Genomic DNA, 122,438 nt, shown 5'->3' with positions numbered 1-122,438 from the left:
AATAACATGTTAAATACTATTGCTGAAAAATAATCTGCCATCGAAATTCACAACAACAAACCGTGAGTGAGCAGAAGATTTTTTAAAGATCAACAGATACTTTCAAAGAACTGAAAAATTGCCTAGAATTGGTAATAACATGTTAAATACTATTGCTGAAAAATAATCTGCCATCGAAATTCACAACAAACCGTGAGTGAGCAGAAGATTTTTTAAAGATCAACAGATACTTTCAAAGAACTGAAAAATTGCCTAGAATTGGTAATAACATGTTAAATACTATTGCTGAAAAATAATCTGCCATCGAAATTCACAACAAACCGTGAGTGAGCAGAAGATTTTTTAAAGATCAACAGATACTTTCAAAGAACTGAAAAATTGCCTAGAATTGGTAATAACATGTTAAATACTATTGCTGAAAAATAATCTGCCATCGAAATTCACAACAAACCGTGAGTGAGCAGAAGATTTTTTAAAGATCAACAGATACTTTCAAAGAACTGAAAAATTGCCTAGAATTGGTAATAACATGTTAAATACTATTGCTGAAAAATAATCTGCCATCGAAATTCACAACAACAAACTGTGAGTGAACGGAAGATTTCTCAAAGATCAACTGACATCTTCGTAGACCAGCGATTTTACTGGAAATTCCTTGGAGCAGTACCATGACAAGTATCGATAATAAAAAATAATCGGAGCGACCAACGACAAACCTTGTTTGCGAGTGACAGAAGATTCGTCGAAGATCAGTCGTCTACGATGTCCGGTTGTTCGCGCAAAGAATACGAGTCTCGGAGAGAGAGAGTCTCAGAGTGGTGGAGCGGAGAAGCGTAAATTAGGTACGTACAGCGTGGTTGAAGGTAGAAATTCGTGAATAAGATCAAAGGCAAGACCGAGGCTCTTTTTTCTCTGCTGAGCGTGCCGCGGATGGACGTGCTCCTGCACAGGGGAATGAATTTTCAAGAACGTTGCAATCGTACGAGCGAATTCCCGTAGTTCTCGTACTGTTGAGGACGGGGTGAGTTTCTTTTTTTTATTTTTTATTTTATTTTATTTTTTTTTTTTTCGTTTGTTTCACGGTCGGTGGCACTTCGGGACGAAAAAAAAGTCGGCCCGGCGATGGAGCATTATACTGGCATTGTTGTCGGAAGTCCGCAACACACGGATGCCGACAGACAAAGAGGGAGGGCCGATGCGATGTGGTAAATCCGCGATCGATACGTTTTAATCTCTACACTCGAAGGTGTGATACGTTTCGGATGTTCGTTTCCTCTGAATATTCTGCAGATGTTCGGTTCCCCGTCGCCTACTCGGTTACAACAGCTGGCACAAAACGAAGTCATTAGTTTATTAATTAATGAAATTCGTACACTTGCCGATTTTACGTGAAATTGTTCTTTACCGGTGTGTACAATATGAAATTGTAAAATAGCTTGCACATTTGTAGATTTCGCGTAGAAGCTTGCGTATATAAATATAACTTTAGATTTTCTTCTCTTTTTTTCTACGTGTATTCTTGTCAAAATTAATATTGACTTCTGTTCTGACAGAAACATAATTGCATGAATCTATTTGTTTTAATTATTATCGTAAATGATAATGATTTGTGATAATTTATGTGCAGAATATTCTGACACATATCAAAGATCGGTTATTCTGTTAAGTCTTTCAATTCCAGTCTTTAACCAAAAATTAATTTAACATATTTCATACTTACAAAATGTCATACTATATATAGGTATTTCTGATATATACACAGATTTCTGTAGTTGTATGAAAAACAATATTTAGAATCAAACTACATAACTACAGTAACTATATCAAGTATTCGCACGTAATGTATTTATTACAGCATTTATATACTATTTAATTAGATCTAAGTATATTAATATTAAATATTCGTTCAATATCACACTATATATAAAATTTATACTATATTAATTTATAATATGAAGTTTTTTATGTATTTTATATACAATATAATATTAATTATTAATATTAAACAGTGCAACATTTAATATATTTAAACCTAATTGCGCAATCGTAAATGCATTAATAAATATAATACGATGATATGCAAATATATTTCGTAATTGCTGTAGTTCCGTAACTAGCGACGCGTTTTCTACCTGTCTGACTCCAAATACTGTTTTTCCACTGCGAAATGAGGGCTGCGCAAGCATTTTTTAATGGCCCCGATCGTTCGATTTAAATGACGAATGTTGTATAACTGCAGCGAATGTTACTACCTTTATAACTCTAATTCGTTTTTCAAATTTATTTTCAACGATGTCTAGAACAGCGTTTCTCAACCTGATCCAATATTAAATCGCGTTAAAACTTTCTACGGGCCGCAAATTTTAATAATGGTTGTTACAAGAAAGAAATTCAATATTCTAATTCGTTATAATGCTAAATAATATAAAAGAAATGTAATTCACTGCACTTTTCCGAGGTTATTCAAACATTCCTCGTATCATTAAAGATGAAAAAGATATTTACAGATACACGATATAACGAAATACACACGTGTAGACACGATACAATGAGAAATATAAATTTTGAAAATAAAATATGAATGCTGAACAAAACTTGAAATGAAATGAAATGCAATTAAATTTAACATCTTCTTTCAAACACTTCGTATTTAATATCTACTTCATTTTAGCACCAATTGGGAATAACTTCCACAAGTTGAAGGTCTTGAACATGAATAATATTTAAGAGGGTGTGTAACAGAGAGTTAGTCTTAAACAAGTTACTCTATGTATACTCGTGGGATCTATCACTTTGGTACATTTATAATAAATCACAACCTTTATCTTGGGGTTTTGGTACTCGAGCATGAAGGAAATTTCTAGATCGGCGACACATGCTACAAGAGAAACCACTTGCTCCGCGCTCTGACATATTATATTAAATGGGGTAGTTTCAGTGGAATATTTTTTAAATAAAAGAATATACAAATTTCGTTTCAAAATTCTTAAATAACACAAATTACAAATTAAAAGCATTAAACATTAAACTGTGTAATAATTTCACTCGTATTAAAAATCATTATTTTTATTGTTTTATGTAACATGTATGTAATATTTTATTCTGTCACTCTTTGCAAATGAATTAAATGACTCGTTTGCTTTGTAACTTCAGACGCCTTGCCTTCATTTTGAAGTGTGTGCTTTTGTACTCTTTGCGTGCGCATACACGCTGTTTAATGTTTGAGTTGTAAAAAAGTTCCAAATAATAAAACAGTTTACATTCCAATAATAATTCTTAAATAACAGAAAGTTTTAAATTGTTTAATAACTTCGATCGTATTTCTTGAAACAAAGTGTTTCACGAATATATTAAAAGATCATTTATTTGTATATAATATCTATTTAATCAATAATGTATGTATCATTTTATTAATTCATTAATCTCCAAACTCTTTATTTCTTTATAAAAAAATTTCAAAATGTTTTCTTTTCATTTCTTATGCTATTTAATGATTTGCTCGTTTATTGTTTAACTATTGAAACATTTAGTATTGTAACATTAGTAAATACTACAGTAAATATTTGAATAATATGTATATATCACGATTTTTCTATTATATCTATCATATCGTAACAAATATTTCTAATATTTGTCTATTAGTGCATAGTTGGATACTTACGTACTATTTGTACATTTGTTAATGTAAGTAAAATGTTTTATTATATTGTTAAATTTAACAATAAACGTAATTAATAAAACGTAACACGATAAACACAATAAAAACGAATAGAGTTAAATTAATATATCAACATATTTCATTATTAATTTAAAACAATAAATATTTAATTAATATTAATTTAATATTAATTTAATATTAATTTAAAACAATAAATATTTAATTATTTATTAATTTAAAACAATAAATAGGAAATGTATCGTTTGATTCCTTTCATTCTCTTTATTACTCAACATGGAAGTTTAATTTCTATTTGACTGAAGTTTTCGAAAGCTCACTGGAAACGATAGCCAAATTTAAAAATAAGAGAGACCAAAGTCACATAAACGTCTCTCGCAAATGTTTAGTTACAAATAAAATATTTTATCCACTTCGCTTTATCGGTCTTGTATATCACAAGGAAAATGCCGTTGGTTTCATATTTCTTCTACCTCGTTTTATTATACATAAATTTAATAATACGTTTTATTAAACATAAAGTAAATCGCGCGTGTAGTTACAGCAATTTACTCATTTCGCTACAAATGACAGATATAAAATGAACTTTAATATTTCCTGAATTGTGAACGTGAATTCGTTTCGTTTTTAGATTTATTACAATATGCGCAATTTTTTTTATGTTTATTATATTACAATGCGTGCAAAAGGATTGAGCAAGCTGTAGTAAATTGACAATAATTTTGAATATCCGTGTCGTTTATATTGTACACTTAATTGTTCGTTATCCCAATTTTCTGCAATTTTAAATTTCGCAATTAACTTACATAATTTACTGTTCCTTACATGAGAGAAAGTTATATGCAGCAAATAAATTTTGTAGTTTTATTGAATAATTAATATAAATTAAGTAGTTTTATTGAACAATTAATTAACTGCTACTATAAACAAGTAATCTCTCAAACACTGAATATTAATAAGCGTCACTGTATCTCACAAAAGGCAATCTGCGTCACAAAAAGTATTACTATTTCTACATTATTTTCAAGCTTCTCGTTCTTAAATGTTTATGTGAGTATATCGTCATGAAAAGATAGAATTTTTTTGTTTAACGTCGACTATACTCATCATGTAGAAAAAAATTCCCTTTCTCTATTTATGGTGAAATTTAGGAGAAAAAATCATATATATTTTAGTACATTTTAGAACATTTTGAAGGCAACGAAACAAACAAATATTAAATCTACCTCTGATCATTTTAATTTTGCAAATATCTGATTTTTCACTTCTTTTTATGAACTGATGAAAATTCAAGTTCTTTTCTCCATTTTGGTTTTTTAAATGGAATAATTAGAAAAAAAAAGTTAAGTTCTGTAAATATCGTAAGTACCAATGAAATTAAAAATTTTTCAAAAGAAACAACAAAGAAATTTGTCATTTTACTGTGCTTTCGTCATCGCCTAGAAATCATTCGGTACACCAATTTAACAGATTCTCAAAATAAAACAAAACGCTCAAGGAGTTAACTAGCCTTTTAAATTAATTATCCCTCGAATCCAGAGACACTCGATCTCTAAAAGTTACCTCGTTACCTTCGTTCAAATATGAGAACACCTTTACAGCGTTACAGCAATCGTCGAGAAGATCGTTCGGGTGTCACGAGGACAACCGAAATCATTGAAAATTCACTGGAATTCGACAGCGAGGCTGGCGAATCCAGCTGTAATCGCCGTGCTTACGGCTACAGTTTCGAGGAAAAATTACGACACTGCGGGAAATCGCCCGTTAACCGTGTATCGTTAGTAACGACAACGATCGCGCGTGTCGTTTCCCCGGATAGTTCTGTCGGCGAAGCGAGGCGAAAGCTAGGTAACAGAGGATTTCTCTCGACTCGAGACGCGGTCTCACTGACGAGAAAGCGTCCACTGTTCAATGATATTGCTTCATCTTGATAACAGCGGGATTTCTTCTATCAGCGCGATTTCAGGCGAGTGTCACTGGCGTCTCGCCAGAAAACCATACTTTCCGATTGCCTCGTTGAATTCGCCCCGTGAATAGTTATTGTCAGCGAGCCTACTAAGAGATTCGCCAGGAACTATAACAGGCTGACTGCCACGTTCAGTATTTTATGCACAGAGTGTCTCATTTTCATCCATCCGTGCAATTGTTTTGTGACCTGTCTATTGCTCGAGAAGATGTTTCGAATGAGGCTTGTTCTATCTCGAGGTAGACATTTTATTAATGATTTTGTTATTGGATTTGTTTATTTATTAATGTCTACAAGTTGACCATGATATTTTTGTGTTAATTAAGTTACTTTTGAATATAGAGAAATAGTTTTACGTACAATAGAGAGCCACCCTTATTCGAATCTATTATCAAAGTATTTGAATGTTACTATCACCAAAATAGAATGTTTAGTAGCTAGTAACAGATGAGCTTCTGGACATTTTGTTCTAACAACGTAATACTTATTTATATATATATATATATATATAATATATTTATATTAATATTAAAATACGCGAGATTAAAATATGAAAATATTTAATATTAATATTGATTAAAAATTGAATAAATTGAATATTTAATTTAATATTAATATTAAAATCCAGAGATTCGCAAATGTTCAATTTAAATTTCGTTTTATTAAATGATATTAGCAATAATATTATTAAGTGTTTCAACGAAAGGTAATTATTGTATAAAGTGATCCTGAGATTTAATGTTCAAACTTTGCCAACGTGTAACAGGCAAAAATAAGACTAAAGTATCATATAGCAAAAAGTTTATAAATGTTCTATTAAAGAGTTCTAACAAAAATATAAAATGTGATAAATATATACATTATGTTGAAAATATTGACCTTGCACACATTTCTTCATTTTTTAAAATAAAGTTTTTAGATAAATGAAAAATAATTATCAATGTCACATCTTTCGAAATTTTTTTTTAAAATAAGTGATATTAATTATCATAGGTTCTCTACCATGCAATAATATAACATAAACATTCTATTCTTTAGACTAAAATCAAGAAACACTGGCGACGTGACATCGATTAGTTTTATTTAAACGTTGACGCAAATTCGCGTTCTTGAATGCCGTCCAAATTATTGCTTTTACCTTTAATCTTTGGCAAATATTTTTCACAAGTGTGTAGTTTCAATTCGTACCAATTGGAAAACTGATTCTCTATGTGTTTGCATTTGTTACCTAAACTCCATAATTCGGAGTCACTTGGCAAATCAAGTGAAAAATAATTGCAGATGAATATAAAAAGTATTCGCATAACAGTCAATTTCCATAAAAACTTTATAAAACTTTATATAAAATTGTATTAAACAGAAAATGTGTGTGCAAATCTTAAAAGTGAATTTCATAAAAAGAAATATTATTTATTCTTATATGTAAAAAAATATACGCATATATTATATTGTACTAAAAATAGAAAAATTATGTTATATATACATACACACATACACTTTTTATTGTCGCTAAAATTAAAATTTAATACGATTTCAGATGAAGTTTTAATAATGGCCGTTGTTTCATTTACCGATTAATAATTAATTAAAATCTTTCAAGCAAACGATACACAACGCCGATGTTTAACGATCAAAATTTCAATTAATTTTCCTTGTTTGTGACTGAAGTATAAAAATGATTAAACAAAACTTATTGAAAGCGTTTATCGATAGCCAATATGCATAATCGCAAATTTTATAGTAAATTATTTTGCCCAGAGAGAACGCGTAAACAGATTTGTGTAAAATTTGAAAAATTATTTATATAAAATTTAGAAAATTGCAGACTGTCTTAAGTATACTACAAATTTATTTCAATTTATTAAAATTATTATTATAATTTCTCGAAGAGGATTCACTTTTGTTTGAAAGTCTTAGATATACTTTTTATTGTTAATATTTAAAATCTAAAGTAGTTAATAAAACTTTTTATTGTATAAAATTTTTTTTATTGTATAAAATTTATACTCTTTATTGTATAAAATACAATAAATTCTTTATTTAATTCTTTTAGTTTTTAAATATTTCTCTACTTGTCCTAAGACTCCTGAGCAACAGCTCTGATTTTCTTGCCACAATAACAGACAGTTAAAAAATTTTGAAAATAACATTTAAATATTACTAACACATCTAATTTTTGTCGCGCACAAAAAATAATCAATAAACGATGAATTCGTAAAAAAGAAGAATGATAGTGCCAAAAATATGAATAAATGAATATAAACGAACTTATAACATATTTTTCAATGGTCTCTGACTCGTTAAAAATTGCACCAATCCATCAATGTACTTTTAATACTTTTAATATATCCATCAACTTTTAACGACATTTTCAATAAAAATTTTCTCTCTTTTCAAAAATGCGTAACTTTTATTAAAGGACTGCGTATCATAAAATATGGAAATGGAGTTGTGAAACTTCATATCTATTTTAATTAATGCTGTATTTTACTTATCTGCGATCCAATATCAGCTTGGAATTAAATTACGAAAAACATGGCGGTAATAATATAATTTGGACGTGATAATTGATATTAATTATGACATTTAATTATTAATACAATTTTGTCGTGAAGCTAATATTAAGCTGATATTTATGAAATTGCAACGACACGAAGTTCATTGTCAGAATAAAAATATTGACAATAATGTGTCACAAATTGAAACAGGTATTATTTGCAAAAATCATTCATTTGAATAAATTGTATCTACAGAATATACTATGCAAAATGTACAAAGTATAATGCTTTCAATAGTGTTTGACAAATAAAACAATTTCATACCAAGACTTTATTTTTTTAGTTATATTTCCAAAAATATAAATTTCTAAACATAAAGCTCTGCAGTCTGTTTATGATTTAAACACACAAGTGTATATTTTGAATGTAAAATCATTTTTCTCTCATTGTTGCATTTCCTAAAAATAACAATGGCCCCTAAGATAAAGAAAAATTTATTTATTAATTAAGAAAATTAATGTTTTATACCGCCAAAGTACTATTAAACGTGGAAATGATCTATATTTTATTCTTTACATTATTCAACATCTATTTTTATTTATCTGCAATATAGAATCTAGGTGAGGAGAAACATTTATATAATTTGTATATATAATTTGTTATAATAAAATATAAATTATATAAGTATATATAATTTACTAATAAAATTTATTAACAAATGAATGCCACCTTATTAAAAAAAGACATGACAAATATTCCAAGAGGAAGTAATCGGTAGAGAAAATGAAGTAAAAAGTGGTTATGATATCTTATCTCTGACAATGGAGAGTATTCGAAGAATTTAGCGAAAATTTATTAGGCGCCGGAAAATTCGAGCGGTGCGTTTTTAGTAACACCTATGCCCCAATTCATTCTAAGTGTGTTTCCTTTTCTGCTTTGTTTCCTCGCAATTTAATCCCATTGTCGTTACTCATCTGGAACCACCTTTATTTCTGAAAGTCCAATTCGGAGCTCGTTGGCAAATCTTCTTCTCGAATACTTATCTCGACGACGATTAAGAAACTGCAACTTTCTTTCCCGGCCGATAAATCAGAGACATTGGAGCCTAAGTTTCCTAATCGTTTGGAATGATTCACCAAGTTACAAACTTTTATTGAGATCTAACAGTCTGCATGTTCAATGGGAATAGTTAACACTGGGACTATCGACGATTAGAAAAGAAAACAATTTGTATCAAAGATATTGAAGTAAAAAGAAAATAGAAAAGCTTTATAATACGATGGTGTACATGAACTTTTATTTATATGTTTCACATCTGAGAAATTATTCAAATTTTTCAAAATACACTGTTTCACATCTACGAAATTACTAATATCTAACAAAAATTACAAATTGGTCATTTATTAACCATTTTGGTAGCTAAAAATCGCTATTAACTTAATTAAAAAATTTACAACATGTTTAAATGTTCAATTTCGTATGTGATCCTTCAGTTTTGTTCAACTGTCCATGATCATTTTCTTTGGACTTTCACTTGTTACAACTACGTTTAAGGCTATCAGTAATTGAATTTATTAAATTTCGTAACAAGTTGAAAAAGATTTATTGAAATATCTACATTTTGTTAATTCTTTAATTTTAGTTTTAGCCAATCGGTTTACACCGTGTGTCTACTTCATTTATTTGTAAAATTATACTTTAGTTTCAAACTTCTTAATTATTTTGCGTTTCTTCCACTACAGTTAACATAATTTCATTTCGTCGTGGTGACAATGCTATGTAAATAGTTCCACTGTTAAATTTGCATATACCGTTAGTCCAGAAAGTCTTCTTACGCCGCATCAAAATTTGTATAATTTTGAGTAAGAAATTTTATAGTAACAGAATTTTAATGGAGATTTAATAGAAACGCGATGCAATAGAATTTAATAATTTAATAATTTTAATATCTATGTAATAGAATATTAATATTAATATTTTAGAAATGTATTTATTATCAGTATAAAAAAGAAGCAATTTAATAAATATTCTGCCAAGAACAATCTATTCATCTAGTACAAGATCCAAATAAAGAATAATTCCTCCAATATTGTAGTTTTTACAATATATATATATATATGGTAATTACGATTTAATCAATGAAAAATTTTTAATTTTTCTTTAAAAAAATAATAGTGGCATAGTCGACGAAAGGCAAAACAAACGCAGTGTTTGAAAACATTGTGACATTTAATGTATAAACTATTACTTACTCGAAATACATTCCAAATTAAAATTGGCGATTTTAATTTAATTCAATGAACACAAAAAAATTGTTTTTAAATATTTTCGAGTTCTTCCGTCTGATTGATAAATTTTAATAGTAAGAGAAAAGGAAGGGAAGAAAAAAATCAAAAGATATGTCGAAAATGTAGAACATTTTACCTTGAGAAAATTGAGTTTGAAAATTTATCGACATACATGGCTAATTTGCAATTGAACGAAAGTGGACAGTCGATTTTACTTTCTTGTTTGATAATTTCATTTCCAAAAGGAAGATAAACGGACGATGAACGAATGCAGTTCATTCTGAAAATGTTACTACAATTTTTGCAAAAAAGATAGAAATTGTACAGAGTAAAATCCATATGTATGAAAAATAAAAGTTGAACTTCCCTCGTGTAATCTATGCAATCTCCTATGCAAACTAAACATTGAATGTTTAGACCAGTTGAAATATATGCAATCCGCTAACGCAAACTAAACGCTGAATGTTTGGATCGTAGTATGCTAAGAATAGTTGTATATGTATGTACATGTATATTTCTAGGCATTATATAAACTAACACGACGATAAATATAAGTACAACAACCTAAAAGAGTTAAACTTGACATATGTTTTAATTATTATTAACTTTTATTATATCTATATTTTATTATTATATTCTTTAATCATAACTACATGCGTTTCATGGAAAATTATAAGTTGTAGAAATGCATATCCAATGCATATGATCAAACAAAGTAAATTATTATATATAGTGAATGAAAAATATTCTTTCAAGTTACAACATATAAATAAGAGTTTTAATCATCAATCAATCGTCAAAAAAAAAAAAAAACAAAAAACAAAAAAAAAATAAAAGAACAGAGCAAGATTAATGATATTCTGATCGAAGCGAACGTCATAAAACAAGATAGAATGCCATAGAATGCCATAAGTTCGCGAGTTGTATTGTCAGATGTAATAAGCGAGTAAACAAATCGCAGGGAGTCAAACTAGTAGGTGTTAACAGTTGCTTTAAGTTGCCAGGCACAAAGGAAACCGTAGCGCAGCTCTATCATTTACTTGGAATTGAGGCATGAATCGATTTATCTCCTTTTGTCTCGCCTCTCGCGTCTTTGCGGCAACTGCACGCCTTTAGGTAATATGCTTTTAGATTATTCGAGATTATATCCGAGGACGGAGGGAAACGGAGCGGAAATTAGTGGAAAGTGATAGTGACATAATGAATCCAGTGGTTCAATCTTAGTAACAAGTTCTATTTATTCTGCATTAAGAATTGGAAGGATGTATCTACAGTCAACTATCTGGAACTACCCACGACCGAGGCGTAAAATTTCTGTCACAAAGACATTAAGGTGAGAAGATCCGGCACTGCATAATATAATACGGACAAGGGAATAAGAAAAATTGGTTGGAAAATATGCTGTATGTGGCGAAACAAGATTTTAGTACAAGCGCAAATAGAATGCATTATTTTGTTACAAAATAGAGAAGCGTTTGCGTTCAAAATAATTATTCGAAACGAATAAATGATCTGAGCTCAGATTTAATTTACAATATATTTTTTGTTCTTAAGAAATGTTCCTTTTTTACACGACGAACCACCAAGAAATGCAGAGTTATGAACTGTGAAGAAAAGGAAATTTTTATATTAATATTATTATAATTATATATTATAAATTATTATATTAAAATGAATGATAGTAATTAATATATTAAAACAAATAATTATTACATTAAAATCTGAGTATTAATATTATTGTAAATTATTATATTATATATATTATATACGGAATGTTATTATAATGAGTATTCTACTTCGAATGCCTTATAGTTTTCCAAATCACGACCACTTTGCACATTTTGCGGTTTTGGATTCTCTGTAAATATATGAACAGTCACGGTGGCATAGAAACAACATCAATATTTATCTCGACAGGTAAAAAGAAATAATACAATATATTTTTCTACATTTGATATTATACATAAAATAACGGATTAAAATATTTCAAAATTTTAATTTTACGCTTTGAAATTATAAAATAGCGAAATATAGAGGTTTGAAGGGAAGTGAAGAATGGAGAAAACGAAATATGAAAAAAATCTCTAATGCAGGTATGTACATTCTCTGATGCATGTATAATGTATCTTTATGTACAGCGTAATATATAAAACCCAGTGAAGGTTGCCAAACTTGCTATTTTGCGGCTTTTACAGGGCACATCATCTATTATCTCGTCATGTATACTCTGTTCCACATTATCGTGAAAATAATATCGCGCAAAGTACGGGATATTTTTCAACTTGAAAAATTAGTATGTGTTTAATACTTGACATTAATTAACATGTTGTATTAAATATTTTAAAGTTAATTAATTTGAATATTTTCAAATGTTTTAACAAACATATTATTTTAATATTAAAATTTATTAAAACATTAAAATCATCATAACATTTTTTATTTATTTACTATTTTTATACATTTTTTAAACTTTTTTTTTATTTATTATGAATATATCACATGATTGCACAAAGTTGGACAAATTGAAAGAATATATATACCAAATGAAATGAAAATGGTTATTAAAAATGCAGAACTCTATTATTAAAATATTTCTTATTTACAACAATACATATTTATTAATATGTCTATTTATAATTACTTTCTTTATTAATTAAATTACTCATATTTGTTTCTTCTAAGTAAAAAAGTTGTGATTTTGATAATAATTGTTTAGAGACGAAGTTTTGAGTCATATTCTTCGATTTTTCTCAATTTGCATGGTTTTTTAGATTTGCTTGAGCGAGACTACCTATTCAGTTTGAATCTGTTATTTAGATCACGTGCCAAATGTCAACTTTTTTGTCTGGAAATCCGAATGAAGACCGTGGTAAGATAGAATTGACATAATTTAAAAAATACATTCGATAGGCGAAAAGGGCATGAGATATTACACTCAAATATTTACTGTTTGTACGTGATTTTGGAGAACATTATTTATTCAGGGGTTTAAAATTCAATTATCCAGGAATTGAATGAAACTCCGTGAAATTTTCTGTATTGGGAAAGGAGTTAAAATTCAATTTTTCGATAAAAGTGAAAATGATTGAAAATTTAGTCCACTGTAATTTGAACTTTCACATTATTATTTAATAGCTTCTTAGAATTATAAATAAATGTGACTAAATGTTATTAATACGACTGAGATTAATTAAAATATTGTTGAATGTCATACATTTTTTAACATTAGAAAATAATATAGTTATATGTAATTAATTAATTCCACGTTATAAATATTATTTTTTAATTGATAGTGGGACACATTTTTCATGAATATACCATGATCAGTATTAATTTTTGAGAAAACCTATCAAATATCAACTAAAGATTTCAAGTACATTAATCATAATTTTATTTTATAATAAACAAAACACATCGAATCTAACGAATCACAAAATTGATTATTCTCGTTAAATAATTATTCTCAAGAAATGTACAGAGTGAATGAAAACTAAAAGTTTTATCAATAACATCATTCTTTCGTCCATAAATCTTTTTTTGTATTTTAATTCTCTGTAAACAGAATTTCTTTTATTTATACTATATTATAACTAAATATATTATAACTATTATATATACTAAGTAATGGTAAAATATAGTAATGAAATATTAAGAGTATTCAAAGTGCGAATATAAGTAATATAAAATATTACTTCCTTTCGAACACTAACTGTAAGTGATGTAAAAGTCAGAAAATTAACAAAAATAAATCTATAAATATTCTCGTATGATCTTCGATTGAAATTTAAAGAAGAAAGAAACAAGAGAAGAAAAAAAATATTGTTCACATGTGAGTAAAATGTCAGTCTTTTCTCTAACAATATTTTAATATCTATTCCATTCCATTAAGAAACTACTGCGTTTTCATAGTCACTGTCATTATTTCGAAACAGTTCACTCGGTACAGTCATCGTACGAATCATTTCTTCCCTTTTTCCTGCTGTTTTTCCACTGCTTCTTCTTTACTTCGGCTTCGAATGTGATTTCTCTCGTCTGTGTTACTAGACGAGAGGAACGAGTGCATTTTGTCGTCGAGAATTTGATGACTCTGTTTCTATCCTTTCATTTAACAAATTGCAAGATGTCAGAATTCTGCAACTCCTTCTTCTCAATTTGATCGCAAGTAGAATGCTCTCGGAAATTATAGTTCGTTCTTTTTGGTCAAAACCTCATTCGTATTTATGCCTTCTCAGCAACTTCATTCGGTAAAATAAATGATTCGTACATAGAGATTATTTCGAAATTACAATTAAGCATGGAGTGATATACGATGATGGACGATCTTGCACAATTTTTTAGCGAAATTTTTATAATTTCAATTTTGTTCTAGCAAAATTCTATGTTTCAATTTTTTTCTAGCAAACGAAAATATTTCTCTGTCTTTCTAATATAATAAAAATATTTCTAATATTTTTAATAGGCGAAGAAAACAATTTTACAAAATTGAAACGAGAAATAAATCATTAATAAAAAAATATCTTTTACATTCTTCTTACATTTACGATCCCGCTAAATTGCCCCAGCAATTTTCTATAATGTTTAAGTTAGAAAACTTGGCTAACTATTCTAAAACACGAATATTTTTGTTTGTGAATCATGTTGAAGAAGTGTACTCATTTCCGACAATTCGTGTCGCATATGTATTAATTTGTTCGTCAATCGTTTCAACATACTTTTTACTATTTAGTTTTTCTGTAATAAATTTTACTTCTATCTTACTATACCACAGTAACCTTACTATCTCCTCAAATCATTATACCATTGATTCAACGGGTCGACAACTCAGAAGTTGCTGCTTCTTTCGTAAAGAATAATAAGGATGCCATCAGGTCCTTTTTTCATCGGTGAATATGACTCTTCGCCATTTCATTCATGCAATCATGTTTCTCTACAAATTGCAAACGACACAGCTTATGCTCTTGCCTTATCCAAGGTTTTTGTTGCAATTTTCGTCGTTTCAGACGTTCGCAATTCTTCGAAAGACGTCGAACGTTCCTAACATTTGTCGTAACTCTAGCTTTTTCTGCAATTCGTATCGCTTGAATTTGATACTATACGTAACTGCGATCGTCCACAACTTTTTCTTTTTCCATAATTATCGGGATCTTTGGTAAATGTATGAGCACTTTATGACTTTTATTAATTGTTTTGGCTATCTTTGTCACAGAGTAATGCTCTTCGTTTAATTTCAATGTCTCGTGTATTTCAGTAGGATTTTCCCGCGACTCATTTTTACAAATTTATTATGTTAATATGCACTCAAATGACTGTATTTCACACGAATGTTAATCGATAACTTCTGTCTTAAATATTCGCCTTGTGTGATCTCAGCCTCGCGACTGAACTCTCACGATATTTACATTTCCGTTTGTATCTCTTTGAGAAATTGCGTCTCGATAATGACACATGCCTAAGAATACTAATGTAACAATACTACTTCAGTAGTATAGTAGTTAGTTTCACTACTTTTCGATACATAATATAAGAAAATATAGAACGTGCTAGATTTTTCTCCCACAATGTACATAATGTCAAAGTAAAATACTCACAACGATATTTGATAGAATTCAACTGAAGTTCCAGTTATTTAGTTAGATTTGTAAAAGTATGAAATCCACAGTCCAATAATGAGAAAATTTCTGATACTTCTGTCGTATCTTTAGGAATATAATTAATGCGTATTTTACCAGTTAAATATAAAGTGCGCTTTGCTTCAGATAAAACTGAAAATACACATTTCTAAAGTTTCCACAATTGAATAGAATTTGATGATAATAGTCTAATCGTAATCAACACTGTTAATTATTGCTAAATCTCAAGTGTAGAATTTCGGTAACGAGCAGTATGCAATTTGTGTGCACACACATATCTGGAAACTTCACCGAAATCGCGTGAAAACGGTCGATGCTCGGCGGTTTGCTCGTTCGCAGGCTCGTAAAATTTGCATATTTAAATTCTCGTTATTGAAAAATAAAGCGAGATTGAACGCATATTTATTGTACAAAATAAAATGTTGCATCCGTTATCCTCTGTTATGTACGATTCAATAATGCAATACACACGATTTAATCTACATTTCCAAACATATTCTACAAATATTATTTTAACATTTATTGTAATTTTTGTTAGGGAATTTTAATATTTTAATATTCCTTCCTTTCCACGTATTGATAGATTCAAAAATAAATCATCTAAGCATCAAGAGATGCCAAAATTAATAAAAAATCTTATTTTTCAACACAACTCTCTTTTTTATTAGACTCCTCAAATTATAATGATCAAAAACTGTCTCATCGACCGATTTAATAGGAAAGAAGTATTTGTAAGGCATAAATTACTTTCAACGAGAAATAATTTATACTATTATAATTAATTTTTACACTTTCCACGTGTATAATATACATGTTAATTTTACGAGTAACACGAGAAAAATCGTTATACTTTTTTTTTTAACTATTAAAATCGTACAAGACACGAACCGTTGAGCGAGAACTAAAATGCCATTGAACACAAGAAAAATCCAGCATGCTCATTAAATGCCACTCATACTCTTCCGTGCTTCCGAGGCACGCTTTTAGCTTTTAAAGAGAAAGTCAGCTAGACGAACGAACACGAGGCTCGAAACGATTAGGCAATAGTCCCGGAAATTCCTCCGGCTGGTTCTCCACCGATCAAACAGTTATGTCAGTCGTTAAGGATCCTTTGGAAGTGACCGCGTTTATGACACGCTCGATTATCGAGATCATCACGATGGACTTGGGAAATAAAAAGGAAAGCAGCATTATGGCAATCGTTGGATGAAATTACCCTGAAGTTTGGGCTCGAAAATTAGCCCCGTCTGTTTGAATGTTTCCCTGGATGTTACTGTTCTTCTAATAAAATCATAATGGCTAGATTTGTTTGCAATTTCGTAGCTTTACCAATTTTTATACCAATTCACATTTTTTAGTACTTAGAATACTTAAAATAAAGATACTTAAAATAGTTACTTAAAAGAATACTTAAAATAAAGATACTTAAAATAGTTACTTAAAAGAATACTTAAAATAAAGATACTAAAATAGTTACTTAAAAGAATACTTAAAATAAAGATACTTAAAAGAAAAATATTTAAAATAGTTGGAATATTTTCATAAGTATATCCATCATGATCTTGAAGATTGAAGATCTCTTGAAATTACTTACTCCTGAGATACTTGAATTTTTTCTCGTTTAACTCTAATATTTATTGTTATATTTTTTTTTACGAAGTTGTAACAGTTAAGAGAATCGATAATTTTGTCGTGTATTCATTTATGTTCTTAATTGTATTACTAGGCGTTTGAATGTTCAGTTTAATCTAATGTCTGTAGCAAATAGAGTATCGAGAGTAATCATTTAAATAAAAATTTAGTCATTTAAAAATTATCCACTATATTTCACTTACTATGTAGACATATACGTAATAATCTTGTATGATATTCATAAATCTTCTGCCTAATACCATAACATTAATTTTTTGCTGTCAACTGTGGTAAGTTCTAAAATTGTTTGAAAATTACTTCGAAAAAATACCAAAAATTAAACTACACTCCAGCATAATTTCCATTCAACTATTACTAATGAAATTTTTCATAAAACATGCTCTTTGTCGTTATCATTTCAATTCAATTTCAACTTCGATAATCTCGTTACATGCACAGAATATCCTCCGCCCATCGGGAACCAGATACGAGAAAACGCTCGCCCGTTAAAGAGATAAAGCGACAAATATTCGATCGCGAAACGTACGTAAAGCAAATACCACTCGCAAGAGGTTAACCCGCTCTTTGGCAGCGAGTCGTTTAAATCAGTTTGGTCGGGCACGACCAGTCAAATACAGCGCTTGAAATTTTAAGGACAATAGCACCGCGGCCACCACGGCGAGAACTGTCCCTGCGAAACAGTAAGAAATAATTAAACGGCTAGAGCTACCCTTCAGGCAGTGGCGAATCTCCGCTGTCGAGTCTTTGAAATATTACTCCGTGACTCTCGGTTTCTGGGGTCTGTCATTTTATTTGACGGGACGCGCGGATACCAGACTTCTGGTTTCTTACTTTGATTTCGCTCCAGTTTTCCAGGGAAATGTCAAATGTCCTGGCCAAGATCCGTTTGTAGCAACGCCTGTGGATACTTATCGAACGTTACTTATCGATCTCTGGCCATCTCGAAATTTATCATTTCCCTTCCGGGTATCTTTGATGATTTATGGTTACTGTTGCATTGTTCGGGTTACGTGAAGTTAGGATCCTATCGCTCAATGGATACAGGGAAATCTTGCGATTTTCGATGCTGATTTATCATCAATTTGTATATGTTGCGATTTTTTGTATATGTAAATAATATCATATAATACATAAATATAGTATTGTAATAAAGTACTATAATGAATAATCGCGATAAAGGAGGAAAACTGTGAATATTTTGTATTGTTTATCAGTATTACTATCGATGGTATTAAAGCACTGTATACTGCTGTTTCTCGTCGTGAAGAAATTATGAATTATGCTACTCCGTATTCAAAGTTGTTATTTACACGGTCCATTAATCAAAGTTAATCGCACTATTACAAAGATGAAGCGTTGAACTTACGAATTAACCATATAAATTATTTAATTGAACTTTTAACTGGATATTTCAATTAAATATAAACAATTAAATATAGAATTTTAGAGAAATGTAATTACATACATCTATGTGTTCTGCATATAAAATGTAATTACATACATCTATGTGTTCTGCATATAAAATGTCGTATAAAAATAGCTGGATGTTTCATAAAAATTATTTATTACTATGTAGTATAATATAAACAACGAACATTCTATCTAAATCATGCTAATGTAACGTCGGACGTAACGTTCTTGCATACATTACTCATTGTTTTTGCATTCACTCATCACTGTTTTGTACATACATACAAACATAGGGGAACTTGGGATAAGATAACAACATTAAGGGGAAACAGCCCGTAACACCTGAAATGTAGGTTAATTGATGTGTATCTTGACGTAATGTATTAAAACAACGCTCATGTACATTGATAAAATCCTTTTGTAGTACACCCCAATTCTGCGAATTTCATTTTACTCTTGTCAATTGATTTTATTTTGACCACCTGGTATTTAAGATGTTATATGTTGACCGAAAAATAATTTAAAACGCACTAAATTATTTAAGAGATGTTTTAACGAATATTAAAGAATATTATATATAATATAATAATAATATAATATATTATATTAAAGAATATAATAATATAATATATTGTATTAAAGAATATTAAATAAAATATTACATACTAAATTAATTATAAGAACTATTAAATAAAATACTAGATATTAATTTTAATTTTATAACTTAACTTGTGCAAATATTTTAAAAATTTGTATTCTTTCGTCTTTTTTTTTCTTGAAATAAAACTGAAAAATTCACTATTTTTTAATTTATGGCATATTCTGTATTGTAACACGATACAATACATTTTCATAATTAGTTACACATTTTGGAAGACAAACTCGTAACTCAGTATTCCAATAATTTCGTGACTATGCATAAAATGGTGTACAGAAAATTATTATTATAATTGTAAATACAATATTATACAACTAACACTATATTATAGTAAGCATAAAAGTAACTAAGTTGTACTAAAAGTTGTTTTCTATCGATGCAACCACTTTAACAATAACACTACAATCATTACATTCCCATTTTTTATTCACATGATTCATTGTAATTGTTCGTCAACTCATTCAGAACAATAAGTTAATATATATATAATAATAATAAAAAATTCTACTTGTTAATTGTTAAAATATTATCAATTTATAATACTATTATAATATTAAATATTAAAATTTATAACAACGTTATAATATTATCTATATTATAATAATATTATATGATAAATATATAATTCATTGATTAAAATATCTATCGTATCACATAAACGCATGTTGAAATTTAGATGTGTTAAATTTAGATGTATTGTGCTATTTGGTATTGTAAGTACATCCAAAAAAATTAATTTCTACTTTCTATTAGGACAAATTAGAATAGGAATTGTCTTGCTTTCTCTATTAGGGTAATTTCGCTTGAACTAACATAGTCGCGATCAAGGAATATACCCCTCAGCTTGTCAACTCAATAAGTGCCGTCAACAGCTCAATAATTATATATAGCACCAAGTTTAGAAATTACGAACATCATTTAACTCCGAGTTTCTCTACAATCTGCAAGATATATAGCGACACTTATATATTAGTATACATTGATTACAATTGGAGGAATTCTTACTCTATATAAATTTGTTTATAGTTGTTACTATCGTTCACAGTTCAATTAATTATTTTTCAATGTATTAAAACTCTTCACATTTTACATTTGAAATAAATTTCCTTAATATTGCACTCAACATCACATAACAACGAAAATTTGACTGGCCGTGGAATAACAGACTGCAGACAATGTATACTATTTGATCACTTTTCTTTTGCACTTTTTGTTTTTTAAAGTTAACCGTAAATATAGTAAATTATTATAGTAAAAATAATAATAGTTATATTTACTATAATAATTTACTATATTTATAATATAATATAGTATAATAGTATATTTACAATATACTAATATAAATTAAAATATACTATTATAATTAAATATACTATTAATGTAAATGTAATATTAATTAATGTATAATATAATATAAAATTAATATAAAATTAATGTAAATGTAATGTTGTAAAATTAAAATATACTATTAGTATAATTTGAAATATACTATTATATTATAATATATAATATACTATTTATAATATAATATAGTATAATAGTAATTATAGTGAATATTATCAGTCTACACGCACAATAAATGTATAATTGCACCTACTGTTAAAAACGCGGATTTTTAATTCATTGACACAAATTACTATACATTAGTACACGTACATACGTACACACGTCCAAAATTTTGGTCTCTATTACGAAGTTCAAAAGTAGAATTTCATATAACCGTCAAACGCACGCACATCAGACGTATTTATACCGATACAAAGCAAAAGTATGTTTCTAGTTTGCTATGCGCAATTTTCAACTGTTGCATTTCACTCGAGTGAATGCTGCGTCCAGCTGAAAATCTCTGACGCACGCACGTGAGATGTTTATGGGAAATCCCACCTTAAAGCAGAGAGAATAGCCTGTTTGAATGCCATTTCATTAACAATGGAATTGGTCGTAATATTGCATGATCCCAACAAGACGTGATTTCGCTCGCCACAGGGAAAATAATGACGGCGTTGCGTGAATTGTTTCTTGGACATTTGGTTTAACGATACGGTGATATTTCCTTATCCTCCTCGTTTGTCTGATTTAACTTGATGTGATTAGTGATTATGGGATTACCTCAAGTAACCACAAACTGTACACTCCTTAATATAATATTGAGTCAAGGTTTGAAGCAACGATAAGAGATAAAATTTTCTGCGATTCTTGAAAGAAATAATTAAGAAGAGTGGTGCATGTCTAATTTCTTTTTTTTTTTTGGAATCTTTCTTATTTTTACGTATTAATACATAAAATTTTTGTATTGGTATATGCATAAAATTTATCCCAAATATTTTGTATTGATGTACAGAGCGACCGGTTTTGATCTATAAATTTAAAATAAATGTAAACTATGAGAAATAAATTATATAATCTGGTAATAGTTCTTCTTTGGATGAGCGCATAAAAATATACTCGCCTGTGTATGTTCAAAAATTAGATTTTATATCTATGAAAAACAAGAATAGTATGAATACAAGAATATCGTCCATGTTTTTTCTCGATTTTTATACAATATATGTTAGAAAATTAAAGTCAAAATAATTTTTCGATACATATGTATAAATTAATACGGTTTTATAAAGAGTGTCGAGCTGCGTCGATCAGAAAATATATCGATGAATATGGAAGAGTGAACCTTCATGCGCTAATCTACAAAAAACTGCCGACATAACAGATTGTGGTCTCCTCAAATTCATTTTTAATATGTTCAATAATTGTATTTAATATAACAATTAATATTTATATTTAAATTTATATTTAATTGATAATAATATCCACAATAGTTGTATTTTTTTATAATGCAGACAGTTTACGAGTTATATTTTTTTTATAATATAGATAGTTTACGAGTAAGTTATATTTATGGATTAAAATTGGTTATCCTATGTAGAACTAAATTAAAAAATTCGATATGAGATCTATTTTATTGTTGAATTCTAAACTAGAAAGAAATTAATATTCGATAGGAGGTTATTCTATATGCGAAAATGACTGAAAAATAGACCAACGTTTCGCATGTAATACCTTGTTTTCGAGAAAATAGACTTTGAACATGTTTAGTCTAGAATTGGCTTAGTCTAGAATGTGCACTTGGAATTGAATTTTCTTGAAAACGAAGGCTGTTACGAGGAAATTGTATTCTACACTTTTGACTCATTCGCACAGGTAGAAATTCGTGTCTTACTAATCGAGAATCAGCGAAATTTAAGTACACTTGATAAATTTCCAAATTTGATTCTTTCGAAAAAAATTTTATTTCTTCATTTTCACGTATTTTCGAATTTAAAATCATTTCCTTCCTGATTGCACCACCAGGTGCATTCGAAACACCCTCTATAGTTACAGATCGAGTGCTTTCGATTACAACGTGAAAGGGTATTACGTAGCCATCTGACCTTTTGAGTGGAATGTGTTCTAGGAATGCCTGTCTAGTGAATGACATCCTAAGATAGAAAAAGCAAGAATGGGTTTAGTTCTCGAATGTTTTCAAGTTGTACTCCAACATATATATATATATATATTTCAAAATTTATACAATATATTTGAAATGCATCGATTTACAGTTTTATTTTAACAACGAATGTTAAACTGTTTTAAATCTCAACTCAGATTTGTCACTTTTCGCTTCTACTCGATTACTTTTTCGCTTCTACAGAGATATCATAATGAATATTCCTATGTATACCCGTGTATATAGATAAATTTTATAATTTATAACTTTCCTTTTATAATTTTATAATTTAGTGAGATATCCTGTATAAATAAATCTCTTATGTCAATAACAAAGCATTTCGTTCAGTATTAAAACAATTATTACATGTATTATGTATTTCAATTTATCATATTGTTTTAATTCTTACAATCCTATTGAGACGTTTCCATCAAAAATTGATAAATGCACATATTTAATTCATTTATTGCTAATCAAATTCTATTTACCTACATTTCAAGAATTAAGTCTCATAGAAGATCTTTCTTGCAAAATTTTAAATGTATGTTTTATTTATGAAATATCATGAAAGGACTTTTCTAAACGTATCTCCTCAGCTAAAAAATTTCTTTAATTTATCTCCGCGTTTAAGTTGGTACCACATGCACGCACGAAAGAAAGCTACACGATGACTCTGAAAACACGTTATACATTGAACATGCTAAAGCTGAGAGCTGGTCAGCTGAAGAATTTCATCTAAATATTTCAAGAAATGTAGAAACAGAAGCTTACAATTTCTTCTTTCTCGGCATGTCTCACAATACTCGGACGTTTTATTCCAAGTGCAAGGGGCAAACATCACGTTTTCTTTGAATTTCAGCACGCTCATATACAGTGGGATGCAAAATTGAGTTAGTAACAAAAATTTTTTAAGAAAAATATTCTTTATTGTTAAATAAAGTATAAAAACATGAAAATAAACTTGACTATCTGATTCTTTATAGTTTTAGGAAACTGAAGCTATTTTTTAACTCTTAAGATTAGGTTTCTTCCTGGCTGAAGAAATTAAAAAACATAGAATCAATTTTGCACCAGAATTTTTTCATAGTCAGATTTACAAGCTTTATCATACCTTAATATCTTGTTCATAAGACATTTGTTTAGACAATAGCTTTAATACGTCTTGGCACACTTTCAAACAAGCAGAAATCAGGTGGCATTTGATTCCACTGTTCTATAATACGAGCATGTAGTTCCACTACTGAGCTAAAAGGAGATTTGTATGCGTCTAGAATTTTTTTTCAATATACCCCATAGATTCTCGATGGGGTTTAGAGTCAGCTAATTAGTTACATTTTTCGCTGTATGTTTCGGGTCCAGATCACATTGAAAAACAATTTCTTTTACAGCGAAGGGCATATCTTGCATACAATTTGGCAAATATTCTTTTAAAATGTCTTTATACATATATTGATTCATAATCACATCCACACAACATACGTGTATCAATATATGTATAAAGACATTTTAAAAGAACATTAGCCAAATTGTATGCAAGATATGTTGTTCGCTGTGGAATCAAATGCCACCTGATTTCTGCTCAAGACTGTTTGAAAGTGTGCCAAGACGTATTAGAGCTATTATCTAAGCAATTGTCTTATGGACAAAATATTAAGGTATGATAAAGCTGACTGTGAAAAAATTCTGGTGCAAAATTGATTTTATGTCTTTTAATTTTTTCAGCCAGGAAGAAACCTAATCTTAAGAGTTAAAAAATAGCTTCAGTTTCCTAAAACTATAAAGAATCAGATAGTCAAGTTTATTTTCATGTTTTTATATTCATACTTTATTTAACAATAAAGAATGTTTTTCTTAAAAAATTTTTGTTATTGACTCAATTTTGCATCCCACTGTATCTTGAAATTCGACAGAGAGCTTTAGTTTTCTGCGCGAGAACTGAAACGTATTTTTGCCAGCAGAAAGTTACGAAGTGTTTGAAAATGAAAGAACAGGAGGGTGTTCTAGTGATGTCGAATCCAGATGTATGCTGTTCATAATTTATAAAACACCTTAAGAACTTTTATAGAAAGTTGAAGTACTAGACACGCATTTGCAATTTCACGTTCCCGTCTTACATCCGAAACTTTTAAATTGGGTTCAGCAACTTTTCTCGCAGGATTTGATTAGCTTTCTACCGAATAAATGTGCTTTTATTCTTGTTTAATAATGTACACGAGCATGTATTCGTTCGTATTGGGACACTTTCTACTTCTAGTATATATATAATATTTGTGACAAATAATAAGATTTTTTAATAACATTTTTTTCAACACAGTTGTTAATATATTAATAATTCACAGAAAATACTGTCTTACGAAGATGTATATGTAATTACAATAATTATAGTAATTATAATTTATTTCGATTATAATTACAATAATGATAAAAACGTACTTTATACACTTTAATATATCTATGATGGTTGAATAGTAGATTTATTATTTTAATATTTATTATTCCGATTTATTTATATTAAACACTCTATGAAAATGATTTATTGGTCTTCTTACCCTATGTTTTAACAAAGCAAAATTGAATATACAAGGATATAATTTTTTGATTGATAAAAGGCAATGAACTCACATTGCAGGTTAATCGCGATATACCTAACTCCAGTGCGTTCAGAATGCTCTGGTCATTGAATGAAGGAAATATTAGTTAAAATGGAATACGTCCATTAATCTTACTTCGAATTTCCAATCGCATTTCAGTGGAGTTTAATAATCATGAGCCTGTGTAACTTTTTGCGAATGATATATCAATGCATGCAAAATACATGCGACGAACAAGTAGGAAGTTTGTTATATTTGCATCTGTAGAATATTAATCATTTACTTTATTCATCGTAATTTAAATCACGGTATAATTAGTTCTGAATATCGGTTATAAATCGATCTCTTTTATGCTTGTTAAAATTAATTTGCATGTTGAACAACATTGTATTCACGACGTTTGTTTATATTATAATATTATTTTTTACGTTTAATTTTAATATTATTTATACAATAATAAAGCGAACCGTTCGTTTCGAAGTTTATAATTTACATTTTTTTAATTTCAATCACCGTTGTAATACTATCATAATGCCATGTATTTATTGTACTAATAAAAATTGAAGACTTTACAATATCTAAAATCTTATTTTACCGTTATTTAGTGTACTTGCTCTGTCTAGGGACAAAACATAGAAAATGCATTTGGACTATTTTATCCATTAAATTTTTCAGTTCATTTTACAAAAATTCTAATTCTGATTAGTTCCAGAAAATTTTAATCAAATATTGTAACTTAATTAAAAATATAAAAATATAAAGAAACCAATGCTAAAAAATTATGAAACCTCACTAATAATTTCAATTTCATCGCTAGTACTTTATTACAGAGCTTGATACGACTTCCAACTAATTAATCAACAATATTTTTATTTTTCATTCCCCCAGTCTCTGTACTTTAGCATATTCTTTTTATGTAAAAATATATTTGATGTTGCATTCTTTCAATGTTATTTATACGAACATTTGGTCCCTTAGTTAACAAATGAATTGACATTTCTTTTCCTTAATGTGGTAAAAATTGTGATACTTTATAACAACTTAAGAACAGAGTGTAACATTATTGTAAGGAAATAAAGTGAAAGAATCATAATTATGATAATATAACTTAAAAGAAAAATTTCAATCAATGGTAAACTGACGATAATTTAATGAATAATCAACTGCCATTATTTATATTAAATTGTCTCTTATTTTTCATTAATATAAAACAAAATGTATACAAACTAAATGAAATCAGTGAGTTTTCAGGAATTTTACGATTTGAAAAATCTAGGAAATGCATGTAACATGTGAAAATATGAAAATATTATGAACGAAACAAATATCTATATAGAACTAGAATAAGTTTTTAATTATGTTCATCATTATATGAAAATATTCAGAATATGAAATTGCACAAATGTACGCAGTCTAGAAATGAGTATAATTGGTATTTACTATTTCCACGAACTGATTTTTTTCTGATTTTTCACTTTAATAATTATGACTCATTTAATAATTAGTGCATGCGAACATTCAGAAGGAACAATATTGAAACAAGTATAATCGAACTTCAACTATGTATTTATGGAGTTGGAGCAATTTAAGTACGAACCAATACATGCTGTAAAGCTTTTGTCGTTCCAACAATAAGCAATAGAGAAGATGTACAGTATTCTCTATTACTGCGCTACCAATATCCTGAACTCGCTTTTGTTATGTCAAAAGGACGATGGTTTCGCGTATATTTTGATTACTATTTTCCGTACTTACCGAGGAAGGTACACTACTCGAAACTGTGTTTAGCTTCGTAATTTATTTCCTGCTGTTTCTACCCTGTTTAAGTAGCACAAACAATTTTTACATCATTCAACAATATTAAACGAAACTGCCGTGACATTAAAAATATAATTCCAGAAGGAAAATGTATAACATAACCACGTTCGATTTCACAAATGGTTAAAATCATTCAGAATTTAATCATAAAAATTTTAAATATAATATTATTATTAATTTTAAATATAATATTATTTTAAAATAATATGTATTAAATAATAATTTAAAGTTTGAAGCTTGTCGAATCGAACATGATCGACTTGTCAATTGTTCGCAAAAAAGATTAGACTATGTATCCAAATGAAATATGGTATTCTAGTGCATTTTTTATAGAACTTAAAACTACGATTTAATGAAATAGAAGTTTCTCGTAATATAGGTACAAACAATTTATTATTTAATTTAGAATAGAAGATATAAATGTGAAATTGGGATTAAAAGGTAATCAGTAATGGTTGATCAAAGAATTTAATTGTAATAACAATGTTAAATTGTTATAATAACAAATTGTTGTTGTAATAACAAAATTCAAAATATATTAAATACAACGAATCCAAATATCATTAATTCATATCTATAAAAATGTATGATGAAATAATATTTTTTCAAAACAGCCACAAATGTTGAAACTTATATTGAAAATTTAATCATTTGCAACTTGTAAGTAGCACATTCAAATGTGAATAAAAATTATAATGTGTGTTTAATATTTTATTTGAATGTTTTATTAATCTCAAAGGAAATATTAAAATTTATGAAATATGTTACTACTAAATGAGAGAGTCGAATGTAATTAAATTGGATTCTAGAATTTTGAAGCGTAATTTTGATGAAAACAATCTGCATTGAAATAATAAAATAACCAGAGATTCAAAAAATTTGTAATTTTGGTAATTCTATGAAATAATGTAAGACTAATCAAAATGATTCACTTTAATTAATGTAAATTGTACAAAATTATAAAGTGCTACATTGTATTTTATGATATTATATTATATTATATTTTTACATACTATAATAATATACTTTATGAAATTATAAGCATAATTTTAATGATATGAACCATTTATATAAAAGAACAACATTATAAAAGTGATGTAAGTTATATATAAGTTTAATTGTGGTAATAGTACTATGAAATAGTAATAAAATAATATATAATAGCAATTATATATAATAAAAAGATGTAGACATAAAATAATTAAGCAATCAGAGATAAAAGAATTGTCATTTTCATTCAATAACTGACTCACTATATATATCTAACTAATTATATATGTATATCAATATGATAATAATACAATACAATTGGACAAAATAATTCACCACTTAATTTAAATTCTACAATTTTAAAGCAATTTTTATAACGCTCCCTTATACAGATAATATCTTTAAAATTATAGATCATTAACAACTCGAGTTTAATCAGGATAGTAGTGGTGATATCTACGATTAATAGCAGTGGTATTTCTAGGACAGATAAATTATTTCTCAGATGATTTATGAGTCGTTCATGAATAAACTCAAGCGGATGGTTTATTCTCCCCCTCCTCTTCCCGATAATCTGTTACTGATTATCGACTAAATATGAATATATTTTTCTGGATTGGGATGGATGGAACACATCAAGATTTCTAGGGCTCGTGGAGATCCGCCAAGTTTAATTTGGTTACACTCCAACTACAATTTTCTCTGAGAAAGTGATGATATTATCTTGTAAGACCTATCCTGATAAATTCATGCCTCGGTAAGAATAGGAACTTTAGTAGCAGTAGATTACTTCCGTTTCACCCTGTTGTTATCGTGAACTACTCTTTCTCAGAACATTAAACTAGTTCTCAATTAAAGTAATTCTGGATTCCAAGCTCTTCGGAGAAATAATAAAAATTTCTCTTCATGTACAGTGATATCTATTAATGTTCGAACATTTAAATGTTGAAACTGGAACTATATAAAAAGAAATAACACAATAATAAACTTTATGTTAATTAATTTTATGTAACAGAACTTCTCTTGTTAAAAATCCTATAAATTGTCATAGCACGTATTTCGCAACGACCCCTCAAAACTTGTTGCATGATTTCTTTCCCACCATTTTATTCAATTTTGAGTACCAGGCGAAAAACGAATATAACGACGAATTTTCATCATCTTCGAAGTTTAATTAAATGGCGAAAGAGGAAATCATCAGCAGCAAGTTTTGAGAGGTCAAGGGGGTGGCTTCAATCTTTCAGACTCGTTGCAATAGTCTCAGTAATGAAAACATTTTTTCAATATTATTGCACAATTTATAGAATTTTCGAGAAGAGAAATGTTTTCACTTCTAAAAACATCTCGAAATCTTAGAATTTATCTTGGAATAAAACGATTCATACATTTTGAAAGTAGATGCTTCACGCTTTAAAATGAGTCCGGGTTCATTGTTACATTATGCGATCTTTTTTTACAAAATCGTAACAGTTTCGATATTTAACGTCCAAATATTAATGTACACGCTTGAAAGAAAAAAATCCAGTTCATTCGTGGAAAATATAATTGAATGAATGAACGATGGATTTACGTAATTGGGCTCGCTTAATTGGGAATTGCTATCCTTTCAAAGAAGTGCAATATTAAATGACCAGCCAGAAATTTGTGGTCTATGTTGCATAAAATTACATCATGTCGGTACAAAGGAACAGATGTGTCGAAATGTCAACTGGAAAACGATTTTGACCAGCTCGGCTCAAATTTGATTCGGCTTTGTCTCGTCACATTGGACACAAAGCGTATTTTAAAGCGTTCCATCCTCACACATCCCGTTCGTTCTCGTACACGTAATATTCCTGCGTAATTGTATGATACGTAAAATAATTGATATATGTAATACATAATATATAATAATTAATAATAATTAATGTATAATACACTATAATATATAATATATTACATATTATATGTAATATATTATATATAATACTTAATAATAATTAATATATATATATATATAAAACATAATATATAATATATCACATATTATGTGTAATATATTATATATAATAATTAATAATAATTAATATATATAACATAATATATAATATATCACATATTATATATAATAATTAATAATAATTAATATATATAACGTAATATATAATATATTACATATATATGTTATATTAATATATAATATAATATAATATATAATATAATTTAGTAAAAGTATAGACAATTATTCGTCTATCCTTTCGTCCATCTCTGTAGACTTTCATGACACATATGCATGTGACTTTGAGCCACTACTAACTCTCTACTAACTCACCAAATATCATGATATTATTACTGACTGCGAGTTGTAGGTGAAACGTTTCAAGGATGTTGATCAAACTTTTCTTTTATTTGCAAACCGGGCCAGGAGTTGAAGTTTATCAAGCCACGCGAAACGTACAAAAACGTATGAGGTGTTTACCGGAAAAAACAAATTTTTGGCAAGGAATTTTTTTCGTTGGTATTGCCGCTCGGGTCAAGGAGAATTCGAAAGTTGGATCCTCGTTCGCGGATCGATCGAATGATGACGATGAAACAGAAGCAGAAATGCTTCTATCGGTATATGTATATACTTTTTAACGTTTTCTTCCGATGACTCGCCAGCGTTTCCGTTGAAAGTTCCGAACGCTTTCAATGCGATTGCCTGCATTCCCTTAAAACTTAGGTTTCATACTCGAATATGGGACCTTGTTGCGTGTTGCGAAGGCAGAAGGAACGTTGTTACGTTTCTAAGAACATTGAGAACATATATTTCTGATATATTTCAGTTTAATTTTTCAATTCTGTTACAAAAGAAATTTCACACCGTGTGTTGACAACAATCGTTTTATAATAGTGGCGCTGTAATGTGTATCATTTGCGACTATTACAAACAATAACTTATCTCTTCTTCATGTGGTATTGAATAACAATGAAGCGCTTAATTCTGGTTTCTGTTTAAATCTATTAATTTCAATTACATATCATTTTATTTTACTATTGTAATGTTTCTGTTATAATATAAGCATTAGTAATTTTTATGTTAATTAGTAATTTTTATAATTTCTAATACAATTCATTCTTTAATTTTATTAATACTACCACTGTAATGTACTTAATTATATAAATGAAAGATGTCTTTTTCCTCATTTACAAGATATTCAATATTATATTTAATACTATGTTAATACTAATATTATATTTAATACTATGTTAGTAATATTATATTTAATACTAATAATATTTAATGTAATAATACTATGTAATAATACTAATACTATGTAATACTATGTGACTAATATTATATTTAATACTATGTTAATACTATTTAATATTCAATATTATTCAATATAGAAGAAAAATTATTTTTTCTAAATAATGTTATTATAAAACCACTGATATTCTTACTAAAAAGTTATTGAAGTTATTATCGAGGGAAATAAATGCTTCATCGTTGTTCAAGTTCACAGAAAGAGTTAATAGTTGATTAATTACAGAAATGTAAAAAATGTCTTGATCGTGTATTTGAGATTCTATTTCAATATTACAACGGTCTAATTTACTCCTGCGTTAAATGTAGTGGAAACAGACACGAGCTGACTAATATGTATAAATATCGATGCAATTCATATTAGCGTCTAACGTGATTTCAAGTAAATAATTAACCGCTTCGAACCACGAAACGAGATATCCCGTGATACAATATCGCTCGTACTGCGTCACGGACGAGTTATCTCACGTGCTTGTTTATTAGGATCAGAATTCTAATTCGAAGGGAAATGAATTAACGAAACCTCGTGCTGGATATTAATATTAAACGTTAATGAAACAAATTCTCTGAATTGAAATAAAGCAATGAAAACACAATCGTAGACATAATTATTATTTCTTGCCATTTACTTATTATTAGAAAATATGCAATGCATATGATATACAAAAATATCTATATAAAATATCAAGACTAGAGTATATTATAATATATAATAGATAAAATAATTTCTTTATAGATTCTAATCTTTTAGTTTAATATTCATGCGAATTTCAAAATGCACAAAATTTGCATTCTGGTTATTAATCATTGTTACATAAAATATATGAAATTTTTTTGTAAACACATGAAATTCTGATAAAGCTAAAAAATAAAAATATCGTATACAAAGCGTTTAATTAGTAATTAGTAATTAGTAAGCTTTTAATTAGTATACATCGAAGGTTAATTAGTTATGAAGAACAATTAGAGAAAATATGGTCTGTAAACAAACGCAAATAAAAAAAAGTATGAATTCATCAGTTTTTAAATAAAAGCTTACATACTAAACAGAACTAACTTTTTTGTAATAAAGATTCTATTACATGAGGACATGTATTATATGCTTTTTAATTTAAACTTATGTCGTTTCTTACTTATATGCTTCTAGACCTCGCACACAACTTTGAAACAAATATAGTTATAGTAACATGCGTCACTTGACTAATTCATAATTTATTCAAAACGTTTAAGTGCCAGAGAGAGGTTCAAGTAGTCATATAAGATGCAAAAATATTACCGAAATTGCTCAGAAATTAATTGGAGAGGATACATTAATATGAAACTGAGTAACGAATATGAGAATTAATTAGCCAGTTACATATATTTTACATGGAAAGTTTTCAACTACTGTAAAATTAAGAAATCATATAAAACTTCTCTGAACAAGTGTAAAATAAAATCGTAAATTTAATGCCTTGAAGAAATATTTCTATATTAACGTTGAATTTATTGTTTTACAAGAAACAAATTTTCTTGAATTTTCTACACGAAATATTTCATTATAATGTGAAACTAAATTATAATTGGTATATTGGTTTGTATGGAAATTTTTTATGAATTAAATTTTATGAGATAAAAGACATTTCATTAGATATTATACTATTATATTTAACTGAATTCAATAATATTTGCGAAATATTTCAATAATAATCACTAAACTAAATTATCATAAGTAGATACATTGCTTTCACGAATTAGAAACAGTATCTTTACATTTTCTCTATTATATCTTTATGTTGCTTTTATTTATCTCTATTATGTGCTTTATCGAATATTTTTATGCTTCCATAAAAGTTTTATTTCACTTCAAACAATTACTTAAATGTCATCCTTTTGAAGCACAATTAATCAATGATTTTTACACGGTTCAAACAAATATGTACATATACACGAGCAGATTGTTTCTGAAAAAAAAGAGGCAAATAGGATGTGCAATGAGATTTTCAGATGTCGGAAATTTTAACGCACCTTTTGAATTTCCGGGATAGATCGAAACGTTCGCAATTCCATACGATAGCAGCACAAGTCCGTTTGATTGACGTGTTCTACTCACTCACTTTTTGATCGTTTAGAAAGGAACTACGAAAATGGTTTCTCTCTGTTTCTACTTCGTCGCGCTATTTCGTTAACAACGTAATTCCCTTGTGAAATACTGTTCCTTCAATGACTGATTTTGAAAACATAATGGGTATCGTTTAAGTGATTAAAGATCGTTAAAAAAAATGTTATACGTCTTTTACATGTGAATTTTGTATCAATTAATACTTTATATTAAATAAGTTTAGGTATTAGTTTACTGTCTGGACAAACCGAAATCTAAAATAATTTTATATATCAGGTCAATGAATTGTTCATTTATAAATTATAAAAATTTATATAATATTAAATTCATGAAATTATATTAATTTAACTCGTAATTTAAACAGTTGAATTTTGCTATCCTAATTCATCATAATGTAATGTAATACAAGTCCAGAATAATTTCTTTATAAATTAAGATTTATATAATATAAACTACAAGTAGACGAAAAGTCCACTTAAAATTTATTTAAAATATACAAATGATATAATAACTATCTAATTAATTGAATTTTGTTCTAACTCTTTATCTCGTGATTTTCGAATTTCCTGCTGCTTTTATTATTCTGGACTATTAGCTCATCGATATTCCAATTTTCTAGTTTCCCGGTTCCTATTCTTTGTCTTTCTTTGTTTCTTCAACATTCTGGCTTTGGCACTCCAATTCCCTCCTGTTACTGTTTTTCAATAGTGTGCTTTTTGCAACTTTCCAATATCCTAATTTTCTAAGAAGCTGTCTCTTCAGCCTTTTCATTCCCGTGCTATTTTACTTTTTCCATAGCATTTAATACTTTAAAACACTCGACACACATATAATTCATACCACGAAATCTTTTATGTTCGCATTTGTTTATTTATGGAGTTATCAAATTGTCAAGATAAATTATTTAGAAGGAAACATACATAACATAAAAAAATTTGTAATTTATAACATATGAAACTACAATTTATAACATAGGATTGACAATGTACTAAATTTTAAAACTGTTTCCCCGTCAAAAACACAAAATTCGATTTATCGTGTTCTTTTTCTGTTCGTATCTTTATTTTCTGTTCGTATTTTAATTTCCTGTCAAAATTGTATACTATTAAATTGAAATAATAATAAAAATTAAAAATTTAAATATACTATTAAATTAAGATAACAATAAAAATTAAAAATTAAATATACTATTAAATTAAAATAATAATAATAAATTAAAAATTAAATACTATTAAATTAAGATAATAAATTAAAAATTAAATACTATTAAATTAAGATAATAAATTAAAAATTAAATACTATTAAATTAAGATAATAATAAAAATTAAAAATTAAATATACTATTAAATTAAGATAATAATAAAAATTAAAAATTAAATATACTATTAAATTAAGATAATAATAAAAATTAAAAATTAAATATACTATTAAATTAAGATAATAATAAAAATTAAAAATTAAATATACTATTAAATTAAGATAATAATAAAAATTAAAAATTAAATAAACTATTAAATTAAAATTATAATAATAAATTAAGATTAAATTACTACAAAATAATGAAATCATATTGTTATTCATAAAACTTTTATAATGACAGCTCTAATAGTTTCTACGTAACTAACGCTAACTATCGTCGACAAAGTGTTAATGGTTTGTGCCAGTAAAAAGAATATCAGAAATAAAATTCAGTTTACTCTCGCATCGTCTGTTTTCTTGAAGTATAAACATTTTACGGAAAGTTCATTTCCATAATGTAAGATCATCGTTTCTGAAGCGGCTCCGAAGCTTAACGTCATTTGTGTTCCGCTACTTAAATCGTAAATTATACCTAACCCGCATCCCACAGCTGCAGCCACGGTGTTTACGATCGTAGGTTTGCAATAAATCTTGAAGCACGATTGAACCAATCTCAAGCTGGACAGCACCGGTGACGTTAAAGTCTTGAAAAATATTTGCTTTGCTCTGTTCTGCGTAGATGTAATAAAGAGTTCTGAAGTGATATTCAGCGTTTCTCAAGGTTGTTTTCCAACAATGTTACACGTATTTGTAGAATACTGCTTTTTTCAATTTGTTTAATATTAGTTTCAACTGTCATGTATTTTATATTTTTCATACATTCTCTTATTTCATGAATAAATTCGCAAATAATAGAAAGTAAAGGAAAATATGAATTCTTTGCTTCAATCTACAAAACTTTAAAAGGAATTTACAATTCTATTATTATAGATTAATTCTATTAATCTATAATAATTCTATATTAACTATATTAATATAACAATATTATTAACTATTTGCTCCACGTTTCAATTACTACAATGATTAGTACAAAAATTAACTCAAGAGATAATCGTATCTAGCGGTGAATATCGTGCGAAGAAAAATGAAAATCAAAAGAACTGTTATAAAAAAAGATAACACGTTTCAATCCAAAGGTGTGTTGCATCGGAATGAAATCGTACAGAAGATGTCGTGTATTTACCATCGAAATAAAAAAATTTCATTCAGAAAACGTGTATTTATCATTGAAATAAAAAAATTTCATTCAGAAAATGACGATATAGAATCTATATTTGTCTAGATAACATTGCTAGATATTTGCACCAAAATCGTTCAATATGCATTTCTATATACATATACACATATATTTATTTCTATTGGTTGACAGAGATCTGTCGTATATATACATGCATATAAATGTTGCAGCTTCCATAACGTTATCGCGGTTCACAGAGCATATTTGACTTCAACCGCATTTCATATTCACGAGAATCTCTTCTAGTAAAATACTTTGCGCCGTGTGATTTTCTAAAAATCAAACTAGTCCACATTACAAAATAAACATTTATCCAATTGGTTTGTGAATCACTGCAATGAATCATTAAGTTTAATAATTATTTCTCTACTTTTCAAAATGTTCTTTTTTTTTAAGAAATTTCAGTTTTCCTTTCTTTAGAAATTAAATTATTGATCGCGATTTAATATTTTAATTAAATTTAATATTATAATTAATTTAGCTAAAAACAAAAAAATAATTCTAAATAATTTTACTCTCGATGTTGATGATTTTTACACAAAATGCTTTCTATAAATATCTTCACTGGTGTATAAAAATTGTGATTCAAATTGTATTTACAAAATTCAATTATAATTGAAGTATTTATGTATTTTATTAACTGTATTTATAACTCCGTAAGATTCTAACTTATACGTTATTATTTGAAATTGAATAATTGGAAATAATTGACCTGATTTCATGGAAATATAAGAAGGATGCATAAAAATATGTACAGTATTTAAATTTATGTAAATATGTTGTATGTAAATAAATTTGTTGAAATTGAATAATTATAATACATACAATATTTTAACTTTATTATATATTTATGATAAAAGAAGTTTACTCATTATAGTAGGTCATACGCTTAACTTAAATTCAAAAGATGTATCAATGTCTGCATAATTACTTACTTACACTACTTGCTCCTATTAATTAGATACGTAAGACCTGTTATTCTAGGAAATATCACACTAAATTTATATGTTAGTGTTAGTGTAAATGTTTAAAATATTTTACACTATTTTATGACGAAGATGACAATAAAATAATGCAAGTTGAAATACACTTTTTCTTTTTTTTCCATACTGATAAAAAATAATTAAAAAAAAGAAAGGTAGAATCAATTTTAAAGCAGAATTATATATAACTTTAATAATCTATATTACTTGCGAATTAGTAAATATAAGTAAGAGCTACAAAATAAAATAAATTAAATAGTTTCATAAATTGTAAAATTTTTCATCATTTATGAACATGGAATACAAATTTATTTTCAACATATTGATTTTAAATTTGTATTTCAATTTAAAGTTTGATATTTATTAATCCACTCATTCCTCATATTTTATAATTGTCGATCTATGAAGCTGTACTTTACTATGATACATTAATACCGTTATTAAATTGCTTTAAATATAATATTGTACAATTATTTGTTTATTTAATAAATCTGAGTATGTTTTAAAATTGACTGTGCAGAAAAAAATTAAAAAAAAGAAGAATATTATATTTATACTTTTATAATTTTATTTCATAGTTTTCAAGTCATATTTCAATTATATCAATTACATCATTAACGACATTTATCTCAATATCAGGGATTTTTATCATATTGAAATATACCGTATTAAAAAGTAAGATATAGGTTATTATATTGTCATTCTGCTATTTCCAAAATTGATTAAATTTTCATTCAGTTTCATGTAATGAAATATGAAATTCTTCCTATTGTAAGAGAGAGCATTTTTCATTTTCACGATGAAAAATATGCTTTTTTGATACTAGAACTACTGACGACTGAATTATAAAATTGAGAAAGATTTAACTGTCTGAAATAAAAAAAAAATTTTCCTACGGAAAAAACACAACGAAAAGCAGAATAATACAAGATTTTATTTAAATTATTCAAATCTTTAAAAATGTATCGCTGAAAATTTACAAAATTTCGGGTAACCTTCAGTTTTAATGAGCCAGCAAGATCTCATAAGTGTTAATCTTCCTGCTGAATTTTTTGTTTAGAAATAGCACCAATATAGAAATGAAATTTAAACAAAAGTTTGTTTCGTATATTAAATATTATAATAAGTACTTTACTTTTGGTATCTTACACGTTTCAAATATATTTTTTATATTCTGTAGATTTCTGAATGTTTAAAAATGCACAATAAATATCCGCAACCTCATAACTTTCAATAGTATATTATAATAGCAAAAGACGTATAATAAAGTACACTTGACGATGATTTCGATTTAGCATTTTTCTGTTCATAGAGTGCCAAGGATTCTAAACTCGTAAGAATGCTTCGATTCAGAGACAATGAAGAGTGCTACGTTAAGAGTCAGTCTTGAAAAGCTGACTTAGCATATTGGAAGGAACTTTCTGAGAAGATCAAATATATACAGAATGTTGTAAAAAATGATTTTTAGAGATTTTTCTTGTAGAAAAGATAGACACCCTTCGACAAATAAATAAACATTCTTCATCAAAATGTGATTCTTACATAATATTGTATAATATTATTAAAAATAATATTATAAATTTTATTGTAAATTTATAATATAACATATTTATAATTTATAATTTATAATATGTTTTATTATAAGATAGATTATGCGTCAAAATGAACTATGAATCAATAATAGATTTGAATATATTTTTCAGAGAGTTTTGAACTTTGATTTAACACAATAAAACAACCTTGACACTAATTTCAAAGAAACTTTGAGAGGAAAGATAATTTATTATTAATGTCAAAAAGAGATCATGAAAAAGATCTACTGGCAATTGTAAAGACTGAACTAAAAATTGTAATTGTAATAATTATAACAATTTAGTTTTGCAATGATTAAAATGTATTGAATCTGATGAATTATAGTTTGATTAATATTATCTCTAAAAAAAGTATAAATTCTATGGAAACTAAAATTTTTATTAAAATAATTTTGACTAAATAACTACTTCTATGGAAACTAAATTTTTATTAAAAATTCTGCCACTCACTTGCTATGATTTAGTATGTTTACTTACTGTGAATAATTTCTTGAAAGAATCTAGATAAATTTTTTCAATTTAGTTTAGGTGTAATGGACAAAAATTTCAAATAATTAATGTCTTCCGAGTACTGTCGTAAAGATTATTAGAATTAAAAATACTCGTTACACTTTTTCTACTGCATTATTTACCTAGAAAATACGTGACTTCCGTCTATGTGGCAAATGATAATGCAAATTACGTGTCCTCGTGATATTATTAACAAAAGTTGAAATTTCGAAAAAATATAAAAAGATTGTTGCAAGGATAGTATCTCTAAAAAAGTATCTTTATGAATAAGATTTGGTATGAAATCATACAATAATGTGGAAATTACAATAATTATAATTTTGTTATAATAATTAAAATTAATTGAAAATGTAAAATAGTTTCTTAAAAGTAATTCAAAATAAATTTGCAAGTGTACGAATAAAATAGTTTGGATAATTTATATGTAATATTAATATGATATAACATGTATTATTATATATGTATAGATATACATATGTATGTACACATATATTTATGTAAATATTATTTATATATAATTTATGGATTTATACATTGATACATATACATGCATGAATATACCATTTGTTTACATATTATATATTCTCTTTAGTGTTCAAAAAGTTAAACTTTACCTATAAATCATTCTATTCTCTTCTTTATTGATTTATTTAGTAGAAAGACGATTAAAGAAGATTAACGAAGAGCAACTTCCTGAACTTCCACTTAATTATTCTTTCACTTAACTTGTTTATTTTCTTCTCAGCCTGTAAACGCTGTCAAATCCACTAAACGTTTTCTTGAGAAAATTGAATTAGATTTCCAATTAGTTTGAAAGAACAAAACTTATTTTGAATGTACCACATACATATACATGTATATTTAACATTCTCACTCTACAAATTAGGTAAAAATACTTTTATATGTTTACATAACTTTAATTATTCCAATACACTATTTTCCTTCTCCAATTTAATTCTAAAATTATATCACTGTATCATCCGATGAGTTATTAGTAAACAAGAATAACGAAAAATACTTATTCAATTATACAATATGTAAAAATATATAAAATATCACGGTACGTAAAACAACGTACGTAAATTTCTATTTAATTTTCTACGCCTGTAAAAATCTAATCTAATTATTAAAAGCAATAATATTGTGGTTACTATTATAACAAATCGAATTATATATTATGTATATTAGTACTTTTAATAAAAGCCAAAACAGCTTTATACAAAATTATATTTAAATTTCTGAAAATTTTATTAAAATGTCTATTCAAATTCTATTTAAATTTCTGAAAATTTTATTAAATTTCTCACATCTTTAAACTTCACACCAACAGTATATACGTATTTTGACGATATACAGATATCATGTATTTACTGTTAGTTTACTCGTTTACTCTAATCCTGACTGACGAATGATTGTCTATAGATATTGCCTTTTGTTTTCCACTTCAATGGGAAACCAAGTGCAAACCAAATATTTGTTCGAGGATTGTCTCTGGACTTGTATTTTTATTTCTCGTTACTTGTGAACTGTCTAAAACATATACAAGGGGGTCTAATTTTCGTTATTTTTGAAAATCTGAAAAAAGCATCATTAACAATTATTGTTCAGTATAGAAGGAGTTAAGGTAATTATTAATATTTATAATAGTATAACTGAATTTGGAGATTTTGGAGAGAAAATGGAAGTGAGTTTGCAATTTCCGAAACTGTAAGCTACAAAAAAATTATTATATCGTATTATAGTTAATATTACAAAAAAATTATTATATCGTATTATAGTCCTTTCTATTCTGAACAATTTTTGTTAACAAAATTCTTTTATATCTCTAAAAATAACGGAGATATTCAGGAGCTAAGTTTTATTACATCATGTTGTACGAATTGTCTGTAGACACATGTGAATAATTGTTTGTTAGTCTGCATTCAGCTTAATGACGTACTTACAAATGTTTGAGGTTTTTACGAGCAATTATAAGTCTTGTCAAAACGACTTGATCTCTGAATGGCTGTGCTAGATTTTTCTCAAAGGCATTGTTCTTGATGATTACATTGTTCCTGTATAGTGTTGAAAGTGTTAATTATTTTTAGTTTAGATTAGAGTAACTCTAAAAAAAAATCTTTAATGAGAATATTCTACAATGTAATTAAAAGTATATTCGCTTACATAACCAGAGATACCATGCATTTTATTGTTACGCTTTAAATGTCTATTGTTACATTTTAAAAGTCCTAAAAATAATTTCTTCTTATTTGATGATCGACATCTGATAGCATGTGTTTCTGTATTGTGTATAATTGATCGAAGAAACACTCATAGATTTAATTTTTAATTAACAATTAAAAAAATTTAATTAACATAGGAATATTCTTTAATACAATTAAAAAAATTGTTTAACGAAATTAATTAATTTTATTAAAATTAATTCTTTAACGAAATTAAAATTTGAAAAAAAAGTGATTTTACAATGCGATTGAGATACATTTATATATTCCTTTATGCAATTAAAAGAAACACACATTTTCCTCATTAAGGATCCTATACTTCAACTATTTAGTATCCCAAATATTTTAATTTCTTTCATAAAATTATCCAATCAAAATAAAAAATAGATAATGACGAAACAATACTAAATATAAATAAAAATAATATCAATATTAACTATATTAAGATATTAAAATAAACTCTTGGAATTTATTTTCGTACAACATTAAAAAGCCAGAATTTAGTAACAAAAATCGATTTTCAGGAAAGAATTTCAAATAACAACACGTTGGCCCATAATTTCATTATTGTTCAGACAACAAACGTCCCGAAAATAATCTCTTACATCATTTCCTTGATCAAACAACATCCAGTAGCACGTTACATATTTTCGCCAATGTACAATCGACAAAAGATTACGGAATGAAACAACGTTCAGAGACGTTTCTGCTGGAATCCAAGCGCAGTAGGGAGCGCGTCATTGAATCGAATTCCCACTAGAATTCTGTCAGTCTGCATTATCAACTGGTCGTAGAGAATACGTGACTTGTGAGGATTTGGCAAACGATAATGCTTGTTACGTGCTCTCGTGGAACGGACTTCGCGTCCAGTCACTTCGGAACTTGGGCAAGGATATCAAGCGAGTCTCTTTCGTTTCCGTCTAATCGGTCAATACTTGAATTCATTTGTAAAATTTCGCGTCGGATGCGTTTACGGCAATACGCTGCGCGTGAAATTTTTCTCGCGTACGCTTCTTTACTCTTTTACACGTTTTCGTGTTGTGGGAACTGAGCGTAAATAACAGAGTGAAACAATGTACGTAGAAAAACAATCCGTGTTCGCGAAAGAAACAAAGATCGAACGTGATCTTGAGAATATTTGTGAACCAGGTTGTGAAGTAGCTGTGTAACTAACTCGTTGCAAACGGGATATTTCACGATGAAAGGTAAAGTTATTTTATTAAAACGCGATGAACATACTACCGTTTAGAAGCTCGACACACCCTGTTTAAATATTAAAATTTTTTAACCAAATTAGTGTGACAATAAGTGATTTTTAACGACACACGCTAATAAATAGTAGAACCTTTCGACTTAGTCAAAATTCTTTCTAACACTAGACTTTTCCAGCAAAAATGTTTAATATAAAAGTTTCGAGGGAGAAGTGTCACGAGCAACTGCTTTTCATTTATTAAACGTCCTCGCGTTATTTGAAAATCTTATTTGACGATCCTTTTTCAAATGGAAAAGTATATTTTTCCTTACGAACGTTTATTCTGTGATAAAAAGAAGAAGAAACTTCTGCACGAAACACTTTTTTTATAGGATTTCTTCTTAAAAAAATATTTGATGAAATAAAGGAGAGGAAATTAAGCGATGCGAACGAAACTTGTTATTTTTTCGTTATACAATGAATCACAATGGTATTGCACAATCGCAGAAGAAATTTTCAAGATGTTCTTCATCTTATGTTTGATCTCTACGATCTCTGAAAATAAGAATAGAATTTGGACAGAGATTGTATTATTGCCCAGCATGGAGAATGAAACATATTTCGAAAATCTCTTCTGGCAGCAAAATCTTTTCCAATTACTAACAATATTAATTTTGAACGTAATGACAGTTGTAAGTGTTAATTTAAAAATTTCCTCTTCAAATTCACGATTATCTATGTTATTTTCTTTTGACAAACAACTCCATGAAAGTAAGTTTATTGATTTTTGAGATGATTAAACATCGTGTTAATCGCATACTTGAATAATATTAATTGAGAATTTCGTACAAAATAGTTTATTTATGCAATAAAAAAATGACATTTTTTAAATAAATAATTGATATTCAATTCTGTTTTTTAAATAAATAATTGATATTCAATTAAAATCATTGGTTATAATTTGGTCTATATACAAATAGATAGAAGTTATTTAGATAACAAAATCTCTGTTACCATGTTATTTAAAAATTTATGATCATTGTTTCAAAATTTAATTTTGAACTCTTTTTCATTAAATACATATATTACAATATACATGTACATTTGAAACGTGTGACTCGCAAACACTGTGTGGCGTTGTATACAATAATAACTTGTTCCTCTTCAAGAAGTGTCGATACTTGAAACTTACTATTGCCTGACACTGAGTTTACGACATGCTTTGTATCTGTTCCGCCAGTAGTAAAGGGACATACCGTGCTAAATAGAAATGAAGTTGCTATGCTTGTACAGAGAACTATTGTTTCGATTGTAAATATGAAATTAAGGAGAGAAAAATATCTACGAACTCATGTTGTAATTAGTTCACATTGTATTTTTATTTTCATATCGCTATATCAGACTTTTACACTTTAATGAAAATATACTTCTTTGAAATTTTGTTCGAATAAATAATATTATTGAAGATCCCTAGCTATAAACGAACGTGTTTAATTACTAACTTACAAATTTTTAAAATATTTATGACGGTGACTTTAGAAAGTTTTTACATATTCGACGACAAATTGTCGATATTTTAAATTCCTATTAATTTTATATAATGAAATCGTACGACAAATTTTAAAAGATCGAAAAATTAAAGTTTCCTCTTTACAATGATCCTTTAAAATTTGTCGTATGATTGACTTTTCTCACAAAGTTAATAAGAGTTCAAAATATCGATAATTTTTCATCGAATATACCGAAACATTTTGAAACTATTGTAACTAAGGAAACGAATCCTAAATAGAAATTTATTTCATCTATTATGTATACTGTAATAAATACTTTATATGTTTCTGCATATTTTATGTAAAATTTTCTATAAAAAGATACTACTATAAAATAAGAAACTACAGTTTATTAATCGTTTGAATGCTTCGATTTTATCAAATTAAATTGTAAATTATCGAAAGTCTAACAGTTTAATGTTGAACGAAAAGCATGTGAAAAATTAAGAATGCATTCACTTTTAAACATATAATTTTTTAATATATAATATATTGTTTAATATTTTATCCTGTTTGAACCTTTAACAACTAAACCAATTTTGTTATTGATTACATGATTAATACTTCATTATAGCTTAAACACCCAAAGGGTTAATTACTATGCAATTTGTAATAATTCATTTCGCTAATTGTAGATCTCTAGTGCTTTCATATCTACATGAATGGTGGTATTATAAATGTCTCTATCGACTGAGCTCTACAATATTGATCATTAGCTAGATAATGATCAGCTCACTGATAACATAACATTTTCCAATTAATAACTGATACAGTTCACAAACTATAATAACGTATTAAATTACGTTCACAAGTCACTTGTTAGAGACATATCCAGACTGCTAACGTGATATTTTAGCAATACAAGCTTGATAAATTTAATAAACTACGAATTTAGTAATTTCAGTAAATGACGAACATCTGTAAATGCTTTCTAAAATTCTGAATATATGAAAATTCTATATATTGTGATATGTATTATATTATCTACTGAGGTGAGAGTACAATTTAGTCTCTAAGTCCTATTATCGGAATACCTCACTATCCGAACACTCTGTTATTCGAACGTTCTATTATAGGGACGACGTATAAATGTACATAACTTAATTTAAATTTAATAGTACCATTTACACAGAAGTTCAACGTCGTCAGAATGGAAACGGTATATTAACTCTATTAACGTGATTAAAGATTTTGTAAATATTGTAGTATATGTGACGCTGGTTAATATAAAAATATTTACACGGAAATATATTTAAAAAAAATGTAAAACATTAAAATTACATAGAAAATTCTTATATAATTCTATTATTATAATTCCTACTATATTTTAGATAGCTTATGCATGTTTGAATATTATGTAAATATTGTGTATCTTTACGTATATTCTCCACAAATGCATAAAATTTAGATGAATTATAAATATTGAAAATCATTTATTAATTATAATAATACTCGTAATAATATTATGAAGTAATATTACGAATAAATGAAATAAAAAATAATTAAGTAGCTTGAACGTAGTGAGACTGTGTCTTGAATATTAATAATCTTTAGTATAAAACTAAAGTTTTAGGAAGCATGCTTTTAGGAACTTATTCCAATCCCAACCTGTTATAGGAGAATTTAATAAGCTTTCTCAAATTAAAAAGTGAAACTGTACATAATATCGTACGTGCTTCTAATAATGAGGCTAAATATGAAAGTAATAACGATATTGACGTAGCTCAGCAGTTTGAAGTATTTCAGGCTTTTGAAAAACGGCTGAGGTAGTCCTCTTGTGTTGAGGAGGCATAAAATGGTTACCACTTTATTCAATTGAATCTGCTAACACAAATTGCGTGATTCAGTTGCAAGAAAAATTTTATTATAAACGTGAGTTTCGTTTAATTTTGTTATAACGGTGTTGCAAATCTCATTGAAAATTATATTATTTCAATTTAAATCATATTTTAATAACTTGAAAATTAAAAGAAACTTGAAAAGCAAGAACTTCAAGAAAGTTCTCGATTTCAAAGGTAAATACCATGATTGAAAATAACAAAACCAATTAATTTAATTATCTTTAAAATTACATTTATCTCGCGTGAACTGAAATAAACTGAGAAAAGACATGAAACTAGAACTTCAAGAAAACTTTTGATTCCAAAAGTGATGTAAGAAAAAATATACTATAACTGAAAATAATAAATACCATCAGTTCTAACAGCTATCGAAGAAAAATGCAAACATATGTAGATCTATAAGAAAATTCCAAGGCTACTCTGATGAACAAAAATACTGTGATTACAAGTAATAAAAATCGTCAGTAAATTTTACTATATTTAAAAAAAGAAACATTACCCTTTTTTGTGAAAACTGAGTGAAGAAAATTCTTAATTCCGAAGTTGGAGCAAAGATTGAAAATAAGAAACAAAGACCCTGAATCAAATTAACTATATATATAATTTAAAGAAATAAAAAATATATACATATATATATAATCCTATAATTATAATGTCAAACATTGGAAATCAGTGGTTTCCAATTCATTTTACTTCGCATATTCTTCCCGTCATATGTTAGAATGTCGTTTCTTAAAATGTAGAAATCTTTTGCATTCCAGATAAAATCTTCTATTTCAAGATATCGATGCTAAAAATCCAATGGTTTTATTTAAATGCATTTAATTCCAACGAAGGTCACAGTTAATGAGAAACCCGTGATTGTCTTTCTTTTTCGTGCGTAAGTGCGTACCACGATCGACTCGCAATACCTAAATATAGTATACGATAAAACCGTGATTACTCTCTCTTGAAATTCCTGTCTTGGGAATTACCCGCTGATTGGGAATCCCCGACTCAAAAGGAACACGCAAAAGTAGAAATTCAAGAAAATTCTCGATTCCAGAGCTAACGAAACTATCGTTCTCCAATCAAAAGTTCGATTAACAGCTGTTGCTGCGAATGAAACGCGAACGACCTGTTGAACTAACATTGAACGCAGAATATTTTCCATCCGGGCACAATATTGTTCAACGAACCGCAATGATTTCATTTTTGTTGAAATAGACAGGACTCTGTGGCCTCGGTGCAACGTGGCGCCAAAATGTTGAGAAGGCCGTTTGACTTTCAGCCGTTTAATCGAAAACTAGATGGCTACACTTACATCCGCATATCCTCGAAGTTCGTAGCAAGTGGCCAAGTCGAATTGCCCATCCGCCGGAATCTCTGATAAAACCGGAAGTTGCGTCACCTGCGCCATCACAGTTACTACTTTCGACCCTTGAAAAACCGCGGCGCAACCTCGGATCACTTCGAACGAAGTCAAATAATATTCTCGGTAAAGGGAGCTTTGCCGCGAGGTTGTTTGCTATTCAAAAGAATCTGTAACAATTTTTCAAGACAGGAATATGCGAGAGGTGTTACGAATGATGATGGAAAGATAAAACTGACAAATTAGAAATGCAGATGAAATTGAATTTCGTGGGATGTTGTTTATTTTCTTTTTTCTTTTTTATTGTGAAATATTGTGCAGGGATTAATAATTCTGATGTCAAGCGATTTTAAAAATTCGTTTTTCATTGTTGCATGATGTTTCTTAACGTAATCTACAAGAAAATCATCTAGAATAAAATTGATTAATCTACAATAAAAACAAGAAGAAATATTAAATATGTATTGAGACAAATATCGACTATCTGTACATCAGGCACAATTGCTTACAAACGTTTAATGAGAGTCTGGAAATTTTGAACGACGAGAATTGTTGAAAATTTCTAAATAATTTCAAAATAATCACCTTCCATGACATCGGTGTAACATGAAATTTATTACATTTGGAATTTCTTGAAGATTTTGCTTTGAATGAATTCTTCGTGTGTACTTTTGTATTATATATAGAAGTTATTTGCAATTATATACTTGTAGACAGTTAAACTTTTCGTTTCATTCATAGTGTTCCTTATAAATAGAAATCAAGGAATGTAAGATGATTAAGCTTTGAATTAATTCAGGTATTCAATATTCGTCTACAATTTTGTCACAAAACATTTACAAACTTCTTATCTTCACTTGTAGATTATGCTTCCACAATTTTCCCGGAAAAGTAAGAGACATCCAGTATGTATTATTGTTAGGAGAATGCGAGTCACTTATGTCATATCCCTATTACGAAGAATCCATCGTATTTTTGTCCATCTGTTTCCTTCTAATTCAGGGATTCCCCAAGAGGAGAATTTCACGGTTTCAAGAGGGGGATCATACGTTTTATATCGCATATTTTATATCCTCCGGTTGATGCTCCGTATTGTATTCGTTCAAATAATTCATACTATCTTCTCGATAAATTAATCTTTCTCGTGAAGTCACGTTGATAAGAAATTCAAAATATCTGGCTGTTTACTTGTAACAGTGTTCTGTATTTTTGCGATAAAGAGAAGCTTATAAACTAACGATTTGAGAAAGAGTGAATTTTCTTTTTTTTTCTTTTTTATATTTTCTCAGTTTTCTATAGTGGACACCTGGATATATTCTATTATATAAAATATAATATCGAATAAAGTAAATTTCTATTACTAATTTCTATTTCAAGATTTTAACTTTTAATTAATATCGATACATTTTTAAGATTTTTTGATTTCGCATTTGGAACGCAAAGAGTTCAATTATTAAATTAAATTATTACTTTAATTTATAAAAAAATCTGCCAAGGAGGGAAAATTTGCATTCAAACGTGCTGTTACTTCCAGACGAACGATCAGTTGATTATCCACCTTGTCTAACATCATATTCGTTCGAATTCAACAAACAATTCGCTAACTGCAAAATATATACAATTTGTTCTCAAATACGTAGCATGCAAATTATTTTAATTGAAAATAGCGCAGTGCACGTGTGATATAGAAATGCAAAATAGTAGAAGGGAATGGATGAATTCTAGCAGAATCCGATGGTGCATCTTCGTCTCTGTCCTAACAAGCAGAAGTTGAGTGGATGACCCAAATTCTGAAACAGCTCGTTCGTAATTAGCAATAAAAATGAGGAAAAAAACTAGAACGACTGCTAAGGGACAGGAAGCTTGGATGCAACAAGAAACAAGAACGAGATTCTTCTGCTGAGAATGCTAAACGAGCAATGAGTAGTGTTGTTTACGAGGGGAAAGTAGGGTAGTCCAAATAAGAAAATTTCAGAATACGTTAGCCAAACCTCGAAGTAACTGCACGTCAAATTATTAAAATATTTTTTCCGATTATCAGATTTCGTTGAATCGAGTATTTATATAGTTTATCATTGGATCATTACATATAAAATTTCAAATGTAATCAGTCACAAAGGTCTACGTACATTTGTGAATCTCACGTATTTAAAATCACACTGATTTATTTATTAATTAATGTTGCAGATAGTCTGAAAAAATTATATTTGTTAAATTAAATTTCCTTGATTGAAAAACAAGTAAATTGAAATAAAAGATCACGAAGTCTACCGTATCATTACATAATTAAAGTGTACAAAATGCATTATTGTTATTTTTATTATTACTATTATAATTATAATCAGAATTAGTTTCAATTTCACTTTACATATTGTGATTATGCACTATAGATTTTCATAAGATTGCGTTTTCGATTTACTTATATGTCCTTTGAAATAAATGTAAAGAACATTGTCAACGTATTAGAAATTATTGAATTTCAATGAATAAATCAATTAATTAACATTATTATTCTTATAAATTTTCATGTCGTTATTTTGATTAATTGTTAATATTTTAGAAATGATTCCATTTTAATTAACTAACTAAGATTCATCAAATGTTCAAGAACTTTTCTTCTTTACTTTAAGTATTCGAAATATAACAGTGTGTTTGTTTCTAACTGTACAGGTATAATAATTAAGAATTTCATAATTAAAGGTATGTATATATATATATATATATATATATATATATATATATATATGACTATTTTATTGTATTATATATAATAATTGTTTTAGTGTAAAAAAGTAGATCGAACGAAAGGGTAAAACGAACGATGAATCATCATTAAATTTCAGTGAATTTTTTATAAAACTTGAAACTTCGATCTAACGAAGTAGATGTTGCTCACAAGGTTACCGAAAAGCTGCATTAACCCTTTCTGGCTTCGTGGTTTCATTTTGAAACCACGTTTTCATAGTATTTTTCCACACGATCTATCAGTTTCTCTTTGAAACAAACCTGCGAAATCAATTTGTGAAAACCTTTAGTGTTAATATTCAATATTCGTTACACAGCGTTACATGCACTTGTATTAGTCTGCATTACTATTTTGTTTCTCAAAATATGTAACATGAATATATGGTGTGGAAATAGATAAAATATTTAAAATATAAATAAAATAGAATAAATATTTAAGCCGTTTACATCTGAATAACAATTTTTACTTAATACTTGCAACATTATTTTCTTGATTAATTGTTTCAATACTTATAAACATACGTCAAATTTCCTTGTAATTACATATTGACTCTCCCATTTTTCTAGTTCAATTATTTACCTTTTTAGCACCAAATTGCGGCAATAGTAAAAATTAATGTGAAAAAATGAATCAGAATAAAAGTAAAAATAAAATAAAAATAAAAATATCAACTCTTATTAACAATAAATAGACTAAATTCAATTGTGTACAAGATTCGCATGAATCCTACTCTCAACTGTAGATGTGTAATGTATCGTGATTTTATCTTAAGTAATTTTGTCCAATATAATGATGATTTCTTTTGGATTTTCACTTGTTACAATTATATTCAAAACTATAAATACATCTTCAAGTCACACATCTTCAAAAACAAAAAAAAAAAAATTATGCACTGAACACATCTAATTGTGATAAAATAATTAGAAAGCAATATAACTGTCAAGAAACTTGAAAATGAATGACGGCATATTTTCTTATTAACCCTCGAAAGTCCGAAGCTCGCAATCCCGTACCGGGGTCATTTCTAACTCACACGGATATAACCTTCATATACATATTTAGGTCGCCCAAGCGGCTCACCGATTACTGTACACAGAGCGACGGTCCAAAATTTGCCTAAATCGACATGGTAGAATGTGACACAGATATGTTAGTCAGATGATTTCCAAAGCATAGGACACAATAAAACATTGGATATCGGATCTATCCTAGTTAGTCAATGCTCGTATTGCTTATCAATACGTTAACATCTCGGTGAGGTCGGAACGAAAGTTGCGGGAAAAATAAGAAAGAAAGGATGACCGCGAAAGGGGATAGCCTAGATGGCAGAATAATGTTCATGCATCGACAACCTGTTTCCATGGAAAGCACACTTCGGAATAATGAAACGTTTTTACTGTCGTGAATGGATGTTCATCGCGAGAAGTCACGAAACGCGCGTACTACAGCCCCTTTGTAACCGAGTTATTTTATATTGGATTTCTCGCGATGGAGTTCTTCGGAATCACTGGAACCGAATTACAAAGGATACGCTAGACTACAAGAACCGAACTTTGTCTTTTCGCCCGAAGTTTCAGTTTCCTAACTTGACAGCCTGACAACGAAATTTGAAAAATCTACTTTAGTGCAATGCCATTAACAATAGTAACAACGAATGAAAGAAGAGTGGACAGAAGATATCCCTAATTTCGTTTCAAATTAAATAAACGTGTCTTTGTACAGAATGCGCTCACAGTGAATATACAAATACTAACTGTCTTACAATTAACTAAAACTAAACACACGCAAAACAACATAAAACTAAACGCACGAAACTTAAAACTAAATGCACGCAACATAAAGCTAAGACGCACGCATCCCACGATGTTCGTGCGAGATCCCTCGTCGTCCCAGATATTAACTATCCTATAAGTAACTAAAACTAAACGCACGCAACTTAAAGCTAAGATGCACGCATCCCACGATGCCCCTGCGAGATCCCTCGTCGTCCATCGGTGGCCCGCTGGGGGCCCAATAATTTACTTATCAACTAATTGTCCCTACAGTTCAGTTTAGACCGTGAAATAAAGAAAAGAAAGAAATTTTCACGATATAAACTGAACTGTAGGTTGCGTAGTTCTTAGCTTGATATCGTTTTACAAACATTAAAGGTTGTAAAACTTTAATGTTTGTAAAAAGATATTAATTACCAGGTCTCACCACGAGGAGGTGACTACGCACGAGACCCGCCCGGGCCCTAATCCCAACCACCCTCCATTACATTCAAGCAACTCGGCATTCAACTTAATGAATACCGAGTGTTTTATATTACTTGGCCCGGGGTTATGTAAAAAGGAGACAGACGTTCCGTAGTTCAATCTCAAGCTTAAATGTAAATCTTAACTCTAATACGCAAGTATGAGATTGAACTATAAAATTCTGTCTCCCAGACAACGATCGCGTTAATAGTAAGTTCATCTCCCGCACAATCACACAATACATACAGTATATAAAACAATACAATCATACATTACATACAATGCACATTTCGTACAATTCATACAATTCATACAATTCATATATATCATACAACTCATACAATTCATACAATTCATACATTTCATACAGTTCATACAATTCATACAATTCATACTATGCACACAATTCATACTCTGCACACAATTCATCCTATGCACACAATTCATACAATTCATACAATTCATATATATCATACAACTCATACAATTCACACAATTCATATATATCATACAACTCATACAATTCATATATATCATACAACTCATACAATTCATACAATTCATACAATTTATACTATGCACACAATTCATACTATGCACACAATGAACACAATACATACAATCATACAATGCACACAATAATTGTACAATAATTCGCATCCCTAACAACGGATTTTGTACCAAAGACACGTTTATTAAACTTTGAACGAAATAAGGGAAACGAAACTATTGACACGTTTCAATATCGTGCCTTGTAAGAGATATAACGCGAAATGAAACCGCGATTTGTCAACGTACCAACCAAATCGGGGTTCGAGCATTTAGAGAGGCAAGTAGTCTGTGCCCCAACGGCACAGTGGAGTTCTTCTGAACCAGTGAAGCCGAATTAGACAAGATCCAACCTTATCCTTTCGGACGAGGTTGCAGTTCCCCGACTTGACACACTGACAACGAAAGTTGGAAAATCTACTTTTAGTGCAGTGTCAGTAACAACAGTAACAACGAATGAAAGAAGAGCAGAGAGAAGATGTCCTAATTTCGTTTCAAATTAAATAAACGTGTCTTTGTACAGAATGCACTCACAGTGAATTTACATAAACTAAACGCACGCAACTTAAAGCTAAGACGCACGCATCCCACGATGTCCCTGCGATATCCCTCGTTGTCCCACGGTGCCCCGCTGGGGGGTCAAATAGTTTACTTATCAACTAGTTATACCTACACTTCAGTTTAGATCGTGAAATAGAAAATGAAAAGAAATTTTCACGATATAAACTGAACTGTAGGTTGCGTAGTTCTTAGCTTGATATCGTTTTACAAATATTAAAGTTTGTAACACTTTAGTATTTGTAAAGAGATATCAATTACCAGGTCTCACCACGAGGAGGTGACTACGCACGAGACCCGCCCGGGCCCTAATCCCAACCACCCTCCATTACATTCAAATAACTCGGCATTCTTAAGGAATACCGAGATTTTGTTCTACTTTGCCCGGGGTTACGAATAAAGGAGACAGACGTTCCACAGTTCAGTCTCAAGCTTAAGTCTAAATCTTAACTCTAAAGCACATGTATGAAATTGAACTATGGAATTCTGTCTTCCGAATAACGATCGCGTTAACAATCATACAATACATACAATCATACAATCATACATTACATACATTACATACGATCATACATTACATACATTGCATACAATCATACGTTACATACATTGCGTACAATCATACATCACATCCATCACATACAACCATAAATTGCACACATTACGTACAATCATACATCACATCCAATCCATCACATACAATCATAAATTGCACACATTACGTACAATCATACATTATATACGAATGCAAATCATACAATATGTCACAATCACTCGCAGCCTTTCATACCAACCACACACTCATCCAACATGAAAGTTACACAATAATTGTACAATAATTCGCAACTCTAACAGCGCATTCTGTACCAAAGACACGTTTATCGAACTTTGAACGAAATTAGGAGAACGAAACTATTAACACGCTTCAGAATCGTGTTTTGCAAGGGATATAACGCGAAATGAAACCGCGGTTTGTTACTGTCATTGCACTAGAGTAGAGTTTCCAATTTTCGCTGCCACTGTGCCAAATCAAGGTTCGAGCACTTAGAGGCAAGTAGCCTAGCGCTACCCCCAACGACACAGTGGGGTTCCGAAGAACCACTGGAGCCGTATTACAAAGGACGCTAGACTACAAGAACCTACCTCGTCCTTTCGGACGGGGTTGCAGTTCCCCAACTTGACACACTGACAACAAAAGTTGAAAACTTTACTCTAGTGCAATGACAGTAACAAAAGTAACTCTACTCTAGTGCAATGATAGTAACAAAAGAAACTCTACTCTAGTGCAATGATAGTAACAAAAGTAACTCTACTCTAGTGCAATGACAGTAACAAACGTATCTCTACTCTAATGCAATGACTGTAACAATAGTAACAACGAACGAAAAAAGAGAAGAGAGGAGGTGTCCCTAATTTCGTCTCAAGTTTAATAAACGTGCCTTTGTACAGAATGCGTTCACAATGAATTTACAAATACTAACTATCTTATAATTAACTAAAACTAAACGCACGCAACTTAAAACTAAGACGCACGCATCCCTCGATGTCCCTGCGATATCCCTCGTTGTCCCACGGTGCCCCGCTGGGGGGTCAAATAGTTTACTTATCAACTAGTTATACCTACACTTCAGTTTAGATCGTGAAATAGAAAATGAACAGAAATTTTCACGATCGAAACTGAACTGTAAGTTGCGCAGTTCTTAGCTTGATATTGTTTCACAAACATCAAAGTTTATCGTTNTTACAATTTAGCTTGATAACGTTTTACAAACTTTAATGTTTGTAAAACGATATCAATTACCAAGACCCACCACGTGGAGGTGACTACGCACGAGTCTCATTATAATATATTGTATATCAGTACTGTTTCATATATTTCTCATGCAGATTTCAACTTGTATCGAATTTAAGTAATTTGTTAGAAAGAGGAATGGTATTCATAAAATAAGGCATAATTGTTTGATCGATCTAATGACTAATTTAGGATATTGAACAATTATTCTTGTTTGACTAATTAATAGTAAAGGACTAAATTATTTACCAGATTATAGATTCAATGAGAAATTCTGAATTGCAATATTATTGTTAGACTAATATTATTTATGTATATACAGAAATATAATGTATATCAGTAATTGTTAAAGAATGGTAACTAATAAAGTATATGTTGTACTACTACGATACAAGTCATGGAAATTGAACTCGTTTTCAAGTTCAAATAATCACGATCAAGTATTAACCCAACACCAAAGAAACCAAAACATGTAACTTACCAATCGTGGAAGTCAGAATTGTAGATGAAAGTTTGGTTGCAGACATATTGTTTAAAATTTTTCTGCTGAATTTTGGTCGATGTGGACACGACGGAAGTTTGATTGATAATGAGTATCATCACCGCTCAAGGTTAATCATAAGTTTCATTCGTCAGTGATTGATAATTTTTTTCAAATTTCTAGATTTCGTTAGATGTGCACGGGAGAAAAATTCAATTCGTAATGAACTCTTGTCTCCGTATTTGAATGTCACCGAATACAACGATTAACATTAATCTGATCTATCGGTCGTTAACGATGCAATACAGATAATGAAAATTTCTTAGAAATGTATTAGTGACTCGATTACTACAAATCATTAATTAAAAATTTTAAATAGAACTTAGAAATGTTACGGAAGAGAATTTGTTGTTTAATTATTACAAATAAATTAGAAATAAATTAGAAATATTAGACAATATTTAAATAATTAGAATATTCAGAAATATTATTTAAAAACTCACTCTTGAATTTTGGTCGATGTGCACATGATGGAAGTTCAATTGACAATGACTCTCCGTACCGCTGAAGGTTAATCTTATATTCCGATCGTCAGTGACCCGGAACTGACTTGATAATTTTTTTTTAGTTTCTCAAAACAGCATTTTTCTATTACACTAATCAATAACTTTTAGATTTCTATCGCAAGGTTACACTTTTATAAATATGTTACAATGTCAAATGTAATAATCTATCAATTTTTTAATCTATAACTGGCTAAAACTAAATTTACACTTTCATGATATTAAGTTTTAAGCTATAACTGCATTGATGTATATTAAATAGAAATTTATGTAGAAAAAAGTTATGTAGACAAAAATCTAGTTAAGCAGTGATTGTCGCTTCAGAATAACATATAAGCGCAACATATAAAAATTTTCGCTCGTTTATTGTTTAAGACAGCAAGAAATATATGTATTATGTAACTATCTTTTCCGTTATTCTAAATAAAATAATTTAATTATTATAAATGTATTACTGAAACTATGAAATAATGATTGGGAATTCAATCACTGATTCAATTGTTAGATAGTTAAATCAAGTAGATAGTTAAAATTGTAAATATACAAAAATATCATCAAAATGCATTATTTTACAGTTTGAATAATTCATTTGAAGCAATAAAATTATTCCTACAATATTTTTAGGCATTATTTAATAATTTTCATAACTTTTATGTCAAACGATTGAACAATTAAATTAATTATTGTATTCGATAATTTAAAGTCATTTCTCTTAAGTACATTGTTCAAGATTTTTATAAATTATTAGTTAAAAATTTTAAATGACACTTAGAAACATTACAGAAGAGAATTTATTGTTTAATTGTTGCAAGTATATTGTTAGAAACATTAGAGAATGTTTAAACAATTAGAATATTCAGAAATATTATTTAAAACACTCCTAAATTTTGGTCGATGTGCACACGACGGAAGTTCAATTGACAATGACTCTCCGTATCGCTGAAGGTTAATCTTATATTCCGATCGTCAGTGACCCGGAACTGTTGATAATTTTTTTTTAATACTTTGAAACAGTTTCTCTATTATACTAATCAATAGTTTTTAGATTTCTATCGCAAGGTTACGCTTTCATAAATATGTTACAATGTCAAATGTAATAATCTATCAATTTTTTAATCTATAACTGGCTAAAACTAAATTTACACTTTCACGATATTAATTTTTAAGTTATAACTGCATTGATTTATATTAAAAGGAAAAATATGTGGAGAAAAGTTCTGTTGTCAAAAATCGAGTTAAGCAGTGATCGTCACTTCAGAGTAATTGCGCAACATATAAAAATTTTCACTCGTTTATTGTTTCAAATTGCAAGGAATATATGTATTATGTAACTATCTTTTCCGTTATTTTAAATAAAATAATTTAATTATTATAAATGTATTACTGAAACTATGAAATAATGATTGGTAATTCAATCACTGATTCAATTGTTATAAGTAAATAGTTAAAATTGTTAATATACAAAAATATCATCGAAATGCATTATTTTACAATTTGAATAATTCATTTGAAACAATTAAATTATTTTATTTCTACAATATTTTTAGACACTATTTTATAATTTTCACAATTTTTATATTACGATTGAACAATTAAATTAATTATTGTATTCGATAATTTAAAGTCATTTCTCTTAAGTACATTGTTCAAAATTCTTATAAATTATTATTTAAATATTTTAAATAACACTTAGAAGTATTACAGAAGAGAATTTATTGTTTAATTGTTGCAAATAAACTATTGGAAATATTAGATAATGTTTAAACAATTCGAATATTCAGAAATATTATTTAAAAATTCACTTCGAATGTATGTTTAATCGATGTACACACGATGAAGGTTCAACTTATAATGACCTTTTTCGCTGCTCAACCATCAGATAAAGGTAATGTCAGCGATGCACAACAGGTGGTAGTCTTTGTCAATACTTCCAAAAATACTATTTCTATTACAGTAATCAATAGTTTTACAATTTTTATGTTTTATTTAGTTAAAACTTCTCAATTTTACAGTTTTATTGTTTTATAGCCCCCATTAATCTTAGGCAACAATAAATACTGTAATTTTAGGGGTCAAAAATGACTCCGGCACGGATCAAAAATGTCAATGATGTATACTACACGTTAAAGATATAATATAAAATAATAATAACATATAATATATAATAATATATAATATAATTAATATAAAATTTGAAATGTATCTAGTATTGTATGTAATAAAGTAAAATGTGTATCATATTAGCACAAAGAATACATGAATTAATAAATTAATCTAAGAATGCTACTGAATCGTAAAATATTAAAATATCTATAGATTTTGCAGTTTATTAAAACTGTTGGATAAACCTTTCTATAGATTTTGCAGTTTATTAAAAACTGTTGGATAAACATGTAGATGCATGGCAAAATATTAATACCACTCAACATGGCGAACGCTAATTTATGACGGCCAAAAGCAGCGGCAATATTACAATTATACATTATGCCTCCGGCACTACTTTCCCCGTTTATATGATCATTAATCGATTTATCGTCGATAATAGCTTAATATTTCAAACAATTTCGTTCGATTTTTTTGTAAAATAGGAGTACAAGTGAAATCAATTTACCATTTGGCTGGGAAACTTGAATATTAAATTTGCCGAAATGTACAAAAATCGTAATGTTTCACTGTGAAATTCATTTAGATTCACGTGTTTGCTTCGCCTTTAGTTTGAACTTTGTTGGCAGGGATTATTATTCAGTATATGGAGTATTAGTTGTACAGAATGTTAATTATAACGAATGTCCGTGTAAAGAAAAATGCAACGAGAAATTAGATATTAAAAATGGAGAAAGATAAAAAGAATATTATATTTAAATTAAGAAATACTCGTGTATGTGGTACAGGTGAACAAAATGGTGTATAACATGTAAACACACTTGTACATAACATATGTTTACGTAGTTTTTAACGCGTTATGCAAAATAGCTGTTACCGCGCACAATAATGAAACTAAGGGTACGCGAAAGTAGTATACGTAAAAATTTTATATTTTCAACCCTTCAGAAACAAAGTCTGTGATATCTATAAAAAATTAATAGTGCTTGTTTATTGCCATAATTTAAAGTTATAAAGATTATTATTTTTAAACTTACCTAATTACTATCATTAATATAATTTAACTCTATAAAGATATCAAAATTATCTAAAAATTATCAAAAGATCCAAGTTATCAACATTAGATGTTCTTGGAAGATTAAGAATGAAAAATATGATATATGTTGTATATAGATCTGAAAATGTTTCTTTTTGTTTCACTAAAATAACTGTCAATTCAAAATAATTTCCTTTGCTAGAAGTAAGTACATGTAATAATATCTTAAAGTATATTGAAATTCAACACAAAGTATAAGCATTTATAACAAATTGGTACGTATCTAAACGGTTCACAATGAAAGCAATACTATCAGAGAGCTTTATTATAATTAGACAGCAAATTTTTATGCAAATTTTTTTTTCGAGAATACAGTAAAACTTTAGTAGAAAATTTAGTAGATTTACGTACCAAATATAAGAAACATTATATTTTAAATACTTTTTCTTGTTATGTGTATTTTATGCAATTCTATACATTAAAATTTTCTATAAATCACTAATTTTCTAAATCATTTTTCTAAAACATTTGGGATAGTCTAATTACTTGGAGATAGTTAAAATTGTTAGTTTGTAACAATTTACTAAAGAATTATAACTAATTAATCTTTTCTCTCTTAACTTTTCTCTGTCAACTTGAATCACCTAGTACATCAGTATGTGGCTTAATACGTATGAGTAGAAGTCTGTAAATGATTGTACCACAATTAATCTTCATTCAACTTCAACGTCCTGTCAGCTTTTGTGTACCCCTTTTACGAATCCCCGACGCGATAAATAATTTTATACAACAATTAATCTTCTTTCATCTTGAAACAGAACGTGTCAACCATTCTGCGTTTCATTGCATTTCGTACATACATATGTGTACGCGATGTCATCTAACTCGTGGTACAACTGAAAAGAGAAAATAATGCTACGCGAATGAAATAAATTAAAAAGAAAGACCAAAATATTTTTGTTTTAGAATTTGTTCTTTGAAATACTTTTGAATTGTAAATTTCTGTTCCACAAATAGAAATCTGGAAACGTAACGTCTGGTGATCTACGAGACCAAGAGATTGCTTTTTCTCGACTAATCCATGGTTGAAGTCATTCACATTAATCATGTTTTTATTATAACTTTTTAATGAAGCATTTATGAGCTACGTGATATTTCAATCTCATTTCTATCTATAGCAAAGTTTGAATACTAAACTACGAAACACTCTGTATATAATTAACATATATATATATATTTTTTTTAAATTATATAATTATAATATTATTTTTAATTAAAACCCGATTTTTCTCCAATTCCTGTTATTCTTTTCTCGTTAATAGATGAAATTAGAATTAAAATTGATGTAGAATTAAATTAAGTTAAAATTAAAATTAAATTAAACATTAAACATTACGTAATGAACAAATTTAATTCTTCCTCTCGATTTATTTTTTCGCGTATAATTTTCTGAACAGTCGAAGAGAATCAAGTTATTTTTGGAATAGCTCCTGATGGTAAAGGTCCGTGCGAATTATTTTGTGAATCTCGTTCGTGGTGAAACACTGTCGGTTTTTATGGCCATTACGCGTGGCCGAGGGAAGTTATTGCTCGTTGCGGGTGGTTTACTAGTTCTAATGCTCCCGCAGAAACCGTATATATTTCTACGTAGTAATGTCTCACTCGGGCCATATATACAAATTGGATCGTCACTCTGTTTTTGGGGGAGAGCCGACATTTTTAACCGGCGCGCGTAAACCTGTCGATCGTTTCCGCCTGGTTTCCAACGGCCATTCGAGGAAATAGTGAAAATTGGTTATAATTCAATTGAAAGAATTGGCAAGCGTTTAATCATCGCTGCTACCACTGTGGAGAACGTGTCAAACAATTTCGAAGATTAATAGCGGCTGTGTTGAACACGATGGCAATGTTTTTTTAGTGGAATATCTATTTTTCGAGAAAAAAAAAACAAAAAAAAAAAATGGACAAACTTTGTAAACGTGAATGGAAAGCATAAGTTGTAGTCAAACTTTGTTAGTAATTTAAAATTTAACTTCGTTAGTAATTAAAAATTTATACTTCGTTGGTAATTTAAGTTTGTAATTTAAAATTTAGTAACAGAGAAGTTTGGTAAATTAGTTATCTAGTCGGTTAATAACAAAAATTAATTATTGAATTATTTAAACAAGATTTCAATTTTGCTAGAATTTAAGTAATTTTAATGAAGCTTTAGTTAATTAACTTTGAATTAAGATTTTGTTAAAAATTCGAATTCGTAATTTGATCTTCTGGCATTAATTATTTATATAAATGAGATTGTTATAACGAGAAGGAGATGTTAAATACATATTGTACGAATTAACGAGAGAATTGAGTAATGAATTATAATTAGTAACGAAATATTCATTACGTCTTATACGTTATTCAATCGATGAAGATATTATCACGTACTAGTGAAATTCTTTTAGAGTATACATATTTTATTCTATAACATTGAGACGTTCGGTTAAATAAATAATTTTGAAATCATTTCTATAATTTTTCAATTGTTTTTTCAATAATTAATTAATAAACGACCAATATTTATATGGTGTTATTGTAGACATGAAGGAAACGAAGAAAAAAGTTATTCGTACACAAAAATGTCGTTTATTTTTCAATTTATAAAAAATAGTATTTTATGTTAACAATTTACATTAAAAATCCAGCTAATAAATGGACGAATTTTTCTCTTTATCTCACTTACACTTTACGTCCTTTACTCCAAGAACTGCCAACTAAAATAAATGACATAGGATATGGACGTAAAGTAAGTCTTCGATTAACCTTCGTAATCGGGAGACAAACGACCCGGATAAATCGAGGTACGGATAATCGAGATACGAGAAAAAGTAATTAAAAACGTTTTTATGAAATAAAATCTTATTCACTTTTTCATTTAAACATGTATTTTGCAATATATACAATTAGGATTTATACAAGCTAACGTTAATATCTGGATATATCTTATTTATTTCTACTTTTGCGGTTTAAGAAGATTAAAAATGACGTTATGAGAGATCTCAGAAGATTAAAGACGTTGAATTGCGATCATGTTGTTGAATGAAAGTTTAGTACAGACTACGAATTTACGGGCAATTAAGAGTTTTTATATCGTTTGTCAAAGTAAACATTTTTTAGGAAAACAGCGAAAACTTATTTATAATTTGAACCATAGGTTTCAATCCTTAAATATATCTTTTTAATATCATAGATTTTGAATTAAAAAGTCTTGAAAATCTTGAAACACAAATCTATTTCTTCGTCGTCTTGGTGTCTAAAATCGATCTTATAAATATCTCTAGATTTAGATTATAGAGTTCGTTTAAACAGAAAGTTTTTATACTATTACAATTTTATAATGAAATTTTATATTTAAAATTTTATAGAGTTGAATTGAACTGAAAGTTCCATAAACGATTAAAAAAGACTTTTACTATCTGCAATCTAAACACCTCATTATTTTAATATCTCTTATCACATCAGCACCATTCCATCAACAATAATACAGAAAATATATTATACAACTAACAGAATAAATCAGAGTAAATTATTAACTAAAGAATGATTGGAATCTCACTTTCTTATATATTTTACAAACTATTTCTTTTTTTAGATAAAAAATTATTACAAACGAGTACACAGTTAAACTCTACATCACCAAATGGAAAAGGAATTTAATAGCAAATCTAAAATAAATAAATGAAAACATTTCGACATACAAATTGATAATTACAGAATATTATATACGTAAATGTGGCTTAAACATTATTTTTAACATTATTTCTTAATATTTGCTTAAATTTTCAAATCAGCTCATACTCAACGAAGCTTATAGATCTTGTTATCCTATACGAGGATGATGCCAGTTGGAATAGATTAGAATATTTACTATGGAACATTACATTATATTCTGTTCGGAGTATGCATGAGTGGTGCACACCGTATGAATCCAAATTCGACGATTGAACAGCGAGTTGAGTAGACCAATTAAGATGACGTACAATGGAACTACATAAGTTGGTGTGCGTGTATTGGTTGAATTATATGGTGCAACGCGTTCGCGGGAACGACACAAAGTGAAGGGCGCAGATCGCAAATTAGTAGCTACTCTATTGCAAATTTATTCCATCACGTGTTTTATTCAGACACATTTCGACGAGTGTTTACTAGAAAGATAAAGATTACTTTTTTCTTACGTAACTGTTAAATAAATAATATTTAAATATTAAACAGTTGTAACTATGTTCACATTTATTTGCATCGATGACAGAGTAATAAAGTGTATAAACACAGAGAAAGTATTTTGTTGTAGACTGAAAATTTGAAAAAGAATTAGATTTCCAAATTATCTTAAATTTTTTTCAAAATTTTATTCAATTTAGGAAGTCGAGCGAATTTCATGTTAAATAAAGATGAAAAACAAGAATTTGCTTCTCCATTAATTCATTATTTTCATTTGAAAACGGGAAAAGTGACTTTAATTTGCGTTAAACTCCAAATCAAGTAATCTTTAATTCGATAGAAAAAATTAAGATACAATCCTACCACAGAGTGAAGCAATAGATATCTGAGAAATTATATGCAGAAAGAAATTAATCATTTTCAATTATTTATTATTATAAATTTTAAATTTATTTGAAATAACACAATGAGATAATATTAAATATAATATTATATTATTAATATTAATATATATTAGATACATATTTATTAATAATATTTATTAATATATATATTTATTTATATATTTATATATTTATATATTTATTAATAATAAGATATAATATATTGCTCGTATAATGTAATATTATTTTCAAATATTTCATTCAAATAAATGTGATTTAAAATAATAATTAGATTTTGACAAAATTCAACCAATTAACGACAAGCACAATGCTGTGATTTTGACTTGGGGATCTCCAAGACTCTTTCTGATCGTCATCAGGAGGTGCATTAGGCGCAAGGTTTATCGCACTTCGCCAACTACAAGGATCTATTCGGCGCCGTTATCTCCGACACAAAAGACACACGGGAAATAGTCTATCGATGTCGGCGACGAAATGGTTGCCAGGTCGCGAAATGGTCTCGCGAATAGGACACGCGTTGGCCACTTTCTGCATCGTCGAGTACCACCGATTTCTGAATAGAAGAAGAAAAGAGAAATAGCCGTCGTAGCTTCTTTGAAACCTCTACCCTCGTGGCTCGTTTCTATCCTTTGACCGTCTAATGCTTTCGATATTCCGCGAATGAAGATTGTATCGGCAGCTGGCTGCCTATTCAGCCGGGCAAGTGCAATTTGTTCTTTTGTTCTTTGTTCGTGTGTTCGTTCGAATCTGGTTATTTGACGTTTCTTTGTCGCGGTTAATTAAAGTTTTCGCGTTTTACGTTATACGTTTTTTTTTTTTTAAATTAACGACCTTCGGCAATGGAGAAAGAGAGCGTGTAGATTTAGCGCGGACGATTTGTTTTACCTTTGTTGAAGAACGAGTATTAATTTAGTACTACGTAAATCGACAAAAGTCTACAATTTATTGAAAATTTTAATTATTTTCTAGTTCAATGAAAGTAATAGTAAGTACACGTAATATAATATAATTTAAATATATAACAATAGAATTTATATATATATATATATATGTGAATATTAAACTATTATTACTGTAATATTTATAGTTAAATATTTATGTGTTAAATTATTACGTACATGTTTATAATAACACTATTCTTATAATATTTATAGTACCTATTAACTTACGTATAAAATGGATAGATGTTATTAAAAATTAGAACTTTGGATTTTATCTAATAATTTTATCTGCGGATATTAATATATTTATACGAAATTTAATGACGTAGAATAATCAAAAGAATAAAACCTTGATAAACAATTATCACGTACCAATCTACGATGTATTACATACTACACGCATTATGTGAAATTTCGCATATGAAAATTTCCAGAAGAATACGTACAAATTATTATTCCAGAAAATTTCCAGAAGAATGCGTAAAAAACGATTATTCCCGTTGGTATTTCGTAGAAAAATGATTGCCTTCAATGGACTGATAGCAAACGGTGATAAGTGATAGTTAGAAGTTTAGGCGGGAAGTTTCACGTCCATTCTAATTTGCGACATACATTCCCCGAAGTCTTCCTTCGTTTATTACACAAGGACGAGAACGAAGCACGGGCTTCTCGTTGCGTAAAATTAGTGAATCGCATCAGCTTCAGCCGGACGAGTTACGCTTTTCTTTTATCTTGCTTCCCTTTGATTACATTGCGACGGATTAGTTTAACATAATCCGGCCTCGCATAAAATTACGCGCACGCCGTGTTTTTATTTCATGCAACTATATCTTCCCCGCTTTTAATGTTTCTTATTACGTACTGGCTGAAACGGACAATAGCATATCAAGTATTCACTTCGTTATTCTTCAGCTGAAAATCTCGTTTTATTAATTATAGGATATATTTATATTTATATTTTATATATATAATATATTTATAGAATATATTTATATTATATTTATATTATTATTATATTATTTAATTATAGGATATATTTATATTTATATTTTTTATATATAGGATATGTTTATATTTATATCTTTTATATATAGAATATATTTATAGGATGTGGACATATTTTTCTATTGATAAACGAAGCTACTCAAATGTTAAATGTTAAAATAATAGTATAATAAAAATGACATGAAAATAATAAAAAATTTAACATTAAAGTAGAAATAACATAAATATTGAGAATATTAAAATATCAGAGAATATAAATATTAAAATATTAGAAAATATAAATATTCAAATATTCAAATATTAGGATAATTGGAAATTGAAATAATAGTAATAAATAAATTAGATATCAAAAGTATATCGAAGTAATTAATAATTTTCTAGATATCAAAAAATCAAAGTTCACATGTCCACATACGCTTTTATTTTATCCGTCTATTTAAAAAAGAAAGAACCGATTATTTAACATCACTCACGAGTTAGAGAAGGAAATTCAATAGTTTTTAATATGTTAAAAATAACACGTTAAAAACATAAATGTCATAGTAATACAGCTATCAGTTTATTTATTCTTCATAATACTTATACTTATAAAATCCTTCAATAGTTATATAACTCTCAATATTTATATAACTGTCTTAATATTCATGGATTAAAACAATTTACAGTCTTACTTTTTTTTATTAAATCTATAAATTTCTTGTATAGGAATTATTGTAAAAATAACTCTACAAACGACTTGAAACTTCTAATTGACAAAAATTTGGAAACTGAAGATAATATAGTTTCATACGACGAAACTTTTGGATATTATTTGGATATTATGCATTATTTATGGAAGCAATGGAATTTTTAAATTTACAAACATTTAGAAATTTGAAAATTTAAAATTGACAATAGAATAATTTTGTACGGCTTACATTAATATTACTAAAAAAAAAAAACCATGTGTGAAAAAAAAAGAATTACAAAATAGCCAAGCAATTGAAATAATTTACATTATATCTATTGTTAATATACATAAATCGTATCTCATATACCTAAATTTCAAAAGTTTTAAAATTTTCATCATCGTAGAAAATCGTGTTGCAAAAATTGATAATATACAAGAATGAAAAGGATTTCATTTGCTTTCAGAATGCCGGCTATTCCATCTTAACGAATTTCCACGCGTGAAAGGCTAACTTCCACTAACGTTCCTAAGAAAATATTTAAGGTTTCGTAAGGAGCTCAGTAAGTCACAATGCGATCTTGCTTTGTACTATTCAACGCTCCTTGAAATAAGGGTGGTATATCTCTTTCTAGAGATACATTAAAATGTAAGCACTGTTCATTGTACTGTTTAAAATGAAGCTTTTGTCTTCGTATTGCGTCAATCTCAGGAAAATCTGACTTTTAAAATCGGCTACCGTCGTTTTACCTTCTTTCTCAACGCAATAATCCTTACTTACATACATGCTGCAGGTAGGAAAAGAGTTTTTCAAAACATGAACAATAATAATGTGTCCATTATATATTATTATTCATATGTTATTTTATGTACTACCTTTATGTATTATTTTATTATTATTTAGAGAGAAAATTATACTTAATCACAATCTTTGATTTTAATTGGACTACAGATTTTTATGCATTTGTATATTTTTACGAATATAATTAAAGAAAAATGGGAAGAAAAGAATGAAAATTTATTCCATTTATTAAATATTTTATTTTAAATAATTTATACGTTTTTAAATATTGCATAAATAATGTGTACACATTCAAGTTTTTCATAAACACATAAAAATCCGCGATTATTAATAATAAAATAATTATCCTAAATAGACTACTTAATGTCATCACACTCGTAAGTATAAAAATACGATGATAACCAGAAATGTTACGTCCACCATGAAAAAGTATTTAACTTCCATATCACGTACAGATTAACCTTTTCGTATTACAATATCTCTGCCAATTTTGCAAAATGAAGTTCCAAAATCGAGCCATTTTTCAGAATCGTTCGAACGAGATACACTTTGCGGAGTACAACAATGCATGATGTCGGTTTTGGCCAGAAACCGCAGTGACACGCTTCAACAGTCTATCATCGTTTTGTTAACATTATGAACATGAGAAAAAAAATAAACATTCCGATGTTGTTGCTCTGTTCAGGTGTTGAAACTCGTTTGCCAGATCAATATAATTTTTCGCGTGCTACGTCGCAACAATGCCTTGGTTACTCACAAAAGTATTGCAACAATGTCTCACTTAATGATAAAAATAGCAGATACGAAACAAAATGACTCTAAACAACTATTAAAAAAAATTCCGTATATGTGCATGTCGTTTTGTGGAAATAATTGCGATTTATATCAATACAATATCGTGCAAAAGTTTTGCATCAACTGATCTTCTATAAATGTTGTTGTTTCTGCTAATATTAAATAAACATAGTTACAACGTATACTTTTATGAAAAGGTAAAAAGAAAGGAAGCATGAAGTAGATTGCGCAAGTTCATGCAATTTCAGAATTTTATCAGCGCAACTGAAGGAACTGAATCTGAACTGAGATTTATTCTACTCATTGAATACTGTAATCAGCATTGTACTCCGAATGTATTATGCGCATTCTGTATATTTTTGAATTTTCAAATTTCCCATAAATGCACGAAAATCTAACGATAAGTACATCTTTGTTGATATTTTTGTTTTTATTGCAATGTTACATTTTAACCAAAAATATGTATTTGTGTATAAAGTAGTAATAAAAGAATTCATTACGTGAATTTCTGTAAAAGTCAAGCCATGGTTTCACTTTTACTGAACTAAAATCACAAAAATTTTTAAATAATATTGATTATCTTATTCACTATTAAATAAACCGTGAAAAGATACCGTTAAACAGAAAGATTAAAAATGATGCGTTTTCAAATAAAACTATTGTCAATTTCAGATTATTGAGAGTTGGATAACTTCCTGCAGAATTTAATTTACTTTAATTTTTATAACCGATGTATAGTCGATATTTTTATTCAATCAACTCTACAGTCTGTTGTTCCATTTTTATTTAACCAGTTTTATATAATTTTATATAATTTTATATAAGATTTATATAATTTTATATAATTTTTATGTAATTTTTATGTAATTTTATATAATATTTATATAATTTTATATAATTTTATATAATTTTATATAATTTTTTAACCATGTTTGTTTATGTTATGTTTAACCAATCTATATTTATATAATTTTATAGCCAATGTTTATTTTATTTAAAAAATTTTACAACCTACCCTCATTTAATCAATTTCATAAACAATTCACGAGTTGAACAGTTTTTAAAAAGAATTAAAAAACGCACAGAATTAAAAAAATTCCCTCGTAAGATCCTGTTCGGTGCGACATTTTTCCACGATATTTTTTGCACACGCGATGCGACGTGTCGCAGGCAAACGGTTCGTCAATATCGTTTCAAAGCGCGTTTATTCATTTCCCTAACTTTGATCGCATCTCGTTACGTCGTCGCGAGCAAAGTGACGACTTTCGTTCGATTCTTGAACGCGTTTCACCGATGGTTCCCAAGTTTCAAGCCGGCGTAAACAAATGACAATCGAATTACTCTGAACTAATTTCCCGTAATCCGCAGGATTTCCATCCGTTCGATTGAAATTCTTGCTGCGAGTTCTATTGACGTTCTCAGAAACGAGACGACTTTGCAACGAAATGCCGTGTCTGTCGATTGGAAGATTCTCTTAACGCGAAACCGATTCGCCGTTTCATTCTTTTCAATCTACAATAGCTACGCATAACAATTAGTTTTATAATATCGTGGTTCGCATGTAAACGTTTCACGTCGATGTTTCGCGGTGAAGAAAGTAGTTTGAAATTTAGAAAGTGTATGATGTAAAATATTTTGGGTGCATTTTCTTGTTCGAGAGTCTGGAGCATTTTTTACTTTTTAAAAATGAACTCCTTCGTACATTTTTCTAAAAAACATGATATTTGTCTACGTAATTTATAATAATAGTATTAGATGGTGCAATAACAATGATACGTATTTGAATGATATTATAATAATAATTAATTAACATTAATTACATTGTAACAGAACAATATTACGAAATTTAACATTTGTGTATGCTACTGACGATTAAAGTATGAAATATTAAATATAAAATAATATTGTAACATTGCAATTAAACATGAAATATTTTTAACAATAACAACATTAAACATAAAATTGCATCGAAGAAATGATGGTGTGAGAAATAAAAAACAGTTTGTAATAGAATAAAGAACATAACTGTTTATTCATACATTTTATAAAAAAAATTATTCAATTTTTTACAAATCTATAAAATTTCTGAGAAAAGTTGCAAATTGCTCACTTTGATCATTCTGACAATTTCAATGTTAAGTATAATTATCTTTGGCTCGGCTTTTCTAAGGAAAATAAAGTTTTTTCTTTACTTCTCCCAAGCTAGAGTAAGATTTTTCCTTAGTTTCATAATTAGAAGACCAGCGACGTGATTGGACTAATTTATATTTTATTAAAAAGAAGTGATTTTCCAGGAAAGTCTTGTTGGAAGAAGATTTTCGGGGAAGTGAAACCTTCTGAATTCATTGAAATATTTAAAATGACCAAAAATCATCAAGTTGGATGGAACTTTCAGAATGTCAAAGTTCCAAATTTCCTCTTTATTATAATATTGTATTGATTTTTGTGGACTTTCAATCTTGGAAGTTTACATTAATAACTATAACAAGTGAATTCTTATTACTTTCATGCATGAATTTATTTTAAATCTATTCATTTGTAAATGTTTGTGATTTTATGATTTATTAAATCTTAAATTAAACAGTTTCAATAAACTTTCATTTTGTGAAGGTTTATTATTATAAAAATATTATTTATTTTCCCAAGTATTGCAAATATCAATACTTTCACAATTTTTATTAAGAAACTAGCACGAGTAAAAGTGAACAATAAGACGAAAATATTTTATATACTAGTTTGCAATGAAAAATAAAAAACACGAATTAGTTATTTTATTTCATAATTATGATACTGGTATCAATCTTGCTAACATTATCCGTATTAGATAATATTTTTTTCAAAATTTTAATATAGTTACACGTCGTATTAAATAATTTTAATATGATCCATTTGAATGATATTTATTAACTATCGACTATTAAGAATTCAATGCTGGATAGGACATTAAATCAATTTAAACACATTTAAATAATTAACTCAATAATTAAATCAATTTAAACACATTTAAATAATTAACTGTAATTAACTGCAAATAAAAATGAATAAGAAAAATATAAGTACGTAAACTGAACGAAATATACGCATTTAAAATCATCCAAATTTTTTTAATGTACTCTTGTTATAATATCATAACAGATAAATTTCAGCGAGATCAACTCATAATTATTGAAATTTAATTTACGTGTTTAAATTTTGTTAGATACAAGACATTTATCTCATGTAATTGCAAATTATAATAATCGATATTTAACAATACAATATAATAATAAAGTGATTCTATTTTATAACCTTATTCTATTTTATAATTCTTTAAATTTTCTATTTCTTAAATTTTGTTTTCTTCATTGATACAAACGTGTGATATTGACAAACTTGCAATTCGATACGAATTAAAGACATCAAATAAAGTTGAAGTAAATCACATACTTCGAATAACCCTATTTTCGTTTCCATTTTTCGCGTTTCGTTTACGCGACCGTACGAGACCGCAGCTCGCGCCTCGGACACCGAATCGCAAATTAAAAATTTCGAATAAATCCGGGAGAAAATTGCACGTCTCGAATGAAAATGCGACACTCTGCCTCGTGTCTTGGCGACACGTCGCCGCGTACAAATTTCACAAATATTCAGTCGCGTTCCTACTCCCATAAACTTAAAGCGTAACGATGATGACGATGATAATAAATCGCGGTTGTTGGCTGCGTCGCGAGGAAGCTTTAAAAGGATGATACACGTAAAGTGGCATTAGCGATATGAGCCTGGTCATTAGAATTGCGATTTATGCGCCAACTGATACGCGGTGTGTCGGACAAACCGATTATCAAAACCAAAACGACAGTCGTGGCGTCAATTAATAAAACACGATTTATTGGTATAATTCAACCTGTTAACTAAAGAGATATACGACTGGAAACTACATACGTCTATTTACATATACCGCGGACGCAATTCCGCCACTTTAAAACGTTATTGTTCAGATGCGAAGGAAACGCTTCGGATACATTCGGAAGATAATGGAAAACATTAAGAGGAAAGAAAGAAATATTTGAAGATGCAATTTCCTCGCGGCAGAAGTAAAAAATATGTAGGGCAGCTTATAGCGCGTGTGTAAATATGTGGAACATCATCTCATAGCAAGAGATACTCGTTTCAACTGCTCCACGACGTTTGGCAAGCAATTTTTTTTTCTTTTATCATTGAAATTAAACTTTTTAACTTGAACACTTTAAAGATATATTTTTTTTTTTTTTTAATCATTTTTTTTTTTTTTTTTTTTTTTTGTTTCAATAATGAGAATAAATTTCTGGAACAATTTACTTCCTTTGAAATTATTATTATAATAAACATATCGATTATGTATGTAGATACGTATAATATTTTTGAATTGATGATACTTTAAATTTGCTACTTCAGCTGTTGTCACACGTATCTTTTCTAACATTGAACAAATTTCAAAAAGTCTTCCGAATACTATGATTCATTTTCGTTGATGAATTCGTTATATTTGATAGTATCTATAATTCAGTTATATGAAAATGTGTTTCAAAAGGGAATCTCACTCAGAGAATCATTTGTCAGAGAGAAAGAAGATTGAATGACAAAACATTTATCCCTGAGAGACTGAATATTCAACATTTTCAGATTTTTCTTTCTATTATATATACTGGAATATTGGAATATTAATTTTCAACTGGTATTAATGATATTTCTAAAACAATTGTAGGTAGAATGAAGACAAAATTAAATGATTTGAAATGAAACATTATTTATGAAATGATATTAATTTTATGTTCCGATATATTGACGTCGTGAAATTTGTACTTCTCGTGAATTTGTATCGTTAAAACTTGGAATTTCATAATATATTAGAAAATATATACACATGACATACTATATGTGCATTAGAAAATATACATTATATCACGAAATGTTTTTAATATAATTCGTAAATATATTTATTATAAAAAAAAAACTGAAAGAGGAGAAAACAATAAAGTTTGCCATTATTTATGAACCAAATATATTCAAATTTAATTTATTATCTATACAAATATTTTTTATAGGAAAACTGAACAACAAAAAATGGGAATTTTACTTAGTTAAATTTTATTTATATAATGCATTTTAATACATTAATTACGTTCAATTCTGGACTGGTAGAAAATGATAATTAAATACTTGACAAATTAGATCACAGAACTATGTTACTGAAGTTTGATCAACAGAATGTCGAATACTTTCAGCAGTTGGAACTTATCTTGAAAAAGTTTCCGAATCAATATTGATTGAGAATACTTACAATTTAAGATCTTATTTCCACTTTCAAACTTTTCTACCTTACCTAGGACTTTACGACGTGATAACAGAATGGCAATACTTTGAAAACTATCTTTTTCTATATAGTTATGAAAGCATATGAAATAGGAAATTCAGTGAGAATATGGAAAAACTCAGTGAGAAGATACAAAATTTGTAGATTTCCAATTTAGAATTATAAGTATATTTCCATTGATTCTTAAAAATTTAATGTCACTTTACGATTAGAAACAAACATTTGATTGTAAAATAATTAAGCATGGAAATGTAGTTTTTAAGGCAAATAATATTTTAATATCATGAATATTTCTTAAAAATATATAATACTTTTAAAAAATAATACAGAGTATGTATAACGGGTGGAAAGGAAATATTCAACTCTAAAATCAAATAAAATGACAAAGAATTAATTGATAATTAATTTAAATTTCAAATCTGTTCTTCGATGCAAAATACAAGGAATATCACTTATGTAAGATTTCTAAACAACATAAATTCTGAAAAATCAACATTTTCTATTGTAAAATGTAATTTTACATATATATGTATTTCCATAGATGGAAAACATTTGTATGTATTAAGTGAGTCATATCATTGACGCAACAAGAATACTGACAAGAAAATCTCAATGGAACATGCTTAAATATACACATAGTTTAAAAGTACAAATAATGCAATCGAACTTCTAATACATGGAAACTGTGGAACTCGTATAATTTGTAGAGCAATCTTCAAAAAGTTGAAATATAAACTTTATTTAATATAAACTTTAATTAACCTGAATTATTTATTACATGTTTAACATGCATTTTACTTTTATAATTCAAATCCAAAAGTCCAGTTTCTGCAAGCACAAGTTTATTTCTACAGATAAATCGATGACTCAAACAATCGGTTTTGCAATCACCAATAACGTATATTTGTAGTAATAATATACGCGTTTCGGCAATAACGATAATTCGATGTGAAAGATTAAAAGAATAATTTGAGAAACTATCCCCTTCTCTCCGATTACAAATTGCACAATTAAAATTATATTAATTATAATTATTTATATAAAATTATGAAATAAAATTGAGCTTCATAAAAGGCCTTTGCAAGTCGAATTTCCGTTTGTTAAAACTTGATAAGACAAAATCTTCATAACTTCAAGATTCGATTCTATACACGCACGTGTAACTTATTGTATTTTTTGTTCAGATATCATTTTTATCCTGAATTTTAAATTGCAAAAATTTAAATTGAATTTAAAATTGAGAAATTTAAAGAACCACCGTAACAGAGAAAAGAGTGCTACGCATGCGTTGAGAGATTGATGTTACACCACAGTTTGGCTTTTCTGTGCCAAATATTTATCCTTTGATTTATTTCATTAAAATTTAATCAAAAAGTTCTGAGTCTTTTCGATACGAAAGAAAAAACATTGAATTAAAAGAAAGAGATAATGAAAACAATCGAGTATGTTATTCGGAGCACGTGCTCATTTCCGGGTTCACGTTGCACGAAAAAAAGAAACAGGTTTCTCTTGAAGGATTGAACCAAGCTTTCCGAAAAATCGAGACCTCCTGAATTTGCTACGCGTTCTCGCGTTAAATTAATGAAGAAATTAATCGGAGTGAAGCCGCGCGGTTTCCGCGTTACGGTGTATTACGAGCATAATTACGCAACGCATTCACCGTGCACAAGTAATTGAAATAAATTGAACGAGAGCTTGTTCGAGAAAAATTTTGTTTCCCATGTTCTATTTTATTTTTAATTATTTTATTGTTAATCTGTTCAACTCGAACAGGATTTTAATAGTTGTACGTGTAACTTTTGTTACAAAGTGAGTAATAATATAACAGCTATTGTAAAGCGCAGTTCGTTTAAATGAAAAGCAATGTATCAGAGAAACAAAACGAATTATTTTTTTTTAGTTGAAAATAGCGTGACTTGTTTAGTGGATATTGTAATTGCTAGAATCATTTATTTTAATTTTTAAAGTTATTATAATCTATAGGTTCAATTATAGATTAATATAAATTCTAAAAATTTATTTGTGTGTTTAATAACTAGATGTTCTTTTTTTTTATTTATAATTTTAACTTCAATTCGAGAGTCTTTAAATTAGAAAGATAACTTAAATATAAACCACACGTTTCCATTGTTTCAAGAAAGCTATTTTTAAATAAATTGCTAAATTATTATTAAATAAATAATAATTCTAATCAAAATGTTATAAAGAGTATTTATAATAACAAATGTTATAAAGAGTATTTATAATAACTTTTTATGAGATACTGAATTCACGAGTTTTATGAAATTTTTGTATTAATTTAAAAACTGAGGAAGAAGCCCAGGGTCGATGGAAAAAATCTATCCCATTCTATAAAATACTGACGACCTTGAAATCTCGTTAAAAAAAATAAGATTATAAATCCTTTTTCTGTTCTGAAGAGATTTTTCAGATAATAATAAATAAGACACTGAAGTAACTATTTCCTATGCATAATTGAATATCAGAACACATTAAACATTAACATGAAAATAATTTATTGATACTAACAACTGCATAAATGTCTTGTAGTGAAATAAAATCACCGTTAATTGTATGAAAAATGAAATGTAAATTCCTTGGCAGTAAATTAACATATTCATCGTTAATTTGAATTGGCGCAAAATACAATATGAAATTTATAATAATGGGAATGTTTGATTTAAAGTCGAGGCACGTCTGACAATCAATGGGCAATTCTACAGTAACTGGCCTAGTCTGTTCTGCACGGATCTGAAATATTATTTTCTCATTTACTTTCCTATACATATTGTACCATATCTATTACTTTTTATAATATTGTAGTGTATTATGTTGTACGTATAATTACACTGTTTTATATTATTACATAGTTATATTATATTGTATTATGTGTACATACAGGAAAATGTACGTAATTTTATTTGAAATTATAGTTCCTGAACTATAGTTTGAAGAAAGAAAGTTAAAAGTATGAATGATGAATATCAATGATGAATACATGGATCAGCGAAGACTATTGAACTATAGTCAAATCTACTTCAGAAGCTTCTATATGTAATATATTATACATATGTATAATGTTCTCCAACTATTATACAATAGATTGATATAGAATTACAGACATATATAATAATTCAATATTTGATAAACGAAATGTTAAATTTTAAAACAAAATTTCATTTTAGTGAAATTATATAGAATAATGCAATGATCAATAAATCTATGAGTTATTATTATAATCAGAAATTATTAATGTAATAATTAGAACATAATAACAATTGATGTTATAGATTATACATTTGAATTGTTACTATGTAGATTACGTTACACATATAGTGCAATAAATTATTACTAAGTAAATTTATTACTATTATTATTATACAGACTATATTGTTCACATTTTAATAGACAATAATTTAATTTTAATAGAAAGTATTTCTATTAAAATTAAAGATAGTCTAAGAACACATTTTAATAGAAAATAAATTCAAAGTTAGTCAATCATAAAATTTATCTAAAAATATTCATAAATAAAAATTTATTAATCTTTCAAGTACTCGAACCTGAATGAGGACAAAAATACATTTAATTTTAAATATTTATATTTTGATTCATTCAATATATTGTACTACTGAACTAACAATACTTTAAGATTACTTATACAATACTTCAGTATGAATTAAACAGTCAAAGAATTAATAATTTTAAAAAATATATACGCATACGTGAAATTCAACAACAAAAATATTTCGTCATTCGTTTCTCACGTTTATTGTTTAAAAGCAATCTCCTTTTGTCAATATGTTAAGCTATTGTTCTTCGATTTCACAGTGTACGACCAACAGAATGTAAGCTTGTTCGAAACGAGACGAAATTGCAACACGTGACATGATCGACGGGAATGTTCACTCTGGAAGTGACAGCAAGTGTATCACGTAATGACAACTATAGTCTATTATGCATCTAAAGCAATTGCGTGTCAAGGGGATCTACTAAAGCGATTTACAATAATTAAATGTATTAAATCTAGCGGAATTGTCAACTTTAATAATTGGTGGTTTTAATCTAACAAGTTGGAAGATGGACTTTTCTAGAAACAAAATTTATCTCCGATTTCATTATAGACGTATTTTATCGAATTTTATTGTTGCTAGATAGAATATTAAAGTATAAGAGTGAGTTCACTGGAATATTGGTAAAGAAAGTTTTTCAAGGTAAAATGAAAGAAAAGTTTTCGCAAATTACACAAGCACAAGTCTTTGGAAGAAACTACGTGGAATGAATTAATCATTATTACAAAGTCTTTTTACAATTAATAACTGCAAGAAGGAAATTTATTTATTAACTTCAACAAAAATTACAATACGAAATATCACGAAGTTAATGATCAGTAGCAACAAAATTTTACTATTAAAATTTTCTTCCAATTTTGATAAATAACAAATTAAACTAATGAAATTGAAATTGATTGTAAAAAAGTTCTTTACATAAATTCATATATTGTAAATATAATTAAAAAATAGAATCTCGGTAACAAGTTCATTTTTGAATTAAATGTTACAGCAAGCACTATATCTTGAATAGGTATTTTATCAATGTTTCCACTAAAATATATAAAATAATACATAAAATAATTTTGCATTAAAAATGTATAAAATATTCAATATGGTACATGATACAAATTTCACTTTTTTAGTTCATAAAAATGCACAAACATTTGCAGTTTATTCATTAGAATATCTCATTTCCACTATAACATAATCAGTGTAACAACAATCTGAATTTACCTGATAATGACAATTAATTGATTTGTGATTATTACACAGTATTATGTCTTCAATTCAAATAAAAATTTCTCAATATACTCCTATAAATAAAATTTTCTAATTTAACCATGCAACTGTTGACTAAAAGGTTTCTGATTCGAGTTAATTTCGAATTATTCACATATCGAAATTGTAGATACTAAATATCATCTGATGTTTAGTATGAAATACAGAAAAGAAAATATTTCAAAGAGAAAAAGAAAAGAAAATATTTCAAACTCTCATAATTTTTTGTTTATTTATAGTTACAGAAAATCTGCATCAAAATTGATTTTTAGAAGTTTAATCATTATATGTTATACTCAGCAATTGTAAAATAACAAAACAATTTGAGAATTAAACTGGCATTAAAGAGAAACAACTCTGGTACAGTTTAATAGTGTTTGAGTATCTCAGAAAAACAAGATTAAATACGTATGATAAAATAAAGGGAAAATTCAATTCCTAGAAAATGTATTCTTAAAGTTGTTACTTCTGATTAGTAGTGCAGATAAATATCAAAGGCGACTAGAAATGCTTCTGAACGCATCGTCTTGAAATGCAAGCTTCATGAGGTATTATTATTTATTTATTTATTTGTTCGTCTCCTTTCTGGGAAGACTATGAGAAGAAATTTAATGCTTTCTACTTCAAGTGACGCTGATTGAACCTACCAACGTTTTCTGAGAATGACTCAACCGCTCTTATATTGTACCCTTTACTTTATCCTTCTTTAGAGAACGAATGAACGAAACGGTACTCTGCTTAATGCTCGAGCATGAATAGAAGTTTGGCAATAACGTGAAATTTCCTGCAAGCCTGAAATCTTTGCTTCGTAGACATTAGTAAAAATTGTTACCCACTTTTTTCGTACCAACGTCTGTTGTTTGAGAGATCTCTGTTTGTTGTGTATAATGAGTTTTTCTTTTTTTCTTCTATTGAGAATTTAAAATCAAAGACGAAGGTTTATTTCAAGATAAGTAGATTTTTTCGACGGTTTTAAATTTTTTAAATTTGTCTGAAGAATATCAGATATTTTATTTTGAAATTGAATACAATTTAATTTAGCATTAGATTGCAATTTTTGACACTATCAGACTTCTTATTTAAGTTTAAATATAATTTACGTATAATTTAGTTGATTATAATTTAAATTTCTAGATTGCAAATTTTACGAATAACAATGTAAAATTGACATGTACTAATGCAAGAAGAAAGAGAAGAAAATATTTTTACAATTAATTTGACAGAATGCAAAAATAAGGAACGATGAATTAGTTAGCATTGTTTAACTTTAAAAATTATCGATTACAGGAAAATGTAATTGTCACTGATCGAAAACAGCAGTTTAATGGAAAAAGAGAGAAGATAATCTATTATGAACAGCCCAAAATTTATCGAATATCTCTGAGCGCATTTGAAGCAAAACTAAATCAAACCAATTAATAGATTTTCTACATCTAACAGAGCTCGTGAATTATATAAAGTAAAAGATTAAACATTAGATATTGAAATACACTTTCATTCAAAAATCTATGGACATTTTTTTTTTATTTTTAATATATAGTAATAGTATTTATTGCAGACAAAAAATAAAACTCGATAATATCGTAGACAGTAACATCGTTAAAGCAACATCTCTCTTATAAATCAGTGCCCAAATTTTTCTTATGTTATTGCCTTATATTACTATTTTATTACTGTCTTATATTGTTTGTTATACTGTAGAAATCAATTTATCTCAAGTCCATTCGAATGAAATTATAGTCAGTCCGGTTAATTAAACTCTTGCCAATTGAATCCACTTATCTGAACACGAACTTCTATTATTTGAATGAGAAATCATAGATAGCAGGGAGAATCAGTGAACTCCTATTATATGAATTATTTGTTTTCACCAATGGAATTCAATTGTACCTATTATCCGATCATTATTATTTCTATCTGATATTAATGAGGGAATGATATTAATGATACAATGTATGAGTGTGTGTGCATGTGTGTGTGTGTGAATGACGGGTAATTGTGAAAGATTGGCGAAAATAAAAAAAAAAGAAGATGGAAGTTGTGAAGTGACACGACAATCGACAGCAAACAAAAATTTAAATTGAATTTGTTATTATCTTCTTTATTTCTTATCAATAATGATAAATTACAACATTCTTGAGTGATATCCTATCCTATTGATCGAGCAAATACCTATTTGATCGAGCAAAATTTTCTGTTTATGCAAGATAACGATATAAAATGAGATGACAGAAATTTGCAAGAAAGTTACTTGCAAAAAATAATGCAAATAATAATAAAAAAATTTCCAAAAAGCGTATAAGACTATACAAATTTTTTTATTTATGTTCTATGAATCCTAATGAGCAAGTTTAGTAAAACTACGAGAAGTTTAGTAAAAATTTGATTTTATCTAGTGGAATTATTCGTATAATATGTCTAATAAATAGAATAAAAGAATCTAGTAATACGAATACTTAAATTAGTTGAAATAATAGACGAAAAGTATAATGAGTATGATAAAAGAGAAAACTTTAATATTATTAATCATTATGTAATTATTAATATTTCTATTTCTATTAAATTAAATGGTAGATTCTTTAAAATCTAAGATTTTACAAGACGTAAAATTCAAATTCAGTTTGTATAATGATTTCCCCTGTTTATATAGTGTAGACATATCAACAGGTTACTCATATCTATATACACGATATTCTATAACGTATGAAAAGCAGAGCAGGGAACGAATCATTATGAAAAAGTGAGTCAAAACTGTAGAATAAAATTTTTTCACCTAAGACTTTGTGCTCAAGGAAGTCAAATTTATATATATAGGATTGTGTTTTCAATTTATTTATACGTAAATAAAATATTAGACATAGGCAACGTATAGTAGGTAAATATAGGTCTACATTTTAAAAAATATTCTAACTGACAAACCACTTAAAATTGCTAAAATGTCTCTTTATATATATAATTAATAGGATTGTATTTTCAATTTATTTATACGTAAGTAAAATACTAGACATAGGCAACATGTAGTAGGTAAAATAAATATAATAGGTCTATATTTTAAAAAATGATCTAACTGACAAACCACTTAAAATTGCTAAAATGTCTCTTTATATATATATAAATTATATATATATATATATATATATATATATATATATAATTAATAGGGTTGTGTTTTCAATTTACTTATACGTAAGCAAAATACTAGACATAGGCAACATATAGTAGGTAAAATATTTATAGTAGGTAAATATAGTAGGTCTACATTTTAAAAAATAGTCTAACCGACAAACCACTTAAAATTCCTAAAATGTCTCTTTCTGTATTTCAAATGCTTGAAAACTCTAGCAACTCTATATGACTAAAGTCATACAGACATCTCTTAAAATTCAGATACCTGCAGGCCGAATATTGAAAAAAAATCGCATCACCGGGAGCGATCTGGAATTGTTCCAAAATAACGCGAAACTAGACAGTGTGAAATGGTGGACGGTTCTATCTCGCGGTCGGCGAACATTCGAGGGTGAATCGAACGCTGACGGTGAGTTGTGCCTGTTTGAATCGCTCGAGTCCTTCGGAATCGCACATTCGAGGCAACGCGATTTCCACGCGAATACCACGTTTCACCGTAACCAGGGAGCAGCATATTCGCTTCAGGTTTCAGGAAACTGCGGAAACTTTCGACTTTCCAGCTTGGGAAATATTTGAAGAGGTAGCTGCTTTCACCTGGGCGAAACTCGCGCGCGTACTTATCGCAACGCGTGTTCCATATACGCGAGCAAGGATCCCGAAGGCTGCGGCGAATTTCCTGCTCGGTGTTACTATCACAGTCGGTGTGTGTCCTTCGCTGGCTCGGCACTTTCCAGCTGGAAGATGCAAAGCGATTTCCATGTAACCCGCCGGCGACGAAAGGCACCCGCCCGCAACCGCTGCGATTCTCTTCCATCCAGGCGATTGAATCTGTTTAGTCGAGGAACGTTCGGTTTAATGACGTATAATTCCCTTTTCCGGATCCGGTCGCCAAACGCGTCTCGCGGAAACTTTTCCGCTTGGCTCGTGATACTCGCACACCAATTACCCCACGCTGGCATTTCGATGCGGAGAATTTCACGGTTTCTCCGATTGGATACGCGAATTTTCTCTAACCGATTCAATTCCAATTTTTATCGATAATTTTTCTTTTTTTTTTCAAGTATTGTAAATGAGATTCTAGAAATTTGTTCAATATCCTTTTCAGTCGGAATCTATAACAGCGATAAGAGCGATTCTGATAAAACTGTGTTTCAAGATAAAATTCGGTTTCATAGTTCTGTCTGGAATAAAGTTTCACTTTGTAATATCGATAGAATACAGTTCGAAACAATGTTGAGTAAAGTTGAGTACTATCTAATGAATCTTTCAATTTATGCACAAAAATATTGATATAAAATACGCAGAATAGAGAATATTATAATGCACAGTAGATAAAACAAATTGCTTTCTAGGTTTTAAAATGCATAATAATGAAATAAATGCAAAACAACTGCATTATTTTATGAGATAATTAAAATTCAGTTTAGTTTCAAGAGGACAGTTTTATGTCCTTTTCTTACGAAAGAAGGAGAAAAAAATATAAAAAATCATTCGTCCAGTTAAAAATAATTATTTTTGGTAAAAAAGAAAACTCTCTTTTTTATATTTCTGCATTATTCTTTCTTATCACAAAAGAAACGACAGAATTGTCTTGGCTACGAAATATATTAAATTCCGAAAAATATGTTCACTTACAACATCGTGGACAATATGAAAAGAAAAGAAAATTTCTTAAAGATCATCTTCCGTAAGAAAGGAAGAAAATATTATTGAAACGAATTGGAATATTAAATGTTCCAAGTCGCCCAACCGAACTTTCTCAATTTCTTTCTGCCTTATTACATTCCCGACGTGTTTATTATACACGAAAATCGTATATCATGTATTGTATCGAATGTGTTTCGAACGTATGCGTCGAAGTTGTATTTTCTATCACAGTTCTTCTCTGTCCATGACGTTCGCATACAAACTGACGTTTTGTCAATACTTGCATCTTACTTGGGAATTGTTCAGAAATTTACGTGCAAGTTCTCGGAGAATATCTGATGCAAACTTGATACTGGTTTCAAAGTGACGTACAGTTTTTTCTTTTTTCTTTTCTTGAATATTTTCTAATGCTAGAAAATAACATTAATAGCTTCTAATGTCAGAAGATTAACTCGAATATTTTTAGTATTGAATAATAACAATATTTAACTCTTATTTAACGTAAGTAATAGTAATAATATTTTTCATAGAAATTTAAACAATGATGAATTTTCATATGATTAAGAAATAATTAAATGTAAATATATGTAATTAAATAATAAATTAATGAAAGTAATTTGAATGAAATAAATTTAGATAAAATTAGATAAAAAAATATTCGTATTCTTTATTACAGAAGTGTTTTTCAATCATTTTTAGATTCTCATTTCTCCGATGCAAAATTCATACTTCATTGGCAATTTTTTAATATTGAATTAAATATACAATTAATTATAATATTACGTACTGGTTTCTGTTTCTTAAACAATATATATATCAAATTTTTTTAAAACATTTAAAAATAACTCCATTTCTTCATAAAACATATATTCTCCTTTTGAATATACGTCGATATTATTATATGTTAAACAGTCCATATAAGATTTCTTTGCATATACTACACACCACATTTAGAATTCAAGTGAAATGAATCGTATTATGGAAATTGAACAATTCATATGCAAGAGATCCCTGTTATTGTTTGAAGATATTAATATTGCATTTATCTTGATGGAGTTATGCTTTCTCTCTCGACCTTAATACTTTTCTGATTGTACTGGTCAATAAACACGAGGTCATGGATTTTACAATTTTTTACATCTGAAGAGGAAGATTAAATCGAAAGATTCGTCAACTGTACAGATTATTTAATTATTTAATAAATTGTATTTATATGAGACAATGAACTAAGAAACAGTATTACTAGATAAGAAAATCTAAGATCAATGCTGCAGTAATTTCAAAGTTGCTCTCCAAAAAAATATTGTACAGTGAAAATTAAAACGGATGCATAAAACCGTCAATGTAAATTCGTAAATGATTTGTATGTATAGGTGCACCATCTTGAAGAGAAGCTTCCAAACAACGGCTCACTTTTCTCTTCGGGTTCTCTTCTTCGGGGGTAATGCATGCAAAACAGAAGCCACTTTAAGACAGGAGGGTGATAATCGAGAATGGTAAGTTGTTGTTTTATATTGCACAGTAAAACGGGAGTATGAGAGAGACGAGAAATCGAGACCATGCTGCGTAAAAGCGAGATCGTCCTTTTCTTTTTTTCCTCCCCAGTAACTTCCTTTATATTCGAAAGCAGGAATACTACCTCTTTATAAGCATAGCCACCTCAAAAAACGAATAAATCGAGGAGGATTAAAATGCCGAAAAAGAGAAACGAGAGGTTACAAAAAGTGAAATAAATAAATGAACGAACATGAAATGAATAAATTACTGCATCCACGGTGTTTTCTTTTTCTTTTCTCGTTTTTCTCCGTTTGCAGAATTGTTAACGTAGACGTAATAATACTTTCAGCGTGTGCTCGTTTCAGAAAACTGAAGAAATTAGTACATGCATATACATTTTCACTGAAAAGTCTTCGGGCTTTTTATTTTTAATATTCAGCATAATTGTTTGCACTTTACAATGAAATGGATAATGTGTTAGCACTTTACAGTTTCATTGTCGTATAAAGTGTTAATTTTTAATTGATAATTAATTTAATTTAAATTTTTAGCGTCAACTATACAATAATATAAACGCATAATAATACAAAATAATTTGTCCCAAGACTTTCGAGTGAGGATATGTTTCATAAAAATGATCGTAATGACAATAAAAATTATTTAGAACTATAATATTATTTTGTATTAATTTCAATCATCTTCAACAAACAAAGATTAAATATTAAAAATAGGATAGAAACGAATTTATAATGGAACATCGTGTCATTCTACATTTGACTGCAGCCATTTTATAACGTTTATTCCTATTAGAAATGTATAATACGTTTATAGATTCTAATTATTTTATACAAAGCAGAGGATTAACAGTGAAAAAAAGAAATGAAGAATTAAAGGTGTAAATTAATTTTCGGCATATTTATCATACTCTTATCAGTCATCTTGTTATAACAAAGATCAGAGTTGTCTGCACGTAATGTAGAAAATCTTGTTATTCCATATGATACAATTAAACGTGAGCATTAACGGGAAATAATCACCAAAGAGAAATTCGTTCGAATAAACATGGTTTTAAACTGAAGCCTTTGTGTATTCTGTATTCTGACGATCCACTTTTATTTGAATTTGTTTTCCCAACAGCTGGAATCTCGTATTCGAAATCATATTTTATAAACAACCGAAGGCATATAATACCTCAACATAATATTTGTTTGTTTCATTGATTTAAATATTTACTTTGACAATTATTGAAACACATTATTGACGACTATTGAAACATTCTTCAATTTTTTGTTTATATTTTATTTCTTGTCTTTTAATTCAGTAAAAATAGAATAGTCAAATATTTTCTAGTATAATTTTACAAATGTTATTAAATCATCAAATGATGGAGAGATTTTTTAATATTTGCTGCTCAATCTCAAACATATAATGTTTATTATTATATGTATATATATAAATTTATTTACTTGTTATATATTTATTTATTTTTTTGGTACTTCCGTTATTTGTCCGCTCCGAAATTTGAAATGACAATTAAAATGAAATCAGATCATAACAATTTTTATTTTATCACATTATATTACTAATAATCATCTTATAATATTATTAATATATACTATATACAATAGAAAAGAATTGTAGAGCTATCGTACCTATTCTAAATATTATACATATTTAGAATTGTATTATATTATGTTATATTTCTTATATTCAGTAAAATGTATCTATCAATTTACTTACATTCTTAGTTATCGATTATTAATTTAATTTAACTTCAATTCCTGTGATAATCGGGCAAATAGTAACAATTTGTAGTGAGATCTATATTATAGAAAAGTTATCAGCTTATTGATAAATTATTTAATCGATTAATCATAGTCAAAGATTACATGGATAGTTAGTTATTTTCAATTAATGTTCTTTTTTATCAAATTATCCAATAACCTTTGAATTGAATATTCTTAAGAATATAACAATTTTAATATAAGTATTTTTATATATATTCACAACAGCCAAACATTCCCATTTGATTTGGTGACTTTAGACTTTTGTACGCTACTGTGTATGCAAATTTGAAACTACAGCGTTAATTAATCATTAAAGGCCAACTTCTTTCTACATTTGCAATGATACATCTGTCACTAATGCACATATGCAAATAATGAATATTAATGGAAAATCAATCTTCTGAATTATAAAGTAATGATCACCAACATCCATTATCAATTAGGATTATTCAAAAGTTTCAATGTTTTTAGTAAAATTGATGGGTTTGAAATGTAATTACAGGTTTCATTAATTATCAACCTTTCACATTACTGTTGATTTTATTACATAACCCATCGGCAACTCCAAAAAATATTTGTGACCACTGTGGTGAATATTAAAAAATAACATTACCTCAAGTAAAAAATCTATAGAAGTATTTTACTATTTCTATAGAGGTATCTTACTATTTCTTACGTTCATTGCCTTAATTTTTTCGAAGAATAAATATTATTTGGTTAATACAGTATAGCTTAATGGCTTAATACGCATATTTTTCTATAAAATAGAAAATGTTGACAATCGATCAAACCTCCATGCTTTCAAGTACACTAGCTTACAGAATTTGGCTGAAACTACAAAAATTTGATAGTAATCATCGAGTAGCATCAGAAAATCCACGGAATGCAATAAAGTTAGCGTTCAGTCGTAATTTGTATAACACTATCGGCCTATCGAGATCAGATCGGCAATGAAATTATTGTTCCATTCCATTTTAACGTGCAAATGTTTCGTATCGGCGTGAAAAAACGTTACACGCGAGCGATTTCCATACATCGATTTGCATAACTAACTTAAAAGGCAGAAAAAGGAGAGAGATGAAATAATAGAAAAATGTTTTTTTCGTCGTGGAAGCATGTGAAGTGTCCACAGGGAAAAGTAGTGTCAAATTTCAGAAAACGAAACTTTATTTTTCATTGTAAATGCTGAATAGGGCTGAAATTTATGTACATGAGGCAATTGTTTTTTAGATAAAAGAAGAAAAATATATAGAGTAAAATTTTTTCATTGGGGCTCAGTTTTCGAGAAAATTAACATTGAAAATTATCAAGCATACTTGTGCTTGACTAATTCTGGATAGAATAGTAGCGAATAATCGATAGAAGATTATTTTAAGTGCGAGGAAACTTAATTAAGAATTGATAAATTTTTATATTTCATTTTCTCGAACATGAAACATTTAATGGAAAAACTTTATTCTATATTGCTTTCCTGTTTCATCGTAATTTCATGAGGAATTATTTTGTACATAAATTTACGTACGATGTCACGAATTCACATTCCCTCATATATCAAAATAAATGTAAAACTCAGAAAATTTTAATTCGCAATATATGACACAGTTAGCGACAAAAGAGCATACATAAGAAGCGTACGAAAAAAATTGTCATTAAAATTGACACATTTTTCCCTTCGTAAGTCCTTCATGTATGGAATTTGATTTCTCGCTGAATTTTATTTAACTCTTCCGGCAATTTTTCCATTTAACAGGGAATCTTGAAAGAAGTTTTTATCGGACTGTCGTAGGATATCTTTTTTTTTTTTTTCTTGAAGAAAGAAAACCTGTGAAATCATGTATCTATGAAAAATTGAACAAGCGTAAATTATGCAAAATCGCTGTATATATTAAGATTCTCGACGTGAGACAACTTTACGATATGAACGTGACTTTTTCACTGTCTGCGAGATTTACACGCAACGTGTTAATGTATTGTCACCAACGAATTGAAAACACTGTCCGCTGATAGAAAAATCATGTTTAATTTGGAAATCATGATTGTAAAATAATTAAAAAATTTCTTAATATTTCCTTAAAAGTTTCTTAAAAATTAATTTAAGAATTTCTAATGAATCATTAATTAACAATCGAAAGATCATTGATCATTTCGCTTTTAATTTTGTTTCGTTAAGCACACACACTTTATTTGTAATACTTTTTCATATTCTAAAATTCTAAAGTATTTCGTTTATGATAGAAACTTCATGATTAAAGATTTTGTATATTACAAGCCATATAAACATTTGCAAATTCTTAATTATTAGATTAATGGATGGTAAAATTTTGTGCATTCATGGAAAATTGCATAAAATGTATATGACAAGAAAAAGTATCCCCGTGTATTACATTTGTAGAACAATCTTCTATTGATTTTTTTTTTTAATTATATTCTTAAAAACTATTCAAATAATATATTCGAAAAATGATGAATGGAACAGTATATTATCTTATTTAGATGAACGTTTGAAATAACTATGAGATAATTAATTTGGACAATTTTTCTCCAAACTATTTCATCATTTGGCTGTCAAACGAAATGATACTTCATCGTATTTAAATCATCCTTATACATCATCGTCACGACAGACTATTAACGAGCCAATTGAAATAAGAAATTATCTGGAATTTTACACTAAACAAAACTATTTTTTTACGTTATTTTAAATTAAAATAACTCTTCTTCCATTTGTGAGAAATTTGTAAATTTTCATTTAGTCGCAACAAAGAGAAAAAAAAATTCGAGTTTGAAAACCTTCGGCTTCCATTACGAAATGATGTTGTGAATTCATCAGGATGCAAACACCGCAGAAGAAACGTAGATTGCGTGTCTGCATTCGTTATACGACGAGTTTAGTATGTATGTATGTATGTACGTGCACGCGAAAGCTAGGAAATCGTCCAAAAAAATCTTCGTTAATGTCCACCGGTTCTCTTTACGCAGTCGGGAAATATTTTACACGGTGGAACTAGAATTCAAACGTGGCTTTGGATTACTTTTAGACGGGGAATTCTTTGTTTTTGCTTCGTTTCGGATTACTTTTACATACAAAACTCTTTCGCTTTGCTCCATGCTGGCTTCCTCTCTCAGACGGATGTAAATGCTCTCAACTTCTGTTTGTTGCATTTGAAGCATCCGGATTATTTTAATTTTCTTATATAGTGACAGATTTCAGAAGTCACAGATTTCACCATTGTAAAAATTGAATATATTATTGATCATATTCTGATCGCCAGAACTCGTTTAAATATATGGATATTAATTTGTACATTAGAGTAGTTGGCTTTAATAATGTGCCTGTTTGCTTTAAAATTGAAACAACTTCTACAGAAGAACTTGTAAAAATAAAGAAATTTCTTCTTTTTTCTTTTAAGGAAATAAGTCACATACAATCATTGTATTACAATTACGACTGACATTTTTCTAAAGATATTGATAATTTTCTAGAAAAATATTTCCCTAAAATATTTTTCTGCTGTTGAATTTCTGCATTAGTATAATTTGTTCGTCATACTCATTTCATTTGTCAATTATATTCATAAAAATATGAAATTACTTATAATATATATTCAATCTGAAAATATCCAGACTCACGTAATTAATAAATTTCTTTGAAAACGAAGCATCGTATGAAAAAATTTCACCCGATATTATTGACATATGTAAAGCGTGTATCGCAATTATTGTAATACCCTATGTGACATAAGAAACTAGCATGAGAATAGCAATGTAACAGACATGTTCCTTGCTAGGCATTTCCTGTTCACACGTTTTAATTAATCTCTCCGGGGGTAGTTACAATTTCAGGTGGTGGAAACGTGCAAGGACTAATTCTGCTATCGTCGCAGCATGTTCCATCTTGCTGGTAAATAACATAAAGAAGCATAACGTAAAACGGAAGAATGTAAAAATGAATTACGCATATTTCTTAAACTTTAGATTTTAGAAAGACAATTATAGAATTGTAACTCAAATGAAAATAGAGAAATTTGAAAATTATGAAATTAAATAAACATCGTAACGAATTGCATTCCAATTTAAATATTTTACACTCTGGTGTCATACTAATAATTCTTATCTGCATTGTGGATGTTTTTGCATTTCCATAAATGAACAAAAATTCATGACTAATAAAAAATAAATAAAAGGGAAGAATTAAATGAAGAAAGCGGCTTATAGTCTTGAAATTCGAATTTCTGAAACTGCGCGAATTATAAAAAAATGAAGGAAAAATAAATTATAACTTCACACAAATAAAAAGACAGAGAATATTATTTTTTATTATTTATGTTGATGTAACACTGCGAATTAAAACGAACATCGCAAAGCCAGAATTTTAATATTCGAAAAAAGAGGGAAGGAGAACAGAGAAAAGTAAAAAAAAGAAACAAAGCCACTGAGATTCATTCGTACAAATACATATACAACGTTCATTTTGCGCGAACTGACTTCACGATGAAATTAATTTACATTACAATATCTGGACTTGAGATAGAGTTCAGATTCTTAAATAATCACGGCTCATGGAACGCTTAAAGAAGCTGAATCTTTTCACTAGCAGTATGTACTGAAGTACCTGAGTAAGCTAATTAAAATTCAATAATACTGATTTTATCAACATCCTCGCTTTCAGAATGTTATAAATGTCTTATAATTAGTTCGTTTTAATTATATGTAAAACTCTTTAGGATAGTGATCTCTATTTACGATTTTAGAACTTTAGAGTGGCTTTTATACGATAGTTTCCTACTTGCTTAATGTAGAATACTATATTTTAAAAATAATATTTGAAGACGAAATAAAATGTATCTGAAAGATTGTTGAATTCAAATATGAACTGCAAACTTTAGTATGTATAAAGTCTACAAATTTACAAACAGCGAGGTAATAATCTTTTTAGTGATAATCTTAATAAATAATTAATAATTTATTGAAGTTTCATTGATAATGAAGAAAATGTTAATACACATTAATATATAACAAGAACAAAAAATTAAAGGACACAATAGAAAATAATAAATTATTAGTTCATATATGTTAGGCTGTATAAATCGTTTAATAAATAAATTCTATAACATATTAAACTTATAAAAAGCAATATATTTTTACACGACTATTATATCTGATACTATAGTTATCTTTGTCTGTATTTAATTATCAATTATTTACATTTAATTATCAATTTACTTCATCAAGATTGATACAAGCACGTTTTTTATACAATTATTTATTTTTATTCAACTACTCGGTCTACTCAATCGTATTGAAACTGGTGTAAGCACATCGTCCCTGTGCACGAATTTCGAACATTCTTCACTGAAGTATCCTGTTTGACGAGTGACATTATGGTACATCGCAGAACATTCCTTGCCACTTTGCTGAATGTATATACGCTGACATAAGGTAGGTTGCATTTGTAGTGCAAAATTAAATTCCATATAACTTGAGAGATATACTTTACGTGATATTTATGGATATAAATTCATTGTATTAATATCTAAATTAACCTTATAAACAGCTATTGCTATGTTTGCTGTGTGTATAAAAGTAAAATTTGCCAAGGTATGATTTTACACGCAAAAAAGAAGAGATTCTTTTCAACTTTCACTTGAGGGAAATAAAATTAAAAAATTTGTCAGGTATAGTTGAATTTGTCAAAATAAAAATGAACATCCGAGCAAGATGTTCCGTGTGTAAAAATATATGTAAAATGTGTGAAAAATTGATCAAGAACAGACTAATTAACACTCGATGTTTTAAAATCTTTACTATTACTCTCATTTGGATTTTTATGTATTTAAAAAAAAACTTAAAAATGAAAAGATTGCATGTAACACGAGAAAATGTATCCGAAGTATAGTGTTTTATATACCTAATTCGTAAAGAAAAGGTTCTATTTTTTATATTATATTTTCGAAAATGTAAATGTGCATAAAAATCCTTAGCTTGTTCAATACTTAAAAATACTTCTTAAAGACAAATTCATAGTTATTTGAATGTGTCGAATTTAAATATAAACCATCAAATTTTTTTCAATGTCTCAGTATTTGTAACTGATCTTACGAATTTGAGAAATACGATTAAAAATTTTCTTCGTGTATTTCTGCCGACTTTTAAACAAACAACAAGCTTCAGTAAAATGTTCGAATCTTTGAAGTTCGAATCTTAGCAAATGTTTGATCCGTACGTACTTGTATTCTGAACAAGAGTAGAACAAGCATGAATCGACTACACCTTTCGGTCAATTATGCACGTTCAACACTCGAAACCGCGTGTACAACATCTCGAAATCATGATTGCATTATCTACATAACTCCCTTGAATGCAGCCATCAATGTACAAGCACTGCGATGTCAGTTCACAATGCAATCGAGCCGAATGCGATTCCAAGCCGACCGAATACTACGTGTATCACATAGACGAAAAATTACGACAACTTGAAAAATAACATCTTTCGTTATCTAAAAGCGTTTCGGTTCGAATCATTTGATTTATTCACGTGAGCTTGTAAGAAGTGTTTCAATTGTAAGATTGTTATTTTAAATGTGTAAAATTCTATATATTCTACATATTTCTAATATATATATATAGAATTTCATATATTCATTATGAAATTGTGTTAATCAGATATGTATTGTATGTCGAAAAATTCTAATTTCTCTTTGTTTCAGATTGATTTTTGTCGACTGTTATCAATGAACAATAATTAACTATTAACCTATTCGATGTGAACAAATTGCATATGATAAATCGTGTATATGTCTATATATAATAAATATTCGTTATGTAAAAAAAGAAATCATCACTTAATATTTAAAATAATATTTTAAGATTACAATGAAACAAAGAAAAGAAAATAATACTGCAGTGTATAAATTGTCCAATTTTTCAAAATTTATTTCCAAATAAACTATTCAAAATGTATATTCAGTTGTTCAATAATTGTGTAATAATTTTTTAAATTTATTAATAATTATATATCATTTTTCCCAAGTATTTGATTATTCTTATTTTACCAAGAAAATTACGAATATTTAAATTTTGTGAACCGATAATTTGAAGAATATAATTATTGATGCTTCGCTTATATTACAAACAATATTAAGACTGAAAATAAGTTTAATTATTTTTTCATCATTTTGTATTACTTTGCAACATTGGTTTATATTACTAGGAATAATTTAAGATAAAAGATAAAAGTCAGCACAGCATGAAAATGAAGCTATTAGTATTCGGTATTTATCGAAAAAATACTTCTAAAGTAAATATCTATTTGCATTCAAAAATGAGAAGCTTTTTTAATAAATATTATATACAAACGACTAGATTTGAATAAATAAATTTGGACCAATATCTCTAATGCAATTTTTCGAAAAAAAAAAATATTTTTATGAAAATGTGGAACTTTGCAGAAAAGTCAAGGCCTCGAGATAACGCTCTCACTTTAAAATAACTACTCTTGGGTATACATTATTCCCCAGCTATCAAAAATGTAAACTTAATAGCCTTACACGTAGATATACATACATATTCGTGGAAAAAACTACATAGTTAAAGCTAGCTAAAAGACAAAAATTAAAAACAAATGTTTTTCTTAATTTTATTTCACATTTAAATCTAAATTGTTTGTACCTAATTAATACCTTCATATCAATTTCAATGTCACTGTCACTCGAACTGTTTAGAGTTCTATCAAGTTTTGCAAACTCACTCTGTTTCGAAGGAATCATGTTAGTGGAAGATTAACAAAATTATTTGTGACTAATCAAGACTTTAATACTTATTCTTTAATACATACTTTTCTGTTTATATTGCATTATGACTTTTATTTCATCAATATGGAAAACGAAATTATTTCTAAAATTTCTACTTCAAAAGAAGAATGAATACTATATGTGAATACGCTCTTAAATGTTACATTATTATTTACTATATGTAATAAATTTATACTATAACATCAGTGTACTCCCTCCTAACACGAAATCACCTTTATTTGTACTTACTATATTAAATTATACATAAAAATTAGATATCGAGTTAGGTCATCTATTATTCTATCTATTAAAAAAATTAAATTTATCTATTTAAAAAAGTTGCTTCGATCTACATATGAAAAATACTTTTCAGAATACCAATTAATTAATTCAAAATTGAAAAATATTTTATGTTTGAAGTGTGATTAACTTTTTAAGATTTACTGTGGCAATATTACGTAATTAGATTTAAAATGTTGAATCTCTTACTAAATACATTTAAAAATTTAATAATCCATTTATTATTATAGCTTTATAAACATTTGTGCAACAAATGTAACAGATTCTTTCTTTTAGACATTTTTCTAAACCTGTAGAAGAGTTCTAGAAGAGGTTAATCGCTGCAGAAATCTTTCCCTTTATCTCGTTTCCGATCACAACATCCATGCCTCTCAAATAATGAATGCATGTATGCAGAATGCAGAGCTGCTATAGTATAGTTTCACCCATGACCCGATTTTCGACAATTTTGTATCGATTTATTTGACCCTACTGTAACAAGACAGCAATTTCAACAGTTAGGAGAATTTAATACTCGATCCTCGGAAAAACTACAACGATTGTATGAATAAAATTTTCATGAAAGTCTCTTTATCCAAGTTGTAATCTCTGAAATCTAATATCTGTCTAATATATAGCCTCCAGCCGTTGAATTATGAGCATTCAGAATCCTTAATATCTTTGTTCCAAATTTTACTAACTGTTAAAGAAATTAGAATTAAAAATCCAAATTGGGTCGTTGAAAATGGGTCTATTATTTGCTTTGTACTATAAAAAAATTGAAAAGAACACGCGATGTTATTAATTTCATCATAACAACGTTACAGTATTAATTTTATCAAGACGTATACTAATCTAGTCTATCCATACGAGAAAGTTACAATTTATATTATCTAGAATGGCAAATTTCTGTTCTTCAGTGGATTTTTGTTTGAAATCATTGTCCAACTCTTTAAAAGAGACAAATACATTTATGGCGCGTGAACGCGTAATGTTAATTCAGTTTCATTCATTATAATGTATAAGTAAATACACGTTTCACGAATTCTGTGAACGATGCAAACACGTTTAAAATATATATCATATTTGTCTCTGCCCGTTGTAAAATGATTCTTGATGTTCAATTACTTCTACGAGTGCCAGACGAAGATTAATGAGTATGAGATAATAGTATGTGTTTCACATCTGTGGAATTTAATGTTTAATAAAATTTAAATCCCGTTTGATTTTATTAGAAACAAACACGACGTTGCAAACTACGTTGAATGATTTTAATTCAATTCAATTCAACCAACAACTATAGATATCACATTTTAGTTAATTAAAATTTAGGGAACTACGAGTATATGTACACGATTGAAAGTTTGGTACAGTGCATCTAATATTCCGTGACAACAATTCTAATTGAAAGTCTGAATACTACAAATGACGTACCGATCGATCGTTTCTCTCGCCGAACGCAATTATTATTTAACCAACAGCTTTCAGTGTGTTACAACCCGTTAATCATTCGTTAATCATGCAGGTGCAGAACTTCTATCGTCTGGCAGTCGATAATGAAAGTTTAAAGTCACGTTGAACCAGGATTGTAATTAACGAACGACCACAAACAAACACTGTTAGGATTTCCACTCGATGCTCTCTCATCAATCATTTTTACACAAACGAGGTACCTCGATGATACTGCAACAGAACGGATATGAGAACTTGTTGAAGTTCAAGGACGTGAGTATCGCTTTTTCTAGCACTACAAAACCTTTATTAGCGAGATCCTTTATCTAGACTTTAGTTTTACTTTCATAATTTTACTGCATCGTCATTCGTCATTTAGTTATTAATTACCGCGAATTCTCGTGTAAATTTATATTTTTTTTTTTTTAATACGAGTGAAAAAGTTAATTCAAATAATTGAATGTTATAACAAATATTACATAATACTTTAGGGATTTTGTACACGTTCTCTACATATTATGTACATACTCTGCATTTCTGCACTGAATGAATTTAAACTGAATTCTCGATTGGTACAATTAGAACTTTTAATTTTGATTTGATTTTCAAGTTTACACCTTTGTGTATTTAATGTTATTAAAAAGAATAAAGACTTGGTGGAAAATTGTTTCAGACGACGCAAACCTCTGCCTAGATTCTACTTTTTAAATTGCTTCAAAATTACTTTCAAATTGAAATTAATATTAGAATTACACCACTGTCTTTTCAATTATTTTTACAGAAACATGACTTCGACATTGGAGAAATACATCAATCGCAAAAAGGTTAAAAAATGAAAAATTAAAATTAAGATGTTTTAAAAATATTGACTTTAGAGTGGTAGCAAGATTAACATACTTAATCCAAAAGTTAAATAAAGATGATACAGGTCTTTTAATATCGGAATTGATTGACAATAATTTAATTGAATTTTAAAATTCTTTATCTTAAAAAGAAAAAAAAAAAAAATGAAAACAGAAAAAATATTTAAAATATTCTTTCTCTGTGATTTTGAAACTTTATTTTACTGCGTGAAAATGTCAACAACATTGACAAATGAACAACATATCGAGAGACAATATTGCGAACATTATTTGCACAAGAGACTCAGTTATTAACGTATCAGGAAGCAACGTTTCATTAATGTTGTATTTGTCGCTAATATCGAATTTTTCAGATTTATAAAAGTTGACTAACGAATCGAAGTTTTAATTCCTAGAATTCTCAAAGCTCGGCGCAGACTGGTGAAAAATAAACGCAACGAATGAACGTAAAGCGAGAGAACAATGCCGTTGCCACTTGATGCTCGAAACCGACGAACAATGAGTCATTATATCGACCAATAAAAGCTAAAAGTTCTATGATTATTGTTTTTCCCTCGATAAAAATGATCCCAATGGATTGCTGAAATTTACTCCAAAATAATGAAGTACCGGTGTACTTATGCACCTGCAAATTCGAATAAAAAGGAAACAGATCTTTCTGACCAAACGATTGAACCACATTATTATTTTGAAATTTCAAACTCAATTTTAACATTATAACTTGTAATGATGACAGTTTCAACTGCAAATCGATTATAACCATAATTGACTATAACTATAATGATTTCGCTTTTAATTCAAGAAGAATCTTAGGAAATTTTCGCAGCTGTGTATATTTATTAGAATTTTTGTCATTCACCGAAATACAATTATTATTCTAATGCAGAAGTGAGAGAAAATTATTCTTTGCTTTCACTTCATAAAAAAATTCGTCGTTCTAATCTAATACATTATGTGAAACTAATTATGAAAACTATGAGAACTACTCAAACAATCTGATTTCTTCTTACATTAAGCATAAGCTTCTAAACATTTCCGCGAATCCAAGTAATATTCTCTCCCAAAAGGAATTTCGTAAAAATTCTTAAATTAATTTCTATGGCGCGCGTGTTTAAAAATGCCGGAGCCCGCGGCATGAAATCGCGGACCTCGTTTTCTCATTTGCGATTACAATCGCAGGTGTTAGGTGTTTACGTGTGGTCTCACCCGAATAACGTATTAACGGAAATTATGCAAGCGGTATTGCAATCAACAAGCGTTTGCTTTAACACCGAGCGGGCTGGTAAGGGAACGGTTTAATGAGCTGCTTCAAATTACTAGAAAAATAGGGCACGATCCCCGTATTCAACAATTAGAAATCGCAATTCGCTCTTGGCAATTACTCGTAACTACCGCAGAGGAAATAGTTTGTTGTTAATAGGTAGAGATGCAATGAAATTTTTGGAAAGATACGTTATTACGATTAATCTTGTTGGTAAATTCTGATTATTTAAAGTTGGAATAATATTGATATTAGTTCAGGGCAATGGAATAGAGTATATAATTGGAAGAATGTGGAAATTTATAATTTTACTATATATATATAATGTTTAAAACTGAACGGAAACTAAATAATGTCATAACCACATAAATTAATAGAAGTATTTGTATTTTATTGTACCCTGTATCTAAAAGTTTGGAGCATATTTTTCAATTTCTACATGAATAGAAATATTTAAATTTTATTGTATTTTATCGTATCTTGCAACATATACATTCCAAAATCATGTTGTTAAAAATATTGGTATTTATCTATAATTTAAATTGTATTGATCCAAATGATATATTTATGTACCATTTAAAACGAGGAGTTTAAGTACCTGTCAATTCTGAATATAAAATCAATTGACGCTCCAAATATTCAGACATGAGTATAAATAGTATATAAATGTGAATGAATATATAAATGAAATATAATTCATACTATACATTAATTTACGTTAACTTACAACAAGTTAAGCATGTAAATGTTATTATTAACAATCAGTGTAAAATAATATCACATAGCAGAGTGGTATTTCTATGATAAAGCAACTAATAAACGAAAATTTTTCTTGTCTTTTCCTATTATTTATAGACTTCTAAAAATGAATAGTGACAATTATAATTTAATAATTGTTGCGCTAATTTATCTTCTATAAGATTTATGTTTTATCAGGTTTTATATTCAGTGACTATCTATAAGCAGAACGTTGTTACGCAATTAATTAGAATAATTGATAACTTATGTAAACAATAAAATGCAATACACCATTACGTATTTAATTATATTATATATATGCGAACATAATATAGAATATAATATATTCTAAATAAACATAACAGTAATAATGATTATTATACATTTCATTACAGATGAAATTAAATAAATAAAAATCTGTAATATAATAAGACATAAGAAATAATATAAAATTATCATCATAAAAGTACTTTGGTACGCAGATATTATTAATAGCAACCACTTCTTTCTTGCTCTTTTCGTAGGTTCCACAGTATTTTTACAAAACAAATACATTGCAGTATGAAAATTACAAATTTTTCACTGTATAAAAGTTTCCATATTCTACACAGGTTATATGGAGTCCTTTTCCCCAGACATTGTAATACCCTAGGGATGGAAGATGAAAGGAAGGAAGGAAAGAAGATAATATCTTCTTTTTATATAATACATCTTTCGCGGCATCTAAAATATCTAGAAATTCTATAACTAAAATGTTGGTTAAAGACATTAATATTATAGTCCACGTATTTCTGCCGGATAATCCTCATTTAAAAAAAAAATAAGAATTTTAAATATTCTACAGGTATTAATTTATCAATCAATTAAAAATTGCATAGATTCTGGGAAAATGATTATGTTTCTTGTATTTGTTTCTCGCTAACTGTAAATAAATTGAAACAAAAACAATCACAAAATCTACACTGTACATTAAAATGAACAAAATATCCTATTATTATTACATATTTACTTTACTATACATACCATAATTTCATTCTTTTGATCGAATTTCTGAACTTTCAACTTCTGACTGAGAAAGTCTTTTTATGAACAACAATTTTGAAAATATTCCAGTGGATCGATTTAAATGGCCTCACTTGTAAGAAATAGATTATTATTTCAGTTATTAAATATATAAAATGGTACTAAATGGCGAAAACTGAAATGTGTAATCTGTTACGGAAGTTATTAACTAAATAGAACATAACATATATTTCCAGATATAGTAAAACTTATAGAGGACAGACTTGTACAGTTTAAATAATTGCAATCACTAATTTTTCGTTTGTATAAGTGTTCAGGTTTAAATAAATGGATTCAACCAGCAAAAGTTTATTTAATTGGACACTGACTAAAATTTGGTTCAATGGTAAATAAACGGAGTTTTACTGTATTTTAATTTCTCAAATTTGGAAAACATCTCACTTGTACATCATGATATTGAAAAGACGGAGCATTATGCAACTTACTGTGCCTCAAAGAGTTAAAAGAAAACGGTTGTTTTAAATGTTTGAATGGCGGAACCTACAAGTTACGAGAAATCCCAGAGGTGCTTTTTTCATTCCTGCGAGACGCTAATTTTAATTTCTCGTTGTAGCCACTTCACGAATGGCTATAACCAGTTGCTCCGTATTATGATAACCCATTGTTTACACTTTCCATCTATTTGTCTGTACACATCGAGTTCCGACGCAAATTCTCCTGGCTCTCTCCCTGTAGTCTTATTTTGCCAAATGTAAGATATGACTATTATTATTGCTTTATCATCGCAATAATAACGAGTATCGTTTCGACGGTTCTTTGAAGTGTTTTTCACTGTTAGGCAGAAACATCAGACCCCACTATCTGAGAGGCAAAGGGTGAAAAGTTGAGGGATACTTCTGATTCGAGTTACACTTTGAATGTGACGAGTGAACAGCTATCGTTGAGAGATCGAAAGTTGCTTCATGGCTGACAAAGTTTTTTGTTTGTCAAGCACCTTTATTCCAGAATGGTTTGAAGTGCGTTTCAAGAATAATATAAATGTCGAAAGAAGAAGTTTTTTTTTCCTTGCTTTCAGAAAGGAGAAGCAAGAAAGTGATATTCGTCTTTGTAAAGAGATATAGCTCTTCGTATCTCTTCGAATGGAATGGTTTCGAACAAATATGTCGAGAAAGTATCACGTTTAGCATACTTCTGTGTATTTTCTCTAGTATCTTTTATTCCTGATCTATACGTTTCAATTTTTCTGAACAAAATATTCATCGTACTACTTAATTGCGGGAAAAACGTATTTATAATTAAATGATGTCAGTTTATAATTGACAAAAATAATGAACAAGAAATGATATAACAATAAATAATGAAGGAATATAACATATTTGTTATAAAATGTATTCTTGCATGATAATATGATATTTATAATTGCAAAAATTTGTGAAATAATATAATATTGATACAGTGGTATTTGAATTATTTTAAATTAATCTTCAATTATGATATCGACCATTTTATATGCAATAATCTAATATTCATGCAATTATAGATACAACATTACTATCAATTTATTATTTAATAATTTTTATATACATTCATATTTATGAATCACTGATATATCATACTACACGAATTTATTAAAATTGTCAATTTTTAATCCCCATATTAAAGAAATAAACTCCACAATCTTTTATAATCTATTATTCAGGGACAAACAATTAAAGAGAAAAAGAACTCTACTCTTCGATAGACGCGCAATATTACAAAACCAGGATTCGACAAATTTTATTTGAAATAAAAATGAAATGTAACAATTTAAAATAACGTATCATTTCAACTGATTCGCTTGTTGAAAAGCAACACTATCTTGGATCTCAATCAAATAAATTATTTCCAAATAATCTTGCGTTTGAAATCGAATTCATTTGAAATAAAGTAGTAAATAATCCCAATGGAAAGTGAAATTTATACAATAGAATTTTCCAAATTGTTAGTAGAAATAGAAACTTATTTCATTCAACAACATTCAAATAATTTGGAGAAGCACAAAATGAGCAAACGTTAAATTATTTCAAGATGACATCGAATGTTCATTTCCTGATGCTCGTTCCAGATAATGCCCCGAGTCTGTACGAAACTTCGAAAAGAGAGGTTTGATACCACGAATGGATCGATTAATGCTCGCATGATTATCGACTAGCGTGCACTCTGGCTCCTCTGCGATATTGACAAACGCGTACGAGGAGTAAAAGCTGGACAATCCATTGTTTTTTTTTTCCCCCTTCCGAGGAGATAACACACCATGGTGACGGCTCACGCTGCAGAACGCTTCGTTTCGCGAACAACTAGATATACGAGAGGTTCGGCGCCGTTATCTGCGCGTGTCGAGGCCGTGAACAACCGGCGCGGGCAACATACAGAAATGCCAGACGATTCACGGCGCGATATGACCTCGGCATCGAAGTACATTTCTCTGGTATTTCCTTGGTATTTCACGTGTACCTCGGATGGCTGCCGCAATGTCACTTGCCAGCGTTGCATGTAAATGCGGCCTCGCGTAGCGTGTCCAATTATGTCAACGATTACCGCGTCCCTTAACGACTATACAGGGAAACGAAATCGAACATTTTTTTTTTTCTTCTCTTCTTCTTCTCTCCTCGAGGCGCGTTGTTCTCTGGCTAAATAGTTGGTTCTCTCGTATCGATACGCTTTTACGATATCGTTTGTTGATTTCAGTTTGTTGATTTCGGTTACGGCTGGTGACGTTATCGAGAGTGCCAAATGAAGATTGAAGAATCGATCGTGCGTATGTGTACCATCCCGGAACAAAATAATAGCACACTCTAAAAATGAATAAATTTCTTTTTATCGAAACAAATGGTATAAAATCTGTCTTATATGCATTCTCCGGTAGTGCTTTTATCAATACGTGTAAGTAACGTAAATTAAACTTTCTGCGATACATTTTATGTTATTAAAAATATATATATACATAGAAATACGGTAATATTTAATGAGTGAAAATGATAACATATTTCGTGAGAAACAAAAGAAACGAGTTTGATAATTGTGCGATCTCCTTTGCATTTAATAACGGCAGCCATTCTTTCAAGCAAAGGTTTATATAATTTCTTTTTAATACATCTTTTCAATTCATTAATACTAGCAAAGTATCTTGCATTCTGGTATACTACCCTTGCCAGATCCAACAATTTTCTATGAAATTCAAGTTCCGGAGACTTGCCCAGCTATTCCGAAACACGAATTTTTTTGTTTTAATTCACTCGCGGTGTGCACGGCTGCATTATCGTGTTGAAAAATATATTCATCCGGCAATTTCGTGTAGCATATGTGTTAATTTGTTCGCCAATCATTTCAACATACTTTTTACTATTTAATTTTTCTGTAACAAATTTTATTTCTATCTTACCGTAGTAACCGATATCTTCTCAAATCATTATACCACTGATTCCAACCGGTCGACAACTCAGAAGTTGCTGCTTCTTTCGTAAATAATAATAGTAATGGAAGCCATCAGGTCCTCTTTTCATCGGTGAATATGACTCTTCGTCATTTCATTCATACAAGCATGTTTCTCTGCAAATTGCAAACGACACAGCTCATGCTCTTGCCTTATCCAAGGTTTTTGTTGCAATTTTCGTCGTTTCAGACGTTCGCAATTCTTTGAAACACGTCGAACGTTCCTAACATTTGTCGTAACTCCAGCTTTTTCTGCAATTATATACTATACGTAGCTGTAAGACACTGCGATCGTCCACAACTTCTTCTTTCTCCATAATTATCGGGATCTTTAGTAAATGTATGATCGCTTTATGACTTTTATTAATTGTTTTGGCTATCTTTGTCACAGAGTAATGCTCTTCGTTTAATTTCAATGTCTCGTGTATTTCAGTAGGATTTAACATTTTCCCGCGACTCATTTTTCACAAATTTATTTATTTGTTACGTTAACACGCACTCAAATGACTGTATTTCACGCTTTCGATAGCTTCTGTACGACTGCGTAAATATTCGACTCGCGCGATCTTTCCATCCGTCTTGCGACTAAACTCGCACGATATTTACATTTTCGTTTGTATCTCTTCGGGAAATTGCGTCTCGGTAATGACATTCACATTTGTACTACAACATTCATACCCAAAAATGAAATAATCTGCGCGTTCTCTCTACTTTATGATACATAATACAAGGAAATAGAAGAGAACAGAGTGTGCTATTCTTTTGTTCCAGTTTTTAGTTATTATTAAATAGATTTCATTCTTGGGGGACTGAGCTAAATTTAAAATCAAGCACGAGGATCCTACATACAGTGACTGCCATTAATATTCGAACACTTAAATATTCTAAACACCAAACATTAAACTGTTGTAATTTTGTAAAATGAAATAGCGCACAATAATGAGCTTGAACTCACTCAAGAAGTTGAAACATTTATTTTCAAAACGCGTCGTTCATTTTATTCCAAAATGTTTTTACTTCATGATGATTTCATTTTCAAAAATACCATAAATTGTCTGTGAAACCGATGCCTTCATCTGTAAGTCACTTAACTGACCCAATAGAATTCGTGATTTAATTCGACATACTTAATACAGCCGTAACTTAACATTTAATTGCTCAAGTTCTAATATTTTTATAACTGACTATATATTTTTTTCCTTAGAAAATCGTCTGTACATATTTTCTCATACACGATACAAAGATGCACACTTGCTATTAAAACATCTCACGTGAATGAGGTTTATGATACGAACGTGACTTCTTGTTATCTCTTAGATTCAGAATCTGTCTGCTCCTCTTCCTGGATGCTTTTCAGCTCTTTCATGGACGACTGGCAGAACTCCCGATACTTGTTACTTAGAATTTAGAGGTTTCAAGTGGCTCCCTGTTTTCTAATATAAATCAATGCATCGTAAACCCTATGAAACTGTCTAGAATTAGCTATAGCTAATTAGCTCATTAGAATTAGCTCATCTTGATTTCTTCCAGCTCTTTACAATAGCTAGAAACCAACTCTCTTGGATTTCTTTTTATTTACAAGAGAAAGAAAGTTTGATAACGACGCTCGAAAAAAAAACAACCAACATCTCTTTTTCTCGTCAAAATGAAGAGAAAAAGGTTTAAGGAAGTTTCTAAAATACAATGCCCATTAGTAACTTCGAGAAAATGTTAGTTTATTACAAAACTCTTCAACAGAGAGGACGAAGAATAATATATTGTTGGCATTCTTGAATTCACGTTAGAATTCAAAATAATAGTTCCGTTCCGAAAGAAATATTCAAGTACTAATATAAAACTGTAACAAAAGTGTTATCATAAGGAGTTGTACTAAAAAATTATGATATATCACATTCTACGCTTACACGACTGTGATTTATTTAAAAAAGGAATAAATCAAACTTTAACTTTTGATTTACTTAGTATAATAGTATGTAGTACAACATTTAATGTGGAAAATGACGTAAAATTTAGAATAAATAAAGTAAATGGAACTCAAATTTCTTTTACAGGATATTCTGTTCCAGGATATCATGAGATATTTTATAAAAAAAGAATTACTAAAAATTTTAGAATATTGTAAAAATAAAATTCTCAAAATTTCATTTTATGTAAAAGAATTTGATTATAAACAGAGCAATTAGTAAAATTCACTACCTAAAGAAAATTCCAGAATACTTGCCATAAACTACACAAACAATTGTACACAAATTATGTAACACTACAAGAGTATAAAAAAAAATACTACAGAATATTTGCCAGAAACTGCACAAACAATTGTACACAAATTATATAATACTACTGAAATTTTGTATCTTGTACGTATTATTTCATACAAAACTTTATTATATAAACTGTCGTTATTAACATTCTAATATACCTTCAAAAATTCCGAGGCATTTGATATGAATTTCCCCACAAGACATTGCACAAGAAATTCTATAATACTACAAAATTTCAAACATGCTGTATTATAATGCACAATTTTATTGTATAGACCACAATTTTTAATATTCACTGCCTCTTTAAAAAATTCTGGTTAGTTACATGATATTATATAATATTATAATTAATATATTATATATATTATTATATTATTTATATATTATTTAATATATTATATAACATTATTTACACTCTCAGTATTTCTGTGTTTAAAATTTCTCCCAGATCCGCAGTTTAACCGTAACTATTTTTAACATTCACTGCCTCTTTAAAAAATTCTGGTTAGTTACATGATAATATTATATAATATTATAATTAATATATTATATTATATATTATTTAATATACTATATATTATTTACATAATATTATATAACATTATTTACACTCTGAGTATTTCTGTGTTTAAAATTTCTCCGAGATCCGCAGTTTAACCGCAACTAATATCCAATATTGAAAATTTCGTTCAGAACAGCAAAGCAAATAGATCCTATCGAGGTAGATATATCTTTAGATACAACTTAGATATTACCACGATATATGGGAAATATCGTACAATTTGGAGAGGAAGCTAGTTGACTTTCAATACAAAAAGGTTTTTCTATCACTCTCATGTCGATTTTCGTGTTATCCGTATTATGGAGCGAAGAACTGGGTAACGGATCGGTCTATGTGCCAATACTCCGGCTCAGAGAGTGTACAACGAACGTTTTTACCCCGGACGTTTTTACCGGGGCTCTGTGCAATTTGCAGTATAAGCTGCATCCCTGTTTATCCTTCTCTGCTTTCTGTTCGATGGGAAACGATTATCGGACCACCAGTGTAACCCAGGATATAAAGAGCTTCAAAATAATTATCGAGAGGCAAACTGTTTAGATCCTTGCTTAGTCAGAAATCACCTACAATTAGTCGGAAATTAGATATCAGACGATTTCTCAACTTAAGTTAAAGAGAAACGTGTGTTGTATAAACGCGATATTTCATTCGCACTTTTTTTCCACACTATTGAATGTAATTTTTTTTTTTTTTTTTTTACTTGGAATAACGAAATTTTCAATATTTCAAGAATTTCGTTCAATATGTTTTTCATCACTATTTCGCCCAGTTTGTAATTGTATAAAATTGAAACTGAGATATTTTTAACATTGTGATAAGTTATTGCTTAGTACACAATGGATTAATTAGAATAGTGCAAACTTTTGATCCAATAATTGTTTACAGTAGAATCTCGATTAACCCGTTCATGATTATGCGAGGTTCATGATCAACCAAGGCCTCTATTATACGAGATCTCGATTATCCGGGAACTCTTGTTTACTGATAATAAAGATTTGTATCTTATAACTATGATCTTGTTACGAATTCTTTCAATAGTATTCGTCTGAATCCGATAATTGTTATTATCTTTACGTATTAAATAAGAATGATAACTCGTAGAGCACTTGTAAAAGTAAAATTGAAAAGATAATTTGTTTTGTTTTTATAAATAAAACTTATTCTTTTATCTGCGTCCTCAATTAAGAAGATCAAGATCGTCTATTGTAAAAGATTTCACAAATCAATATTTATTACGTTTAACTTGTGTATGTACAAACATAGTCGAATTATACAGGATGTTCCGAAATTTAGTGTCCAAACCTTGCTAGTGTATTCTACAGGTAAAACTAAGACTAAAATGTCATGTAACGAAAAGCACACAAATGTTAAAAAGTTGTGACAAAATACGAGATATTTTTATAAGTATATTTCTATCTACAAGTGTTCCAATACGAACAATTTCAATCGAGGAGAACCAATTTCCTGGTCTTCTAGAATCTAGATCGTCAGACCATACCTCTTCAGATTTCTATTTTTACGTAAAAATATTTATTATCTTTAAAAGTTAAATTTACTTAAAAATTTACAAGACAAGTATTTACTATTTACACGAAACGAAATAATTACTGAAGAATCGAAACTGCGTACGAAGAAATTCAACCAAGTTGATATGAAATTTATCTACCACGATAAATTCAATAGTACATTAAAAATATCAAATGTTAAATATATATGACTATAAATTGAGTAAAATACTTAATCAGTAAGTAAGTAATTTCGATTGTGAGTAACAATGAATTCAAGCAACGTTAAATATTAAAATAATTTTGACTGTGGCTGACAATGAATTCGAGTAGATATCTTCATTCTACGAACAAACACAACGACGATATTAAAATTACAATTCCACCTGTATTAGTGCGTTTGTTATTTGTTATTTGCTGATAACAATATTTATCAATTCTGTCGAGCAGAAGCACGTTCCTCGTTAATACGTGCATAATGTACGTAAGTGACGTGCGATTTAGAAATTCAATATTAACTTCCGATCGAACACGTACATATGTATCTTCGAACTTCGAAGTGGCTTTATGCTAAAGGCGCAGAATTTGCGTATCCAATATCGTAGTAAACCGGCAGACATTGAACACGAATAATCTTACAAATAGGATGCAAACATGAAAGATTAAATTGAAGGACCGATTTACCCTTTAAATGACGTTCATTTGCTATCTCTGTATTTAACAATATGTTAATCCACTGCACAATTACAAGTGAAATATCATCAATTTGATATCAAACTGTATAATAAATGAGAATTTTAATTAATGACTTTCATCATTTAGACATGCATTTCGTGCTAAAAGCAGTAATATTATTCAAGCTTCCATTCTGATATAATTTGTTAATGTAATTATAATTGGCATGGCGTGATTAATGTAAGCACACGTATCTTCAAATTTTATTCACTTACTACATTTTACTATTAAAATTTAGTTATTTATTTTTTTATTTTGAACTTATTTTTATATCAGTTTATATTTTAAATCAGTCTTTAAAAAGAACTTATTTCTGTTTTTAGGAAATATTAACGTAACGTAATTTCTAACTCTTTACCTTAATTCGCTATTTTTATTGTCCTTCGTTAAAAAGAATCTTGAATCTCGAGCGCTAAAAACTCCAGTCCCACTTCAAATCGTAAACATTAAAACTCTCTGAGTTCGAAGCTCCTTGAGCTGCAAGGGCTTAGAGACTTTTTTAACGCTCGAGACTTTAAGCTCGAAGACTATGCATATCGTCTAGTAATTGTGAAAGAAAATAAACTCGAAGAATGTATTTGATTGCACGTGATAGTGAAATTAAAATGTTATTCAAGTCAGTATTAATAAAATGTTTGGAAAAATTAAATACAAACCAAATAAACGAACAAACTCGTTGCTTCAGTATTTATAGAAATTAGTAATTTTGTACAAGAGAGAAGGAACAGGTCAACTTAACCAAACATTGAATTTTTTAATTATTATTCATAAAGGACATGTTAAAAATTAAGTACAGACCAAAGAAACAAACAAATACATTATTTATAGATATTGATAATTGAACTACAAAAGAGAAAAAACAGAATTACCAATTGAATTAATTTTATGTTAATTATTACTCATTATATAATTGTAATTAAATAATTGTAGTATGTATAATTGTAGTTGAAGATTAACTACAAATCAAAGAGACAAGCAAAGTCATTTCTTCAGTGTTCATAAAAATGGAACATTTAATTACAAAGTAGAAGGAACAGGCTAATTTAATCAACTATTGTTGAATATTTCACATATTCAGACCCCCATAAGTTTTAGAATTTTCCAGATTCTTTCTAGAAAATAAATAAAATATATCACAGAATTTATTATTTTCTTGAATCGCAAGAGCTCCGGGCAGCGAACCAATAAAGCTTTATTAAAGCTTCGATAGTTTAAGCTTCATATGATGACAGTCTTAAAAACTTAGTTCTCCGAGCTTCGAAGATTCGAGCTCTATATATGTATCTCTAGTTCTGTGTATTCCTTTTTAACGGAACAAGGCTTATACTTCATCAAACCGCAGCTTTGATAATTATACATTAGTAACTTGTGATAGACTAAAACATCCGTTTATCTCTTTTAAAATCTAACTAACGAAATATTTGTGAAAATGTCTTTCTATTTATTTCATTCTACTTGAATGCAAATATTTCCTAAAACTGTAATGTTCTTCTTTGTGATATTTTTAATATTTTGCGTAAACAAAAGTATTAATTAGAAAATAAAATAACATAAATAAAATAAAATAACAATGATGACACTATCTGTTAATCCTCATCCGTTTTTCAATTTTCGTTCATGTAACTTATTGTATTGTAAAACATCTTTTACATTAATCTCTGATGGAAATTTCATGTTTTGTCGGTAGTTCTAATACTATAAATGAATGCATTCTAATTTGATATATATCTTCTCATTTAATATCAAATTTTTAAACTTTTAGCAATTTTTAAGTGCTCAAAATGTTAAAACATAAACATCAGTGGTTTCAATATTTTGTATTACGAAACGCAAATGAATAATTTAATAAACGAATGAAATACTTATTCTAGATTTTTCGAAATGTTCTATTATTTTTCACAAATGTAATATTTATATTTTTAAGAACAACATACATATACTAAGAAATAAAGTCAACACTTCTTTTTCGTGCGTTACTTTACTTCTTCTTTGTATTAATATTTATCGTAAATAATAAAATTTTCTTATATCGTTAATGTACAATATTGATATTTCATTCTTTGATTTCAATACTTCTCAGTTTTGAAACAAATATAGCATTTGATGATTTTAGGGATTTTTCAGCGGAAAGTCACTCTGATAATTGAATTAGAGAGTATATACATACGTGAACGAAATTTTTTCAAATGTCTCATTTTATAATAAATAAAATTCAATAAATTCTTGTGTCAAAACTTGATTTTTTAAAAATATTAACTCAAAAAGTTATTTTAGATGTTTATTTCTAAAAAATTGAACTGGTTTTATAAGAATAAAAAATAGATTATTTACAAATGCTATTGTAACATGATATACTCAACGTGTGATTATAGAAAAGATTCTTTTATGAAACGAGTACCTCAAAAGTTACTAGTAGCAGACGAGTTATGCGATTCATGCTGTATGTTGTGCAATCCGCGACAATCCGAATAGCAACTTAGTTCCGATATCACGTCCGTTTCACACGTCGTATCTTTCTTTTTTTCTTTTTTCTTTTTTTTTTTGTTTTGTTTTATTTTATTTCTTTCTCCCCCAATACTCTCAACGTGATGCTCAACGTAGGATGGAACATGTTCCCGGCGCAAACACGTACTTCACGATTTTTGCTACGTATAAAAAACAAATATATTTCCGGAAAGAATTTCATTTGTTTCCGAATGAGAAAAAGCTATTTTATTTAAATTTGAAATCTAAAGACTAACAATTATTACGGATGAGTTGTTTAATTTTAATAATTGTATTGTATTAACTTCTCGTCTTATATTTTTTCTTTTTTTTTTTTTTGTGAATATTGTACCGTTCGGGGGTGCTCTGATTTATGGCACAGCCAAAGTCTCACGCTATTTTTAACATTTTTTTTTTTATAACATCTACACATTCACTTCCAATAATACTGTACTATATTTCAAATTTTGTAAGTTTGGTTTCAACTGCTTTTTTTTTTATAACATCTACACATTCACTTCCAATAATACTGTATTATATTTCAAATTTTGTAAATTTGGTTTCAACTGCTTTTTTTTTATAACATCTACACATTCACTTCCAATAATACTGTATTATATTTGAAATTTTGTAAGTTTAGTTGCAACTGCTGATAATCTCAGTTGATTGATCTTAAAAAAAGATGCTCATCATCAATATGCAGTTTCAATATTCTATCCTTCCAATCTCCAATATTTTAAGCAAATAACTGATAACCCATTGTTGAAGTCACGCGTGAAATTTCAATCTACACTTTCAACTTGTAGTCATATGTACAATTAGCATATGAAGTAATATATGAAATCAGTTTAATTCGATATTCAACTCAATGGTGGGATGTTACGTGCAATCGGGATAAACCATCGAATACCACCGAGAGGATTTACATTTTAACCCAATTTGGGCATACTGGCTGTTAATCGCATTAGTCGGATTATGACCAATTTCATAGATCAATTTTTTCTTTGCTAGTGCGACACGAGGAGAAAATTAATAGTGACTAATGTACCACATCTTTCATTAGATCATACTATATTCCCGTATGATATAAATCCTACAATTTCTACAACACTTTGAGATTATCACGAGCGTTGTTTAACTATATCTCTAACGTAAATCAATATTGTGCTAATATTTCTAGATAATTAATTAGATTAAAGTTAACTGGATGATTAAGTTAATTAATCGATTACATGAAGGAACTTTTTTATTTAGCTTTTTACTCTTGATACGACGAAGTTTCTTAATTTATTACAGGCCGTCAACTAAATTCACGATTTTATAAAATACAAAGAAATTAACGAAACGAACGTTTTCCTATTCGTCACTGAATGTTATAACAAGTATTCTATTTCCGATATTTTATTTCTATTGTATATTATTTTTATTTCATTTATTTCATTCAACATTATATTGTTTCTCCTATCCTTGAAACATTACTTTTTCTCAGGATATCTCGCGGACTGAATTGCGAGAAACAGACGAGTAACATTTCACAGTTTGTTTCTTCAAATGCACAGTAAATATTTTGACCTAATGTACAAATATAGAAAATATCACAACTATAGCACTCGTTATTATATTTGCTATATACAGACGTGAAAGATGTTTTTATTTAGGTTCTATTATTTTAATTCTATTCGTAAAAATATGAATTTGCATAGACATCTGCAATCTATCTATCAAATAATGCTTTTGATAGCTAGAAGCACAATCATACTTTTTTTTATAGATATGTCACTGATCGATTGTCTATATCGAAGAATGGAAAAAAACGGTATTTACAAGCATTATCTTCGGAAATCGTTAGGATATACTTAAAAGATTGATGAAACGATATATTCCACTTGCTCAAATATTCTAAACCTAATTCTTTTTTGCAGTATTATTACAGTAAGAATTATAATATAATTGTCGAAAAAAGAATCCATCTCGAAAGTGTTAAAACTCCATTTGTTTCTCTTCTCTACGCTCGGTATACGTATTCTGTGTGTAGGAGGCTCGATAACGTGTCTCTTGGAGGAAAACGTGCGTGTTATTGGTTATTATACTCCACAATTTAGTTGCTGTGCAACGTTCAAATTATTTATTACGGTGCCGATAAAACAATACCTGCGTACCATGTACCTTTCGCGTCTGCATAGTAGAACGTAACTTTCCCTAACGACTGTAAAACGCTCGTAAACAATACATGTTTTCTTTTATTCCTGTTTCACACGCAACTTCTTTCCAACCATTTGCATGTTTCCTTTGTGCAGTTCTGTTATTTCTCTCTCGTATTTCGTGATACGAATACAACTCTATATACACTTATAATTATAGAACCTATTGTTAGACAATGGAAAAAAAAAAATATGTACGCTTGAAATATTAACAGTGAAAAGATTTTCAGAAAGTACAAAAAATAATAAGAACTGTGTGTTTCAGTTGGCTTGGCAGTGTTTCGAGATAAGTAAAGACTCAGAGTAAGTAGAAACACTGTGTTCTCGTTTCTAAACGCTGAAGTATTTCTTGTCGCTGGAATATTCTTTGATAATATTGATAACAAATTTCCTATTTCTTGGTCGGTTTGATTCGGTAGTTTTTGTTACACGTGCTTGTTACTGTAATTTTTTATAGTCATTGTGAACTCTCCAATGTTATTTTCTACGTGTAATATACGAAGGAATTTTTCATGAAAACGTTAATGAAAGTAGATTAAAGTACCATAAGATTGTAAGTTAAAATTAAAATCATCTAATATTTAAAACAACAGAAAATAAACATTTGACAAAGTAACATATTAGTATCACGTTGAAATATTTTTAACTTTGATACTAACAATGAAACCCAATTTTTTTCGTTTCGCAATTGCTTAAAAGATACAGGTATTTTAGTTGAAATTAATATCGATTTCTGTTTAAACATAAGAAACATAATTATACAAAATCCATTTTTTAATTATAAATATAATATCTGATTATTTAATATATATATAATTATAATTTATTTAGTTTATACTGATGTAGAATTTTTTGATACTTGAAAGCCTAATAAGTTGTAGCCTCGATTTAAAAGAAAAAGTAAATTGCAAACCTAGGAAAAGGAATTTAAAGTTTATGAAATAAGAAAACATATGTATCATATTAGTAAAACCTGTTCAAGGACGTTTCATTCTTTACGATAGTATATTTCTTATCTGTCTTGGTTTCATTGTTCGATTCATGTCAATAAATCGAAATCTTGAAATCTGCAGATATATCTCAATAAAAGAAAATCCGGTTAAAGTCATATATAGGTACAGCTTTGAAATGAACTGAAATACAAGCAGACATATATGAAATAAAGTAAAAGGATTGTTCAGAAAATTAGAAAGAAAAAAATACCTTTACGTAGCTAAAAAATACTTTAAAATTCTAAGGACAATTTCAATTTTTAATAAAACTTTAATATTTGATACAGGTATTATAAATTTAATGAATTTAGAGATTGTACAGATTTTCTGACTGAAAATTTAACATACTATCATGTTAGTTATGTAATGTGTAGTTTTCTAGTCATATAAGATGTAAAATGAATTTTACAACGTAGATTGTTCATAATTTTTCTCCAATTTTATAATGTATGCAATAACTGTCTTTAAACTTTTGAGTGAGACTGTATTTTCACTTCAAAACATAATAAACACGTAATGAAAATATAATAAAATATATAACAAAAAATACTTGAGAACAGAAAAAGAATATTAAAAATTTATAATTAATGTTAGTTCTAAAAATTTATAAATGTAATTATTTTAAACATTCTATCAATTCTAAAAAAAATCATAAATATAATTAATTTAAATATTCGATTAAAATTTACGAATGCAGTTAATTTATGCATATTCCATTAATTCTATAGTGTACACATTTACTATTATTAATTGAATACATAGAGATATATAACACTGCAATAGTTATTACACTATTAATATGTGTACATTACAGTTTCAGAATATGTAGTCGTTACGAGTACTATAATTTAATAATGATATTTCGAGATTCCTACGACAAATCAGGTTGTCGAAGATACCATTGTATGTAGGTACAGATAACAGCTAACAATGCTCGACTAACATCTAATATCATACAACCAGACCACCATTAAGCTCGAGCACACAAATTTCACATAGCTGGGAATCGGATATTTTATGTATATACTTCTATACGAATCATATAATCGCGTAACAAATATGCGTGCGATATATATTGGGAAGCAAATTTCATCTGCTGCAACGACACAAGCCTCTTTTCGACAGTTAACCGATACGTCATTGGAAAATAATTATTTACCTTCCACTGACTAATTTTGAATACTAAGACCAGATTATTTTCTTACGTTCTCAAGCAATGGAAGACTTTAATAAAATGATGGAACTGTACATTAAATTTTTAAGCAACGAGGTTTGTTTAGATTCGAATCAAAATTAATAATCCATTCATTTTATTATTATTATTACTATTATTACTATTATTATTATTATTCTAAAATCAAGAATATAATTTGCAAATGAATTACATATATCTGAACAAGATATATAAAAGATAATGGAATGAAATATTAAAATTTTCTTACGTAACAAGATTTTATCTAAATTCAAGTTGGAATTAATGATTTTCTTTTTGCATTGCTGTTTTAATTTTGTAATCATATTATAAAGAAATCAATTGAAATATAAACATAAGATTTATATAAATTTACTTCTTCTTTTGTTATCATTATCTGATGTTTAAAACAATATTATTACAATGTATTTTATTTATACTACAGTTACGTTGTTATTTATATTTTAGTCATTTTTAATTTTTACTATTACTATCATTACATTGTAATTATATTAAATGTCTGTATTCATTTTGCGTGAATATTACATTATTGAGCATGTTTAATTGACAAAATGTGCCTCTTATTATTAATATTCGTCATGGTAACAAGAATATTATAAATAATAGGAATAATTTATTCTTAACTCAGAGGATAAAGTTTCTTTTTAATTAGGCAGATTAATTTCTGATGACTTTGGAATGACATGTAATTCAACTATTAATTAATTAATAACTATTTTTCAATTTATTGAACGTCCTCTGTAACTGAAAACCGACGAGAAGTTATAATGAAGTTTTCAAGTTCAGCCATTTTCCAAACTTTTTGTTCTTGTTTGCATCTTAGATATCGTATCGGAAATGGTGCATTCATAAATTCATTTTGTAAGAAAACAATAGGTGATCAAACTTTGACATCATACTCTACTTCTCCTACGAACGAAAAGAGATTCTGCAAACATTGTATGTATCATATATTGGAATATTTTTTTCTTCTGAGTTAAAATTCTCTTCCTTTTATGTATTTAGAAAGATTGTGTGATTTAAAGATTATTTTTAAAATGAAAATTGTCGAATTTAAGAATTATTTTTAAAAGAAAAGAAAGAAAATCATTTAAAGAAAGGGAAAGAAGACTAACTTAAAATTTGTTTAAAGAAATTTTTGCAAATATTATAATTGATCCTTGTATTAACATAATGCTTCAGTGATTTATGTAGATCGTTTTGACCAGAAATATTATTGTTCTTTAATTAAATTTAATTTATTATTGTTCTTTAATTAAAAAATTACTACGAATGATAGTAATATAAATTTAGAACATAAAATAAATTTATGATTAGAAGTTATACTTGTGATAATACGATGGAAATTATTATCATATTTTACAAAGAAAGAGTTTCTGATATATTTTATATTTCTACGTAGGTATGTATGTCTACACATTATTTTTCTTTCATCTTTAGAAACAACAGAGTATGATAGAAAAATGGAATCCTACTTTGCTGATATCTTGCACATACATTGATGTAAAAAAGAATGTACGGCAATTTTATTTTTCGTAAGTTGTATTTGCTAAAAATTATAAAATAAAGACAAATTTAAAAATAGAAGAATATATATATAACTGTGTTAAACATAACTGTTTCAAAAAATTAAGTTGAAGTTCTTTAAAATTAGATTTAATATATTAACTTCTTATTGTAGAATAATATCACAATTTACAATACAATCGTTAGAGAATCTTCTTTCTTATACGAATTAAAAAATTTAATTGCTAAATAAAAGTCCAAAACAAAGATAAAATAATAATATAAATAAAGATATTTATTAAACATGATATTAACTATTAATATAAAATAATATTACTTGTTCAATTTTTTTATAAAACGGTATTATTCAAGTTGAAGTAACTTGAATGAAATTGTGCGAATAACTACTGTTTTAATTCGTTCGAGCATTTGAAGAGAAGTACCTATTTTAAATCTAATTCTGAATGATAGTAAATTTTCAAAAGTTTCCTTTCACTAAGATTCGATATGGTATGATCTATAATAATGTCTAACACAATTGTTATAATCTATAATAATGTTTAACAATTATTACTTTATGTTCGTGCACGTAAATGGTGCTAAGATTTTGAGAAGAAAGAATGTCCAACGAGACTTGAATATAAATTTATAATAATTTACAATATTATGAATATTAATATATTTTAAATATTTAATTATAATATAGTAATAATATTTTCAAAATTCTAAACGTTATTGAGCTTCTGAGAATTAAATATTGAAAACTAGATCATTTAAAATGATTATTAAACGAATCGATTATTATTATTAAACTGTTTCTAATACATAATGTTATATTTTTATATATCAAATTATACACTGTCAGATATTTAATAAATTATAAATTAACTATTTTACAAATATTTGAATCATTAATTTGAAAAAAACTGAATTAATTTGAAGGAATTTAAATGATTATGGAACAACAATTCGACAAATATGTATAACATTTTAAACATTGAACATTAAATGTATTCAATAACATTTTTACTATAGTAAGTCCTTCTATTTCAACCGAATGGTAATTTGCTTATCGCTTAAGAAATTAAGTTTTAGTGGCCATAATCGTAGAAGTGCTCTGATAAGTTACTTGATTCTTGCGGCTTTCTCGTCAACATCCTTCTCGAAATGCGCGAGAAGTCATCTAATTAGAATAACCATTCAAACTCGCGTAAGTGTGTCTCCGTTCTCATGGGGCTTATCTTCGAAGAAAATTTTCGACAAATTGTCGACGCTTTCCTCTGAATAAGCTGATTCGAATTCGGTTTAAGGCTTCATCGTGTTACTATACTTTCAAAAAAGTCATAAAGATCAGAGTGTCCTTTCAAAAAATTATTTCCTTCTTGGAAATCATTTCATCAAATAGGACAACCAATAAATTAATTTCGGTTGGTTAATTACTTCAGTAAATTAATTTCGGCTGATTGGTCAATTTATGGTAAATATATAGATAAAGGAATAGATAAAGATTTTTTCATAAATAATTACTACGTGAGAAATTTTCCAATTTTTCGATGTGTAGACAAATGTAATTTTCAGTTTCGTATTTCAATTTTTGTTGAACTCAAAATGTAACTAAATGATGAATTTATTCATTATTAAAAATGAAAGTTTTTTTCGGAGACTGAAATATCTGAAATAAAAGTCTTATTTATGTACAAATAGAAATATATTGTCTAAATTGTAGCGTACGAATTTAAAAAAATTTTAGTTCAATTAATTTAAGTGATTATTGTAGAAACGACAACAGTTTAAAATAGAAAAGTTTATTCTTGTCAATAAAAATCAACTTTTAGCATTTATAAACGAATAGATAAATAATTGAGATACTGGAAAAGGTAAGATAAATTTTACATTTATGTTCGTGAACCAATAGAAATTTTTTATTATTGATATTCAAGTAGTGATGAATTTTAATACTAGTAAACAACTCTGCTATTTTGTAATATTTAACTGAAAAAAAATTGAAATGTAAAACTGAAAGTCACATTTGTATATTTCAAAAACATAAAAATTTTTCATTTAATAATTACCTATGAAAAAAATTCGTGAACTTTGTGTATTTTGCTTATCTTACTTTAAGATGAATTTGATTTAATAATTTGTTACTTGGTTTTGGATAATAATGAAACTCAATTTTTTACATTTTTCCCAATATCTTTCTTTCAAAAATATAAATTTAACGAAAAAAATGTATTAAATTATAAAGAAGGAACTGTGTTAATTGTTTCATGACGTTCTCAGTTCTACGTCATTCCATATTTTAAGTTGTGACATAGTTACTTAAGTATAAAATTTTTAAGATAAAAGTTTATCATTCGGCGGACAGAAGGTGACAGAAGTTTCTTTCTTCTATAATATAAAACCGTATGAAATTTAGCTTAACTTTCTAACGTTACTGTATAAAGTTGGAAACTAGTTCCGAAAAGTGCGAACTATGTACGATACGATGTATCATTTATTACTTTATGACAGTACACAGTACATAAGTTATCACGACGAGAGAAAAATTTTATCGTTCGAAGAGATTCGGTCAACAAAAACTTTTAAGGAGAAAAAAAACAAGTGAAGTTTCCACATAGACACATAGGCACAGTAAGTGTCAAACATCAAATTCTTCGAGAGAGAAAAAACAAGTTATCTATCCATTTAAATTTGAAAACATTGTAGGTGCTAATCCTCTTCCTAGATTACTCGAACATTTATGGATAAGCAAAAATATATTATTTTTGTTATAAAATTACAATAGAATATATTAGAGAAGCATCTATATATTATTATCTGCATATTAAAATTTGATTTTCAATACTTACTATAATTTCTACTCTTTTCAATGTCGAATTAATACTTTAATCAAAATTATAACTACTTTCATTTGACTATTTGATTATTTAAAAAAAAAAGAAATCTTTAAACATGTTTTCACTGAATCGTATTTTTTTTAAAAATAACCGAGACGATATCCCCAATTTTAATCGACCGATTGACCTCAAATTTTCGATATACCTCCCGTAGAGATAACAAGTGCTGTTACTGCATGAACCAGAACACCAAAAAATGATTTCGTTCCTCACTATTTTTTCTTTCAGTATATCTATAGCACGAGAAACGGCTGGAATTCAAACTTTACACAGCACTACTATTTTTTAATTCTGAATTGAAGAATAAAAAATCATTTCGAAAAATTCGAAAGCTCGAAAAAATTCGATCAATAAAGTAAAAGAAAAAAAAACTAAATAAAACGCTTTATTTTTTTAAAGTAATGAATAATTTATACAATTTGGATTCTTAATGTTTAAACAGATAAATTCTAGTCCCTGTCAACTTTTAAAAATTCAATTTATTATTTGGCAAGTATTGTATACATGTACGTGACTTCAAGTAATAAATATAATTAATAAATAAATAAAAATAGCTATCGAAATAATGAAAATATCGTAGTATATATATAATATCGTAGTAAATATAATATATAAATATATATATATAATATCGTAGTATATATATATATATATATATACTATCATTACTATCGTCATTATTATTATTACATATAATCAAATTTTTCGAATAATCAAACAATTCAAATTATGAATACGTTTCACATGAAAAATTATCTTTATTCTTCCAATCTTCCTATGAAGCTTTTTTTAAAGTTCAGAATGGTTCAAAATACATTGGGATTTCGATATATCGTTTTGCTCGTTACTTCATCTGTTGGAGATCTCCTTAAAACTTTCAATAATATCTTCGCCACTTCAGACGATAGTTTCTCATCCGACATATTCAGCCTACGGATATCGTAACGTGATTTAAATTTCGCCAACCATGATGATACTTTAGAGTTAGAATCTTGCCACTCAATTTTCCATTATACTGCAAAGCTTTCTCGCGTATAATAGGCACCGATATAGGTTTTCCTTTTGTCTTGCTTTTGACAAAAGCATTCATACGAGGCAGTGTCAAGAATTCTATTGTCAACAGTTTTCATACTTTTTCATTATACAATGCGATGAACTCCCTCTACAATTCATGATTTCGCACTTTTGTCATTTCGTCTATCGCAAACAATCGACTTTCCAACATAGCGAGACGCTGCTATTTCAGTTACGGTTCTCTAATCGATTTATTATTTTCACATTTCATTTAAATTGACATGTCCGTATACGCGTATACGTTTCGATGACATATTGGTACACACGATATCAACTGACCTAAATTCTAGCGATATTCGAACTTTTGTCTATCAGGAATATTTATCCGAGTACTCGATCTTCGGATAATTGACGTTCAGGTAATCAAGGTTCTACTATGTTTGTCCTTGCATTATGTACGTAATGATAGATTTGATCATATCCTCTATAACACGACAGCGTTCACCTTGAGATTTTTTTGTTACACAAAATCAAAGAAAGTACTATATTTAGTATTTATTTATAAATACTAAGCGGTATTTATTTATTAACATCTTTTTTTAAATATAAAAAAAGCGTATGTTATTTTAATTTAGAACGACAAGGATGTAAAATTTTTTTATTGTATGTACAGAATAGTGTCGAAAAGTTGTGACAAAGGATCAAAAATATGTATAATATGTATAATATAAAATCCAACAAACGAAACTACAGAGGGAAAACTGATTATACAAAACGAAAAACTATCTCTCATTGACTCCGAAATTATCGATTATCACCAATTTCAATACAATCCCTTTAATCTTGAATCAATACTTCATCAATACATTTTTCATATAAATTTCATATAAATTTAAATCCATATATCTTATGTGTTTAATCTTTAATACGTTTGCTATCATTATAAGCAATTAAATATTATATATTATATTTATATCCCCATTCTCTAGAACTTCATGCGAAAAATCTTGTATCAATGTGTTTGCTTCTGTGATATGTTCTGTTTGGACAAAAGTTTTCGATGAAAAATTATTGATATTTTAAACTGCAAACTTTGTAAAATGAAATCGTACAGAAATTCAGTTATTTTAAAGCGAAAAATCTCTAGTTGAATTCTTTTTTTCTACATGTTTTCTTTTTTTTTTTTTTTTTTTTTCACCCCGAAACCCACCCGTCGTCCCCCTCCTTCGTAAACACTCATCGCCGATGCCACGCAACGATGA

The 122,438-nt window shown here is 28.2% G+C and overlaps 1 long non-coding RNA gene across 2 annotated transcripts; it reads left to right on the top strand.

The window, feature by feature from the left end:
* The first annotated feature begins 42,738 nt into the window (after positions 1-42,738).
* Positions 42,739-113,855, top strand: LOC122534021. 2 transcript variants are annotated; one of them, XR_006307820.1, is made up of 4 exons: positions 42,739-43,097; positions 85,019-85,141; positions 96,524-96,723; positions 97,232-97,333. It is a non-coding gene; the product is annotated as an uncharacterized LOC122534021 (long non-coding RNA). The 2 variants fall into 2 exon arrangements; XR_006307821.1 differs by lacking the exons at positions 96,524-96,723; positions 97,232-97,333 and adding an exon at positions 113,817-113,855.
* Positions 113,856-122,438: the final 8,583 nt, after the last annotated feature.

Source organism: Frieseomelitta varia, unplaced genomic scaffold (assembly GCF_011392965.1).
Source record: "Frieseomelitta varia isolate USP_RPSP 00005682 unplaced genomic scaffold, Fvar_1.2 scaffold_567, whole genome shotgun sequence".
NCBI lineage: Eukaryota > Metazoa > Arthropoda > Insecta > Hymenoptera > Apidae > Frieseomelitta > Frieseomelitta varia.
The sequence above is the reverse complement of the archived record's forward strand: the minus strand, read 5'-3'. Positions and strand labels throughout refer to the sequence as shown.